The sequence below is a fragment of the Furipterus horrens genome, unplaced genomic scaffold, assembly GCF_987537825.1.
Source record: "Furipterus horrens unplaced genomic scaffold, mFurHor1.1.pri manual_scaffold_2, whole genome shotgun sequence".
Lineage (NCBI taxonomy): Eukaryota > Metazoa > Chordata > Mammalia > Chiroptera > Furipteridae > Furipterus > Furipterus horrens.
The window spans coordinates 11,462,879-11,579,454 of NW_028327172.1; the positions used below are offsets into that span (position 1 = coordinate 11,462,879).

General features: G+C 47.5%; 4 protein-coding genes and 1 pseudogene across 29 annotated transcripts; 3 read left to right on the forward strand and 2 right to left on the reverse strand.

Moving 5' to 3' along the window:
* The first annotated feature begins 203 nt into the window (after positions 1–203).
* On the forward strand, positions 204–77,119 carry CELF1 (CUGBP Elav-like family member 1). Of its 21 annotated transcripts, XM_090261449.1 has the most exons (17): positions 294–355; positions 3,367–3,439; positions 34,683–34,722; positions 39,353–39,504; positions 48,025–48,212; positions 50,024–50,124; positions 50,443–50,491; positions 52,657–52,791; positions 53,887–53,966; positions 54,312–54,473; positions 56,904–56,979; positions 58,425–58,553; positions 58,893–59,006; positions 59,678–59,863; positions 61,541–61,684; positions 62,383–62,546; positions 65,818–66,571. In XM_090261449.1, the coding sequence occupies exons 4-16, from the start codon at positions 39,434–39,436 to the stop codon at positions 62,508–62,510; spliced, it is 1,563 nt and encodes a 520-aa protein (XP_090117575.1). In that variant the 5' UTR covers positions 294–355; positions 3,367–3,439; positions 34,683–34,722; positions 39,353–39,433; the 3' UTR covers positions 62,511–62,546; positions 65,818–66,571. The 21 variants fall into 21 exon arrangements, with proteins under 21 accessions (XP_090117643.1, XP_090117652.1, XP_090117609.1 ...); XM_090261466.1 differs by lacking the exons at positions 3,367–3,439; positions 65,818–66,571 and adding an exon at positions 76,909–77,119; XM_090261458.1 differs by lacking the exon at positions 3,367–3,439 and having other exon boundaries at positions 62,777–66,571.
* A 356-nt stretch (positions 77,120–77,475) lies between these two features.
* On the reverse strand, positions 77,476–77,935 carry LOC150017875 (peptidyl-prolyl cis-trans isomerase-like 3 pseudogene; annotated as a pseudogene).
* Positions 77,936–79,111: 1,176 nt separating this feature from the next.
* Positions 79,112–88,585, forward strand: RAPSN (receptor associated protein of the synapse). Of its 3 annotated transcripts, none has more exons than XM_090261539.1 (8): positions 79,112–79,518; positions 80,052–80,390; positions 84,962–85,120; positions 85,667–85,765; positions 85,841–85,963; positions 86,453–86,506; positions 87,629–87,828; positions 88,260–88,585. In XM_090261539.1, exons 1-8 carry the CDS (start codon positions 79,327–79,329, stop codon positions 88,330–88,332), a joined length of 1,239 nt encoding a protein of 412 aa, XP_090117665.1. In that variant the 5' UTR covers positions 79,112–79,326; the 3' UTR covers positions 88,333–88,585. The 3 variants fall into 3 exon arrangements, with proteins under 3 accessions (XP_090117665.1, XP_090117673.1, XP_090117682.1); XM_090261547.1 differs by lacking the exon at positions 88,260–88,585 and adding an exon at positions 88,177–88,250; XM_090261556.1 differs by lacking the exon at positions 80,052–80,390.
* A 2,736-nt stretch (positions 88,586–91,321) lies between these two features.
* On the forward strand, positions 91,322–97,546 carry PSMC3 (proteasome 26S subunit, ATPase 3). The gene is made up of 12 exons (XM_090261570.1): positions 91,322–91,550; positions 91,752–91,835; positions 92,400–92,525; positions 92,949–93,053; positions 93,168–93,230; positions 93,398–93,535; positions 93,976–94,119; positions 94,211–94,359; positions 95,263–95,359; positions 96,123–96,268; positions 97,105–97,186; positions 97,362–97,546. Exons 1-12 carry the CDS (start codon positions 91,476–91,478, stop codon positions 97,470–97,472), a joined length of 1,320 nt encoding a protein of 439 aa, XP_090117696.1. The 5' UTR covers positions 91,322–91,475; the 3' UTR covers positions 97,473–97,546.
* A 2,489-nt stretch (positions 97,547–100,035) lies between these two features.
* SLC39A13 (solute carrier family 39 member 13) lies at positions 100,036–106,479 on the reverse strand. 4 transcript variants are annotated; one of them, XM_090261584.1, is made up of 10 exons: positions 106,404–106,479; positions 104,646–104,954; positions 102,933–103,046; positions 102,521–102,645; positions 102,029–102,133; positions 101,830–101,919; positions 101,057–101,107; positions 100,622–100,754; positions 100,344–100,443; positions 100,036–100,242 (listed from the first exon to the last, which is right to left on the reverse strand). In XM_090261584.1, exons 2-10 carry the CDS (start codon positions 104,944–104,946, stop codon positions 100,167–100,169), a joined length of 1,095 nt encoding a protein of 364 aa, XP_090117710.1. In that variant the 5' UTR covers positions 104,947–104,954; positions 106,404–106,479; the 3' UTR covers positions 100,036–100,166. The 4 variants fall into 4 exon arrangements, with proteins under 4 accessions (XP_090117710.1, XP_090117719.1, XP_090117727.1 ...); XM_090261601.1 differs by having other exon boundaries at positions 100,179–100,242; positions 100,626–100,754; XM_090261593.1 differs by lacking the exon at positions 102,029–102,133.
* Positions 106,480–116,576: the final 10,097 nt, after the last annotated feature.

The window sequence follows — 116,576 nt, forward strand, 5'->3', positions numbered from 1 at the left end:
CCCCGGGGCTTTCGGCGCCGTTGCCTCTCCAGTCCCCAGCCCGAGGGGGCGCTGCAGCGCCGGGCGCCCCGCCCGCCCCTGCGCCGCGCCGCGTTCCGCTCGGATCTGAGCTGCGGGCGGCACCGTGGTGGTACGTCCCCGCTCGCCGCCCTCCCCCTCCCCCTCCTCCTCCGCCCTCCCCGCCGGTGGTAGGTGCCGGAAGTGCCGCCATTTTGGGGTGTTCTGCTCTGGCGGCGGCGGCGGCGGCGGCGGGACGCGGAGGCTCCCCCGGGACTCGGCCTCAGCAGCGAGGCGGCGGCGGCTGAGGAGGCGCAGGCAGCAGTCGAGGCAGCGGCGGGCTCAGGTGCAGCCGCTGGTGAGTGCGGCGGGCGCGGGATAACGGGCCGCTGGCGGGAGGGAGGGAACGAGGGAGGGAAAAGAGGCAGGAGGGAGGCGCCGCGGGGCGGGTCCGGTCCGGGCGGTCGCGGCCACAAGGCCCTCCGGGCGCGGCCGCTCCTCTTTCCCCGCGCCCTGGGGGCAGGTCTGTGATCTCCGCCCGCGTGTCGCGGTTCTCTGCTCCCCGGGTCCCGGCGCGTGCCCCCGCGCCCAGGGAGACCCGCCCTCCTCGTGGCCTCTCTCCTCGCGCTCTTTGCCTTCACCCTCCGGACCCACAAGCCTTCGTTCCCTGCCTGGGGGTAGCTCCGTCCCCCCCTCCTTTTTTTTTTTTTCCGGTCTCCGTGCCAGACCCAGGCTGGCTGCCCGGGACACCGCTTCCCTGCTCCTGTCTGCCCGCATGTTCTAGGTGCTCACCCCAGGGGGTGCCCCAGGACCCCTGCCTCTGGAGGGCAGCGCTTCTCCCCGGGAACCTCGAGAGCCTCGGTTCCTCGCCCCAGATCCGCTAGGGCCTTGGCTCGCCCTCCCCCCACATCAGGTGTTCACCCAGTCGTGGCCTAGAAGCAAAGCAGGGCTGGAGTCTCGCTCCCGGAGCGCGGAGCGCTTTCTGCTAGGCTCCCGGCGTGGCGTTGCAGGCCACCGGCGTCCTGGTTGTGGTTCTCGGGGCTGGCTGTTTCAATTCTCTAAGACTGCTGCACGCGCTTTAAGGACCTTCCCGGTGGTTTGGGCTCGTCCTCCTAGTTAAGAAGGTGGTGAGGTTTTTTTGATCGGAGCCTGTTTCAGCAAAAATGGAATTATCTCGCCAGGAGAGTTAATGCTGTACTTTTATTACCTTCGAGTTCAGCGGCTGTAGAACAGTTTTAGGTAGCGTGGAGTGCTGTAATGTCTGCCGTAGAAGAGGTTGCAGATGTCCAGTGACTCCTGGACGGGAACTTCAGCTTTTAAAGGCTTTCCCTTGTCTTTGATTCTCCCTGGAAAGAGGAGCGGTGGTGGTGGTGGTGGTGGTGGGGCTTTGATCGCATCCTTTCCCCTTCTCTGCCAGTGTTGGGTGGGCTCTTGACAAGTGTGTACTTTCCTAGAGTGCTGTGCCCGTTTCCGTCTCCCCTGGAATGCTTGGTGAGGAAGGTGTCTCCACTTAGACTCACCCAGGGCTCCTTCCGTTTTAACATGAATGAACCCACGTGGAAAATCACCGAGTGACCATTGCGTGCAAACACTGTTGCTGCACTCACCCCACATCCTCCATGCCAGTTTTTATATTCTGACATTCGCGTGGGGTTTTCGGTCATGAATTAGCCAAGGTTGAATCTGGAACTTCCGAGCTGTTGCTTTAACCAGGAAGTTGATGGTTCCCCCAGTTCTTTGCTCTTGACTGGAGACACCTGTTTCCACAAAGAATGGCTCCTGGCCCAGAGCACAGGCTTCCCACTTCTCTCCAGCCATTCCTTCTTGCCCGTGGTTTTTCTTTCCCTCCTTACTATCTCTTATATAGCGTCTGCACTTAAAATCCATTAGGAAGCGGGACTCTTAGAGATAGAGTATCTTTTCCAAACCCTTTCACATTTCAGATGAAGGAACTGAGGTTCCCAGAGGTTAAGTGACTTTGCCCAAGGTTACATAGCCAGTGCTCTTAAGACAGTCTCATCGTAGATTTTTTTTTAAATGGTATCTTGCAAATTGCCCTTTAAGGTGTGATGGAATGGAAAGGGTCCTGAGCTTGAAGTTAGAAGGCCTGGACTGTAATCCTCACCCTGTCAGTTACAAGCTGTGCAACCTTGGCCACGCCCCTGTTCTGAGCCTCAGTTTATTCTCTTCTGCAAAATGGAGGCAATGGTATCTGCCTCTGGCCGGGTGCTAATTAGTCCAGTTTCAGCGCTGCAGCTAGTGAGAGGGCCTGTGGCAGGAGAGGCTGGCAGTGAAATTTTGAGACAGGTGGTTTGTTTGTTTAATATATAAAATTCCTGTGTATTTTTATTATTACAGAAGTTAGATTCTTTATCTTACTGCTCTTTTTATATGCTATAGAAATGTTTCTTATTTTACCAAAGGAGTCTTATCCAAGTAACAGTTTTGTGATGTGTTTTTAAGATTTAATAATAGGTGATAAGCATAGTTTTACAACCTTATTTTAGATGCAGCTCAGCTCCAGCACATGTGGTCAGTGGATAGCCCAGCACAGGAGCAGAGAAGTTGCTCTTTTAAACATATGCTGAGCTGGAAGAGGAGAGGAAGGCCACTTATTGTATGTCTACTGGATTTTTTTCTTTTTAAATTAAGTTTTGGGCTTTCTGCTAGATGTGGACTGTGAGTCCTGAATTCCATGTCCCTTCCAGGAACTGCCACTGTGGCTTCTTCAACTTAACTTGACTGTGAGGCTGGACCTAATATGGAAGTGGGAGGTGAAGGGGCTGGTATGCCGGGGAAAGGGAAAGAGAAGAGCTGTCACCTGGAGGCCAGGGTGAATTTGGAGGAAATAGAAACAGTAGGCTCCTCTCCATTCAGGGCTTTGGGTGCCCACAACAAATTGCTGTTTCCTCTGCCTTTAAAAAAAAAAAGGAAAAAAAAAGCTTTTTTGAGATTTAATTCACATATAATTCATTGGTTTTTGATATATTAAATTACTTGTAAATTGAAATATATACAACAAAAGTTGCTATTTTAACCAATTTTTATATTTAGCACATTTTTATGTGGTAAAAATTACATAACATAAGCTTGATCATCTTAAGTATTTTTGTGTGTACAGTTCTGTGGCATTAAGTACATTCACGTCGTTGGGAAATGTCTGCAGAATTTTTATCTTGCAAATCTGAAAGTTGACAATCCCAGCAACAGTACAAGGGCTCCAGTATTTCCATATCCTTGCCAACGTTTGTTATTTTCTGGCTTAACATTTTTTTTAAAGAGTAGCTTATCCTAATGACTGTGCAGTGATAAATATCTCATTGTGTGTATATGTGTTTTTTTTTAAAGAACTTATCTATTTATTTTTAGAAAGAGGAGAAGGGAGGGAAAGAGAGGGAGAGAAACATTGATCCTCCGACCGAGAACCAAACCCGCAACCTAGGTATGTGCTCTGACCGTGAATCAAACCGGCAACCTTTTGCTTTGCGGGACGACACCCAACCGACTCAGCTACACTAGTCAGGGCTTATTGTGGTTTTTGATATGCATTTCTCTGTAATGATGTTGAACATCTTTTCATATGCTTGTTGGCTAATGTCTTTGCAGAAATGTCTGTTCAAGTCCTTTGCCTGTTTTTAAACCATATTGTTTGATTGTTGTTGTTGAGTTGCAGTTTTTTATATATTCTCAATTATTAACTCTTTATTAAATATATAATTTGCACATACTTCCTCCCATTCTGTATGTTGCCTTTTCATTTTGTCAATTGTGTCCTTTAAAAACTTAATATTTTTTAAGTTTGATGTTAGTCTCATTTGTCTGTTTCTGTTTTTGTTGCCTGTGCTTTTTTTCTTTCTTTTTTCTTTTTTTTTAGGATTCTAAGATTTTATTTATTTATTTTTAGAGAGGGTAAGGGAGGGAGAAAGAAAGGGAGAGAAACATCAATGTGTGGTTGCCTCTCACGCACCAGCCTGCAGTCCAGGTATGTGCCCTGACTGGGAATTGAACCGGCGACTCTGGTGGTTCGCAGGCTGGCACTCAGTCCATTGAGCCACACGAGCTACGGCATGCTTTGGTTTTATATCTAAAAAAAAAAAAAAGGATAATCATTGCCAAGTCTGAAACCATGAAGCTTTTCCCCTACATTGTCTTCTAGAAGTTTTATGATTTTAGGTTTTAGGTTTAGGTCATTTAAATAATTTTTAAGAGTACAGTGCAGTTATCACCACTCTCTTTTTTCCAAAAACTTTGTAACCAGCCCTGGCTGGTGTGGCTCGGTTGGGCATGATCCTGTAAACTGAAAAGCCTGGGTTGATTCCCAGAGCACATGCCTGAGTTGTGGCTCTTCATATGTTTCTCTTTCACATCCTCCCCCTTTCTCTAGAATCAATAAAAGGGGAAAAAAAAAATTAAACTTTGTAACCATTAAGCAAAAAGCCCAATACTCCCTTCATTCTGGACACTCCTGGTAACTTCTAGTCTGTTTTCTGTCTTGTGAATATACCTCTTCTAGGTATTTTCGTGTAACCAGAATCTTACAATATTTCTGTCCTTTTGTGTCTGGTTTATTTCATTTAGCACAAAAAAATTTTTTTTAAAGATGTTATTTATTTATTATTAGAGAGAGGGGAAAGGAAGGAGAAAGAGAGGGAGAGAAACATCCATGTGACTGCCATGGGGACTTGGCAGGCAACCCAGGCATGTGCCCTGACCAGGAATTGAACTGGTGACCCTGAGGTCCCCAGGCCAGCGTTCAGGCCACTGAGCCACACCAGCCAGAGCCAACAAAGTTTTTAAGGTTCATCTATGTTGTAGCATATATGTACCTGGACTTCATTAATTTTTGTGGCTGAATTCCTCTGCTTCTTGAGGTCAGGGATGTCCCTTGATAGCTCTCCTTCTTTTGGAGCTGCATAAGGCTGCGGAATTGATTAGGATTCATGCTGTGCGTGTAGATTGCCACACAGGTATGTCCAGTAACAAGCTCATAAACCAAATTTCAGTTAATAGCACCATTTCTTTTTTTTTTCACTGTGTGGTTGCCTCTCACTCGCGCCCCCAACTGGGGACCTGGCATGCAACCTAGTAATGTGCCCTGACTGGGAATCAAACCAGCGACACTTGGCTCGCAGGCCGACGCTCAATCCACTGAGCCACAGCAGCCAGGGCCTATAGCACCATTTCTAATTTAATCATAACTTCTGATCTTTGAATGGGTTGTGTACAGAAAAAGTGTCACACGAAGAGAACAAGAATAGGCAAGTTTTAAGTTTCTGCCTTTGCTTTATAATTATAATATATGAGTAGTTTTTTTTTTTTTTCCCAGAGAGTAGACTGATCTCCAGATATTTCATAGTGTGTACAAATAAGTTTAAAAACCTGACATTTAGCCCTTGTGGAGGGTGTGGCTCGGTGGCTTGAATACCGGTCTGCGTACCAAAGGGTTGCCGATTTGATGCCCTGTCAGGGCGCATGCCTGGGTTGCAGGCCAGGTCCCCAGTTGGGGGCGTGTGAAGAGAGGCAGCTGATTGATGTGTTTCTCCCACATCGATGTTTCTCTCCCTTTCTTTCTCCTTTCCCCTCTCTCTAAAACTAAATAAAATCTTTAAAAAAAAGCAAACCCCAAAACCCTGACATTGAATGGGCTCGTTTGATTAATATTTTCAGGGTAAAAGCATGATTTCCCAGTTTGTTTCAGTAGGAACGAAGCTATTCAGAGTATTCTCATACATGAAGGCTTTCTTATTAAGATGGGCTTCTACTTATTTTTTGGAAGTTCATAGCTGTTTTTCACCTGCTTGACTGTTTTCTTCTCTCTGCTTTTCAGACCGTGCCTCCCACTCCATTTTCATCCCAGAGCACATGCCTCGTAATAAAGGGAGTTTAACATAAATCGTTGGGTCACGGGATGAACTGGAAGTTTTATTCACTCAACCCTGTTATCCCATTACAGCCCTCACAGTACTTCACTCATAAGACTTCATTTCAGTGTCAGGGAGGACATGCATACTTTTTTTCCAAAGTATTCTTTGAGTCTTCTTAAATTTTTTCTTATTTATTGCTTTGAGAGAGAAAGAGGGATTGATTTGTTGTTTCATTTACTTGTGGTTGATTCTTGTATGTGCCCTGACCAGGGATCGAACTCGCAACCTTAGCATATGGGGATGACACTCTTAACAAACTGAGCCACCTGCCAGGGCCATTCTTTGAGTCTTGATTATTTTTGATAATGTGTAGTTGGAGATTGAATGTATCATGGAAGTTCGAGTATTTCAGAAATATACCATATTTTTCGCTCTAGAAGACGCACCTCTAGGTTTAGAGGAGGGAAACAAGAAAAAAAATATTCTGAACCAAATGGTGTACTAAAATATTTAATAAAATATAACAGGATAAAATTTCAGCCATGTAAAGTGAACAGCAGTCAACAGCGGTATTAAGAACCATCATCACTGTCACTAAAAATGAGGAGAGACTTTAAGGTTCAAGTACTCTTCTAGTTTTCTGGAAACCCCAAGAACTCATCATTAGTGTCAGAATTTATGAAGCTTGGTTGCTCACAATCACTGATATCACCTTTTTCACTATCTTCATACTGACCAGACACCCTGAGATTCAGCAGTAAAGTGGGACGTTTAAGCATCCCCAGGGGTTTCGTGTGGACCCACCGCTTCCTCTTCTAACAGCTGTCGCCACCGTTGACAGGTCAGGTAATACACATCACAGTCTGTGATGCAATATTCGCTCCATAAGACATTCCCCCCCACCCCCATCCCTGCCGCTTTTGGGGGAAGAAAGTGCGTCTCATGGAGTGAAAAATACGGTAATTTGAACCAAGAATTAACTTTCTTTGTAGCCTTTTCGAGTGGAACTTCTGACAAATCCAAAGTTGATTAATATTAATATAATCCTGTGTTTACCTACACACTCTTTCCTAGAGGTGCTGTGGCACACAAAATAGTCAAAAGGCAAGTAAAATGGAAACAAGATTTTTGAAAAAGTCCTGGCAAAGTAGTCTTTCCCATAATTGAGAGTTGATTCTTTGATTTTTGAGTCCTTAAAATGAAAATTGTGGTTTCAAAAACCGATGTGACTTGAGTGGGGTTTATAGCGTGGGAAGGATAGGTGTGACAAGCCAGTGGGTCTAACAATTGCTGCCGTCACTGTGTGAGCTTACCATTTCTGGGCCTGTTTTCCCATCTTTAAAAGACTATCAGGCTGGAATGGTAACAGGAGAGTTAATTGAGATAACTTAGGCTGGGCACTGAGCAGTGCCTGGTTCAATATTGATAATGCTATTTCCTCTTTTCATCTGTAGAAACAGGCATACTACTTATCGTATGGGTCAGTAATGCAGTTCAGCCAAAGAACACAGCAGTGCCATTTGGAAAAAGCAGCTACTGAGTTAGTGTTCCTTTTGTTTGTACTTGGATTTATTTTGTTCTGCATTTTCCTTTGTCTTTTGTGGCATAAAGGATGAGATGTCCGATGTCCTAATGTCCAATTCTTGCATGTGAAATGTTGTGCTACTCAAGGCATCCTTCCCATAGACCCTTTTAACCCATGTTCCCTGTGGAATCCTTGAGTAATGTGGTTTCCTAGATTCATTTTTGCTGTCTACTTTATGAAAATACAAACGAGTTTATTATTGGATTTGTAATAGGGACACCTAGGTCTCTCCCTAAGTAGGTAGCTAGTTTTAGGCATGGAGGAAGGGAGGGAGGGAGGAAGGGCGGGAGGGAGGAAGGGCTGGCTTTAATATTTAGAGTTGTGATGTTAATCAGTTTTAGTTATTTGTATTTGTAAACTATATTGTATCAAGAATCCTTATCTGAGCTTTGTAATTTGCAAAAGACAGTTTTCTTGATGAGATCTTTATAATTGTACCTTTATCTTTATCTTGAAATTGGCTGTTAGACTGGGTTTTCTTACAGAATTGTTCTGTTGTTATTTTTTTAACCTCTGCTATGCTATGGAGGCCATGAGCATATATTTATTTTAAACCTCTTTGAGTTCCAGATCTGTAAAATTTTCCAAGAATGCTTTATAGTCGTCATAAACTCCGTATTGACTTAACATTATTTTTTTCACTAAGGAAATTTTAATTCTCCTAAAAACTCTTGTCTCAATTATCTCTGGGCATTGGGACATGGATTTTTTTTCCTTCTTCATACTTACCATTGTTTTAAAATTTTTATACAGAGAACATTAATTTCATAAAAATGAAAAGTTACATTAAAATTAGACTTTTCTGCCCTGGCTGGTGTGGCTCAGTGAATTGAGTGCCAGCCTACAAACCAAAGGGTCTCCAGTTCAATTCCCAGTCAGGGCACATGCCCTGATTGTGGGCCAGGTCTCCAATTGGGGGTGCATGAGAGGCAACCACACATTGATGTTTCTCTTTCTCTTTCTCCCTCCCTTCCTCTCTCTCTGAAAATAAATAAGTAAAATCTTTTTTTTTAATTAGACTTTTCTCAAGGGATGAAAAAGGGGAGGAGACTGAATAATAAGACAATTCAGCCTCTTAAGTGATTTAAAGCATTTTAACACCTAAGAGTTTTATGAAGTTCTAATACAACATTCAGTCAGCTAACCTTTACCCCACTTTACAAGAAATAGACTCATTTTCAGAACAGCTTTTATAAATAGGAATGGTGGGTTCTAGTTAGGCTGCAGTGAGATCTGATGGATCTCTCTTAATTGATTTTATTTATTTTTGGCTATTATTTATTTATAGCTTATTGAATAGCTTTTAGCTTTCACCCAAAGAGTCAGTAATATGCATGTCTTTGCTTTCATTAGGAGAGAGGAAAAGGCTGAGGTTCCTTAGGGAGAGACTGGTTTCTGGCCCATATTAGTAACACTTTTTTTTCCCCCCCTGCAGAAAAGGTAGGGATCCTAATGTGTACAGTTTATGTATAAATTAACAACTTCTTTGTACAGTGATTTTGTTGCTGGCAGTGTTGATGGTGCAATTGGACCTTGGTTTTTGAGTTTGGCAAAGAAAGATTTCAAAGTCCAGAACTCAAATTATAAGGTAAAGTTTATTTGGAGTTACAGAGGGTGTGCTCCCAAGAGGGTGAGTGCCCCTTCATTGATTTTAATGTGCCACTTTCAGGTGCAGAGTGTGGCTTTGAAAAGAACTCTTCACTTTTTGACCTCCACCGACTGCCAGCTCTTCTTTTTTACAACTGCGTTCAGCCTTGACACAATGGAGTTGAGTATCACTATCCCCATATTGAAACTCCACTGACACTTTAGTTCTGAGATGGGAAATGAATGTTTTTAGTTTGGGGAGTCTACAAAAATGAAGTTTTTTGGTTCCAAAGCTGTTTAATTTTACAGTGTTACACTTTTATTTTGGGTCAGTAGTCAGTAGTTTCATTTATGTAACATTGCTACTCTCTAGCAGAAGAATCCCTGAATTAGAAACTGTTACCACTTTCTCATTGTTCTTTTACTTCTTTGTTTCCTGTGAGATTGAAGCAAGCTCTTGTATAGACTCGGAATGTGTGTGATATTTGGTGATAATGCGGGGTAATAGTCTGCTGTGGGTATAGACTATCTTTTTTAACCCAATATTATTTGGACATCTGCTAAGTTTTTGCTACTTTCTGTTTTCTACAGATAATTTGCTGTAGGCATTTCCCAGTTTCTTTTCGTGCCCCTACCTTTTGTGTGTGGGAAACATTCCTCTTCTCTGCTCTGGTGCCCTCCCCCCACACCGCTACCCTAGCTCGCCTGTTGTTTCTGTGCCCGACGTGAGGCCGCCAACTAGGTTGGGTGGGAGGCTTACCAGTGATACACCTGTGTCGTCCTCTGGCTGCCTGCCTGATTCCGAATGCTGTCTGAGCAAGAGTCTTAGGGGCTCCAGGGAGTGGAAGGAAGTCGGGGTGGTGACTGGTTATTACTGCACATTGTAGCAGTACTGCTCCTGTGGTCCTGTAGTCATTCTAAGCCTTATAGCAGGCTTTCGGCAACGATATTTCACTGGAGGCTGTTTGTGTGTTAAAAGACTTTTCCTTGGGTTCATATTTCTTAGGTGGCTAGAGATGAGGGGTAGATACTGCATTTTACATTCTTCAGTCCTTCCCTGCCATGGTTCAGTTTGTCATTTAGTGCACAGCTGACCTCCCCGGTACTGTATCATAGGATATTATTTACTCTTTTGTTAATAATATCTGTTTTCTGTCCTGGCTGGTGTGGCTCAGTGGATTGAGCGCTGGCCTTCGAACCAAAGGGTTGCTGGTTCGATTCCAAGTCAGGACACATGCCTGGGTTGTGTGCGGGCCAGGTCTCTGGTTGGGGGCACGTCAGAGGCCATCACACATTGATATATCTCTCCCTCTCTTTCTCCCTCCCTTCCCTTCTCCGTAAAAATAAATTTAAAAAAATCTAAAAAAAAAACCCAAAACACTTGTTTTTCATTTCAGCAAGATTTTAAGCTTTTTGAGGGTAGATTATATCTCTTTTGAGAACTCAGGCACATAGTCTCTGCCCTAATTGTACTCTGTGATCTAGCCCTTCTTTACTTTAAAAAAAAAAAAAAAAAATTTATAGAGAAGGGGAAAGGGAGGGAGAAAGAGAGGGAAAGAAACATCCATGGATGAGGGACACTTCGGTCCATTGCCTCTCAACTGGTCCTGGCCCACAACCCAGGCATGTGCCCTGACAGGGAATCGAACTGGCAACTTCGGTTTGCAGGCCGGCCCTCAATGCACTGAGCCACACTGAACAGGGCCAAAACATGTTTTAATGATTATTTGTTTATAACTACGTGCTCCTCTTAGGCATATAAGACAGATAATAATACTGCTGTTTCAAATAGGAAACTTAAAGTGAGCCATCATTTTAAAATAATTTTTTTGTAAGGCATATGGATCAGGTCCTTTGTTCTTTTCCAGGCAAGTAACACATTTTAGTGTCCTGATTGTTTACTCTTTTGAAAAAGGTTGATGGACTTGAATGGAACACAATGATGTGGGTTGAATGGCAGGCAGTTGAGACTTTAAACAAAGGGTAATGGTGAGTGGCTGAGTGCCCAATTGATGGAGTCTGTCTGGTCTCAGCTCAGTTAGTAACTTCATGAATGATCTGTAATAGGAACAGCACAGTGGAGTTTTTCTCTTTGAGAAATGTTAATGAGGGAGGGAGGGAAGCTCTGAGAAAGACAGTTCAATGCTTCTTATTTGATTTCTTCCTGCGATCATCATGTTTCTGTTAAGTTGAAAGACTTTATTCCAGAAAAATGTAAAATTTTCCGGTAACATTAATGAGCAGGAATTAAAAAGAGACAAGAGCCAGCTTTGAAATGTGGAATTACGTACAACGAGGAGGGAATAGATTTGCAGGGTAGAAAAAGTTGGAAGACATTATTTGACCCGGGAGGCGAAGTTGTGAATATGTACCTGAACGGTGTTATGCCTTCCTGTCGTGTGTACACAGAAGGTTACAGTCCACAATGCTTGCTTGAATTGGGACCGCGCATAAAGTCAGCACTCAGTAAATATTTGTGGAACACTCCGTGTCTGGTCTAATGGTACTTTATGTTTTGAGACAGTTCAATACTGCCTCAAATTACTGTCTTTTGAAGATACTCAAAGTACTTTAAAGCTCCAAGGAGTTTTCTGGGGGGCGAGCTTTCCATTGAGAGACATTAAGTTGGCTAAGATTTGTACTCTAAAAGCCTTTGTGTGGCTCTGTGATCTTGAAACCTCATAGTGTATGTTGCTTGGACAAAATCAGAAGGCTCCTAGACAACCCTGATTCTGGCTCTGTTTTCTGTAGCTCCAGAGAATAAGAAAAGGAGAATCTGATACTGCTGGCAGCCTGTGCTCTCTTGCTTTTCCGGCCAAGACGTGCATTTAAAAATAAAATCAAGGAAATTGTAAACCAGTAGTAAAAACGAATAAAGCACCTAGGAGTTTGCCTCCTCTCATGTCTGGTTGCTAGAGTCTTTCATTTTTGTCTTTAGACACCCTGATAGCCAACTAATGTGGTCAAACTGTCCTCTGGGCTCGTCTTTTGCTCTTCCTCTTTGAAGTTTATGGGAAACGATCACAGAAAGGCACCATGTTTATTATATATTTATTGTTTTCATCGTATGCTATTTCTGTCTAATGGCCTCTGGATATATTTGTTTACAAGTGCACTTTAAAAGTTTGTAGACTTCTTTACTAAACTAATTTGGGTTATAGATTGTGGCAATGGGTTTGGGAAACTATTTTAAAATAACCCTTTTGGACCTGCTACAGGAAAGCTTAGGTGAGTAAATATATCAAAACTATAGATTATTTCTATGGAATATCTTGATGCTTACGCTTACCTTTAGCTGATGGTATACCCTATCTCCTTAGATTATTATTTTTGCTTTAGGCTTGTGAATTTGCAATTTCTGTTTTATAATATAAGTTACGAATTTGGTTTCAATACATTTTATCTTAGTGGCATTTATATTTAGGCTTTTTAATAATTATCTGAGATTAAGGAAAGACTTAATGAGTACAGGAACACTTACTGAGCTTTGTTTCAGGTACCTTTCAGCTTGCAAGTTATTGTGGATCAGGCCTAGGTTAGCTGAAGTTCTCGATTATTACTGTAGAATCAAATGCTCTTTTTATTTATTAATGTTCATCTGCCTGGCGTAACTTTGCTTTGGGCTAAGTAAGGCTTAGACTCTTAAGAGAGTCTGACTCTAAGAGAGAAAGACACTCTGTTCCAAGAAGCATACAACTTAGAAAAATGTTTTCTTTTGAATTCTTACTGTTCCAGTTTTCTCTGAACAAACCAGATGCACAGATTAGACTTGTAAATGATCTGTTTTCTTAAGGTATCTTCTAACAGAGTGTCTTTGAGGAGCTGAGAGGCAACGCACATTTAGTTGGGAGTGACAGTTCACATAGCCGAGTTATATCCCCTTTGACCACACACAGTGACTTTGGAGCAGACTTGGAATTTAAACTTAAACTTCTGTTCTCATTTAATCGGTTTGATTTATTTTATAATCAGTTTGATTTATTATTATATTTTGTGTGCTAGATTTCTAATACATCTAGGGAAGCTGAAATTTCTTGAGTAGAAACTCGCTTTGGAGAACTTTAAAGTCTTATAGAGAAAATAAGCAATATAATTTATGCAATATGGTGGTTTGGAAAGAAATGGCAGCATATATAGGTCACAAACTTAATTCAGTTTGTATTTAATTGTTTTTATGAATAGGGAGGGGGTAAAGACTAACTTTAATGTATTTAACATTTGCAAGAGAGGGTCACTAAAACAGTTTTATTTCTTCAGAACTGTATATTACATGGTAATATTTCCTGAAAGCAGCTTGCTGAAGAAAGATCAGATCAGGCTTTCTGAACTGCCAGATCCAGAACATCAAAAAATGCTTTAGAAGAAAAAAAAAAGCCTGCTGTATCTACCCCCAGGAATCCTAGTGGGTCCCCATGGTAACAACCTCCTTGCTTACAACTTGTCACTGTGTAACTGTCACTGGGGTTCAAAGAAAAGCCTGTATCTCAAGAACTGTGTGGCATTAACTACTTCTTGATAAAATGCTGCTGTACATTTGCAACAAGCCAGAAATAGAAAGTTAAAGGTTTTAATTTCGTGTTCCATTAATTAGGTGCTTTAAAAAGATGCCTAAATATGGCAAGGTGCAGCAGTGGGATGGTGTTGGCCAAGGCAGGCATAGGAGGAAGCCATAGTCTCAGAATGTTAGAACCTTTGGAGATTTTTCTTCTCCGATCCGATCCTTTTATTTTGCAAATGAGGGAAGTGAACTGCCTTACTTAGGTTCACAGAGAAGCAAAGCAGGATTCCAGCTCAGGCCTTCTAATTTTCCAGCGTGCTGTTCTGTTGTCCCCATGCATGGGTTGCATTTTTATTGCATTTACCACGCCTTTACATTTCATAAATGAAGTCCCATTTTCTGAGGTTGGGAAAGGGCCTTAGAGGTCACGCAGGGCAATTTTCTACCCAGGGAAGGATTCCCTTCTACACCATTCTAGACAGGTGGCCTCTGCCTCTTACCCATTTTCAGAGAGAATGTAGTTTTACATGGATTTCCCATTGTGAAGCTTTGTTTTTCTCCCCTTATAAAACAGTTGCTGAAAATCAGACCTGAGTGTTTTTTAAAATTTATTGATGAGGGAGAGAGAGAGAGAGAGTGCTCAAGAGTAACCTGCTGTTCCACGCATGTGCACTCATTGGTTGATCCCTGTATATGCCCTAACCTGGGGATCAAACCCACAACCCTGGCCTACCCGGACAATGCTCCAACCATCTGAGGTTCCCAGCCAGGGCCAGACCAGAGTGTTTTTCAATAGAAGGTTTATCTCTATTTAAGTCATGAATGCCAGTCATGACAAGACAGATAATTCCTTAGAAGAATTATGTCAGACCTAGCCTAGAACTTTGAAGAGATAATGCATTTTTGGAGCAAGCTAGTTCTTTCGCAGGTGGGCGGGAAGAGGTGAAAAATGCTGTGTTCAGCTTAAAGTACCTTATAGTGAGCTGTATATGATGAGATGATTATGAGCTAAAGAATATCAAAAGAATACTCAAAATATTTTAAATGGCAAAATCAAAAACAAGATAAATTGTTTTGTATTTTTTATGGTGTGTATGAATGCTTTTGCCATTCTTTAGGTCCATTTACACAAAAGTGAGTTTGGGATTCAAAACCATTGTTTTGGTAATTATTAATTACATATACAAAAAAAGGGATTTTTAGGTCCATTTTTTGGATGTCACGTTTCTTAGTATGCCAGTCATTTAATGCTTTTGTCAGTAAATGCTTCGGCTTTTATTTTACTTTTCCTCTTTCAGAATTGCTTAAAAGGTAGTACTAAGTAAGCAGTTATGAAAATTAGCTTGAGTTTTTTTATACTCTTTAAGGAAACCACAAAACACATATTTTCTAAAGTAAGATGTACAGAAGTGTTTTCAGTTTCTTAAAACTACAGGAATTTTTTTCTCAGAAAATTTACTATACCTAGAAATAGAGAATTTGGCTCTAATATTAGTTTTTCTTTATATTACCAGAAAATTAAAGTGAAAACACTGTTGGCAGTCTTTTGCTGTTTTCACTTCAATTTAGTAGAAAATGAAAATGTGGCTGAATTTTTAATATTCTGGAATTTCATGACCACCAGCACTTTTTTTGTGTAGCCAAGGTAATTAAAGCAATCAAATATTTTAGTCATTAGCAGGTGTGGCCTGGCTCTGAAAGAAATCTCTAATCCTGGCTTTATCCTTAGTGCCCTTTTCTCTCCTTTACTCTAAAACGTATTTATTATTTAGTTGCTATTCTGGTTCTTAATTTGACCAGTGAATTTTTACTTAAAAGGTACAAAGTTTCTCTTAATAAGAAAGGATGTGACATTATAGTGTAACGAAAAACAACGATCTGTTAAGACTTCACAGTGATGGGGGTGGGGAGGGGAGCGGAGCACAGAGACAGACCAGCGAGGAGGGAGGGAGGGAGGGAAGAGAGAGAGAGAGATAGGATTGCATCCTGCCATTTTGTAGAGGAGGAAACTTGAGGCTGAGAACCTCGCTGAAGACAGTCACTTATTTGGGGCATCCAGCTATTAAGTGGTAGGACAGGACTGGGCTGCCTAGTCCACACTCCAAATGCTGCAGTATTTTCCTGTACTTTCCTTGCTTCTTGAGGCCCAGTCTTAAAACTGTAATGAAATAATTTATTTCTGTAACCACTCCCTTTCACGTGGTAGTTTAATTTTAAACTATTAATGAGGAATGTAAATTCAGTGTCTCATTCTAGATGTTCTTTGAGAGCTTTAGGAAAATAGGCACACCTGTTAACCACCCTGATGAGATACTGTTTGTATACCTCACCTAAACTGTGTACCCTACCTAAACTACATGTGTTTACGTACCTGTGTTCTTACTGAAAGGGAGGAGTAAGTTAACGCTACACACGTGACATGGAAATGTGGTGTTAGGGTAGGTAGCAATCATAGCATCTTCAAGTATTTTTAGAAGAAATGTGTGGGTTATAATGGAGTTCTTAAGGGCAGACAGGTGGAGGAAGGTGTCCTTCCCATGGATCATTTCATAGAGAGAAAACTAGGTGTTACATCTTTATTTGGTTCCCTAGGAAGACATGATATGATAAGACTGCCATCTCCTTTTTAATTTTCTTCCCTTTTTTAAAGTCTGGTCCCCCTTTTCCCCAATTCCCATGACCCATAGTCATCCTTTTGGCTCTGATGTTGCTTTTTAGTTCTTAACAGCTATATTCCATGAGCTCCTGGAAAAAAGACAAAGAAAACACCAATTTCTCCAGACTGCCTTGCAGTCAGTGTCACATTTACCAAATGGGTTGATCTGTGACCCTGTCCTCTTTAGACTGTGCCCACACCGAAGTGCATTCCAAATGCTATCTGGATACATGTCCTCACTGGCAATCTTGATTTTCAAGCTTCTGTTTACAAGTCGACTCAGTGAGGGAGGGCCATGTTCAGAAACTTTCTCCGACAGCCTGAGTTTCCTCGTCTTTCATCCCTTTGCTTCTATTTGTGTCCTTTGTATCTCTTCTTCCTTGAGCTTGCACCTTCTGCATAATCACTCTATTATATCATCGTTGGGGCTGCAGAATAAAAGTTGGAAGATTTCAAAGTTAAAGTTCCCAGAATAATGTTGCCGCCCACATTGCACATATGTCACATTTTGAGTTTACTAGTTAAGCCTCTAAAATATGTACTTTATATACAGTATGTGCAATGTGATGACTTAGGTTGCCATGAGAACCTAAAAATTTTAGGCTTAAATGGTTCAGCAACAGACACGGTTTTTTCTTTTATTGTCTTAGAAGAAAGCTGGTTTTTTCTGTTATCTAATACACTTTTTACAAATTGAAATATTAGGCAGTGACCATTCTCATGTATCGTCTCTCGCTAATAGGATGAGGAGCTTCTTTGTCTCTATTATCAGTCTCCTTCATTCCAATCTCCTGTGCTCTAGTTTTTTCCCTCTGTCCCTGTCTCCTGTTACTCTCTCTTCACCACAGGATAGGATTAGAGGTAGGAAACTGGAAGCTTTACCTTTAAAAAAAGTGCATCTGGAAAGAAGAGACTATCTAGTGGGATATCCCTGAGCACACATAAGGAATAAGGAATTCTTCTCTCATGAGATGAGCTCATCTTCCCTGAGATGAGCTTGTAGTGGTAAAATTTGCTTGAAATGTAAAAAAAAAGAAAAAGACATTGCAATGTTAGTCTGTCATCTAAAAACAATTTGGGTTCACTTTGAATTGGAATACATTATTTTGATTAATTTCTTGGCCAGGTTATTTGTTTTTCTTGACTGGGTTTAGTTATGTAGATTCTCTTCTTTTTGGACCAGCAGTGTAAGAGGAGATGGCATGATATTAAGATATGGAACAAACTCTATATTCTTTAGTCTTGGGTTCTTGAACCTATTTTGGGTCATGGACTCTCTTTGAAAATCTGGTAAAAAGCTATGGACTAAATTTCCCTATAAATATAGTTTATAGATATATGTAAAATTTTGTACATAATAAAAAAGAGTTTATGGAATCCATGAAATCTCCATAGATTCCATAGGCCTGTGGACTCCTGATTTGGTCCAGTGTTATTTCTCACTTGAGGAAATGGATCCAGAGAGGAGAAATAACTTAGCTGAGGCTATACTATGTGATTATAGCTGTGCGCTGAACCCCAAAATAGCATCAGTTCACAATAAACTACTCTTTCAGGAACCAAAGTTGTTATAACGGGGCTGCTCAGAAAAATTAATTATATAAGCCACTATACACAATTACAGGGTTTTTCATAAAATGTTGAACACTTGCAGGCCTGTGTTTTCTGGGACATGAAAGTGCCACAGCTGCAGGAGTCTTGCTGTGTTCTTCCCGTTCCAGTGTATCAAGCAGGGTGTGGGCGGGGCTTGGCCTGGCACTGGGAAATCTAGGTATTTGCTGTATTGTCATCCTTTGCTCATCATTACTGCCCACCGCATTACCTACAAGGGGCAAAGAGAAAATGTCAGAATTTCCAATGGTTATTTTGCTGATAAAATATATTAGAGAGTATGATGGATCAGTTAAACCTTAAAAATTTGAAGGATTTTCTTTAATTTTTAGGGAAAGTGTGTTGTTGGGGAGGTACCTAGTATATTTGTGTATTTATACCCCATAAGCTTGGGATTGTGCACACACGTACACCAGAGAATTCAGTGATGGAAAGGAGCTCTTCTCTCTGGAGCCCCCCTTAATTGCTGGATGACTTAGCAGTGTTTTGTAATCGAGGATCTCAGTACATCAGCATCCACATTTTTAGTTCCGCCACTTTGTTTCCCTGTGGCAGGTGTTTGTTTTTTCCTTGATGATGGTATAAAATTTTCTCAAGGCTAACCAGAGATTTCTGAGATGGAAAAATATTTTCCTGAAAGTGTCATGTGAGATGTTAGAGCGGATACTGAGTTATGGTCTAAGTTTATTTTTGTCTTTCTTTAGAATATCTCTCTCCAGTAGGCAAAAACTATTATAATTTTGCCTCTTTAAGCAGTGTGCTATTAATTTCATACTACTGTAAAATGTTTTAGGTTTAAATTATTTTATATTTTAAAATTATATACTTAAGAAATTTCAGGAATGGAGGGACCGTAGATTAGAGATCATGTGGTCCAAACCCTGTATCCTCACGTGCAAGTTAACTGCAGGTTCCCTAAGTGATAGTGCTGGTAGGTGGAACCCATGGAAGGTATAGGCCTGTCCTCAGTCTCTCTCAGTTTGCATAACATTGATACTTTGTATCCTACATTTTAGCCCCAGTCATATACTTTAAGCCTTTATTATCTCATGTGTTAATCTTATCCGAGAACTTGATGATAAGTATTGGGGGTCAGTGATAGTATGGCTTAAATTTGTTCTATACCCTATACAATACTGAATGAATATATGCACAGTGTGCAGTAAGTACTTGGTTCATTTATTAAGAGCCAAAGCAGCTCTGGCTGGCATGGCTTAGTAGGGAGAGTCATTCCATAACCAAAAGGTCACTGGTTCGATTCCCAGTCAGGGCCCATGCCCAGGTTTGCGGTCTGGATCCCCCATTGGGGCACGTGCGGGAGGCAGCCAATTGATGTTTCTCTCTCACATCAGTGTTTCTACCCCACCCCCCCTCGCAAATGAGAATAAAGTAAACCTTAAAAAAAGTACCAAAGCACAAAATCGTTTGAGCCAATCAGCCATGCACTTTTTAATCTGTAGAGTGTTCACTCTGCTCAGAAATTAGGCTTTTCATATACTTCACATTGAGATGAATCTGAATGAATTGTTCTAATAAGCAAAGTAGTTTTTGGAATGTAAATACATATTTGGCTTCTGATTGTATAAGCCACCATCCTGGGAAATATATTTTTATTATTTCAAAATTTATTTTGACTTCTACCAACCAGAAGAAGTAAGAGACCCCAAAATATAGTCTGATAATTGTAATGAGACCTGTATTCTGAAAATAGCAAAGTGCCAGTGAAGGTTAGGCTCATTCACATAAATGGGAAATACAGGTAACCTTTGTCGTGTGTTAAATTCCAGAATTTAAATGACAGATTTAAGCCTCACGGGTACTGCTGATCCGGTAAGAATTTGACCCAGTAAAGTATTCACAATATCTTCTGTTTCCCTGGGCTGAGGGACTCTTGGTGTAGGTGACTGAAATTATTAGGAAGTTCCTAGATTGAAATAGAATCCCTCAAACCTTTCTTCAAGTACCAGCCTGTATGTTTCTGCGTTTTGTCTGGAGCATGTGAACAAGAGGGCATGCGTGTGTGAGCTAATCAGGCTCTCACTAGTGGTCCCCACTCAGCAGCCATGTATGGGTAAAGCTGTTCAGGCCTCCGCTCCTCCCTCTCTGAGCGCGGAGCAGGATCCGTTCTGCTGAAGCTGCTGTTCCACTTTTCAGCTTTCTATATTTGTACAGCAGCAGCAGGCGCGGCCCACCAGCTGGGCCGGGTGGCTGCCCTGCGCGCCCGTATTGGCTCCGGAGCCCGCTCAGGGCTCAGCCAGGGCTGGAAGTCTGTGTTCTTACATGCGTCCATCTGTCTGTCTGTGTACATTTCTGTGGAGGACTCAGGGTTTTCAAGTTAAAGAGGTGATCTGTTTGTCTTTGTTGTTCTGTTTTGTCAATTACAAATGGTAGAGAATGTTTGAGAATCTTTGAGATGGCGTGAGGAGGCAAGATTTGTATTATTTATTGACAAAATATGTTCTAGGGAGGGGATGCCAAACTGGTAAATATGGTGTAAGAAATGGTCTTTGGGTTTTCTCTTAGAAAGTTATCTCATTCAAGTAGTAAGGTTGTTTTTTTTGTTTGTTTGTTTTCTCCTTTTGTTTTTTTACTGGTCACAAAGATTAGTTCTCAGGAATGGTAATGAATCCTTTCCTGGTACAAATTTAAGCAGAAAAGGCTGAGACACCTCTGCGCCTTTAAGAAATGATTCTGTGTAGTGGGTGCTAAGCCTCTTGGCTGTTTGCTGGGAAAGGAACTGGGGGAGTACCCTGTTGCTTTGGGCTCTGCAGTGGTCTGTGCTGTGTTTACGCTGATACAGAGTGCTTTCTAAAGTTTGGCCTTACAGAAGGCTTGCAGTGTGTTTTGGTGTCATGTCTATTTAAGGAATAGTAGGGGACGTGACATGTAGACAGATTTCAGGCTATTTCCAAAACAATATTGGGCTTGTTACTGTATTTTAAAGGATGCTTTCTTGATTTGTTATGAGATATTCTGATCAGACAAATGATTTCCTCACTCTTGGTCAACTTAAGTCTAAATTCAAGTTTGTTTGTTTTATATTTTACTCCCCTCCCCCACCACCCCATGAGTCATAAGCATGCAGACTTGGGAATAGAACATGTCAGCTGAGTAGGGATGAGACCGTTCTCTGCACATATTTGTAACTGACTGATGAGAGAAAAAGACTTGAAATGCTAGAGAAACATGTTCTCTGTGGCCGTGTGGTGTGGTTGCAGAGTTCCCTGCTACTATTGGCTGATGTACTGACTCTGAATCACTTTGAATCTGTTTTGCCACTTGTCCATTGTTGGCTTTGGGTATGTGCGCTTGTTTAGGGCCTAGGACCTGGTGCCGAGTCTCTCATGGGTCCTGCCTACCTAATGACTTTCTGTTGAGTGTGGCATTAAATAGGCTTTATCAACCCCTTGGCAACTCCTAGTGGCCATCTCATTTTACCATCCTACTACTGTTTTTTCATTTATACCACGCATCACTGTATACCTTTGTAGGGACTGTCATTGGAGAGTAAACTCAGTGGCAGCTCTTCTTTTAAAGTATATTTTATTGATTGTGCTATTGCAGTTGTCCCGGTTTCTTTTCCCTTTGCCCCCCTCCACCTGGTACCCCCTTTCCCTCCAGCAATCCTCTCCTTAGTTCATGTCCATGGGTTGTGCATATAAGGTCTTTGGCTTCCCCATTTCCTTTACTATTCTTAACATCCCCCTGTCTATTTTGTACCAACCAATTATGCTTCCTAATCCCTGTACCTTTGCCCCCATTCTCCCCCTTCCCCCTCCCCGCTGATAACCCTTCATATGATCTCCATATCTATGATTCTGTTCCTGTTCTAGTTGTTTGCTTAGTTTGTTTTTATTTTTAGATTCAGTTGTTGATAGTTCTGAGTTTGTTGTCATTTTACTGTTCATAGTTTTGATCTTCTTTTTCTTAAGTAAGTTCCTTAAATAACATTTCATATAATAAGGCTTGGTGATGATGAACTCCTTTAGCTTTACCTTGTCTGGGAAGCACTTTATCTGCCCTTCCATTCTAAATGATGCCTTTGCTGGATAGAGCAATCTTGGTTGTAGGTCCTTGCTTTTCATCACATTAAATACTTCTTGCCAGTCCTTTCTTGCCTGCAGTTTCTTTTGTGAAATCAGCTGATAGTCTTATAGGCACCCCTTTGTAGGTAACTCTCTGCTTTTCTTGCTGCTTTTAGGATTCTGTCTTTATCTTTAACCTTTGGCATTTTAGTTATGATGTGTCTTGGTGTTTGGGACTCTGCTTCCTGGACTTGTATGTCATATTTCATTCCCCAAATTAGAGAAGTTTTTTTCAATTTCTTGCTCTTCCTCTTCTCCTTCTGGCACCCCAATGATTCAGATGTTGGCACTTTTGGAGATGTCTCAGAGTCATCTTATTCTCTCCTCATTTTTTTCAATTCTTGTTTCCTCATTCTGTATTGGTTGACTTTATTTCTTCCTATGTTCCAATTCATTGATTTGAACACTAGCATCCTTCCCTTCACTATTGGTTCCCTGTGGATTTTTCTTTATTTTACTTAATTTAGGCTTCATTTCTTCCTTTATATGTTTGCCATACTCAGTGAGTTCTCTGAGCATCCTTACCACCAGTGTTTTGAACTCTGCATCTGTTAGGTTGGCTATCTTCGTTTCACTTAGTTCTTTTCCTGGAGTTGTGATCTGTTCTTTCATCTGGGCCATATTTCTTTGTCTCCTCAATTTGGCAGGCCCCCCCCCCCATGTTTGTTTCTGTATATTAGATAGAGCTGCTTGATTCCTTGTCTTGGTGCACATGTTACGTTGTAAGGGGGCGGAGCCTTAGGTATTTATCAGTGTGGGCGACCCATTTCACTGCTTTCTGGGACTGTCTGGATGGCTTTTTATTTTTTAAATCCTTGGTTGTTGGACTTACATACAGTTCAATTTTCTGGCAATTCTGGGTGTTTTTTGTTTTGAGATTAGTTGTGATCCTTCTTATCGTTGTGCAAGGAGGTGAAGCATATCTACCTATGCTTCCATCTTGGTCGGAAGTTCACAACAGCTCTTTTAATATTGCAGCTCAACCTCAGGAAAGGACAGGGTGGCTAGCACATCTCTATGCCACCTTTCCTTTTATTCTTGATCTTTTAAAGAAGTTTATAATTTCCTTGGTCTCATTAATCATCTTATCAAAGAATAAAACTTTTTGGGACTCATCTTGTCTCACCATAGGGTGCCACCCTTAGAACCTGGAATAATAATGATAGAAAACATGTATTGAGCGCTTTCATGTTCCAGGCACTGTTCTAAATGCTTTATACATGTAAACCCTTTAATTCTAACAAACACCCCGTAAGGTAATACTGTTGCCATAACCATTTTCCAGCTGAGGGTACAGGTATAAAGAAGTTAAACAATTTACCCAAAGTTACCTGGTTAGTAAGCAGCAAAACTGGGATTAGGAAGGAATGTAGGGTATATTGTAGGTTGACAGTGAATATTTGTCTATTAGTTTTATTAGCACATTTGAAATATCATTTGGGGTTATTAGATCATGAATCAGTCTAATCCAGTTTTGTGTTAGAATTTCCTTATGAAAATGTGACTTGGGTTTTGCATGTCATGTCAGTGAGTTCATTTATTGGTGTTAAAGGACTGCAAGGCAAGTAGCAAGTCCATGGAGCATCCCCCGAATTACTAGTGTTTCTCTGCTAGTGCCAGGCTGTTTACTTACTGAAGATACTGAAGGCAGATTTTTAGTTTCCTTAACTCTTGTTCCCTCCACTACGCATCTTCAAGAGATGCCCTCAAAGGGGGAGCTTGGGAAGGAACACTGGCAAGTTTTGCATAACCCACTAATGTTGCTCTGTGTGAGTATAGCAGGGTAACAGGGAGATCTGTTCAAAAGAAGTGATGTTGGGAGAATTATGGTAGGCTGAGTAATTTCGGTGGAGGGTACCAAGGTGTCGTTCTGTCTTAGACAGTGTGGTTGAATAGCACAGAAGTTCGATTTAGACAGGGAAATAAGAATCAGTTCTCCTGAGATGTTTTAGTCAGTGTCTGTCTTTCTGTCTCTCTCACATTGATGGCAGGTTGTTCCTTGCCATATATGCTTTCCCTTGGATGTATGCTGTCCTGTGTTTTTTGTTTGTGGTATAAGTCATGTTTTCTGAACAAGACTTACAAACTCATTAAGGATGGGGTTTGGCCCTTTTTTTGGTACCCTCTCTGGTTCTGGGTCTATAGCGGATGTTCTCTACATGTGTTTTTGATTGCTAGAGCTCCCATTTTTCAAAGAGCTTGTTTTTTGTAAAAAATCAAAGCACTGGCAAGTTTAATTTTTTGGAACAGTGCGATTTCTCCTTTTTTTGAGGAGTGATTTGAAGGAGGCGTCAGAGATCATATAAAAGGGTATTTAAATGTGAGAAGTACTTTTAGGAGCATAATTCGAGAGTGATGAAAGCATAATAATTGAAGTAACTTTAAAAAGTGACAGTATTAAAGAAATACTTAGAATTTGCCCTAGGGTTGTACATCCTTGGGGATGAATCAAACTAGCCCGAACAGACTCCCTGATTGGCTGAAGCAAAAGTGTAATTTTTGTACTTTCTGGCATACAGCCTAACCATCTCAGGAAGCATTTGTATAGAAATCTTTTCTGGTTTTGTAGGATTATGATATTAAAACAGAAAGAGATTGAGTAAACTTTCCTGCTTGTCAACAGAACAGGATAAACCTCCCGAGACCGGGCCATATGGAAATATCCTGCTTGAGTGCCCATGTGTTTGGGGTGAGGTTGGGGCAGATGGTGCAGGCAGGATTCTTGGCTGCTTGGCCAAGGGTTTTGGAGATGATAGACGCTAGATGCTAGGTGCTGTGGTAGGGCTGTTGTATGTCGTCTGTATTGGGCACATCTGCCCAACAGGTGGAGCGAGCTCAGTGAAAGGACGAGTTGGGTAGTGTGGGGGGCAAGGTAAGGGAAGAGGTGGGGGGACGCTGACTTGTAAATGATACCTGCAATTTGATCTTACCCTCCCTCTGAGATTAGGGAGAGGGAGACAAGATACGGTGTGAGAAACAAGATTCCAGATCTCCAGCTTCTTCTGTTCTCTAGAGCCTTCAAGTAAGATATTGCAGGACAACAGGATTTTTCTGTTTAAGCTTGAAGCTGTTTGATGCCTTTCTGAGATACTAGGTCAAAAGCTGTATTTATAGAACTTGTTTTGACATAGTGTCTCACCCCGTCCCTGTGTTTGTTACTGGAATTCAGTTAATGGTACACTCTGCCTGGCAGGAAAAGTTGATTGAAGGAAATGTACACAAAGATAGATATACAGGTGGGTGATTGAAAATGGCTCCAAGCTTTGTAAATAGACCAGTCTTAAGATTGGTAGTTTGAGCTTCATGAACATCAGTTGACTTGCTGGGGTAATTTCAAACGGTGCAGTATAATTAATTACCTGGCTGACATGTGGTATACTGCTGGTTCATCTGGCCAATGGCTGTTTCCACACAGACGTTTCAGGCAAAGCAGGAAAAAGAAATACAAAAACAAAGTATGTATGTGTTTTGGAACAGCATGAGTTGGAAATTTTCTTTGTTCCTCATAGTTTGAGGAGTTTTCTTTTTAAAAATTTCTGTAGAACGGGCAGCATCGCTTTATAAACAATCCAGCCAATAGTCCACATTGCAACCTTGTTAGCAGTTTTTTCTTTATCCTTCCAGAGATGTTCTGTTTATATACAAGCCATGTGTAATTCCTTTCTTATTATGTAACTATATCCTTCTGATCAATCCTTAGTAGAGGTTGTAACTGCCTTATTCTCTTTAATAGCTGCAGTGTTCTGCTGCATTGCTATACTATAATTTATTTAGCCAGCTCCCAAATGATGGGCATATGTATTTCTAGTTTTTGCTATTATAAATAGTGTTTTTATAAATGCTCCTTTGCATACTCATGTATATCAGATACAAGTTTATTTGAAGGCTTTATTTCTAGAACTGCAGTTGCTGGAGTCAAAGGGCATGGGCAGTTTTCAGTATTGATAAGATACTTAAGATCTTTTAAAAATATTTTACAAGTTATATTATCCATTGAAGAATATTATTAGTGATCAGAAAGGTCTCAATGCAATGGCAGTCAAACCACCCCCCCAGTTAGTACAATGAACATATGACCTGAAATGGAAGATTTAAGAAACCTTGAGAGCTTTATTATTAAACCTAGCAACCATATTGTCAGAGAAGAAGCCAGTTGCTTAGAGTAGGCAGGAGCAGCCCCTCCTTTTAAAAACATTTTAATTTTATTTTTATTTTAAGGGAATTGGTGATGGTAGCTGAATCTGCAAGTCAGATCCTCCTCCTTCCCTCCCTCCCTCCCTTTCTCTCTCTCACTCTCAGAACGTTACTTTCACCCATTTATGATCTCTTCCAATTAGAAAACCATGCGTGGTCCCTGACTCATTGGGTCTTTTGCTCTTAAAACTATGCAAATGAATATGACACCATTTAGTCATCATAATTAGTCTTTAAATTCCGAGTCCTATATCTACAGTTGAATAATTATCTCAGAAAAGAAAGGCAAAGTAATATTTTGAGTTTCCCCTCCAAAAAAGCATTTTACAAACAGACTGACTTTACCAAATAGAGTGCTGTGACTCCAGAAAGTGTAAGTCTCACGGGCTGGTTATGGGGCCCAGGTCCCTTAATCAGTTCACTTTATTTCCCTTATCTGAAAGTGGGGATGAAAATGCTAAAGGATCTCTTTTGAACGCTCAGAGAAGTAATTATAAAGTCATTCCCAGAAGGTTACATATTACAGAAATGACTCTTAAGAGATGTTGAGATTATAAAGTAATTTTAAAAGTAACTTGACAGTGTTTAAAAAAAAATTAGTCACATTCTGCCTACATGGTACTAACATATGGTGCAGCCCTGATGAGCTGCGCAAGTGGGCTGAGATCAAAATGCAGTTGGAGAGGCACATTAGTGACTCACTGGGTAGACAGATTTGGCCGTATGGCAGGGCAGTGGAACTAAGCGGAACCGGTGGTCTTAGAACACACCAACTTTGAGCAAGTGATGCATGAGTATTATGGGAAAGTAGAATGACCGAGCCCTGGAGGTTGGATGAGGTGCTTCACCTGGTGTCTCAGTCCCTGTAGGTAGCCCCTTCCATGTCTTTAGAGCCCTCACTTCTTCCTCACACTGGGAGCCTTTGCTGCCTCTGACTTCTGTGCATGGTTCCGTGTCTTTGAAGGTAGAAACCACTAGTCACATATTTTACATTGCTATGTCTGAACACTGGGTTCAGACTAGAAAGATATGTAGAGTTAGCAGTTCTCCGCAAAGAAAGCGGCACATTAGCTTAGCTAACATAAGTTCCTGCTGTTACATCCAGCAATATGTTGCAATTCTGACAGTGCCGCCAGGGGAATGGAGGGGCTAAAGCAGAATGAGATTCCTGTACCCCACTCCCAACCCCCAACAGAGCTATAGAAGGAGGAGAGAGGGAATACTTGGAGGGGATTTGAGAATTACTTTTGAGCCTATATAGGCATTTTGAAAGTAGGAATCAAGATTTTTAAAAATGTATTTTACGTTCCCTTTCTGCCTCACCTGAGCATCTCCAAAATAGGATGCCCATCAGGTGAGGTGGCTTGCTGTTGAGGTGCATGTGTAGTCATATGGAAGAACCATACAACTAAATAGGAAATGGGATGGCGGATCAGGTAAAGGAAGGAGAACAAAGAGCCGACTCACCGACCCTCATCCAACTTTACTGCTTTTTTGTAGCAATTTCAGAGGAATTGATCATTATGTTAGCTTTGTAGAACAGGTATTGTTATATTTTTTTTATTGTGACATGTTGGAAGGATGCTATTGGCAACTCAAATAGCTATACAGTTCCCAATTCTGACTGATTCTTAAATACGGGCTGTTCACAAGAAAATGGTTTAAATTGTTAAGTGAAAAAAGTAGGTTATGCAGTAGTATATACAGTATGATATTTAATTGGATAAGTATGTGTATTTGAGTGTACATTAATCTTAATATATACATAGAAAAAAAGCCAGGTAGGAATTAAGCCAACATGTGGTTTTATATAAGAATGAATAAATACATAAAATATTTTTAAATGGAGGAAGTAGAAAATTAAAGGAATAAACACTTAATAAATCTTCTATTATAAATTACTTCTATTTAAAAAAATGAGGGGCTGATCGTAATGTTGCTTTTACCTAAATACCCACAATTGAAAGGTGGGGAGACATTTTTTACAAATAATTATGTGTAGACATTTTAATTTAAATGTCAATGCAAAATTTATAAATTACAGTAGACAAACTAGAGAATTCCAGTTCAACAATTGGTCTGATGTGTGCTATCTTTATTCCAGGTGTCTTGGGGATATAAATAGAAAATAGAAGGGGGGACTTGTTACTTGTTCACAAAATGGTAACATTTGAAACATATTGGGTTGACCAAAAAGTTCCTTTGGCTTTTTTTTCCCCCTCTTTGGTTCTAGTAGCAGGGCTTTAATTTCATTTGAAACAATTTTGTTACATTGTATTGTGAATAGCTGTGTATCGGCATGCATTTAAATAAACAATCAAAACTGGTGGATTTTTGTGTAGCCATTTAATATTGACGATGGAAGAAAACATGCAACATTTTTGCCATGTTATGCTTTATTGTTTCAAAAAGCTAAAAATGCAACTGAAATGCAACAAAGATTTGTGCAGTATATGGGGAAGGTGCTGTGACTGAGCAGATGTGTCAGACGCAGTTTGTGACGTTTCAGGCTGGAAATTCCTCGTCGGACTACACTCTGTGGTTGGGTAGACCAGTTGAAATTGATAGTGATCAGTTGAGACATTAATTGAGAACAATCGACTTTATATCACACGGGAGATAGCCAACATACTCAAAATATCCAAATTGATAAAGTTAACTGTTGAAAATGAAAAATGTGTTTTTTATTTTACGGAAAAAACTAAATAGACTTTTTGGCTAACCCAATATTCGTTAACAAAAATTTAGAAATAAGGTTTACACATAGTTTCTCCTGGGTGTATCCCATATGTGGATAGCTGTTTAAAATCACTTTGGAGAAAATAGGATTATGCTTTTAAATGACTTTTAGTGATAGTTTGGATTAATCTAGTCCTATCCTCTAGTTTTAAAACGAGGAAACTGAGGCCCAGAATAAAGTGACTCACTCAAGATCACACAGATGGCATCAGATGTGACCTTTGCCTAACGTGTGTCTGTTTTGTTACTTGGTAGCAGAGTCAAAGCCCAGGTCCGGGGGATGGGGAGTGTTCTAGTAGTGGTTAGAAAATCTGATGAAGCTTCGGATTCTCCAGGAAATCTTCCATGTCCGTCTTCACACAGTTCAGCAAAAAAACAATAATAATAATAATAATAATAATAATAATAATAATAATTGCATTCATGGACCTACTTACTCCCGTTTTCCCAACGCTTGTCTATGGACTTTGAAGAGATCCCAGGGCCCCAGATTAAGAATCATGATGAAAAAAGAAAGGTTGTAAAATTGTTGCCACATCGCAAAACAATGTTAACATACTGAACTGTGTTAAAAATGGTTAAGGTGGTAGCTGGGCTCAGGGGGCTCAGTTGGCTGGAGCATCATCCTGTGCACCAAAAGGCTGCTGGTTCTACTTCTGGTCAGGACACACCCCTGGGTTTCAGGTGTGATACTGGTGTGTGGGGGGGGTGGTATTGATAGATGTTTCTCTTTCTCCCTCTACTCTCCCTCCCTCTCTCTAAATTAATAAACATATCTTTGGGTAAGGATTAAAAAATACTGGTTTAAGATAGTAAATTTTATGTATGCAATTTTTACCACAGGTTTTTTGTTTGTTTTAAGGTGGAAAAATATTGTTGCCCCTAGAGAAAGGAAGAGCATACTGGCCAGTGGAGAAGGAGCTGAGATTGAGATCTGTTTATAAATGCTTCTGCTCGGGTCAGGGAGAGGACACACATAGATGACTCAGTCAGTAAAAAGTCAGAAGCCCTAAATTTAAGCCTGAATCATGGACATAGTAGCCACAGAGCAAGTGTTACAAGGGGTGGGGTTGGGGGAGGGTTTGTGCACCCCACAGAGCAAGTTCTGTTCTGTCCCTTCCGACCAAGACAGGTCAGAACTAAGCCTGGGGCAGTACCGGACCCAGAGAGTTCAACATCGAGTAATTTATTAGAGTGGGAAGGAGGTGCTCTGGGAATAACGGGGCTAGAAAGGAATTTACTGTGTGCTTCAGTGTCTCTGTTTAATCCACTGGATCAGCCCCATTTTACAGATTAGCACAACGGTTGTTCAGTAGTTTTCCTGTGGTCGTTTAGTTTTGGGTCCACCTGTTTGTTGCTGAGTGCCTTTACACTTCATTCCATTTAATACACCAGCATTTGAGGGAGGTTCTGCCCTTATTAGTCGTGATGTGTATGCGCAGGATCCTGGATTAGACTGATGGCAACTGTTATTTCCCTGCTGCAGGTTCCCCAGGAAAATAGGGAGATAGACTGCCCCAGTTAAACTCAACTAGATTTTAGCACCATTCCTTGGTGAGGTTTTGCATGGAGATGAGACTGGATAGTCTGGAAAGCGTCACAGCTGGTCCTTTTATCTGGTTACTTGGATTTCTTGGGTATGGGAGCTGGAGGACATGTAGTTTTCCAGAGCAGTCAGCCCAGCTTTTCTTCCTATTGAAAAAGCCGTAAAATGGGGGGAAAACAAAGTGGTAAGGGCATTGCAAGCAGTCTGAAAAGTAACAAAAAAAAAAAAATTTTTTTTAAAGAGCACAGTTTCCCCAAGTCATTTCTATCATTTGTCTCTTTTCTTTACCAGCTAGAAGTTTGTACAGTGGCTGGATTGAATTCTGGGTATTCATTTGGTTTCTTTTGAGATATGTACTTAAGTCTTCTTTTTTAGGTTAGTAAACTGACACTTAAGAGATGTTAATTAACTTGCTCAGAGTCACACATCTACTGAGTTAGCAGGAAGCTTTCACTACCCTTAATAGTATCTCTCACGTGACTGTTGAGACTTGGGACATTTAAAAATGTGCCAGAGAAAAATGGTCAGATTCAACTTTATGGCCCTCAGCATTTAAACAGTCTTTTCTGTGGTTTGTTTACTTGGTCTTCCTTGTACCCAGTTTTTAACCTCAGTCTGCCTTTCACCTAAGAGTTGACTGTCTGGCTCTATATTTCACCTTCTTCATTGCCTGGATTGTGGTGATCTTGAAAGTTAACTTAATTCCTTTGTGTCTTTTTAAATCAGTAAATAAGGCTAGAATAGATAGGAGGATAAAATTCAAAGCATCCAAGATACTGCATGGCATACAGTAAATGCTCAGAAAATGTTAGCTCATACGATTATTATGACTTTCTAAATGTCTTGACATTTGTCCCCACTTTCAGGTGTTAAGATTTACAGATTTTAAGTCGGCAGCCGTCCGTCTCGAGAGACGATGGTGTAGCTTCTTAAGAGTCTATCTGCACCGCCGAGAATGGCTGTGCAGTCCGACTCGGGAGTGACACGGTATCTGTCTCCTCCCGTGTTGAATCGACATCTTGCGATGACGCTGGAGTGTCCTCTCCAGTGAAGCTGAAGCTACAGAGCCTGGGCAGGGTGATATGGAGGGTCTGCTGTTGCCCATGCAGCAGACCCCCCCTCTCTTCGCAGCTGAAGGATCCAAGGGAAAGACGGAGTCAATACAGCTTGGCTTCAGGTGCGCCGCAGGAGTTGCCGGTGTTGACTACAACGTCAAACCGCCTTAGGGACTCCGGCTCCGGATTTTCTGTCGGGGTTTACTCCCTTAGCCTTTCCCCTGAAGAGGTATGCCGCAAGGCAGCGGAGGTTTTTTGGAGTCAGAGTTTTCCTTCTCTGATGTGCCCTGATTTTAAGTACCGTACCATTAATTGAGGATGCACACATTTGTTACCATTGATGGCATCTTAAATTCCTTGTAGTAATTATTAGATTACTAAAGATGAAAAAAATGCTGTTCAAAAAACCATCTCAAAGCTGAATATAAAATCGGTGGATTATCTATTGTTTTGAGTTGTCCAGGCCTGTTTTCATATTTCCAGTTAGGGTTAGGGTTAAACTTGAGGGCCAGGAGAGGTACACACCTGGGATCCGCCTTGCCCTCCTCTGTTTCAACCCCAATGGTTTGACTTCTATGTTTAGGGGGGAAAAAACTTCTGCTTTTAAACATATTTGAAAACCTCTATAATCTGAACAGTTGCTCAGTTCTTCATTAGCTCTCTGCTTTATATCAACGAAGTTTCTCAAGGTATTCAGAGCACTTAACTGACACTTATTAGTAAGAGTTAGTGCATCTTAACGGAATAGTGGTTACCAGAGAAGGAGAACTGGGGTGGGGGAGGGCAAAGTGGATGAAGGAGGTCAAATAAACATATGGCAATGTATTGGAAACCAGACTTGGTGGTGAGCACGCAACAGATTACACAGAGAAAGTTGTTAGCCAATGTTACCTCAATTAAAAAAAGAGAGAGTCTTACTAATGAGGCCAAAGCCATGGGTTTGGGCCTAATGTAGGTCACCGAGCTTTTCTGCGCCTGCTGCTGCTGGTGTGCTGCCCTCAGCTAGCTTGCCCTTCCTCCTCCTCGCCTTTGCTGCCTCCCCTGCCTCCCCTCCCCTTTTCGGTGCTCCTTTCCCCCTTCACTCCTTTCCCGCCTCTTTGGAACCACCTTTATTGTACACCTTCCTGCACGGTGACTGAGAATGGGGGGTGGGGGCGATGTTCACAGAGACAGACTCCTGCAGAGCCCCACGGAGCTACGGACCCCCTCACAGGGCTGCGTGCGTTTTGTGGGTGCCTCACAGAAGTGAAAGGTGTTAAAAACTCAAGACTTCAGACTTTTAGTTTCCATTTTGCTTTCTTCATTCCTCAAAGCATTTCTGTTTTCTTACAGGCCAGGCAACAGAACGTAGGAAAAGCAAAACTGGGAAAACACAGCTTTTAAAGGAAATCGCTTCTTGTGTATTAGGCTTCCCACTGTCCCCTCCGAGTGACTGGGACCTGTGTGCGTAAGACACTGCGATCCTTTTCTGTGCGTCTGAGTTTTCCTTTAAGAAGTCTTTGGGTGACTTAGGAGTAGGGTAATCGATACCTTACTTACATGTTTGTTTTAAAGAATTCATTTTTCTCTATTCTTGGCTAGGCAGTTAGGGCGTTCCTTAATGCCACTGAGGGCTGCTGTGTTCTCTGGGACCTGGACAAGTGTCCCTCACCCTTTCATGCACTGGCCCTTCTTAACAACCCCAGGCTTCCTTGTTGGGTCTGCATCCTGGAGATGCCCAGCCTGCATACTCTCTGAGTCTGGTCTTGCAGGGTTTCTCAGCTGTTCTATGCATGTTTCATGAAACATTTGGGAAGGACACACGACTCCCTGGTCTTTTCTTTGCCGTTGACACTTTCTAGAATAAAGCTAACAAGTAGAAATTTGACTTGCTCTCTACCCTCCAAGGTAACCACTACTCCAGTGCTGTCTCAATAAAAGCTCATACCTCCTAGATGATGGTCACATTTCTCAAGACAGACAGACCATGAGCTTTGGGGTTAGAGTTCTTCCTGCAGAGTATTTTAGCATCTAAATCCTTAAGAGTGGTCGGCACTGTAAATGGTGATAATATTACAGGATTGTATAAGGTATTGTGAATTTAATATATATAAATTCCTTTTTCTTAACAATTTTTGATATATGCAGGTCAAAGTAACTGCTTCTAGAAGTTTTTTTGGTTAGAATAGTCTTTTCTTTTATGTGATTGCTTTAAAAAAAAAATTTATTGTCTTTTTCTATTACAGGTGTCCCACTTTTTCCATGCTCCCCCCACCCACTCACCCACAAGTGATTGCTTTTTACAAGCATCAATCACTACTTCAGCAAAACTGAAAACCAATTTGGTCCATATGGAAAGTCAAATTAAGTCCTTAAGCACTGATTTTATGCTTGTCGCGTAGCATGTTTGTCTTCAGGGAGAGTAGGTAGAGTGTAGTAGTGCACAGTTCTGATTCTGGTTTTGACTTTCAGGGTTCTTCTCACCCTTTTCCGTGTAGACCTTGTCCTCCGTGACTTTGAGCAGTAGTTCTGTGTGTGTGTGTAGCTGGAGGAGTTGCAGACGACGTTTGTGAGGATTTGGGCAGCTTTACAGAATCAATCTTTACTTGCGAGATTGTTTGAAATGTTTAAAAATAAAGCAAATTGGTTTTGTGGTTCCTCTGTTTGCTTTTACCTTCAATTAACTTCCTTATCTTCTGGGTTTTTTTTTGGTTTCAGTGGTTCACCACCTCCCTGCATTTCCAGGACCAGCGAGATACATTTACGCAGGCAGGAACTTGGTTGCCTTTGAAAGGTTTTATGCCTGGCACCTATTCAGGAAGGTTGCTTTGGGGAATATAAAGTGGCCTCTCCACATTAATAACACGATCCTTAATTGCAAAAAGAATTATGCAGTTTTTGGCTTTATTGTAGTTTCCTATCCAAGAGCAGATACTAAAAATGATTGTTCTGGTGACTTAGATGTATTGAAATTCAACCTCGTAAATCCTAATCATTGTTTTACAATTTGTTGTGACATTTTGGGGCAAGCCTCTTTTAAGTCGGTTGGTACTTTAATTCCTTGTCTTTAAAAGTTGATGGCATTTTGAAACTAGCTTTAAGATATTAAATGCAATTTATCTTTAAGGTATTGTATACTTTAAAAATGGGAGAGGGAGGGGCTCTTTAAAAAAATTATCATTAGCCGTGGTGACAAAGGGGGCTTTTCTTTTGAAAGAAGATACATATCTGAATTGTGAGAAGTGTAGGAATGGCCCACTTATTTTTTCTTTCCTTGGTTTTTTAGAGTGAAGACATAGTCCAGAGAGGGAGGTGTAAAGCTACAGGTATGGGCTAACTGCTGGATGGGTGTGCTCCGTGGGCATCTTCTTAACCTTCTTGCATGAGGCCTGTTGTGCAGATATGAAAAAAATGCCTTCAGAAAGGTGATAGCTTTTTTCTACATTATAGGATATAATTTCTTGTTCCTAAGAAGCTAGAAATACTTTAGCTCTTTCCGTACTCTCTCCGTAGGTAAAATTTTCCAAGGCAGATTTATCTCCCAATTGAACTGGCTGTTGACTAGTTCTAATAGCTGGGGGGGTGGGGGGGGGGGAGGAGGGAGAGAGAGAGTTGAGGGGAAAGCAGTACTGCACATTATCAACTACCCAGCTAACTTTCTTTGCCATTCCACTTAAAAACTTGAAGACCCCAAATAAACTAGAGCAAAGGTGAGGACAGAACTTAATGGTTTTCACACAGATAACGTTACCCTCCTGGAACCAGAATTTGTTCAACATACTGATTTTTTTTAATCAGCGCTGGAGTTTAAATAAAGAATTATACTTAAGTTCCGGAACTAATTTGGTATCTGAAAACATGACCTGATTTGAAGGGTGGTCTCAATTTGACAGGGCAATTTATTAGTCCCAGACACTTCAAGAGAGGCTCTGAGCGTATTAGACATTTGCTGAGAGCGCTAAGCAGAGAAGAGGTGTTTCTATTGGTCCCTATCTTTGACACTGATGGGGGAGGAGACCGTAGTGATTAAGGGTGGGGAAGGAAGTGGAAAAGCTTTTTGATTTCAAAAAAGGGCAGTACTTTTCCTCCCTTTCACCTTGTCATATCCTCTCAGTACCCCATATATGATAATTTTACAGGCAAACTAACTTGCATATAACAATCACTAAACTTAATGCTTTTTGTCTTACAGTGATCTTAAATTTGAAATAGGAAATTATTTACAATATTTGGTATTCTTTAAAACTTCTTCCCCCAGAAATTTTTTCCTTGTCTAGATTTTTCCTGGAAACTCACAAAGTTTTCTGGTTTGTTTTAAATTATACTTGTCACATTTTTGCAAAGAAGCTCCCATAAAGTGAGATGCCGAGGAGATCATTACCAATTTAGTTCAGTATATTTTGGCATATGCAAGGCACTGGATTGGCAACTCTAGGAGACCCACTAATTATAGTAGAAGTACTCAAATATTGAAGTGAAATTTAAGTCCATAAAGGGTTTAAGGTAAATTAATTTATTCTGATTTGTTATTTTCAAGTTGTATCAATTGCTTCTTTTCTACATTCCTTACGTCATATAACAGCCAGAAGCTCGGGGCGGGGCAGGGGAGTGGCAGTGAACATCCAGTCTACTTAAACGTCTGTGGTTAGGACTTACCTAGACTTTTATACCTTCCTTATATAAACTGATGGTGATTTTTAATTAGACATAGATTTTCTTTTTATTTATTTATTTATTTATTTACTTACTTACTTTTAGAGAGGGGGAGAGGGAAGGAGAAGGAGAGAAACATCAATGTGTGGTTGCCTCTTGTGTGCCCCCCAGCTGGGGACCTGGCCCGCAACCCAGGCATGTGCCCGCCCTGACTGGGAATTGAACTGGCAAACCCTTTGGTTCACAGGCCGGCACTCAATGTACATGAGCCACACCAGCCGGGACAACATAGATTTTCTTTTGTAATTTAGTTGTAGACTCTAATTTCCTCTAAGCTCATCTAACTATATCTCATATTTTGAAACCCTTTAAAACACACTGAGATTATCAAGGTGGGAGGATAAAATCCCTTCACCTGTCATTTAACTCCCTGGTTACATCAAGATAGCCACACGATACTTAGATTTGTTTGTTTGGGTTTTTTTTTCCTGCTCAACTATGTTTTTCTTTGCTCTTTCACTCTTTTTGACCAAAAAAAAGGCTGTAATTTCTAGAATTTCTCTCTTTTCAGTTTTTAAACTGTTTATACCATTCAGATATTCTAAATGCAGCATGTGCTATTCTTTTGAGGGTTCCCCTTATCTAGCCATCGTTCTTGATGATTTGGGCATTTAATGTTACAGCAGACTGATTGCCCTACCTAATTTACACATAATCAGACATTGAATTCTTGCCCTTAGAAGTATAGAATATTCAAAGCCAAGAAAACCGAGACAGACAACCAAAGAAAGAAGAGGGACCTACGAATGGAAATTCCTAGTGAGGACAAGTGGTGAAAAGGACTGAGGGACAGTTGAGGCCTTCTGTCGCAGTGGCCCGTGGTTATAACCCTTCCTGCCAACTCTTTATTTCTGATGCCTCCTTTGTGGCGGAAGCCTGGAATGTGTTTCTGACTTAGAAATTAAAAACAACTTTTTTTTTGGTGAATAACTTTTAATCCCACTTTTTAATTTAACACCTGCATTTTGTATATCCATAATTGTTTTTGTCATCGTTTAACTTTGTAACCCTTTTCTAAAATTGAGTGACTTGTGATTAATTTCCGTGCTCACTGCCCCCTGCATAAGCATGTTGAATTTAATTATACTGAGATAACTCTTGCGACCTGCCTAAAGAAAAGCATCGTCCTTCATGTAATAACATTTCCACCTTGTCGGTTTTTAAAGCAGAGTTGCTTTATATATTGTAAAATGGATTTTAAAACATTTCTGTGATTACGTGCTTCCCACACTTAGCTTGGTAAAAATTCCCGTCAGCAATGGACGGTGTTCCACACAGTGAGTGGTGCCGGCCTGCTCAGTGAGGTCTCCCACACTTGAGCACGCTCTCACTACAGATGTAGTTCTGATGGAAATAGCGATGTAATTAAAAGCCGTGTATTTTTACCGAATAATTAAAACATTACTATAACCAGTGGGATTCTTTAAAAAATTGTTAATTCCTTTAAAAGGGATTGTTGAACTACAAGATCTAATTTAGTTAACTGACCTCACATATTCACGCCTTGATCCAGGTGTCTTTCTGTAGGAGGAGGCACATGATCAGCTCCAGGGTGCACAGGAGAAACTAGGACGAACCTAACCAGTTACTTAACCAGTCCCGGCTTGGTTAGCAGCCTCTGCCTGTCTGGCGGAATCAGGGCGTGGGGAACTGTGTATTGTGTGCCAGCCACATAGTCTCCCTTCACTTGCACCCTGTTTCTGCTTCCTCCTGTAGTAGGAGGGAAGAGAGCTCCTGCCGCTTCTGCCTGGGAAGCAGTAGGTCAGATGAGCTGGGGCCTCTGACTGAATAGAATGGTAGTTAACTGCTATTAGAGTTTTAAATTTGGGGTGGTCAGTTACTGCCGTCCCCAGTCACATGCGGGACAGATGTCAGCCAGTGTTACACAGACTAGAACATTGAGGCCTTTACGACGACATGGTGCCTTTCAGTATTTTTTTAAAAGTAACTCCACACCTTTAGGAGTTCATTCACTTACCTTTTTACAGGCTAAACAGAATTTCTTTTTTCCCAAATTCCCTGTGTTGTTAACTGAGCTTGAGGGAAGTGAAATTTTTGAGGTAAGGCAACCCTAATGATAAATATGCAAATTTGGGAGCCTTCAGAGATGCCGTTTTAGAGTCATCGCCTAAATATTGAAATGCCACCATTTGTTGTTGGGAGGGATGTGGAGCTAAATCGAGAACGGGAGCGCCACATCTGCCTTGACTGCTAAGTATATCCATCTCCGCTGCTCACCCACATAGCATTTTTATGTGTGCATTCATTAGTCCTGGTTTTAGCAAGTTTAAAAGAGGACAGAGAACGAAGAGGCTTAGTCTCCATTTCTCTGTCCTTCCTTAGGTGTTCCGGTGTTTGTCCCTAGCAGGCCCCCGTTCTTTTTCATTATGAGGAAGGTTAGACAACTGAAAAGACATTATTTCCTAGTTCTCTGTCATGAGGCAGAATAGTACAATGCCATTTTCATTTGTACCTTTTAAATTCTCTGGCAAATTAAGGTCCAGAGTTAGTAAAGAAGTTCTGCCTTGTGCCACCTAAAGAAGGTCACTGAGGCAGCAATTTTTAAAGTTCTTCACTCTGATGAGGACGTACACTATGCTGTCAACACCATCAGGAAAGCAAGATCAGTCCAGTACAGGTAGTAGTATGTGAGCAGTAAGTTTCTGGGGGCCAGTTCTTCAACCAGCTGGCCTCTGGCCTGCTTCTGATGGTCTGAACCAGCGGTGCTCCTTTCCTGCTCTTCTGGGTTTGGAGCCAAGCACTGTGCTCATGGCTGTCTTTGGCATATGGAACCTGAGGTCAGACCAAGGCTAACAACCCAGCTCTTCTTCTCAAAGACATTTTCAGACCACATAAGGTGAGAAGCTGAGCTTCACCCCCGCCCCTTCAGGGATTATCAGATTTGGGGCACCCTCAAAAACTGATTTGCAGGGAGAGGAGTCTGGAAGATGTGGAACAAGTTTGTGTTTCTTCTGCTCTGTTAGCCGCTGCTATCGTCATGGATTTGACACTCTATTTGTCTGACAGAGCACACAGTACTGCTTCGCCAGGGAAAATCTCACAAAACGAGCCTGGCGCATCAGCACTTCCATTGTGTGCCGGGCTGAGCCCCCCCTCACACAGTCCCAGCCCCCTTATAATCCGTTATTCCCTCTCCCTTCCCCAGCCCTGCCTGCTTCTGTGGCCCTTCCTGCCGGTTTCCCTGAGCTCCTGTTTCCACTTTGTGTTTTTTGTGGGGCCCAGGAAGCTAAAGCTGTGTGTATTTGTGGATCAGACAATTGCAGCAAGTTACTAGCAGTGGCTTCTGAAGGGGAGAGTGAGGTGATGGCCGCGTTTAAGTTGGATTTCCTTCCAGAAATGATGGTGGATCATTGCTCTTTGAATTCCAGTCCCGTGTAAGTATTTTTGTTGTCTAACTTTTTTTTATCATAAGCAGAGGAACTGGGTTGATTTCTTTGTTATTTAATGAAACTGGTCCCTTTCCTTAAAAGAAGAAAAAACTGGGTGAGGAAGGAAGCCAAAGTCCACACTGTTGTTGTTTTCTGTTAGCTTTATTCTGTCTTATTACTGCTGATTTCTTTCTTCAAGGCTGTGATGAAGTTCTGTACATAAGAGGGTACATTTGATACATGGCCAGCAACGTCCCATCAAGTATGCTAGCTCCTGTCCCTTCAAGCTGTAGTGTTTGCCCATATGTTAGGGTCCAAGGTAATTTTTTGAAACTGTAGTTTTATTACTTTGGGTTGGGTATGTAATGCAAATGATCTTTAGGGAAGGCGCTTATTTTTAATGATCAATTCTTAGACTCATCACAGAGGAGACTAGTAGACTCATATCACAGAGGGTGTATTTAGTAGTATATGCAGAATGATATATTGACATCTAAGCTATAATTCTAGATTTTGACCCCCCCCCCAATCTAATTCAAAATGCAGCACAGTACATGATTTGGGAGGTGTCAGATGCCTTTTCCCCCCACATTGGACCAATCTTGATTGGAAATGTGCCCAAATAAATTTTGAACATGGGGATGAGAATCCTCATCAGTTTGCAGTACTGTTCTAGAAATGACACTGCCATTGTACAGAATGAAAACGCTACCCTGTCCCCTAGTTAGGGCTACAGGGGGCCTGAATTCTGGGCTTTGTGGAGACTGCATTTCTAACTCCTGATTTCCATTACTTTAACCAGGCTTCAGAGTGTCTTGGAACCTCATGTGAATGCATCTTAGATTATTCAAAGCCAAGAATATTAACTGGTAGACTATTCCCTGGGTAACAGATGGTCGTTGCAAGTCTTTGAGTCTAGGCCTCCATGTGCAAATCAGGCCACCCTGGGATTGGGTGTAACAATGGAAAACAGCGGATTGGGAACAGCTCTTCATGGGATAGTTTGGTGGTCCTCAAAGTTACCTGGCTTGCTTATTCGAAGTGGATCCTGTGCCTTCCCTGTAGTCTCCAAAATAATAGTAATGTAGATGTCTTTTATGAGAGTTCTTTACTGCGGACATTCTATTTTAGCTGTAGATAACGGGTGAAATGGCAGTGAATGCCATCGTAAAGACGGCAAAATAAAAATTATTCCCATGTACCAGATACATGATCCCTAGAAACAGGACTTTGTGGCTCAAATCATCTTTCATTGTAACACTCTCTCTGTGCTTTGCCACGGCCTGTTGTTCAGCCCTTAGATACAGCTTTTTCCTCAGTCTGTTTTCTCATCTTTTAAGAGGTTGGACTGATTCAGTATCCCATGAAGTCTGGCCCATGGAACACTGCATGAAAGTTACCTGGAACATAAAATGCGGATTCCTGGACCCATGCCCAAATAGTCTTATGCTGGAATAGGGTCTAAGAGTCTGTTTTTTAACAATGTCCCATGTGGTTTTCATGCCCACTAGAGTTTGATAGCAAATCGACTGAATATGGGTCATTCCGAATAAAGGCCATCAGGGAGTAGACTGTTACATCGTTTTTTCCTCAAACGCGTTGGCCTCTGTTTTAGTCTTCCAACTTTGCAGCAGCTTTTTGAGGTTAATTGGGCATAGGCTATCGCCCCTATTTAACGGAAGAAAAAGTCAGCTGAGGGGCTAAAACTGACGTGTCCAGAGGAGAGTTGGTGTCAGCCTTTGGCCTGTAATGCAAGTTTAATGATATACTCTTTATTTTTGTCCCCTAGACCAGGCCTCGGGTGTCTTTGAACAGTTACCCGTCAATTCTTATTATTGGAAGTCCTCAGGCCTCAGTAGACACCATACACCAGATACACACCACAGAGCCGAGAAGATGAAAGATCTTGAGAATGCTGTGCGCTTGCCTCTTTCTTGGATTCTAAGCCCTTTGACACTCGCACTGCAGCAGGTGGCTTGACATCAGTGGTTTTCTCTCTGAAGTGATACTGCCTGGGAATGTGATCTAGCAATGTATCTTATTTCAAAATTTCTCACAACAGAGAACTTGTGGAGGAGCTGTGGACGAGCCCGGGGACCTGAGCCCTGGTTCCTGTTCCCTCCTGTAACAGTGTCCTTGATTCTACTTTGACCACTCTTCAGCTTCCACTGGCTCCTCTTACTTGGCTTGTACCGGAAGACATGGATGTTCTCCAAGGGTTCTATCTTAGGTCTTTTCTTTCAGCTCTCCCATTGCTTAAGGGAGCATTAATGTGCTTTTCTGATTCTCAGATCGTTCTATGTATCCTGTAAGTGTCCCCTGAACTTTATGACTTTGTTTTACAAACTGTCCATTGACTTATCTCTATCTGAAGGCTTCCCCACGCAGAAATAATGCCTCGTATTGTCTGCACTAGGATCCAAGAGTGAGTCTTCCCTACCTCATCTCCTAGGTGATCTCCAGGTTCCCTGGACCCTGCTGCCGATATTTCTCAGCATTGCTCAAGACTCGTTCCTAATCTTGGCAGCTAATTTTTTCAAGAGCTTCCCGGTCTTCATATTTTCTCACTTTATCATCTAGATTATTACCAGATGTCTTTTAAAAGACAAAATCTTGGGATAAAGTCCAGCCCTTCCAGTATAACATGGAAAGCCCCTCACTGGTTCTCTCCAACCTATCTCTTTATTTGTATCAGTTTCCTAATATACATATTTTCTCTTTTTTCCTAATATTTTGAATATTTTAATACTCAACCTTTAACTTTCTCAAGTCCTTTTTCTTCCTTTCTAATGTTGTCTGAGTCGTCGCTCCGCTCCCTCCCAAGTCCTTCCCGTTTCCTCACCCTCGCGTGCCTCCCTGCTGCGGGGCATGTCTCCCCGCAGCTTAGTCCTTGCGGCTTCCATTCCTGCACACTCCTCCCTCCTCCAGATCAAACGAACTGTATCAGCCACTCTGCCCACAGAACTTCCATTCATTTGTTAAAGCATCTCTTGGGTATTAGTTATGTCCTTCCACTTGTTCAGTGCCACTGCCTCCGGGGCAGGAATTGTTCAGGCCTCTTTAATAGACCCTGACAGTGGGTAGTATCTGGCACATTGCTGGAACTTGGAAAATAAGTTGAATGAACGATAAGTCCTGTGAGTTTTTTTATAGAGATGATTACAGAGATGGGTGCTGCGGACATTATCTCCAATACCTCAGGGAAGAAGGTCGAAAACCTTCACAAGCAGATTGTTAGCTGTTCTGTTATTGAGGCGCGACTTAAAAACCTTTATTGATAGCTTTTCCCAACTCACATAGGAAGCGCTTCCTTTATCCAAATGAAAATTACTTCCTTCCAGCATAGACACATTCTGTCTTGTTCTCACTAGGGAGCAGCTGGTAAGTAACTCAGGCCGGGGTCCTTTTTATTCTGACATTCTTCTGTGCCACCTCTTCCACAGCACAGTATGTGAGCTGGAGGGACCCGGTTGGGGTGGGTGGTGGCGGGAGTTTGGGACGCAGAAAGTATTTATGCCCGCTGGGAAATGGGGAGATTGGTAAGTACCTAAAATCCTTCTGTTTGTAAATTAACAAGTAGAAGTCCACAGGTAATGAGGAGAGAGTGAAAAAGTGAGTGAGGAAAGGTTTTGGAAATGATTTTTAAACATATGTGGAAGTAATATTTAAGGGGTTTTTTGTAAGGACACTTATGGACTGAGCTACAATATAATCTGGAACTCCGAAGCTGGAAAACACAAAAACTCTCTTTCTGATTCAGGAAATGTATTCTGTTCTTTACATGGGCCGCTGCGTTTGCTCTTCATCTGCCTTGTAACTGGGGTTGCAGCGTGGCTTTCTTTGCCTTGCCCTGCCCTTCCAGCCTGTCTCCTGATTCCTTACTCCCCTTCTCTGTCATCTGTCTGTCTCTTTCATTGAACCATAATTCACATAATAAAATTGACCCTTTAAACTGCACACTTCAGTGATTTTTACTATATCCACAACTATCACTGCCGTCTAATTACAGAACATTTTTTTTTCTTAAAAAAAGTAAAAAAAAATTTTTTTAATTTATTGATTTGGGAGAGAGAGAGAGAAAAAAAATTGATTTGTTAGCCCACTAATTCGTGCGTTCCTTGGTTGCTGCTTCTGTGTACCCTGACCAGAGCTCGAACCCACACTCTTGGCATATCGGGCGATGCTCTAACCAACTGAGCTACCTGGCTAGGGCCCAGGACATTTTCATCACCCTAAAAAGAAAGCCTGTGCCCATTAACAATCATTCCCTTCCTTCTCTCCTCCTACCCCCAGTCCCCATTCCTAGGCAACCACTTGCCTACTCTCTGTCTCTGTAGATTGGCCTGTTCTGAATATTTCTTGTAGAGGGACTCACATACTATGTAGCCTTTTGTGATCAGCTTCTTTCCTTTAGCATGTTTTAAACTTCATCTATATTGTAGAATGACCCCTGTTATCTCTTGCCACTTGCCCTTTTATCTTGTCAGCTTAACTCACACTATCTCTAGTGGAACCTTTTCCACTTCTGACTTCACCACTAACTGCCTCTTTCTGTTAACCAAGTCCAGATTCTTTAGAGCAGTGTTGGCGATAGAGCTTTCTGTGTGGATAAAAATGTTCTGTATCTCCGTTGTCCAGTGCAGTAGCCACGAGTCACGTGTGGCTAGTGCGACCGAGGAACTGGATTTTTAAATTTAAACAGCCACGTGTGGCTGGTGGCTGCTGTCTCAGTGCATCTGTAGGGGAACTTGATTGGTCAAGCCTCTCTTTCTGTTTTAAGCATAGGCCATGATCTTAGGTTTCTGGCCAGCCAGTGAATCAGCTTGTTGGGTTAAGAGCCACCCCTTGGTCTAGTCAGCTGGGGCCGGGGGATGGGAAAGAAGTGGGATCAAACATCAGCTCTGTCCCCTGAGCTGGGAAGTTTGATGATGGGAAAGATGGGAGAGAGAGAAGAGGAAGTTTAGGAATTTTGAACAGACATGTGCTTTGAAAATAAAGCTCTTTGTTTTCCCTTCCGCGTTTCTCTTCTAAGTTGCTTCTCTCTTCTATTTTCCTTTAGCATGTTCCATGAAGAATCAGGTAGACAAGGCAGCCTCTGGTCCTGGTTTCTCAGTTTCTGATTTTTTACTTGCCAGTTGCTGCCATCACTGCTACTGCTATCAGAAGCAGAACATAAAAAGAGCTGGGTTGGTGCCATGCCTCGCCCCTAAAGCCCTTGCTGCCTTCTCATCTCCCTCTTCTCTCGCTGCTGCAGGCCCTGCCTTTCCTTTCTCCCACTTACTCCCCACTCAGTACCTCCACACAAGATAAGAACTTTACAGACTTGCCTTTTAGAAATGACAGGTGCACCACAGACAGTTCTCCAGGGGCTGCTGAGTTCATTGGATCGAGTGGATCTAATAACTATACCTAATTCACGATCCCTGGCCCTGAGCAGCTCTTCATCGTTGGGAGGTAAGGCACAGATGTGAGAATGGACCTAGTGCTATGTGTAGAGTAAATGCCACACGTGAATGACGTGGGATCCGTGGCTTGTCACACTAGGTGCCTTGTCCCTGGTCACTTTTATGCAGTGGTTACTTTTAACCAAGGACGACATACGTACTGGAGGTAGGTGTGGCAGGTTGAGGGTAGAAGAGCACTGTTGCTCATGTCTTCAGACACAGCAGGAAGTTTGTGACTGCTTATTACATGTACACAGACATGCATGTGGTTGCTTTTCCCTCTTCTTTTTTAGATCATCTGTAGCTGATGTTACTTTTATTTCTAACTCTGTCTTCATGTGCTCCAACGAAATGCTTTCCTTATTCCCCGGAGTATACAACATCTAACTCAGTGCCTGGCCTGTGCAAGGCAGTGCCCAGTATTTACTGGGGGAGGGAACAAGCCCGCGCATAGCTCCAGGTGCATGATCCCCGCAGCATCTCGAGCCCGGCCTGACCACTCGCTGTGCTGTAGAAGTACTGCTCAAACTGAGAAGGACTGCGTCCTGTCTCCCTCCTCCCAGCTTACAAAGGGCAGTAAAAACAGTTGAGTAGGGGGAAAAAGGTGTAAGCTTGCGTTTTGTGTCTTTTTATTATTATTAGATTGAACATGTCCAAAATTACTTGGTCCAGTTTCTGTAAAAGTTTCTAAAGAGTTAAGTTTGAAGATTGCCCCTGGTCCTTGGGCACTTGGGCAGGACTGCCCTTGGGGACTCTTCTAATGCACTGGGGTGGGGGTGTCGCTCTTGCACTAGGTGGAACGAAGACATGGAGGAGGATTTGGAGAGTAAAGAGAGAAAGAAGAGCATTGCTCTGGAATGTTGAGTTTCCACTGAACTTTTGGATAACCACAGTCCACATGTTGACTGTGTTTACGCCTTTGTACTTTACAGTGATGTAGAAAGCTTAGAAACAGCACACAAATACAGCCAGAGGGGACAAGCTGGAAGCAGTTGCCTGCAATGTCATACTAGTTAATAAAACCCCGACTCTTCCTGAAAATGGCTGTCAGCTGCCTTATCGTCAAAACATATTCTGAGCATCATTGGGGCTTTATGTTAACCCTCCCTAGAATAGAAATATAAGTAAAGACTAGCAACATTTTTAGTATTTTATTTATCTTTAGAAGGGAAGGGAGGGAGAAAGAGAGGAAGAGAAACACTGATCGTTGCCTCTCCCTTGCCCCCAACTGGGGACCTGCCCTGCGGCCAAGGCCTGTGCCCTGACTGGGAGTCGAACTGCAGCCTCCAGGCTCACAGGCCGGCGCTCAGTCCACGGAGCCGCACCAGTCAGGGCAAGGTTAACAACCTTTTAATAAAATATTAAACTTGGTAATTAAAGTTGTTGGGGAGCAGATGGTAGGGGGTGACACTCATTGTTTCACTAGTCATAGTCCATTTTAAGATTTTTTTTTAAATTGAATTTATTGGGGCGACACCGGTCAGTAACATTATACAGGTTTCAAATGTAGGTTTCTGTGGTACGTGATCTGTATATTGCACCGTGTGCCCACCGCCCACAGTCCCGTCATCATCTGTCAGCATGTATTTGGCTCTCTTTACCCTCTACTACAGGCAGATTAATCCTGTGACAGTCAAGTAATCATATACAATAATAGCTCTTTAATTTGTGATCCCTCTTAATGCACAGCATTCATTTCTGTCAGTTAGTTGCTTAATATTGAAATTGTTGAGCATGAGAACAAGAAATGTCTCCCGTCCCACACTGAGTACTTACTTTGAACCAGGTCCTATTCCAGGTGTGGCCACAAGAAGGAATAGGAAATAAAACAGTTTCTGCATCCAAGGATCTCTAGACTAAGAGCTGGAGGATGGGGAACCATTACCGACATAGCGTCGAAGAGTCGGATGGATTGTCTTAACCGCTCTGGATAATAAGTTATTGCTAGATTAACGAGGAGTCATTGTGGGTGTTCAGTTATAAGAGGTGCAGGGATTAAAAGACAGGTTGAGCTGCTTTCCTAGGTTCATCATTCTCAAGGATCTTCAAATACTAGTCAAAAGGTAACAATGGTGCAAAAACTGGTTTTCCCTTTAATGAAAACTATAATTTATTTGGGATTGGATACTAAAACATGGCACATTTGAATATGATGATATAGTTCTGGAGGAAGCAGCAAACACTAATAGAAAAGTTAATTATGCTGGCTCTTTGGAATATCAGTTGAAGCACTATAGAGAAGCTCTTCGATTTATTTGGCGTGGTGGAAGTATTTATAGTGCAAGACTCCCCCCAGGTTCTTGTAGTTGCAGCGGTAGCAGTGAAGGCATTAAAGCGTGTGCATTGCAAGCTTTGCGTGATAGGGTTGGAGGGATTTGTCGGTGTTGTAATGGTTGCAGGTGGTAAAGGAATTAACTGGTAAAGTTGGAAAAATAGCATTAAATTGGATAACTTAGAAACAATAAAATCCTAGACTGACGACATCCTTGTTTATACAATAATCATTTGTTAGAGGCCAAGAGGCGCCATTTTGTTCTGGTCTGGGGCCGGACTCAAAGGGCCACCAGGGTTAGCATGTGAGACAGCCACACTCAAAGACCAACACTCTAGTCAGCCCTTAGCATAGGCCTTGGAGGTCAAGTGCTTCTGCTCCAGTGCTACTGAGAGAAAGCTTTCTACCTATCCTTGTATTCATTGACAGCCCTGAACCTTATTCATAATCAGTCGTCCTTTGTAATTTTTATGGACATTTAAAATGACTAAAATTTGCTGTAGGAACTTCACCTCAAGTTCTTCTGAGAGTTTTCATGGTAGACAAGGAATAAATGACACTCTGTTTCTTAATTAAAATCCAGGATCTTTAATCAGAATGGTGACTTTAGTTGGGGGATTTCATTCTAATGGGAGTGGGAGGCATGGTGAGAGAGGACCAGGGAACTCTGGTAAATTGAATGGAAGTAAAGGAAGTAGAATTCCCCCCCCCCTACTTTCCCAAGAAGTAGTTGAGATCTTTAAAGCAAAGAAAACTCCCTCTGGAATGCAACATTAATACATAATACTAGTTTTATTTTATCCAATGCAGCTCAAAGAAAATGAACGGCACCCTGGACCACCCAGACCAACCGGATCTTGATGCTATTAAGATGTTTGTGGGCCAGGTCCCGAGGACCTGGTCTGAGAAGGACTTGAGGGAACTCTTTGAACAGTATGGTGCTGTCTATGAAATCAACGTCCTAAGGGATAGGAGCCAAAACCCTCCTCAGAGCAAAGGTGAGGGTCTGGGTTTTATGTGTAGTTTTTGTCATGTGCGTGTTCTCTCATTGCCAGAATGTTCCTATGGTCACATGGGGGCGGGGGTGGAATCTGTTATTCTATTCTAGCTCTATATTCCAGCTCAAACACGTTCAGTGGCTTAAAAGTGAAAAGTTAAGGTGACTTCATGAGGATGATTTGTAAATTGGATCTTGGGTAGTCCTTTGTGAGAGCTTTAAATTCAAGAGACAGACTCATGCGAGTATCTCATTTGATCATGAGAGTGAATTGACTGACAGAAATTAAGTTACATAAACCAACCACATATGATTTTCTTTAGTGTTTTGGCTAGGGCAGGCCGAACGAAAAGGACTGTCCGTGTACCCGTGGATTTCTGTTAGAGTACGTAGAGCCTCGCAGGATGGCTTAGCAAGTAGGAGGGCCCTGTTTATAGGTAACCTGTTTGCTGTAGTCTATAAAATGACCAGGAGAAGAAGGGCTGATCTGCTCCCAGAAATACTCAGCAGAGTGGAAGTTTCACAGGACTGATGGTAGATAAGGCATTAACTTGTCCCCTACACACACAAACATACTTTTTATTTTCCTAAGTGACCAATTTGGAGTAGTTTTCTGTGAAAGCTGTTCTATAGTGCAGATGTGAACAAGTATGATTGTCATGTTTGAAACCAGTTTTATAACCGGATCTAGAAGCAGAAATTATTTTCTCTTTTTGGCATAGTTAACCAAGAAGATAAAATGGCAGTATAACGTACAGGAAATTTAAAATCTTAATTGTACAGTGATTTTGAAAGAACTCTGTATCGTATCTCATGCACTATGGACACAAGATTTACAGGGTCCACCTCCTCCCTCCTACCCCCAGCAAAGATACAAAACCCAAAATCTACAGATCTCTCTCAGCACTATGTGCTGTTAGAAGTTTAATTATATTTGATGACAACGAAGAGTCCAAAAAAAGATACTAAGAGGATCTTGCTCTTAAGTCATTTTATAATTGATAATTATGTATGAGGCATATGGTAAAAATTGGCTAAAATGTAAGGAGTGGTTTGTTCTAAAAAGAAAGAGTTTCTGGTAGACAAAGAGCCACGAGAGTTCAAGGCCCCCATCTGTCTTGTTTGTAGCTGAGTCCTCTTGCCCAGCATACTGCCTGGTGCTGCAAATAGGGTGGGTTGAAAGGCTTGGTATTGTGACCTTTGTAAGGGAAGTCATCTTTCCCAAAGAAGTTACAGGAATAGCTAAAGAAATAGAACTGAGACTAGGCCCTGACTGGGTAGCTCAGTGGGTTAGAGCACTGTCCTGATACACCAAGGTTGCAGGTTCTATTCCAGGTCAGGACACAAACAAGAAGCAACCAGTGAATGCATGAATAAGTGGAACAACAACTTGATATTTCTGCGTCTTTCTCTCTCTCTCTCTCTCCCCTCCCCCTTTCTCTCTAAAATCAATAAATAAAAATTTTAAAAAGACCTAAGAGACTATAACAATAAAGAAAATGCATAGAAATCAATTTCTTTTTCTCTGCTAGGTTGCGTGTGTTTGTCTCTATGTCCCCCACCCCCATCTCTCTTGGCTAATTTTAATGAACCCTGCCCTTTAAAGTTCTAATGCAGGATGGGGCAAACGTAGGTTTACAGTTGTTTGTGTGGGAAATAATACAATAATAATATACGAATAAAGTGTTTCTCATACTCGCAACTGTAAACCTGCTTTTGCCCCAGCCCCGTATGTCTGAGGAGGACTGCACGCTCTAGGAATTCTCTGCTTTCAAAGGACAGGTTTGATTTTGTGAATCTTGTTTATTGCAGGGTGCTGTTTTGTTACATTTTACACCCGCAAAGCTGCATTAGAAGCACAGAATGCTCTTCACAACATGAAGGTCCTCCCAGGGGTAAGAAAGCTCCTACTAGTAAGTAGAACCGTGGTGGTTGTGACACGGAACATATTTACATGTGTCACGTACACAGTGAAAACCGTTTTGGAGAAAGGGTGACTGTCACGGGAATGAATGTAAAGGGAACATTTAAAGAAGATAGACTGAAAGTACTCTCTTGCCAAGAAAATTTTGACTATTTTGATATTGTGTGGGGAAAAGGTCATGAGATAGTCAAACGCGAGGTCAGGAGAGCTCTTAGGGGCTCTAGTTTTGGTATTCCTTTTAAAGTCCTCGTATTTCTGATTGCCTTCAGTGTGCACAGTGGTAATACACCTGCATTTCCCTTTTTAGATGCATCATCCTATACAGATGAAACCTGCCGACAGTGAGAAGAACAACGGTAAGCAAGCACAGAGGCTCTCCCTTTATCAGGTTTCTTCCTGGTTGGTTTGCTTCTCATGGCGTCTGGATTGCATTGTGTTCTAAGTGATTTCTTCTTGGGGTAGCATTGACATATAGCATTATATTAATTTCAGATGTACATCATAATGTGTTGACATATATTGTGATAGTTCTTTATTTTATTTAGTGTATCCTTCATTTCTGACCCAGATCTTTTTTATGCTGCTGAGGCCCTCACTAAGTTCCTTGAGCATCCTTATAACCAGTGTTTTGAACTTTGCATCTGGTAAATTGCATATCTCTGTTTTGTTTAGCTCTTTTCCTGGAGTTTTGATCTGTTCTTTCATTTGGACCATGTGCTTTGTGTCCTCATGTTGGCAGCCTCCCTGTGTTGGTTTCTGTGTGTTAGATAGAGCTGCTATGGCTCCGTGTCTTGGTAGTGTGGCCCAATGTAGTAGGTGTCCTGTGGGTTCCAGTGGCACAGCCTCCCCTATCACCCATGTTGGGTACTCAAGGTGCGCCCTTTGTGTGGACTGAGTACACCCTTCTCTTATAGTTGAGCCTTGGTTGCTGTTGGCAGATCAGTAGGAGGGATTTACCCAGACCAGTCAGCTGCAAGGACTGGCTGTAAGCCATGACCACCAACCTCCCCCTTTCATGGAGGATCAGCTATGCAGGGGCAGGGTGGTGGTGCTCCAACATGGTCTCTAGCTGTCCACTGGGTACCCTGGGGTTTCCCGAGTGGTGCAGGCCAAGGTCAGCCCCCACCTGTGTTTTGCCTGGGACCACCCTGCGTGAGCTACAAAGCAATCTGAGATGGCTGCTGCTCGTGCGGGGCCTGGGGTACCTTAGCAAGAGGTACAGGGGCTGAGGGCTCACTGAGGCCAGCTGTTGCTTGTTAGAGAGGGTTTAGGAAGTTGTGAACCACGAGTCAAGACTAGCTCCAGGATGGGGCAAATAGCCTGGTTGATAGAGTCTCAGTTATGGCACCAGCCTACCAGTTCTGTGGCTCTATTGGGGAAGAGTGCAGAAAAAGAACAATGGCCTCTGCCCACCTTTCTGTCTGGGAGAAAGTTGTCCCCCAGCTCTTTCCTTGAGGCCAGATAATTCATTTCCTCCCCAAATTCCACTGGTGCCTTTCAAGCTGCTACCCCAGTGCTGGAGCTCAGAGGGAGTGAATCTAATTAAGTCCATGTGTGGGTTCTTTAAGAAGAACTGGTTGGGACTCCAGAAGTTTCTTCCACCTACTCAATATTCGCTGGTTTTTGCAGCCAGAAGTTGTGGGGGTTTATCTTCCTGGCACTGGAACCCTGGGTGGTTCCCAGTGAGGCTGGGACTGCTCGCTCCTGATAGATCCCTCCCAAATTTTTATTCACCACACGTGGATGGGGGACCAGCCCATTCTGCATCTCCACCCCTCCTGCCAGTCTGAATGCATGTGGTTTCATTAATTCCGTAGTTGTCAGATTTCCATTCAGCTTGATTTCTGATGGTACTGAGTGATGGTGGTTCAATATTTTAGTTGTAATTTTGATGTAGTTGTGCAAGGAGGCGGACCGTGTTTACCTATTGTCACCATCTTGATCAGAAGTTGGAATGTTTTTGATGAATATCATTTCTTATGGACAGAAGTTAAAGGGGGGAATGAATAAAGTAGGAAGAAGAACTTAGTGCGCAATAGGACAGTTGGAAAAGGAAAGTGGATAGTTAGACTCTGAAAGGTGTGTCCTGTTTCTCTAGTCATATCAATAAAGTGTGATAACTCATTCTTTAGTATAGTTGTAGTATTGCTAGTAAGAGCAAATGTTACTAAGTGCTATGCAAGAATCTGAGCACTGCGCATTTAATAATACCTACAGCTACCTTTGAGGCAAACCTATTTTCCCTATTAATCTGATGAGGAAACGGGCACAGAATGGCTGTTTAACTTTCATAAGATCACAAAGTTATTTTATCTAAGTGCTTCCAGAGATAATTTTAAGATACTATTGTTTGTAAGGAGAGGGGCTAACTTACTGGAAACAAAGTATATCTTAGAATCTGAAAATGGTATCAAGGCACCAGAGCCAGGGCTCAAACCCAAGTGGCCCTGACTCCAGAGCCTCTGGGTTACCCTCCTTCTCGTAGAGTAACGCCCAGACCCTCTGTGTTTTACTCTCTCAGCAGTGGAAGACAGGAAACTGTTCATTGGTATGATTTCCAAGAAGTGCACTGAAAATGACATCCGAGTCATGTTCTCGTCATTTGGACAGATTGAAGAGTGCCGGATATTGCGGGGACCTGATGGACTAAGCCGAGGTAGGCACATTTTTAAACTTTAAAGATACTCGTCTTGAATTTGGATTCTCTTTAATTGGACCGGTGGAAATCAGTGATCCCTAGTCAACGTGGCTCTCTCGTGGCGGAGAGGTCAGGCATGGTGTTTGTGTCTAGGGCCTGTCACAATTCCTCCTACGGTTGGATCCCTTTTGTATTCTCCCTGCATCCTTAAGGAGTTTATATTCTGTACTTCAGTGTCATGTATTAAAACTCTCTTTTTATGCTTAGAAATGTTCTTTTGTGTGTGTGTGTGTGAAAAGAAATGTTTATTTAAAGGTTATATAGATTTAGATTATTTGTGGATTTCTACCATTAAGTCTTATTTTCTTTAAAACACCCACAAACACATAGTTCTGCCTCCCCCTACCAAACCAGGCTAGTTTTAGAAAAGTCAGAGAGATAGTTTTCCTACTTCCCAGACACAGTTCAGTTTTACCAGCAGCTCCCAATCATTCAAGCCTGACTGGGGAGGTTTTGCCTTGTGGTGCCCCCCAGCTTTTAATGCAGAACCACATGGAGTTCCCACCCTCCTTGTAAATCGCATGGAGCTCTCCCTTTCCTTTCCAATCCGCATGGAGTTCTCCAGAAACGTTCTTGATGTCAAAATGGAAACACTTCTCAAGAGGAACTAGAGGCTGTGAACTCTCCTTTGTCCCTCAAGCCCTTTGTTTCCTCTCTGTGCTTCCTTGGTTTTAGCAGTTAGCACCCACTGTAAGGTGGCTCTCTCTTCCACTAGATCATGAACCCCTGAAGGCAGGAACCATGTCTGTATTGCTAGCATGGTACTTGGCACATAGTTAACTGCTCAGTTAATGTCTATAAATAAATCAGGAAATGGCCCTGGTGGTGTGGCTCAGTGGATTGAGTGCTGGCCTGTGTGCAGACTGAAAGGTCACCGGTTCAATTCCCAGTCAGGGCACATGCCTGGGTTGTGTGCAGGCCAGGTCCCCAGTTGGAGGTGTACAAGAGGCAACCAATTGATGTTTCTCTCCCTTTCTTTCTCTTTCCCATCCCCTCTTCTCTAAAAATAAATAGGCAAATGAATGAAAGAGTTCTTGATCCTTCTCTTACCAGGTTGTGCATTTGTGACTTTCACAACAAGAGCCATGGCGCAGACGGCTATCAAGGCGATGCACCAAGCACAGACCATGGAGGTAGGGGCAGGTGGCTGCCGGGGGGCATTCCCAAGCCTGAGAGTGCCAGGGCACTGGGCCTGCAAAGCCTAGCAGCATGATTGTTCTAAAAGCTAAGCAGGCCAAAAATCTTAAAGTTAGAAACCAATCATTTCTTTACCATATTGGATGTTATTAAATTAACATTAAAATTAACATATTGGAACTAGTTGCCCTTTTAAATTATCTTTTGCCATTTACGTGTATCAGGAAGAGAATCATTTGGCAGTGAATGAAATTAGAATGGAGCCCATGTGTCATTAGAAAGGAGGCTTTTTCCTACACCCAGAGGAGGAGTCTGACCCTTCGGTTTTGGTGTTTTCATAGGGTTGCTCATCCCCCATGGTGGTAAAATTTGCTGATACACAGAAGGACAAAGAACAGAAGAGAATGGCCCAGCAGCTCCAGCAGCAGATGCAGCAAATCAGCGCAGCATCTGTGTGGGGAAACCTTGCTGGTCTAAATACTCTTGGACCCCAGTATTTAGCAGTGAGTCTCTGTGGTTTGCTTTCTGCAGACTGTGCAAGCTCCCAGCTCTTCTTCTTCCGCTGTCCCCAGCTCACAGACACGTGGCATTTACAACTTGTAGCACATTGAAATTTTATGCAAACATTCAGACAATGCAATATTCTTTAAGTCATGTTATTTTCTCTATCTCTCTGGTCACATATCTTTGGTTGTATCTTGAAGCTTTGGTTATATCTTGAGTTAAAGTGAAGTTGTAATTTCCTGATAAAGAGACTTAGAGACATCTTGTGTCCCTGCCCCCAAGAAAAAAAAATTCCTGAGGGAATCTTAACTACCAAATATTTTTCTCCATATTTCTTTCTACCAGGTGTAGAGGGCATTATTAAAGACCTTATTGGGTCTCCCTGAAGATTATCATACATGCTTCTTTCTGCTGATTGAGAGACCAAGCATGGATGTTACTAAATGAGTATTACAGATGTATATTTGAATTCACTATATTGTAAATAGATTTTCTTTTGATTTGATCTCTCTGTTATTGATTTTAAGTCATATAGTCCAAAAGAGGGGCAGACTCCAACTTGTCATTAAGAGTTACTAGGTCTGCAGTATTACAGGAGATTATCGTTGCTTTAAACCTTCAAAAGGAATTGCAGACAGGACAACAATTAAAATTGTGTCATCTGCGAATCAGAAAGAACAAGTCATCTGTAAAGCTACCAATGAAAGAAAAAATGGTGAAGCCACTAGATTTATATGGATAGTCCAAAAATATATACATAGGAATAATTAAGAGTCATCCACTCCTCATCCTTTCAAAGATTATTCTGTACAAAAACAAAAGCAATGATTTCTGACCCCCAGTCTGAATTTTGGCTAATTTGATGCCCCCCTGGTCTCCATAATTCTAATGTGTTAGAAATCCCAGTTCGTTCTTGCTAGTATTTCTCTGAAAAAGTGTAGCTAGTTGTTCTATTTCAACAGATGAAATTGTTTCTTAGTGCTAGAAATGTTGCTTAAAAGTTTAGAAAATTCGGGGAGATTTTAGTCTTCTGCCAAAATGATAATGCTTTGAAAGTGATCTCCATGATGTGCATTTACTTTTCTTAGAAAGTTTAGAGCTTCTTTTCAGGGAACACCCCCCTTTTTGTTGTCGTTGCCAGCAAGTACATGGTGGTATCTGGTGAGAGCTATGTTTCCTTTAAGTTGGATGTGATCCCCTCCCTAAGAGCTATTCTTGTTTACGGAGGAAATGAAGGGGCCAAGTCCAGTATGCGCAGTCCACTAGTTGGGACTGAATGCATTGCCTGCGGCATTTAAGGAAAAGCAGCGTGGGTGCAAACAGGCTGGGAGTGAGAGTGCAGCACCAGTAATCACGGAGTGTTTTTCTGGGAATATGTGGATCGAACCTGATTTCTGTCAGACCATAGCAGTGGTTCTTAATCTTTGTGGGATCGTGGACCCCTTTGAGAACCTGGTAGAAATTGTATGTGCATTTTTTTTTTCATTCTGTTTCTAGAGGTTTGTGGACCTCCTGAAACCTATGAACTAAAGGGATTCATGACAGAAACCAAGACATATGTTTATGGGAACAGGCAACAGGTTGAATAAAGGATCTAGAAACAAGAATACCAGTTGTCCATACAGAACAGTGATTACATTCGAATGTAGCAAAGGTTTTCAGCAGGTTGGTTAGATGAAGATTGTGGTTTGCTAAGATACAGAATAAGGTCAAGGCCATGGAGATCCATAAGCTCATGGACAGGTCCTTGTGTTTCATTTGTTATGGGATATCCATTGAAAGAGAGTATGTAATGAGCTAATACGGACTGATCCCTCAATCATTGGCTCATCCGCCACAGTGAAGGCCAGTTTGGAGGGGAGGCGGTAAATGGGCCCCATGGGTGTGCAGCGTGGGAAAGAGTGATCCAGTCCTGAGTCTGTTGTGGCTGGTAAAGAACGACTCCCAAGGAATACCCTGAAACAGTCCGATTTGATATTTAAAGTTGTTTGAAATAGAAATTGGGTATCCAGATGGAAACAATATGCAAAATAAGATGTGTGGACTCAGGAGAACTCGGGAGAGAGGAAATAGAAATGGCAGGCGTCCACACCAGACCCTCGGTGCAGTCGGCTGCGTAGCTGCTTGAGTTGAGCTTGGTTCCCTGCTCTCCTTCTGTCCTCCGCTGTGCTGTGTTCCGTTGCCCCGGCACTTGAGCTTGGCTCAGTACTTGATGAGCACCACTGTCCTCTGGGCCAGGGCTTTAGCTGTGTTGTGTTGTCCTGTGCTGTCACAAGTCTTACGTTTCTGTTGTTGGCTTGGGTTCTTGTCTTCAGCGTTCTTCTCTCTGGGGGCCTCTGCACTCTCGCTTTGCTGTGCTGTAGAGTTATCCCAGATGCAGAACCAGCCCTCACTCTCACTCTTGTTCTGTTTTTTGGTGTAATGTCTAGCTTTATTTGCAGCTCCTTCAGCAGACTGCCTCCTCTGGGAACCTCAACACCCTGAGCAGCCTCCACCCGATGGGAGGTAAGTGTTTCCCTGCTGCAGAGGAGCAGCAGCAGCAGCCAGGCCAACAGACCCAGCTAACAACAGTCTGAGAGTTTTGCACTGTTTGTGCAGAACAAAATGTTTTTTTCCACTCACATAAACCTGACATGAGACGAACGTCCCAGGACTCAACTGCCTCGTCTCTAGAAGGTGACTCTTATTAGTCATTGATGCCAGTTGTTCTGGGGTGTCTTCTGCTCCCCACCCCTTTAAACCTCTGTTGAGGAAGAAGGCGGAAAAGAGCTATTAGTACCTGCAGACTATCTGAGGCCATTTTGATGGGGAGAAAATTGCTGCAGCTCTGTTTCCACAATAAAGAGACTTTCCCAGTGACTTTGAAGAAAAGCCTAAGAAGACTTCCATGCAAATGGCTTATCCTGAAGTTGCTAGAATCCAGGCAGTTAGTGTCTTATATATATTATATCATAGGTGAATTATCTTTTGTTGCTGTTAACGTGCATGGAAAACTCAATTGACAAATACTTGAGTTTATGACAAAATGGGGCTCCACAGACAGACAGACAGACCTGAGGCAGGGTCCATCAGAACAATTGGCGTGGGTGGGGAGCAACAGACCTGCCTGTCTCTGCCCCTTTGGCGGCGGGATAAGGATAAGCTAGTGCGTTGGAGAAAGGAGCGGTCTTAGGTGAGCTGCATTTTACCATTCGAGGAATTATGATAGTTGTTTGCTCTGTCCCAGGGACTGAGAAAGTTGCTAGATTGTAAATCTGTGCTGTAATTTCTTACTCATTAACTCCTCCCACCACAAACCCCCATCCCTCTGTCTTTCTATCATCTTTCTAAATGATTTGCAACTTCTTGTCAATGCGGTTTGAATTCCTTGCTCTCCTTTTAATTATTGCTTAGGTTCTATGTGGAAGTCTTTCTTTTGCTCGTTTTTTTTTTTCCTCCTGATGACTAATCTGCTATTCAGGTGGTGGTGTTTCTTTATTCTTTCCCCTCTTGTTGTTCTCACATGTATTCTCCCCTGCCGTTCCTCCCTTTCTGGGTCTCTGCTGCATTTTCTGCTGTTCACCTCAGTTTCAAAGAACACAGCCCCTGTCAGGTCTGGGTGAGGGGCTTGGATGTGGTCACATTCTGTGCCACAGGTTTTAGCATTGTCCTCTGGCCCTGTGGTAGACCACAGACTTACCTCTCTTTCCTGGTTTCCTAGTTGCCCGGCCCTTTATTAATGCCCACTTCAGGTGGCATACACTTGGATTAGATACCTCTTCTGAGGAAAGTAAGTCAAGTTTCTTAATGAGTTGAGTGATATCTGAATCCTTTGGGAGCCCGGCGGGGCTGCTCATAAGGCTTCACATTTCCTCTTTGGAACTAGCCGCCTACCAGTGTGCGCTGTCATTGCCCAAGCGGCTAGCAGGCGCCCTTACCTGCTCCCTGATCTCTTGCTTTGGCTTTTGCAGGGTTAAATGCAATGCAGTTACAGAACTTGGCTGCCCTGGCTGCTGCCGCTAGTGCTGCTCAGAACACACCCAGTGGTACCAGTGCTCTCACGACATCCAGCAGTCCCCTCAGCGTCCTCACCAGTTCAGGTAAGCATGTAGTGGGCCAGGGGCCCCTCGTGTGCTTTGGGCGGAATCCCACGAGAGGGGTATGTCATTCTGGAGAGCAGTTAATACCCGTTTCCAAAGGGGACAGATGATGAACAACAGATCTTCACATGCCATCTTCTGACTTGAGATATCTCATAATTTTCAGTTTCTTGCAACCATCATTGACTTTATGTTCATCAGGGGCAGTTATCAAAATTAGTGACCAAAAACCTTTTTACTAAGAGTATAAATACTTAAGTAGTATCACTCTTGGGTCTTGGCTCCCGTTGACATGAGAGGGCGAGTGTCGGCTTGAGTTTAACTCATGGATTTTGGTAGCAGGGTCTTCACCGAGCTCCAGCAGCAGCAGCTCTGTCAACCCCATTGCCTCCCTCGGAGCCTTGCAGACATTAGCTGGAGCAACGGCGGGCCTCAACGTCAGCTCTTTGGCAGGTGAGCGGCAGCCCCTGGCTGTTATCAGGCCTTTCTTTGTGCGGGTAGCGCACTATGAACACCCTGGTGAAGGGCGCTGTTAGAATGATGGAGCGGCCCACCGAACTGAAAAATAACCATGAGATTTTGAGTCAGACCTGAGTTGAATTCCACCTCTGCCCCTTAACCGGCTCTAAGTTTTGACCACCTTTCCAAGCTCATTTTCTTATCTATGAAGTGGGATTAGAATGTTTTGAGGGTTGTCACGTTAAATAAGAACACAGGTAAGAGTGCTGAGCACATTGCTCAGTACAGTGTCTGGCCCATAGAATATATTCAATAGCGTTGGCTGCTGTGTTTAATGACAGGGTTTACCCCCTTCTTATCATAGACCACATGTCGCCCCTTGAGTCCCCAGTCCTGGGACTCTTATTTTACCAGATTTGACAGAAAAGCCAAAGAGAAAATGGGGCAAGTCATATGTAAGTGGTATAACTTCTTGCACAGACTGAAAGAAGGTGCTGTCTCCATTAGCGACGAGGCCTCGTGAGAGTCCTGAGTCTTACGGCGCAGATGGGTGTGTCTCTTCAGGGCGACCCGGAGAGCAGATAAAAGGGCGGACTTTGGAGTTTTTCTTTGGTATCGGTTGTGTCTTTTCAGTTCTGTTCATCCTGTTCTCTCCCCCAACCAAGGGATGGCCGCTTTAAATGGCGGCCTGGGCAGCAGTGGCCTTTCCAACGGCACCGGGAGCACCATGGAGGCCCTCACGCAGGCCTACTCGGGGATCCAGCAGTACGCCGCCGCGGCGCTCCCCACTCTGTACAACCAGAACCTGTTGACCCAGCAGAGCATTGGTGCTGCTGGAAGCCAGAAGGAAGGTGAGTGCCAGGGGAGCCTGCAGGCGGACGGGGGTTCCCTCTGTCTGCGCCGGAACGGAAGGGGGGTGCCGAGGCCTAGGGAACCACTTAGGGGGTCAGACCGCCACTCTCCTGGACAGTGTAAAAGATGGGCTGAGAAGCTCTTTCCATGTGCTCTGCTTTGGGAATGTTTTCTGGATGTGGCTCAAATCAGAACCTCTGAACATCCTTCTGGGCTGGAGTTGCCATTTTTAGATGATGAAACAATTTTTTTGTTAGGAAGTCTTTTCTGTCATTATAAACCTGTCAGAAGACATCATCTGCGTGGGTGTCCTGTATAGCTCTCTTAGCATTTTCTTTGCTTTCTGATCTATGCTTTTACTAATCGAGGACAGACTGAAGGCAGATGGGACAGAAAGAGTTATGGCCCATGGGTTGATGCAGGGGAAGTATGTTTTGATATAAATAGTATTAAATTTAGAAGCGGGCGGCTTTCTAGGCAGGAAGAGGCCTGAGGTGGTTTGTATGAATAAGGTATTTCCTGCACTTCTGCTTATATTTGACTGGGCTTTTACAACCAGGAGCTGGCAAAGTTTAAGCACTAATATAGGAAAAAGACAAGTATCCTCTCTTGCCATACATCAAGGAGTCCTGGTTTAGTACATGCTTACCTGCCCTGAATCAGGTGCTTATGTGCCTTAAGATGTGGTAGTAGGAGAATGGGGGGAACTGTGGAGACAGAAATGAACAAGTAAAAAAAAAGCATGAGGGGTTCCAAATGATGCTCTGAACTATGACGAACAAGGAAGGGGACTAGGGAATGCCGGAGACACAGCATTTTATACGAAATGGTTAAAGACGGTCTCTCTAAGTGGCCATTTAAGCAGAGGAAGATAAGTGATGGGGGGCAGAGGCATAGCAAGTGCAAAGGCCCTGAGGCAGCAGTATTCCTTAATGTGCTTGACAACATCAGGGAGGCCAGGGTGGCTTTAGAATGGCTGCACTGTGATTATAATGAAACTTCTTGGTTAGAAAATTATTGAGTGGTAGGAGGAGGAAAGCATATTCTATTTCTGAGCTGAATGTTAATCATAGTTTAAAATGAAATTTCTTTTCACTGAGGTACAATTCACATAAGGTAAAATTCACCTTTTTGGGAATGTAGCTCTCTAAGCTTTGATGGACGTATACAGTCATGTAACCACCATCACAAATATAGAACATTTCTATCACCCCCAGAAATTCCCTCACGTCCCTTTGTAGTCATTTCCTTGCCCCCACTCCCTGCCCCTGGAAATTACTGACCTATTTGCCACCCCGTAATTTCTAGGCATAATTTTGAAACAAACTGTTTTGTTTATAAGCTCACTCTACCTCCTTTTCTGTGTTTTTCTGCATGCTTCTAGTCTCTGGTTTTATGCTGCATATTATGCAGGTTTGCCTGCTTTTCTGTCTTAACTATACCCTCCTCCCACAGGGTCCGATTCTGACATCCCTCAGTGAGACCACGGAGCATAGCTAAACATGAGGGAGGGGATCTGTTTCAGTGATTGCCCTTCCGTTCCCTGTTTTGTATTTGGAGAATCTGTTTGTTGGGGTGCTGACACTTTTAATTAACACCAGAGGGAAATGAGAGACGATGCAGGAGGATAAGCACGCTTCACACTGATACCTTTTCAATCAATGGGTGTCTTGAAGGTCCAGAGGGAGCCAACCTGTTCATCTACCACCTGCCCCAGGAGTTTGGAGATCAGGACCTGCTGCAGATGTTTATGCCCTTTGGGAATGTCGTGTCTGCCAAGGTTTTCATCGACAAGCAGACAAACCTGAGCAAGTGTTTTGGTATGTTGGCGCTTCTTCTGGGGTGTGTGTGGGGAGGGGGGCGGTAATTTTTACCACTGAGAAGGGGAAGAGGTTGATACCAAAAACCTGTGATGGAGTTTGGGTTATTGTTTAAATCATCCGTGTGCGGATTTATGTGACCTCTTTCTGAACCTCTGTTTGTTTGTTTGTTTTAAGATCTTATTTATTTACTTTTTTAGAGAGAGGGAAAGGGAGGGAGAAAGAAAGGGAGAAAAACATCAATATGCAAGAGATACATCCATCAATTGCTTCTCACACGCCCCCAACTGGGGACTCAGCCCACAACCCAGGCATGTGCCCTGACTGGGAATCGAACCAGCAGCCTTTTGGGTTGTAGGCCAACACTCAGTCCACTGTGCCACACCAGCCAGGGCGACCCTCCTCAGTTTTTTTCTCTTCTGTAACGAGCACGAAGGTTTCTGCCTGCACGCTCTCTCCAGAGCGTAAAATAATGTGTGGAAAGTGGCTTGGCCAAAATAACAGAAGAACCATGTCAGCGTCAGGTGATACTGTCAGGAACCTGATTTACGTTATGTGGTATAACTTTCAGAATTTTTGTCCCTGCTGAGAAAAATTGGGAATTGAGGCTAAGCTCATAAGGATTCCCTGCATAAGGAGGACCGAGATTCTCCTTGCCTCGTTACGTCCCTCACCTAGGCTTCTGCTTGGACACACAGGTTTTGTAAGTTACGACAATCCTGTTTCGGCCCAAGCTGCCATCCAGTCCATGAACGGCTTTCAGATCGGCATGAAGCGGCTCAAAGTGCAGCTCAAACGCTCGAAGAATGACAGCAAGCCCTACTGAGCGTGCTCCCCTCAGACTGCAGTGAGAGGGTCTCTGGTAAGTTGGGGAGGAGCACCTTAGCGAGGCGAAGCCCTAGGCCGTGTGTGGGCAGCCCCGGACCCTGACCCCCGCCACTCGCAGGCACTGCTTGCCCCGAAGACGCGGCTACTGCCTTCTGTGGGAGTTTCGCTTCGTGCAGAGGACGAGTTTGTGCTTTGGTTTCCAGTGTTTTACTTTGGAGTTTAGGTGCCATATCCTGAGTTGTTTTTTTTTTCCTTTATTTAAAGTTTGCTGTGTTTGTAACCAGTGTATTGAGAAGGACCAACATCACACTGCCCTGGGGGAGGAAGGGGAATGGAGAAACATTAAAGAAGATCAGAACTTGCCCAAAACTACCCCAGAGAGAGGACTGAGTGAAACCAAAAACTGACCCCCCGAATCCCCCCGAGTTCAAGAGTGGATGAAATGAGAACCAATGTCCAAGAGCTGTGGTGGGTGGAGCTGGTGGGGCTGGTGTTGGAGCACAGCGAGCAGGGGCTGACAGCCTGCAGCCCTGGGAGGTGTGGCTGAGGCCTTTCCAGAGCGGCCTTCTGGGGAAGTACTGCGTTCTGGCTACCAGTTTTTCAGATTCCTGTCCAGGATTTCTGCCCCTCATTCCTCAGAAGAGGTTAACCGTTCTCTGGAAATAAAACCCCTGTTAAATTAGCCTGACATACACAAAAAAAAAACAGGACCGGCCTTGCCCGCCAGCCATTGGTGTTGGCTTGGCCCTGTCTGGCTAGTGTCTCTTAGGAAGAAGCAGCTGGTCAGAGTGGTCATTCTTAGTTTATTTCAACACCAGATCATTAGACCATGACCCATTTCTTCCAGGTCCTTTTAAAGAAGGCCTCTAGGGATGACACTAGTTCCTTCCTTGTGACTGACCACAGCCAGGGGTGTCATGTCATCTCAAGCCACCATTTTATCATGAGGGCAGAGCAAAGAAGGGCTTACAGTACCTGGCTGAAGGGGGCTCCTCTCCTGAGCAGCGTGATCAAAGGCCATCTGGTTGGGGGAGAGGAGCCTGCTTCTGGGTGTGCTTGCGTCAGAAGGTCCCTTCAGGCCAGACGGCTACATTTGCCGGAGGCCAGCCCGCACTTAGTACTTCAGGCGACTGAGAAATTCACCAAGGCAGGCCCCTCTTCCGGCCACTCCAGTCCCGTCTTCTGCTCTTGAGGACAGAGGAGATGATGGGACGTTTACAGCCTCCGTATGGATTTAGTGTTCATTTACCTCAGTGTTACCACGTTCATTTGTCCACGTGCTTGTAGTTAGCTCCCCGCCGCCTCCCCGCGGGTCTCACCCCAGCTCCTGCCTGTGCCCGCGCACCGCCCCCTCCCACCCCCCAGCCTCTGGGCTCCGCCTCCGCTCTGAGAAATCTAAGAAATGCTGTGGGCGTTGAGAGCCAGGAAGGCCATGCTGTTGGGAATGTGCACTTGGGCACAGGTGGCCCTGTTAAGATATAACTCTTAGCGCCAAGGCCAGCGACTGGGTGCCTAGGATCTTAAATTTCACACGTCAGTCCTGACCCCTAACAGCGGCGATGAGATTGAAGGGGTTGGTTTGCTAGTGAGTCAGATGGGGACTCTCCTCATCATGCTGTCCATTTGGGTCACAGACAGGGACCGACCGTCTTGCTGTTGCACAGGTAGTCGGTGTTGGGTTATCCCATTGAAGCTGGGACAGCTGTTTTCTTCTCTTAGTAATAACTTGGGTCTGTTGTCCTCTGAGGAACGTGAAACATACTTAAGCTGAACCACGTAAACTTGAATTCTGCACACTGGGTGAAATGTGTCCTGTGTTTCAAGGATAAAACTGTTCCAAAGGCTTCCAGGGTCCTGATGGGATTTTTTAAATAAATGCAAAAAAACAAAAATAAAAAAGAAAAAAGAAAACAAAAAAAAAAGAAAAAAATGCTAGGTTGGGGAGGCGCTGTTCTGAATCCCAACCGGCTGGAATCAAGAATGTCGTTTCTATTTTTATAGAAGTTTTATACAGCTCCGGGGTGGAGAATATTTATTACCTAAATTATATCTCTGGAAAAGGCCAGGATTTTGTAGAATCCAGAATGTGATTGTTATACACACAGGGTGCTGTGTATGATTGAAACTACTGACTTTCTGTGGCCTGTTAGCAGCCCAGCTAATCTGCCCGAGGGGGGAGGCTTTAATGCTGTGAATTGGCGGAGGAGAAGCTGTGCTCCCCAGGGCGCTGCGGTGCTGTGATCGCTAGCCTTCTGTCACGTCTTCCTCCTTGGCCAATGTGGGGTTTTCCAAGTCCCAGAACTCCACTCCATTCCCACTTTCCCCCCTTTCTCTCCCTCTGCCCGCAGCGCACCATTACTGTCCACAAATTTGTCCTGGGCTCTGGGACCTTCAGAAACTCCTTCCCAAAGGACATGAAAGGCAAAGGTGTTATCAACCCGCCTTTGATACCAGACTCTGAGGTTTCATACCTGCTTGCGGGTTCTCTTCTAAAAGGAGCATTTGCCCCAGCAGGCCCTTGGGCTGCCACAGTGGCCAGCTGGCAGGACTGGACACTTCTGTCCCTTCTCCCCGCCCCTGCCCAGTGAGGTAGCATGGCAGCACCGCCCTTGAGCACAGTTTTCTCCCAGGCCAAAGATGGTTTTGTGAAGAAGCTGCTCCCCTACGAGTCTCACGGTGTGAAAGGCTTCATTTCAGAGAGTGGAGACTCGCAGTCAAGTCTTAAGCGATCTTTCACTGTTGTGTGGGGGTTTCACTTACATAAACGTGTTTTCTCCTGTAGTTTTGTTCTTACTTGGGTCTCATCATGAAATTGATTTGCCTGGAATGCAGCTAGACACTGTCTCCTGGGTCCCACATGAGTGGCCAGGGCCTGGGTGGAAGCTGAGAGCTTGGATTTCCGGGCACAGAAGAGCCATCCCATAGGAGGGAGGCGAAATCCTGGCCCTCTCCCGTAAAGCGCTCTCCTTGCTTCCTGGGTCTTCATCAGGGAGTTGGAGAGGCCGGGGCTCTGCTCCGCCAGAGACCTTCTCACATGTGTTTGGACGCTTCAGGGAAAATCCAAGCCTTAGTTTCCCTTCTGTCTCTGGCAGTTGGATGTGTTCTTGGTGTCCTCCATGTCCTTTTTGACTTCTCCCTGTGTCCATCGTTAGCATGTGCACCGGTCCCCTGTCATCCCCCCGCCCCGCCCGCCTCCTCATTTCAGGGCTGTACACAGTGAGTGTCCTGTTCTCTCTCTTTGTTTGGATGTATTGCTCTGTGTAACTCAGTGGGTCTCCCTCTTTCTGGTTTGTTTTTTTTTCTAGATTCCTGCCGTTTGTTCATCGTTGTGCCTAAAGCATGTCGATGTGGCGTCAAGTACATCGTCCAAATCCCTGTCTCTTCAGCTTCTCTGATGCTTGAACTCTCACCTTTGACCTTGTGTTGACCTTTGATGCTGATGTGTATTTTTATTATGTTTGTTTCTTTCTTTGTTTTTTCTTTTTTCTTTCCTTTTTTTCTTTTGTGCTGCCAAATTGGTTTTGCTAGAACGACTGCTGAAGGGGAAATATTTAAACTTGCATTTGAATATAAAAAAATCTATTTTTCTAGAACTTCATAAGATAACCACTTGATTTTGTGATTCCAATTCTTTGTAACTGTCTTCAGAGCAGCCCTACTAGCACATACCGCGTGGTGTTTGTATTTCTGTGAACACACAGCCAGTCCGTTTCTAGGCTTTGTTTCTGTGTGCTTAGTTTTAAAGACAACTTTGAAGTAAACAATGAAATAAAAGATGTCACTGAAACCTTTGAGGCTCCTGAGCACATTTTGCTGAAACAGTTTGTGGGGCTTGAGGAGACCGCATGTGTTCTCATTTTTGTTTTTCTGAGTTCTCAGCTGCAGAAACACCTCAGCCCCTCCTTTTTGACAGCAGGCTGCAGTTCAGGCCCGGCCCGCCCCTTCCCTCCGGAGGCTCTGCCCTGCAGCCGTCCTTCGGGGTCCCCCGCCCCGTCCCTCCATGCTTGTTCCCACAGTCTCCACGGCAAAATGTGATGCTTTGATTTTTTTTTTTTTGTATTGTTTTTGTGCTTTTGTTTGGAAGTTTTTCCTTTCCTACTAAGATTATGCCCCAAAAAACAAGTTTTGCATGTTCCCTGCTGTTTCTTCACACCTTCTTATATATCACGTTCACCTCTCTGTTTTCTATAGTTTGTGCAAAAACTGACCGATTTAAAAGGGTTTCAAAGAAGCTGTTTTAAATTGTTGTGGGGTTATTTTTTCAAGATTGTATTGTTTTATTTTGAAGTGGCAACTTCTCCTCTGTTGCCCTTGGAGCGTTTGCCTGTGCACTTAGACTGTCCCCTCATGTGGCCTCCAGGCCTCGGCAGGGCCTCCAGGAGGCCGGCTGCCCCGCTCAGAGACGGGTTGGGAGGATGCCAGGAGAGGCCCGAGGAGCAGAGGCAGAACCCAGAAGGTGGCTGCCAGAAGGTGGGCAGGAGGCTTAGGGATTAAGGGTCGTGAGCATCCCTCGGTCCAGAAGAAGGAGGGTGCTCTTGACCATTCGGAGGAGGCCATCTGTGCACTGAGCGGCAGTGCTCCCGCCAGCGCTTTTCCTAGGTGACAAGCACAATACTACAGTCTTCACACTGTTTACAGCCCTGGCCACCAGCTACCCTGCACTGGCTCTTCACCGCAGCTCTGCTCTTGCTTAGCTAGTGGAATGGGGTAAGGGCAGGGATTTGTTTTTTAAAACTGGGTGAAGAGCCAAATAGCTACTGTCCCTGGGTGCCAGGCAAGCCAGTTCCTTGGTTCCCTGAAGGGAACTTGCCCTCCTCTCTTGTGGCACCGTCCACCCTCAGGGTCTAGGGGCTTGAGTAGGAATATGAGTGGCGAGGGAGAGCCCAGAGGAGGTGAGAGGTCACAGGATGGGTCTGGAGGTAAGAGGTTGCAGAGGGAGGAGTTGGTGAGAGATCCCAGCCAGGGAGCCAGGCTGCTGGTGGGCGGGAGAGCTGGGAAGCAGGATGGTCCAGGGACGGGTGGAGAGGGAGGGGCAGCGAGGGGCGGGGCGGGGGTGGGGAAGGGGAAGGTAGAAGCACTGTTAGCGTCATCCGTGCTGGGGTTGATGAAGGAAGGGTCCCAGCAGAATTTCTGCTCTGGGACCCAGCAGGTGGCCTAGTGTGGTGCTTGAGGCCCCTTTTCCTGGAAGGCAGGGGCGGCCAGATGAAGGCGCAGTGTATGGTAGGCTGCTTAATTTCCTGGAAGGGGCGGTTGGATGGGAAGAGGCCAGGAACCCCGGCCTGAGCAAGACTGCCGTGCACCCCACAGTCTGACTGCACAGAGCCGCCTCTGTTGGCAGAAGGCGCTGAGGCTCCCCTTCCTGTGTGTTCAGAATCCGTGTTTGCCAATATATTTTGCTTTCAATTCCAAGAGGAGCTCTGGGAAAACCTGTGGATAAAACCAAATGCCAAACGTTGGACGTTGTTTCCTTTTCCTTTTCTCTCTCTGATTGTTTTAATTGTTCTGTGGTGGTTTTAATGGATTTGAGACCCTGGAGCGGCAGCTGCCTTTCTGATTTCCAGCTGCTTTTTGTGAATAATTTAAAAAGAAAAAAAAAAGAAACTTTACATTTTGGAGACAAACCTGTGTGAGTTTTTTATTGGTACAAACGTTGTATTTAACACTAGGGGTTTTGTACAGTTTTTTGCCTTTTCTACTAGAAAACATGTAAAGTGATTTCACAATGTGAAGAGAAAAAATTGCCACTATGACCAAACGCACAGTCTGTTCCGCAGCAACAACGGGATTCAATCAACTCGAAGTCGTGATTCAGCCGTAGAAATGCTTTTCCTTTACCTTGTTTGAGCTTTTCCTTTCTTTCCTGTTTTGATTTGCAAAAGAAAATGTCTTTTTTGTGTGAACTTGTGTTGTACTATGTAGAAAATTATGGATTTTACTTTAATGGTTTAAAAAAAAAAAAAAAAAAAAGGCAAGAAGAGCCCTTGTCGCTTTTCTGGCCTGATCACAGAGTTTGTGTAGTGGGTTAAAAAAGAAAAAAAATGTTACAAGTTTGGAGCAAGGGAGTATGTGTTTAAAAAGAATCACCTTCCTTTTTTTGTGTGTTTTTCCTTTTGTCCCAATGGGGAACCTAAATCTGTTTTAATTGCACAGACACACGGACAAAAAGTCATTTTGTATCTGCCAAGTGTGGTACCTTCCTTTGTTTATTTGCTATTAAACTGTTTGAGAAGAACCGGTGTTGACTTCAGAGTTATGGATTGTTGGGGTGGGTGGTGGGTTTGGGGGCTGGTGGCGTTGGTGGCATTCCTGGGGGAGGGGTGGGTCCCCCTGGTGAGGTTTCATTTTGATGTATCTGTTGGTTCGCAACTGAACCCACCAAGAGTTCCTCAAAGAAGCTAATCTCTCCCAGAAAACGGCATTCCCATCTTTTTTATTTATTTTTATTTTTTTGCAAATCTCTGCTGATACAGAAGCACTTAAAAACTTTTTCGCCATTCTTCATTTTTCTACCGCGTCTAGTCCCAGCAGTGGCTGCCGCACTGGACCATTGGCCCCAACAGCAAGTGCGAGTCTCTTCCTGGGGCTGTGGGGTTCCCGTGCCCTGGAGGCCGCTGGCCAGCCCAGAGCCCCCCCGTGCGCAGGGTTCTTGCTCTGCAGGCCTTTACCGCTGCGGCTCAAGTGGGTCACCTTCTTTCCCCCATTCTGACCTCAGGACAGGCTCATAGGAGGGCATTTCTAAGGCTCCGGGGCTGTACTCTTGATTCATTCTAGATTCCTCTCCTAGTGAGATCCTGCACCAGGGCCACCTCAGTCCGCTGAACGACAGGCTCAGCCACTGCGCCGGGAGTTGGGGGCTCCGCCTGGAGGCCAGTCCTGGTGCAGCTGGTGCCTGTCCAGAGGAATGCCACCAGCACGTGGCCTGTGGGAGGGCCGGGCCCCAACCTGCGCACCACAGGCCTCTGTCAGATGGCGGTGTCTGAGGCAGCAGCCCCTGCAGTCACCACACTGTCGTCCATGCCCCCGAGTCCTTATTCCTTTTTGCTCAGTCCTTCCATCCCCTACCTTCGGCACCCCCGTTAGCTGTCCTCCGCTCTCCATCTATGAGTCTGTTTCTGTTTTGCTTGTTAGCTCTGTTTGTTCATTAGATTCCACATATGAGAGATCATATGGTGTTTGTCTTTCTCTGACTGGCTTATTTCACTCAGCACAGTGTTCTCCAGGTCCATCCATCCTGTCGCAAAGGGTGAAATTTTCTTCTTTTTTATGGCTGAATAGTATTTCATTGTATAAATGTCCCATAGTAGTTTTATCCACTCATCTACTGACGGACACTTGGGCTGCTTCCATATCTTGGTGATCGTAAACAACACTGCAATGAACATGGGGGGCTTCTGTTTTTTCCACTTAGTATTTTGGGTTTCTTCAGATATATTCCCAGAAGTGGAATCACTGGGTCAAAAGGCAGATCCATTTTTAATTTTTTGAGGTGTCTCCATACTGCTTTCCACAGTGGCTGCACCAGTCTGCATTCCCAACACCTAATGTTTTAAAGCAACTTGAAACGCACTTTTTTCAACTTCAGCTCATTCTGACTATTAGTATTTGTGAAACCTCCTAATTATATGACTTTAAAATACACATTAAGCTACATAACCATCTATATACTAAGTGGCCACTGCGTGCCATTGCAGGTCTGCATCTCATACTTTGGGAAACTGGGCCAGAATGGAGAGGCAGGGCTCTCCCCGTGGACTCCCTTCTCAGAGCTGCTTCCTCTGTGATTAGAGGGTGATGGAACCTGAAGTTGTCTCTCATTGAACACAGATTTCCTTTCCTTTTTAAACTGAAATACAGTTGGCCCTGACCAGTGGAGCTCACTTGGTTGGGTGTCATCCCACAGGGCACACTCCTGGGTTGTGAGTTCCGTCCCCAGTCGGTTTATGTAAGAGAGGCAACCAATCGACAGTTCTCTCTCACATTGACAGTTCTCTCATTCTCTTTATCCCTCACCCTCTAAAAAAAATTTGAAGTGTAATTGACCTTTAACGTATTAGTTTCAGGTGTACAGCATAGTGATTCGATATTAAATACATTATGGAGATCACCACAGTAAGTCTGTTACCTTCTGTCACTGTACAGAAGTTCTTGGCTGGCCCTGGCTGGTGTGGCTCAGTGGATTGAGCACCAGCCTACAAACTGAAAGGTCGCCGGTTCGATGCCCAGTGAGGGCACATTCCTGGGTTGCAGGCTGGGTTCTCAGTGGGGGGCGTGTGAGAGGCAACCAACCGATCTATGTTTCCCTTGCACATCAGTGTTTCTGTCCCTCTCTAAAAATAAATAAAATAATTTTTTAAAAACATTATTGGCAGTATTTACTAGGCTGTTTGTTACATCCCCGTGCTAGCAGATTTTTCTGTGACTCAAAATCAAGGTGATCTAGAGCTTCTCTAAGTTTCTGCCTTAGAACCCCTGAGGAAGAACTTGATATAAAAATAGAATGTTAAGTACAACTTGAACGTCTTCCAGTTTAACATCATACTTAGAGGTGGTTGTTTCTCTTTAGAATTTACAAAAAAAGAATATGCCAAAAGTACTTTTTAAGTTTTTAAAATTTAGACATGTGCATCTTTATAGTCATATGGCTGTGTCTTAAACTATATTCCTTTTAAAAACAGACATTGAGGTCCTTGCTGGTCAGCTCAGTTGGTGAGAGCATCTTCCCAATACACCACAGTTACGGGTTCAATCTCCATTCAGGGCACATAGAGGAATCAGCCATTCAGGGTTGGGTGCGGGGATCAACCAATGAATGCATAATAAGTGGAACAACAGATCGATGTTTCTTTCTCAAATCAATTAAAAAAAAAAAAATAACATAAAAACTGAAAGTCACCTTTTACTTTTGAACAGACTCCTCAGTGCCTCTTTTTCCTTGCCCCCCACGCCCAGTTCCTGGCTTACCGCGGAGAAAGCCTCTGCGCCAACATTCTCAGGCAGCACACAGCTTCCCTGACTCTCCCACGTTCTGTACATGCGGCACCCACCTGAGCATCTCAGTTCATGATGAAGAAAAGCCAGTCGGAAGGAAATGAAAGACTAGGTTGTCCCTTCCCCTCTGGGAATGTCAAACTAACACCTTCATAATAGCCATAATAGCCCTTCCAGGAGAGATCATGGATAGCGTCTTTTTTTTTTTTTTTTTTCCTCCACCTGCATTTTTCAAGCATTTTTCTCTCTCTCAGGAGTCCTTTCCAGCCCCCACCAGCTGGTGCTCGGTTTCTTTTGTATGCATCGACTTTCTCTTTATTGGTAAAGGTTCCAGCTATAGGGAAGGCTCTTGGTTTTTAAATCAAAATGAGCCTTGCAGAGGGAAAGTGACCTGAAACCTGAAGTTTTGCTGTTCTGCACCCACTTGATGGAGATTCGCACACGATACTGGTCGCCCACTTAAAGCGCAGAGTCATCGGTTTGTAGCATTGTGCAGCCATCACCGCAACCAGAATTCATCGCCCCCTAAGAAACCCCGTCCTCATTGGCATCCACTCCCCTCTCTCCCTGCCCCCCCCCCCATTCCCAGCGCCTGGCAACCACTCGCCTCCCTGCCCTCTCCATGTGCCTACTCTGGACGTGTCTTGTCACCTCAGTCACACGGTACGTGCCTGTTTATGGCTGGCTCTCACTGCGCCCGCCTCCTGAGGCCTGTGCTTTCCCTCCTCTACCTGAGAACGACACGCAGCAGTGGCCGTGGTTGCACCTGCCCCTGCCGCTCGCAGCCCTTCCGAGCCTGTCCCCACCCTGCAACCGCGCTCCTGCAGCCCCCCGTCCCTCCCGCCTGTCCCAGCTGTTCCGCGCCTGCGTTGTCCGCCACCACGACAGCAGCTGTTAAATACTCTCATTCCTCACTGTCGCTGTCAAGCTGCGTGTGAGGAGTGGCTTCCATGTTGGAAATAGAACATTCCCATCGCAGTCAGTTACGGAGTCAAGGACTGTTCTAGGCAGTTACTTTGCTTTTAAGAATACACACTACTCACCGCTTACGAGTCGTCGTCACTGTACTAATCCAGCAACTGACGGCATAGGGAGGTAGAAACTGAGGCACAGAGAAGCCGCAGCTCTTAAGTAGGAAAGTTGGGTTTCAACCCGGGTCCCGCGGACCGCAGTGCCTACAGAGTGTATTCCTTTGGGCCAGTCAGGAGCGCCCAGTACCCTGGTGGAAGTACCCCCTCTGCCACGTAGCCCCATAAAGGCAGAGACCAGCTGCCTCTTCACCCTCACTGGGGCCCCAGGGCTGACAGGTCAGTTATTCAGGAAGTATTGAGTGAGTAAATGGACAAATAAGTACGAAAAAAGGACAGTCACTGCTGTCCCAGAGCTTCCCCAAAAGGGTGCTTTCTGCCCCACAGCACGCGCACACTACATTGGAGTTTTACTGAGACATTCCCACCCACTCCAGAAAGGGAAGAGCTTATTTGTGTACCTGGTTTATAGGTTGTTAGCTACCAGCTGGCACCCCATTCTTCATAGGCCCTCGGTAGCCATGAGATAAATGACATCCAAGTCCCTTGGAGCCACTGGGCAGGAGTCCTACTGCTGCAGCTTCTGAGGCAGGTCGTCAGGGTCTGTCCTCGAGGAAGTGGGTGCCAGCTGCAGGCTCTCTGCTGCTGGAGGGGCCCCCGAGGGAGCTACCTGTGGCCCTCCAGCCCTGACTGTGCCACCGGCCTGAGGCCGATGTGACACAGCGACCTTTTTAAAGTCATTTGAGGGTTTGAAGGGTTTTTCATGGAAAACATTTATGCCGTTAGGTGGAAAAAGCTTGTGTTGAGGAGCCTCTTAATGTCCTTATCACAGGGACTGTGTGACCTTGGGCAAATGACTTGATTCTCTCAGCCTCAGATTCCCAGTCTGTCCGATGGCCATGGAAACACGCACCCGTAGAGCTGGGAACATGAGAGGATGTCCCAAGCGCCTGGCACAGTGCCACCTGGCAAGCGCTTGACCAAGTTGCTAACAACCCTAAATACATGTAAGTTAAAAGTGAGCGTGTGCCCATCTCCCACAGCCATGACAGCTAAACAGATGGAGTAGGTAATGCTTCCAGAATTTTCCCTATATACAGAAATATGTACATATGTAAGTTTTGTTAATAAAAACGAGACCCTGCCATCATGTACAAAATGTTCTGCAGCTTGCATGTTTTCAGCATGTCAGGGTGCCCTTCCATCTGGGCACGAACACCATCATCCATAACTTGCGTCTTTACAGGCTACATAGCATTTCCTGTCTTCTCAACCACTCTCCTGTTAGACACAGGTTACTTCTCTCTTTTTTCACTGGTATAAATAGTAAGAGCCTATTCAAGGAAGGTTCAGGAGGTTCATCAGAGGGACATTAGTGCAGTGTCTTGTTTTCAAGGCAGGTTCTTAATTTATCTCATTTGGTTTTCACAGAAACCTTACCGAGAGGTGGTACCCTATTTACGACTAGAACAAATTTGTCGAGAAGGACGGACTTCCCAAGGATCCCGCTAATCGTGGCAGAAAGGGCCTGGGACAGTCCCCTCTGGTTATATCTGTTGTGCTTTGGGAGCAGAGGCTGCAAATGTAGTGTCTGCAGGGGCCAGGCAGGTGACGCAAGCATGTGAAGGGCCAGTCTAAGATGACAGATGACACGTCAAGGCAAGAATAGGGAGTGGCAGGGGCTATGGGCGACAGAGAGACGTTCTGAGTCACCAACCACTTGACTGGTTGTCAGAGTCACGAGCCCGGCTTGCTTGAGCTTCAGTCTCCAAGAGAAGCAGGAAATGCAGGGTTTTCTGTGAAATCTCCCGGATAGCAAGTGTAGCCAACCAACTCAGAAAGCTTCCGCCCTCGCATGCCAGATTGGGACCCTGCCTCAGGCCCAAACTTCATTTTCTACTTGTGATTCTAAAACAGGGATCTGAAATGTGGGCCATGGTAGCTGGTACCTGACGCAGAAGTCACCCCCAGGCCCTGCTGTCCCACCCCCCTGTGACGTTAAGTGGCCCAGAAAAGACCATCTTACTTTGTGGCTCATCCTCCCGACTCCCAGGGGCCTTTGTCCACCTTCATGGGTGAGCGAGGCCTGCTCTGTCCCCCGTCTCCTTGGCCACCTGTGTATACATGTCTTCTGCCCGCCCAGGCCAGAGCCTTGGGTAACATTCGCAGTGAGCTTGTGTGTCTGGTAAAGACAAGTGTGATATAATTCCCCTTCCTTTCCTCCCTCTCCCTCGCCTCCTTCCTGGGTCAGTATCATGATTAAGAGTGGAACCCCAAGAAGCATACTCCTTGGGGTCCGGTCCCTGCTCTGTTTCTAGGTAGCAGTGTGGTCTGGGCAGTTCACCTCACTGCTTGTGCCTCAGTTTCCTTATCTGTAAACTGGAGGTAATGCTTAGCTCAGGAAATTCTAGTGGTTATTCTTCTGCTCTTTCACTTTTCCAGGGGCTGTGCAGGGGCTAGTGGTACCAAGGAAAACCACAGCGCTCGCCCCAAAGGAATATGACCTTGACCCAACTGGGTGCAGTAGCCAAAAGCTGGCTCTGGAGCAGAGGAAGCCTTTCTCCTGTCAGGTGTTCAAGTTTTGAAATCCTTTGAGGTCCCAGGTGCCCGGAAGGCTATGGTCCCTGACTCCCTTGGGGTGCAGCTGGGGGCTGCCCACCCCCTTTACTTCCTGTCAGAGACTCATGGTGAACTTGGGTCTGGATTACTGTGTGGGAGAGAACCTCCTGGTTCTTTGGCCGTTTCCCTGCGGGCCCAGCTTCCTTCTCCTTTGGAGGTTTACTTCAACCCAGGACCCACCTTCCAGATGAGAGGAAGGTCCCAGCCAACTCTCCTGGGCCAGAGATTCCCTCTCCCCCCATTCCCTACTCCCTGTGGTCCAGGTTCAAGTGCATTTACCCCTGGAGAGCCCTGGTGGCCTTGTCTAGTCCACAGACCTACACCCGTATCCTCTCTACCTGTGCTGAGCCATGACCATGGGGCATGGACCCCTGAGCTTGCCGTGTGCCCCCCGCCCCTAGACTGCCCCTCCCTGAACCATTTTGCTTGCAGTAGACAGGACATCATCGCGGCCTGTGATGGCGCAGCACATGGCCGCTCAGCTGCTAAGCCTGCAGCAGTTCCTTTAAATTTCAAAATTAAGCTTTCCTTCCTCCCCTTTTTTACCATTCATTCATTCAATGTATTTCTTAGGTGGTCACCGTTTGTCAGGCCTTGCTTAGGACACAGTCAGTGATGAATTGGACAATGTCCTGGCCCACACATTAAGAGTGGGGGAAGCAGACACGAAGTAAATAACCTCATTAATAAACATAAAGCTATAGAGAGAAATCTTGTATTGGAAAGGAATAGAATTCTCTGAGTATAATTGGCAGATTCACACATATGTTTGTTGTTTTTTGTTTTTTTTTTCAAGAAAAATGAAGGCATGTCCACATGAAAACTTGTACATGAATGTTTATAGCATCATTATTCATAATAGCCAAAAAGTAAAACCTAAATGTCTATTGACTGATTAATGGATAAATAAAATGGCATATCCATACAATGAATATGATTCAGCCAAAAGAGTGAAGTACTGATTCATGCTACAGGATGAATGAACCTTGAAAGCATTATGCTAAGTGCTAGAAGCCAGACATAAAAAGCCATATATTGTATGACCCCATGTCTGGGAAATGTCCAGAATAGACAAACCCATGGGCAGTGGAGTGCGGTTGTGGGCTGTGTTAGTCTACTCAGGCCCTATAACCAAGCACCGCAGATCGGGGGGCTTAGACGGTAAAGGCTTCTTTTCTCCCAGGTCTGGAGGCCAGAAGTCAGAGAGCCAAAGTTGGAAGGGCTGGTTTCATTCTGCAGCTACTCTCCTTGGCTTGCAGGCAGCCGTCTCTTTCCTTTGTCCTCACACGGTCTTCCTCTGTGTGTCTGTATCCTAATTCATTCTCACGATACTAGTCACCCCGGATTAGGGCCCATTCTAATGACCTCGCTTTGCCTCTAAAGATGGGGTTTCCAAATCAGTCACATTCTGAAGTACTGAGGACCAAGACTTCAACATAAGAATGGGGGCCAAGGGGGCACAATTCAGCCCATAACACAGGAGGAATGGGGAGTGACTGCTAGTGAGTATGGGGCTTCTTTTTGGGGTGCCAAAAATGTCCTGGAATTAGTGATGATCAATGCTAAAAACTGCTGTCCTACTCTGAAAGGATGAACTTTGCCCTGGGGCAAGAAGGAGCCTGGTTTGCAGAGGGGGAGGGGGGAAATGGGGTGTGACAAGCTTGTGGGTTGGCAGGGGTCCCATTACTGAGGGTCTCTCAACCCCAGGAACCCCAACTTTTCAAGTGTCTGCTCCCTGCATAAGACTTTACCTTTTTCCAGTGGTCTGGCATGAAAACTCACTACTAGAGATGCTTTCGAAGGAGGATTGGAGCCCTGGTTGGTGTGGCCCAATGGCTTGAACACTGGCCTGTGAACCAAAGGGTCACTGGTTCAATTCCCAGTCAGGACACATTCCTGGGTTGTGGGCCAGGTCTCCAGCTGGGGGTGCATCAGAGGCAACCACACATTGATGTTTCTCTTCCTCTCTTTCTCCCTCCCTTCCCCTCTCTTTGGGAATAAATAAAATAAAAAATCAGATTGGAATTGGGACTATTTATTCATCAGTCCTCACTTGACATGCTTATTTTTTTTAATGAATGTTTTTATGTAACAAAAATTAAAGTTTTCTAAAAATTAAACTTAAATACATTGGATAATAGTTATAGTAAAGAATATGCTCTAAGAATGGGAATAAAAGCTATTTGCTTTCCCTTAGCACCACTAACTTGGATCTTAGTTGTAGACAAATAGGATGAGCAACCTCTGACATCATTACAACTGGGGGAACCGCAGTAGGGGTGCTCCTCAAAGGGTTTGCCAAGTCTTTGCCCATGTCTGTTATAGCTGCTAAGCAAATGGGTCAGCAGGAGCAGTTATAGCCTTAACATGCCCATCATTAAGCGGTCGGTACGTCTTCTCATTTCCTGGTAACGTAAATTCATCTGGCATCTGCAGACCATCTATTCCCTTCCCAAACACTGTGTGTTTCATGCCCACATGTGGCTGCTTGCCATAGGTGATGAAAAACCAAGACCCTTTGGTGTCTGGGAACACCTCTACCATTGTGCTGAAGGTGGTCGCCGTATCCATCCTCAAATTTCTTGCCCCAGGTACTGTTATCTCCTCTTCCAGTACCTGCGCCATCTCCTGTTTGAACCACAAAGCCCTTTAGAGTTCTATGAAAGGAACAGCCGTGATAGTCATTACTGGCGCAGAGAGCCAAGAAATTTTCACACGTTTTGCGGGCCCCCTCCCAGAAGATTTCTATTTTACTATCACCTACATCTGTATGCAGTATCACCGACATTTTTCTTCTTGATGGTCACTGTTGCTGAATTTCTCACAGTCTTAGAAGCTCAAAAAACGAAGCTCCATTCTGCACCACTTGGGTAAGCCCAGCTGTTGTTAAAACAGAAGAGGTGCAGCTGCAGGTGCCCTCTCGCACAGGTCTGTGGATTCTAATTTAGTTTCTTCTGAGGACATGCTTATCGACTGTAGAGAGAGGGGAAGGGACGGGGAGAGAGAGGGGGAGAACCGTCGACGCGAGAGAGAAACATTGATTGGTTGCCTCTCACATGCACCCCGACTGGGACCAAACCTGCGTACCCAGGTGTGTGCCCTGACCGGGAATTGAACCTGTAAACTTTCGGTTTACAGGACAATGTTCCAACCAACTGAGCCATACCGGTCGGGGCGGGGCACTTTTTAACCCTCCAAGGGCCAACGCCCGTCCCTGGTGGCCAGTGAGCCGCGGAGCGACGCAGCTCAGGATGACCTCTTGCTTATCAGCCCGGGGGGTGTTTCCTGTGTGCCAGGCACTGTTCTAAGCCCTTGTCAACTAGTATGTCCCTTAGTTCTTCTAACAGTCCGGTGAGGCAGGTACCGTTTCTCTCCGGCCCCCAGTCGCACTGCAGCGAATAGATGGCAGAGTCACAATTCGAACCCTGGCAGTCTGGCTCCGGGGCCCGCGCTGGGACCCATGACTGCTGCTTCGTAACAGCCCTGCAAGTTAGGGCTTAGCCCACTGTCGTCCTAATTTTACTGGTGAGGAAACTGAGGCCCCCCGCGAGGTCAGTGACTTGGCGTGGGTCACACCCTGAGTCAGGGTGTTGGGAATGATGTGGGCAAGTGCGTGTGGGTAAGTGACCTTGGCGTGCGTGGGTCTGGCAGGGAGGCTGTGATGGGGGAGAGGCAGGGCTCAGGGCCGGGCGCTGCCCCTGCCTCCCGCCGCCTGTGTGCCCAGGCTCACCCCTGCTTCCTCCCAGCTCTCAGCCCACCCCTGGAGGTGGCTCCTTGGTGAGGCTGCGGGACAGTCTGCCCTGCCAGGAGGGTCACGGTCAGGGTCAGGGGTGCAAAAGAGTCACCCAAGGGGCTGCCCAGGGGGCAGGGTGCCAGCATCCCTGGGAAGCCACCTCCCAGCTTGGGGGTGGGTACTGCAGAGGCCCTTGTGACCTTGCGGCTGACATTCCTCAGTGGCCACGTGGCCCCAACTGGCAGGGACAGCTGCAGACAGGGGCCGGACCAGCTTTGTTCCCAGGGTGGCTCCCGTGCTCCATCAGGCCCTACTCGACTCCTGCCTGGTGCTGCTTTCCTTCCCGGGGCTCGGTGGGCAGCTGGCACTGTGTGTCCCCCACCATGAGAGCCTAGAGGCGGGGAGCCACCAGGGTCTGTCTGCACGGGACCTGGGGCTCTGGGAGGATGGGGCAGGACCAGACCAAACAGCAGATCGAGAAGGGGCTTCAGCTGTACCAGTCTAACCAGACAGAGAAGGCGCTGCAGGTGTGGATGAAGGTGCTGGAGAAGAGCTCGGACCTCGTGGGGCGCTTCCGCGTGCTCGGCTGCCTGGTCACGGCCCACTCGGAGATGGGCCGCTACAAGGAGATGCTGAAGGTGGGAGCGCCCTGCAGCTGGTGTGGGAGGGTGGGGCAGAGCAGATTTCTCCCACACTTCCTGGGCTCCCTCCGCATCCTCAGGCTCCCCTAGTCCCACAAGCTAGCGGCCCAAGACTGAGGTTCTGAACCCAGATCTGGCAGAGCCTTAGATGCAGAGTCTTGGCTTGGGATTTGGGCCTGTGGCCTTGAACTTCAGGGTTCAGGGGGTCTTGAGGCCAGGAGTTTAGGTTCCAGCCTTCCTATTAGGGGTTTGGAGTCTGAATCTGGGGCAGGGGGTCTGGCTCCAGGTTTGAGGCTGTTGGTGGGTGGGTGGTGGGAACTGAAGATCTAGGCTGGGGTAGGAAAGGTGAAAGCTCTGGGTCTCAGCTGGGAGGGTGGAGGCTTCTCGTCTATGGTGGGGAGCAGAGAATGCATTTGAGGCTAAGCGTGCAAAGTCGGGGGCCGAAGCTTCGGGCTGAGAGGCTTAGCAGGGTGGAGGCTCCAGCATGAGGCTCAGGCCGACAGCCCCATGCCCACCGCCCCCGTGGGCAGTTTGCTGTGGTGCAGATCGACACCGCGCGGGAGCTGGAGGATGCCAATTTCCTCCTGGAGGGCTACCTGAACCTGGCGCGCAGCAACGAGAAGCTGTGCGAGTTTCACAAGACCATCTCCTACTGCAAGACCTGCCTCGGCCTGCCTGGCACCAGGGCGGGCGCCCAGCTCGGAGGCCAGGTCAGCCTGAGCATGGGCAATGCCTTCCTGGGCCTCAGCCTCTTCCAGAAGGCCCTGGAGAGCTTCGAGAAGGCCCTGCGCTATGCCCACAACAACGACGATGCCATGCTTGAGTGCCGCGTCTGCTGCAGCCTGGGCAGCTTCTACGCCCAGGTCAAGGTGCGCCTGGGGCCCCCGAGGGAGGGCGATGGTGGGCTCAGGCTCCCCTTGCATTATTACCTCGTTTGTCCAGTCCTCCCATTAGGTAGGAACAAGGGGGAAGAGAGTCCCAGAGGGAAAACTCTTACCTAGCCAGGAAGGTAAAGGCTGGGTCAGGAACGACAGAGCCAGAATTCACACCTGGATCTGTCTGCCTCTCGGGAGGAATGGGAGATTCCTGTGTGAGGACAGGCCATGAACCTGCTCTGCCACGTGCCTGCTCGGTGCTCCCGGACACGGCACCTCTCCTCTCTGAACCTTGGCGGGTGTATCTACATAACGAGGGAGAGCAGCACCGACCGTACAGCATGTTGTAAGGATTCATCCTTCAAACAAATAACTGTTGAGCACTTGGTATCGTGCCGCAGTGAGCGCAGCAGCCAAGCCCTGGCCTCGGGACGCTTGCCCTCTAGTTGGGGGAGAAAGAGGACGAACCTGACGAGTAAGTCAATGACATAGCCTGCTAGAAAGTGCTTCTCAGGGGGAAGGAAAGCAGGGGAGGGGGGAGGGGGGCCGAGGAGGGTGCTGCAGTTTCAGACAGCAGGAGGTTGGAAGGCACCACGCAGAAGTCTGGGGAAGGGGTGAAAGAGAAGGAACAGCTCAGGCAGAACTCTGCCCTAGCGTGTTCCCGGAAGGACGGAGGCCAGCATGGAGGAAATTACCCGTGCAGGAAAGTCCAGAGGATAATGGAATGAGTCTCCACATATCCACTTGGAGTGAACAACTATTACTATTTTGCCATATTCGCTGTACATGTTTTTCTATGTTCATTTAAAACGTTTTTTTCGATTAGAGTTGACATTCAACATCATATTCGTTTCAGGGATACAGCATGCTGGTTAGACATTTATATACCTCATGGAGCGATCCCCCCCATAAGCCTGGTACCCACCTGCACTACACATAGTTATTACAGTTATTGATTATGTTCCCTATGCTGTCCTCTACATCCCCGTGACTGTTTTGTAACTGCCAGTCTGTACTTCTTAATCCCTGATTTATATATTTTTAACTGAAGTGTTTGATATAAAATTATAGATATCATGATATTTTACCCCAAAGTAGTTTAGTATTTTGCATCTCTGAAGAAAATAGAGAGGACATGTCTTATATAAGGACACTGTCTTACATAATCGCAATACTATTATTACATACAACATAATGGATCACTTTATTTATCTTAAGTTTCTGTACTTATCCTAGAAACACACCTTTACCCTTGGCTCCTTTGAATTGGAACACAAGCAGGAATTGTACATTATGTCTCTTAAGTATCTTTTGGTGGAAAATTCCTATCCTCTCCTTTTGTTTCCCATCATTTATTGAAGAAGTCAGAATAACAGCCTTGTAGAATGTTCCATATTATTGTCTCATTGCTTCCTCCAGGAGTCCTGTAGTGATTGTTCCTTTATCTCTTTTCCTCCCTTTGACCTCAAATTTAAATAATGACTTGGTTAGGCCCTGGCTCAGTGGTTGGGAGCATCATCCCAATATGCCAGGGTTGTGAGTTCTGTCCCCAGTCAGGACACAGGCAGGAACCAATCAATGGGTGCTTGGATAGGGGGAGCAACAAACTGATGTTTCTCTCCCTCTCAAGTCAATAAAAATAAACAAACACATCAATAAAGACTTGGTTAGACTGAGGTGATACATTCTTTTTTTTTTAATACATAATATTTGCCTTTTATTTTTTAAAGATTTTATTTATTGATTTTTAGAGAGAGGGAAGGGAGGGAGAAAGAGCAGGAGAGAAACATCAATGTGTGGTTGCCTTTTGTGCGCCCCCCACGTGGGGACCTGGCCCGCCACCCAGGCACGTGCCCTGACTGGGAATCAAACAGGTGACCCTTTGGTTCGCAGTCCGGTGCTCAATCCACTGAGCCACTCCAGCGAGGGCAGGTGACACGTTCTTGGGAAGAATGCTGTGTTCTTCGTGTTGCATCACGTTGGGGGCTGAGGGAGTGACTACCTCGTTCCTCCATTTTAGGATTTGCGTCTTTCCTTTCATGACCAGCAGGTTAACTTGTAGGGTGATGCTGGCACCGCAGGCCCAGGAACGCTCTGTTCTGCAGTGACATTTACCGTAATGGTTTTAGCATCCACTGGTGTTTGTCCTCTGGATCAATTCATTCACTTGAACGCTAACAAAATGGCCATTTCCAAGTTCTTTCATTCCTGCTACAGTTATTAGCTGGGATTTTTCTCTACAGAAGAACTGCTCCTCATCCATCCTCCTCATCCATCCGGGCAGGTTGGTTACTTTGAAATACAGGTGCTAAAGGAAAGGCAGAGATAAATACTTTTACCTTTTCCTTTAATTACCACTTTCAGAATAATAAGTTGATGTGACAGCTGCCTTTAATGGTCACACTTACTGGTTTGCTTCCTCTTTTAGGAGTATTATTATGAAAACATAGATTTTCTTTATAGTCAGTATTCTTTAGTCAATTGCAGTCATTGTTCCTCTTGCTGTTCATATGATCTTGACTTTAATCAGTGGAATTCCCTGCAGTACGGCTCCAGTGTCCTTTGACAAGGTTCATTTAGTCTTGGAAAATGTTCTGTTTCCTGGCACAATAAAGTGTGCCGGGCTCATTTTCTGTATTCCTTGCCTCAGACCTGGAAGCAGCCTTTTCTCTGGGTTCCTTTTAATAGGAAATGGTATTTAAAGAGAAACCGAGGGCTCTCAGCACGCGCATTGCTACTGGCTCATCGTTGCTTCTAAAGCTTTTCAGTTGCCAGGATGTTGAATAGTGATGCTTCCAATTCAAATAAAATGTTTCAGGATTTTACCTACTTTAAACTTGATTCTCTTTTCTCCTAGGCTGAAAATCTTGGTTTCTAACAACACAATTAAATATTTTATCCTACAACATATGTAACATAGTTTCAAAAGATAATACCAATATTATTACTAAAAAAGTGACTGAAGGGAGTTTAAGATTCCTTGGCTGTTTTTTGTCTTTATAACCCATCCCACGCTGGGTGAAGTGTCCGAGTATATGTTCTGAGTTCATTCAAAATAACTTTTCTTTTCTTTTCTTTTTTTTTTTTTTTTTTTTTTTTTGACTATGAAGAGGCATTTATGCGGACAGTGAAACAAGGAAGTGACATAGAAGAAGCAACAGGAGAGGCGAGGCTGGGCTGCCTTACTCACTGGGAAGTCAGAGAAAACGGGGCCTTGGGGACAGGTTCAGGGGATTAGCCTGGGATAAGCTGCCAGCTGCCCATTGCCTTAGAGCTGAGGAGACGCATGCCTGTGAAAAAAGAAGTGGGTTGAGGGACGGGGGCAGAAAGGAACAGGAAGGAAATCTGAAATAACTTTTTCCTGTGTGGTGTAACTAATATAGTATTAATATAATGCAATATAATATATTGCATCGTAATATTTTATATTGCATTATATTATATGTAACATTAATATATTATATAACAATTCTATTATAATCATAATATATAATAATAATATGCAGTTAAGGTGACATTTCTATTATTTTCTATTTTTAGGGTTTTTAAAAATTAGATTTATTTTTTTTAAACTATAGAATATTTACATGGCTTCAAATTAAAAAGTACATAACAAAATTTGTTAGAAACAGACTTCTGTTGGGGTTATTGAGAGTTCTCTTTTGGTCATATTAACTCAGAGGTGCTTGTTAGATATTCCGGGAAAGAGCAGATAGGTTTTTAGGAGAATGAACAGAAACAGGGCTGTAGCCAAAGCCCGCATGAGGTCAAAGGAGATTGCTGGGTTTTGATTTTTGTTCTTCTATTTTAAATGAGGTGAGAAATGCTGATGGGATTTGCTCCTCATGTTGGGTGGGAGAAGGGAGCCCTCCTCCACAGCAGCAGGAGGGAGGCAGAGGGGCCCAATGGGCGGATCTGGTGGATAAACTGCTTAATGGAACTTCTCTCTGATTTTCTCCCATTTTCCCCATGGAGTGTGAGGCGAGGTCGTCAGCTCAGAAGGGGTAGGTAGAAAGGGCGTTTGGAGGATTGAGGAGAAAGGATGAGAGAATGATTTCAGTACCTCAGCGAGTCTGTTCCCATGTTCTCTGAGCCGTGGCCATCAGTCACGGAGCCTTCAGGAGCAGCTGCTGCTGGGTACAGGAGGCAACCCCGAGTGGGGTGGGGGTGGGGCTCTGGTCTCCCCCCGCCCCCACCCTTCCGTGTGTCTTGGAAGCCAAGGGGCCCACCGGGGAAGCCAGCTGCATTTTCTTGCCTTCTCATTCATTCATCCAACCAATATTTATTGTGCATCTACTAAGTGCCACGAACTGAGCAGTGGGTTATTATCCACCATCAGCAAACCAGGTGGAAATCCCTGTGTTCATGGAGCCCACTCCTTTGCACTGGCTGTTCCCTCTGCCTGGATCACTCTTTCCCTGGATTCCAGAAAGAATGGATCGACACCTGGTGGGGCCATGGGCCTCGGGCTGCCAGAGGAGCCAGAGCATACCGCCCTCCACTCAGGGGCACTCCTGACATCAGTGTGCCCCCTCCTACCCCATCCCCTCCCTGTGTTCCTGCAGGACTACGAGAAAGCCCTGTTCTTCCCCTGCAAGGCCGCAGAGCTCGTCAATGACTATGGCAAAGGCTGGAGCCTCAAGTACCGGGCCATGAGCCAGTACCACATGGCTGTGGCCTATCGCCTGCTGGGCCACCTGGGCAGTGCCATGGACTGTTGTGAGGTGGGGCAGCAGGGAAGGGGGACAGGTGGGGGCTTGTGCCAGGGTCTGGGGCCCAGAGCAGGTGGGCGCCACCCCCTTCCAGATCAGCCCACTGAGGCCCCAGGTCTTATGCCTTGTCCAGCCTCTCTAGAGCCAAGCCCCTGAACAAGGCATGTTTACCCCGCCCCAAGTCTCACCCACTTCTGGTCCATTCTCAGAGGAGGGAGCTTCTCTCTGCTCCCCGTCACACATCCTCTGTGGGAAACTTTAAGTAGGAAGAGAGACAGTCTCTCAAGCTCCATCGACCTGGGTTCAAATCCTAGCTTTGCCCCTTCCTATCCAGGTGACCCTGATGGAGTCATTTCTGCCTTCTGAGCCTCAATTTCTACTTTGCTGGGTGCTGTGAGACCCCACTGGCTTGGTGTGTGGGGCCTGAGAACCATGATTGGTGTATTGGGCTCTGAGGATGTTGGTGATCCCTGGGCTGCCCGCCGGAGGAGCCCACAGGGTGGGGGGCCCCCGTGGTGGGGCAGATGGGCAGGCCTGAGTGATGGGCTTCCCTCACAGGAGTCCATGAAGATTGCACTGCAGCATGGTGACCGGCCACTCCAGGCACTCTGCCTGCTCTGCTTTGCTGACATCCACCGGAGCCGTGGGGACCTGGAGGTGAGGTCACCGGGATGCAGGGGTGGGGGTTGCAGGCCTGGCCCCGCCTGACCCCACCTCCCACCGGCTGTGCAGACAGCCTTCCCCAGGTATGACTCTGCCATGAGCATCATGACCGAAATCGGAAACCGCCTGGGGCAGGTGCAGGTGCTGCTGGGCGTGGCCAAATGCTGGGTGGCCAAGAAGGTGCTGGACAAGGTGAGGCTGGGTCCCGTCCTAACTGCCCCCCGCTCTCCCAGTGCTCCCAGCCAACAACCTGTGTGTATGGTGCTGGGCAGGACCCTTTCAGACACTTTGTGTAGTATCAGCCCCACCCCGATCCCGGCATCCCAAGTCATTTTCCCGGCTCAGAGAGGTCCACGTGTTGTCCAGTCACTCAGCTAGTAAAGGGCCAGAGCTGGGGTTTGAACTCAGGGTGCTTTAGCTTCTTCCCGTGATTTCACAACACCCTGCAAGACAGAAGTATTTTCCCCCTTCTGTATCTGAGTAAACTGAGGCAGGAGGTAATGTGCCCACACAGCTCTTGCCACTGTACCCCAGTCTCTTCCTGCTGCCTTCGCACAGGGGGCGGCTGCCTGACCATGTCACCCTCCCTGCGCCCACCCATCCCTACCCCTTCCTTTCCCATGAGCCAAGGCCTCTGTCGGACAGCTCTGTCCACAGCCCTGGCCTGTGCTCACCTTCCAGGCTCTGGATGCCATTGAGAGAGCCCAGGACCTGGCCGAGGAGGTGGGAAACAAGGTCAGACCTGATTTCGTCTCCTGGGTCTGGACTCAAGAGTCCAAGGTGGGACCTCGGGTGGGTGGAAAGGGCCCTCTGAGTCCTTCCCGATCTCTAGGAGTTGCCCCAGCCATCCCTAGACCCCGGCTGTTTCTCTCCCACCAAAGTGTTTTGAAGGGCTGGACAAGAATTCCATAGCTCAGAGAATATCAGAAATCCTCAGAACCTTCTTCGTCTTTTCAAGATTTTATTTATTTACTTTTGGCGGGGGGGAGAAAGAGAGGGAGAGAAACATCGATTGGTTGCCTCTCGTACACACCCCGACCTGGAACTGAACCCACAACCCAGGTATGTGCCCTGACCTTTCGCTTTGCGGGGCAGTGCCCCACCCGCTGAGCCACACCAGTCAGGGCCTCGGAGCCATTAAAACTCCTAACAGTAGCCTCCGCTCACTGAGAGATGGCACTGCAGGGCTCTTGTAGGTATCACTTGCAGTCTTCACTGTCTCCCTGCAAAGTGGGTATAGTGAGCCCCATTTTACAGATGAGAAAAGCAAGGATCGGAGCTACTCAAGGGCCCACTACCTGGTAACAGGCCTGTCAACTCCAAAGATACATGGCCTCTCCAAATTTAATAATTGTACCCAAACCTTTAAATAGTGAAAACAGGCTTAGTGTTTCTCAAAGTCTTCTAGAAGATGTTCATTTCTCTGGGATCAGGTAACAGTCCAACTAAAATGCCAAGTAAGTGTGCCTTTGGCTTGGTTCATAGCCACACGGGTTTAGCCAAGTATCTAGGGCTGATCAGAAAGGCTAACAAGCTCTGCTATAGTTAACTAATGAAAACAAGAAAACAATTATTATGGAGTCAATGCAGCAGGTTTGGACAATAAAACCTTCAAAAACATGGGGATCCCAGCGGGCTCTAGAGATGGAAAACACTGACCTCACCACCCCCTCATTTTGCGTGAGGGGAAAGCAAGGCCCAGAGAGCGCAGGACGTTTTTCTTAGGTCCACCAGCCAGGCAGGAATGTGCCCAGGGCTGGACCCTGTGTGACCTGACTGCCCGGCAACCCCTCTGGGAGGGAAGCAGGACAGCCGCTCACCGGCACTGACCTGGTCTTGTCCCCTCCGCTGGCCCAGCTGAGCCAGCTGAAGCTGCACTGCCTGAGCGAGAGCATCTACCGCAGCAAGGGGCAGCAGCGGGAGCTGCGCGCCCACGTGGTGCGCTTCCACGAGTGCGTGGAGGAGACGGAGCTCTACTGCGGCCTGTGCGGGGAGTCCATAGGCGAGAGGAACAGCCGGCTGCAGGCCCTGCCCTGCTCCCACATCTTCCACCTCCGGTGAGGGCTCCTGCTGGCCAGGGTAGGGGCCACGCTAGCCTCTTCCTGTGCTCTCGGGCCTAATCACAATGCTACTACTAACCACAGGCGCTTAGATAGTGCTTTCTGCATCCCAAGTGCTCCTCAAAGCCTATTAACGCATTGAACCCTCCCAGCAGTCCTATGAGGTGGCCATGCTTACGCTCATTCTCCCCGAAAAGAATTCAGAGAGGCCCCTGAAAGGTCATGGCATTCAGACACCTGGAAGTGCACCCCTTCTAGGCCAGTGCACTGGGCAAGTGGGGCTGCAGGCAGGAGCCCGGGGACCATCTCCTTCCCTTGACACCCCCCCCCCCCATGCCCCTGCAGAGAGGAGGGGAGGAGAGAGAGGCCCTGGCTCAGGATGGAAAGACAGGCTCAGTGAGTGGACAGAGAGCCCTTTGCCTCCCAAGGTGCCTGCAGAACAATGGGACACGGAGCTGCCCCAACTGCCGCCGCTCATCCATGAAGCCTGGCTTCGTGTGACTTGGTCAGCAACCATGGGCTTCCGCCCCACCTGCCCTGCTCCTACTCCACCATCACGCTGGAGACCCCTGACTGGCCACGACTAGGACGCCCATTTACTCCTGGGAAAGTGACCAGAGCCTCTTCGGGCCTCTGCCAGGGCCTGGGGCCTGCCCCCTGCTGCTCCTCAAGGCCCCACTGCCCTCCCCACTTCTTTGTACTTTGCTCTTTATAGAAAAATAAACCGTTTGTACCTGGTCCCAGCGATTCTGACTTTCCCTGCCCAAGGGGGTGGGGGAGAGTGGGGGTGAAGCTCCCCATGTGAGCCTCCCCAGACATAAGCATCCCTCTGTACATATGTGTGCGTGTCTCCAGCTGCCCTTCCAGGTTCTGGGATGCCAGTGAGCCAAAGACAAAGATCCGTGTGCGGAGGAGCTGCTGACATGCAGGGTGGGTAGGAGGATGTGATAAACAGAAGCATAATAATCAAGCAACATAGAAAGTCTGTTAAAAAGATGTTATGGATTGAATCGTGTCCTCCAAAGTTCATGTTGGAGCCCTAACCCCCAACCAGGACTGTATGAAAAGATAAGGCCTTTAAGGAGGTAATTAAGGTTATATGAGGTCATAAGGATGGGGCCCTAATCCATTAGATGGGTGTACTTCTAAGAGGAGGAAGAGGCACCAGAGAGCTTTCTCTCTCCATGATGCACAGAGAAAAGATCACATGTGGACACAGTAAGAGGACATCTATCTGCAAGCCAGGGACAGAGCCTTCACCAGGAACCGAATTTTCCAGCACTCTGATCTTGGACTTTCCAGCCACCAGAACTGTGAGGAAATAAATTTCTCTTTTTTAAGCTGCTCATTCTCTGTTATTTTGTTATTGCAAAAGTAATGGCAAAAACTAGTGGACTATTACAAGAGGGATGAGTGCTTTGGGACAAAAAAGAATATAGCAGTGTGCCTCTTCCTCATCTTCGTTCCCTTCCCTTCTCTTCAGTCCTAAAACCATTAGGTGGGACAGAGCAAGACAGGCATCCATGGGGAGGGGTGGCCTGGCTGGGGCGTTGGAACCCAAGCAGTAGGAGGAGGTGCTGCAGCAGGGAAGTGTTAGAATGTACTGCGACTTGGAGGACTTGACCCACTGCCTGTCCTGAAACAAAGAGGGTTACCCCCCCATTGCCCCTCCCCCTCTCCCTTGAGCATTTCCTGGAAACTAGGACCATGAATCTCCTGGCATCCGTCCCTAATCGGAGGACATTGTTGTTTTGCAAACACCTACACCCTGGATGTCTGGAACCGACCAGCAGGGTGACTCACGCCCCCTCGGGGTCTATTCCTTACCCTTAAAAATCCCTCTACCCCTTCCCTTGGTGCTGCAGTCTGTTCAGACCCAGCCTGCCTGATTGCAGTGTCTCCCTCCTCATAAAAGCCCTTAATTGGACTTTTCTGGCTCCGGGTCCTTTCTTAGCCACCTCGGCTACCTAACAGGAAGCCCCAGTGTGGGAAGGACCTGTACAGAGAGAGAAGGGTGCCCATACATATGGGTGTGTCATCCTGGGGTGTCAGAGCCCAAGGAGCATGAGAAAGGAGCTCAGGGAGGGCAAGGCCTGGTGCTGGGAATTGGAGCCCAGCGAGGTGAGGAGGACCTCCATGCAGATGGGTGGTCGGGAGTGGAGCCTGAGGAGAGCACCTTCACACAGGGCAGTGGTGTGGTACATCAGAGCCAGAGCAAGGTGGTGAGGACCCCCTGGAGGAAAAAGGCCTGGCATGGGGAACCTCAGCCTGAGCAAAGTGAGGAGGGCACCCACATGGTGCAGCCCAGCGCAGGGCACCAAGCTGGGCAAGGAGGGGCAGCCTGGCATGGGCCTATGGGGCCTAGGCAAGGTAAGGAGGCCGCCAAGCAAAGGGAGGTCAGGTGGAAGGTGTCAGAGCTTGAGGAGAATGAATGGGGTCTGGGTGTGGGGCATTAGAACCAAGAGAGCAGGAAGAGGAATCCAGGCATGGAAAGAAGCGACAATGAGAAATTGGCTCCATAGCGGGGATTGATCAAATAAGTAAATGTACTCAGGGTAATGCAAGCTAGATCACTATTGAAAAACAGTTATAGTCCTGACCGGCAACGGGCTGTTAGGAGGTCGGAGCGAGTACAGGCTGTTTACCCGCAAGGGTGCTTTGTCCGCCTAAGGAGGCAGCTGCAAATGAAATGCCTGCGACTGCATACCAAGGAACGCTCGGGACAGACTTTCACCAAGTGTAGGGGCTATCTGTGATGGTTTGACTTACAATATAAGCTACATGGCTTACACGAAGTTCACTTTAGGGGGGTCCTGGGCCTCACCTCAAAGTCATAAGGAGATCCTCCAGAGCAGAGGACACGGATTGAACGAATGAGCCTCATATGATCCAAAGAGACCTACCTGCCCGAGTCGGTGAGATGAAAAGAAACGATTACAGACGTGACGTTTAGTTTTTAATTTTTAGTTGTAATCTGATTGCCGGTTGAGCTCTTCCCACGTGGGCGGATCTGTGACACCCGCTCCGAAGTTAGTAGCAGCAGTGATGTCTCTTTAAAACTGGTTAAGAATTTTCTCAGGGAACCCTGGGTGGCCAGCTTATACTTTAATAAATAATTTTTTAAATGCTGCCTGAGGTGTCATGACCTTCTTTTTTCTTTTTTTCGTTTGACACGGCTGGCGTATGTTATTTGTGGTTTGGATAGGCAGAACCATTGTGTGAATCCCGTAATTCCTAAATGGGTCAGACTCAGGTTGAATCAACACCTTCGAAAGTGCCCATTCAGTTACGGGCCAAACTAAGACTACATTTCCCAAGGGGCTCCGCGGCTCTCGCCTTTCGCCCGCCCCTTAGGATTATATACCCATGCCCCGCCCTCTGTGCTCACCGACCAATAGCACAACATAAACAGGACGAGGGCGGGAACGTTTCCGGAGACATGAGGATGGATCCTGTAGCCCGCGCGTCATCTTTTGAACTGGAGGAGCAGATTCGCTGCGACAACGCGGCCGGAGCTAAATCGGCTAGAGTCAGGACTTGAAGAAAGAGGTCTATTACTAGTCAAGAGCTGGTGTTAAGGAAGATAGCACTAATTTTATGTCACGGTTTCTGCCCAGTCCGATCTTCGACCTTTTCCTCGGGAAATGAATCTGCTGCCGAAACTCGAAACTCCGGTGACTCGGCAGGAGAAGATGGCGACCGTGTGGGACGAAGCTGAGGTACGGGCTGGGAGAGCTGGGGCTCCCAGAGCCCATGCCAGAGGGGAGACCACCTTGGCGGGAGGGGGGTCTGACCCGGTCCTAGAGTTGAGGCCGACTTCTTCATTCTAGTCTTATGGGCAGGGAAACTGAGGCTGTGAGTGGGGTTTGGAGAAAGCTGATACTTGCCCTCGTTTAAAAATAATTTTTTTTTTTTAACAGCAAGATGGAATTGGGGAGGAGGTACTCAAGATGTCCACAGAAGAGATTATCCAGCGCACACGTCTGCTGGACAGTGAAATCAAGGTGGGCGTACACGGCAGGCCAGGGTGGTCCCAGCTTCCTCCCTGGGGGAGCCATGGGGACCGCGGCTTCGTCCTTGGACCAGAAGAACAGAAAAGAAAACTAAGCCTTAAGGGGAACCAGAAGAGGGGCAGGGTGCTGCGAGACCAGCCCTGAGAGGAAAAACCATCAGACTGCCTTTCCCAACGAGGGCTTTAAGTAGTCCTTCAGAAAATCCTTCCTTTAGGAAACCTTCCTTTTACAGATGAGAAAACAGAGGCTCAGAAAGTTTTTATTTTGAACTACCCATCCTTAATTAAAGGCAGGAACTAAAACCTCTGTTTGTTTGGCCCGAAGTCCTGCTCTTGTCCCTCTTCTACAACTTTGTCACCAGGAGGCCTCCAGATGGGCCTCCTGCTTTGACTTCTATGGGATGTGGACCTAGTCCGACCCAGCGTTCAGGGAGCCTGAGAGCCGGGTGCCGGGGTGCCGGAGGGTCCCTTGGGCAGCCTGGGCTTCTCCCATTAGAAGGCGCTGAGGTAAACTGAGCCGAGGCAGAACACGTGCTTCCCCTTGTCTCCTTCCCAGATTATGAAGAGCGAAGTGTTACGAGTTACCCACGAACTCCAGGCCATGAAGGACAAGATCAAAGAGAACAGTGAGAAAATCAAAGTGAACAAGACCCTGCCGTACCTCGTCTCCAACGTCATCGAGGTGTGTGTGTATGTGGAGGGGAAGAGAGGCGTTAGCGGGGCTCGGAGACAGCTTGTGGTGGGCCGCTGGGGAAAGAGTGGGTGAAGTTACGAGGCCCAAATGGAATATCAGGGTACTCCTCTGAGGCTCCCCTTCCTAGTGTGCATTTCTAGGGGGATATACAGGGCCAGAAAAGGTCAGACGCTTCACGTCTTCTTTTCTACTGGTTATTTTTCCACGGGGGTAGGTGAATTCTGTGCAGAGAAGCGTCACCTAAACTGAGATCTTATCGGTACCATGGTTTATCAGCTACACTTGCTGAGCTCAGGGCCAGTCCGAGCAGTGAGGGGCAGGGATGGTCGGCCAGTCCTGTGCTGGGAGTGTCTCAGCCCAGGAAGCACCTGCCTCTGGGGGCCTCTTCAGCTAAGCTTTTTCCCTTTCCAGCTGTTGGATGTTGATCCCAATGACCAAGAGGAGGATGGCGCCAACATTGACCTGGACTCCCAGAGGAAGGGCAAGTGTGCAGTGATCAAAACCTCTACCCGGCAGGTGAGGCCGGCTCAGCAGGAGGAAAACTGAGGAGGGTGAGGGGTGCGTGCTGGAAAGGATTAGGGAGTCGTATGAGAGCGATAACTGAGGCTGCTTCTGGAATCTTCCCTGCAGACATACTTCCTGCCTGTGATTGGGTTGGTGGATGCTGAGAAACTGAAGCCGGGAGACTTGGTGGTGAGTGGGGTTCTGAGCCCGGGGAGAGCCCCACAAGTCACATCCTGTCTGCTTGCTCTTGGGTGTGTTGCCCATATCATCCATTCTCTCTGCTCTGCAGACACCTGCCACTCAGCCAGTTAGGCCTTGAGCTGGGATGAATCTGAAGGCTTTGTCTGTGTCCCCAGGGTGTGAACAAAGACTCCTATCTGATCCTGGAGACTCTACCCACAGAGTACGACTCACGGGTGAAGGCCATGGAGGTGGACGAGAGGCCCACAGAACAATACAGTGACATCGGGGGCTTGGACAAGCAAATTCAGGAGGTGAGGGTGGTGTGACAGCCACTGACAGCCTCGCCAGCCTTTTGTGTTTCTCTGCTTCACTGACCAGGGCCCTTCCCCCTGATGTAGCTCTTATCCTTACAGCATCCTAGAGAGGCAAGAAGGATGCCATGTGACAGTCTAGGAGACAGATCCAGAGAGATGAGTGACTTGCTTAGGGTCATAGAAGGTTAAGGCCAGTCAGAGCCCGGACTAGAACTCAGGCTCACTATATTTCCACCACATCCTGCTGTTCCTGGAGGGACCATCGTCAGCCTTGGTGGGAGTGAGCGTTCTGTGTTCTCTTGATATGTGTGAGAAGGAGAAAGCAGTATCCCTGAACTGGAATAGGAGGGTTACAGATTGGGGTTGAAACCATTAAAGGTTGGGCTATAGGGGCCCTCCAGGCATCACTCTCCTCACCCAGGACTTCTTCCTGGCAGCTGGTGGAGGCCATTGTCCTGCCAATGAACCACAAGGAGAAGTTTGAGAACCTGGGGATCCAGCCTCCAAAGGGTGTGCTGATGTACGGGCCCCCGGGTACAGGGAAGACCCTGCTGGCCCGGGCCTGTGCCGCACAGACCAAGGTGAGTGTTTTGGGAAGGGTGGTGAGGAAACGGGCAGAGCTGAGCACATGGGCCCGGAGGTGCTCATCACCCCCATTCCCACCACACCCAGGCCACCTTCCTGAAGCTAGCTGGCCCCCAGCTGGTGCAGATGTTCATCGGGGATGGTGCCAAGCTGGTCCGGGACGCCTTTGCCCTGGCCAAGGAGAAAGCGCCGTCCATCATCTTCATCGATGAGCTGGATGCCATTGGCACCAAGCGGTAATGGGGTGCTGAGTGCCACCAAGGGGGTTGTTCTAAATCCTACTATCCCACCCCGTCCCCTTTCCTGGGATGATGCAGCTCTACTTCTGTTGTTCTGCTTCCTAAATTCTCTTCTCACTAGCTTCTCTGCGTCTTATCTTCCCCCCGACCTTCCATTCTCCTCACAGCTGGCGGCACGTCATTTACAAAACCTGGTCACGTCACTCATACAGCCCCTCACACAAATGGATCCTACTCATACTCTTCCTGGGCCTCCCCTTTGCTCCTGGGGGGTAAATGCTCGGGCTTCCCGTGGCCTGCAAGGCCCCTATGTGGCTCTCCCTGCTCCCCTCCGGCCCCATGCTGTTTCTGCCCCTGCCTCTGTCTCCCCCGGACTCTCTCCAGTGCCCCCTCAGCCTGCAGGCCCACTCTGGCTCTGCGGTAGAAGAGATTTTGCACCTGTTTCCTCCCCAGAATGTGCTTTTCCTTTTCCCCTCTCCCGTGATTGGTTGCCTAGCTGATGTGCTTTCGGCCTTCAGATCTCAGCTGAGGGACACTTCCTCGGGGGTACCTGCCTGAGCCCCCATTATGCTCCAAGCCTGAGCTGGATCGCTGTATTTCTAAGCTTAGCTCAGTTCGCAATGGCACACTCATCAGGGCGCTAGTCCAGGCAGTGGGTGGTTTTGCTCACATTTTATCCTCAGCTCGGCACCTGATCCCAGCAGCCTCTCTGGTCTCTGCAGGTTCCAGTCAGCAGTCACACCTGTTCTGTGCTAGTCCCTGGGCTGGGGGCCCCAAGTTGAGCGAGACATTTCCCTACCCTGGACAGGCTGGGCTAGGCTTCTGGTGGGTGGAGAAGGAGCGGAGGTCTCTTTCCAAACTGTGGCCTCACCGGTCTCTTGGGCCTCCTGTGTCCCTCAGCTTTGACAGTGAGAAGGCTGGGGACCGGGAGGTCCAGAGGACAATGCTGGAGCTTCTGAACCAGCTGGATGGGTTCCAGCCCAACACCCAAGTAAAGGTGAGTGTTGTCGAAGATGCGGTGTTGTTAAGGGTGAAGGACATGGGCCTTTTCAGTCACCTTGCTGTTAATAGCTATTGAGTTGGCCAGTACGTCCATATGGTTTTTTCCATAAAACAAAGGACACATTTTTCATTTTTACCAATAGCTTTATTAATTTGGATATTTTGAGTATGACAGCTATCTCCCACGTGGTATAACGTTGATTGTTGTCAGTGTCTTGATTTGATCGCTGTCAACTTCAGCTGGTCTACGTGACCATGGAACATCATCCAGCGAGAACTCTCCAGCATGAAATTTCTCAAACCACCTTTAACACGTTTGATCAGTCATAGCACCTTCTCCATGCACTGCACAAATCATGTTTTGCATTTCAGTTGTTTTTACCTTTCTTAAATAATAAAGCATAATATGCCAAAAATGTTGCTTATTTTCAGTATTAAAATGGCTACAAAAAAATACACCAATTTTGATAAGTATTTTTTAAATGCACATTGATATGATAGCTGTCACAATACAGTGTAACAGAATTGTTTTGAATAAAGTTAAAGACAACTAAGGGCTACTAGAGCCTTCCTAATGAAAAAAAGCCAAATGAACTTTTTGGCCAACCCAAGAGAATAGGAATTGAGGTCTGCCTTGACCATCCCCTGCCCTTTCCCCTGGGCCCTGGGCTGTCTTTCTGCCTGTTGTGGCCACGACTGTTGCCTGTCTGTGAATCCCTTTCTCCTCAATTCAAGTTGCCGCTGCTTCCCTTGCTCAGGTAATCGCAGCCACCAACAGGGTGGACATCCTGGACCCTGCCTTGCTCCGCTCAGGCCGCCTGGACCGCAAGATTGAGTTCCCCATGCCCAATGAGGAGGCCCGGGCCAGAATCATGCAGATCCATTCCCGAAAAATGAACGTCAGGTGAGCAAGGACTCGTGCACAGGCGCAGGGCCCTGACGGGGCAGCCGCAGAGCGTCCTGTCTCCCCTTCCTGCTGAGCTGCCCCAGGCCTCCGCCCAGCCGCTCCCGAAGCCCATTCACACACAGTGGCCTCTGTTTCTCCCCAGGCGCCTGGGGCTGAGTCTTGTTGAAACCCAGACTCTAGTTCTGGCTGCTCTGCTGCTTAGAATCCACCCGCTCCCCTCCTTCCCCACGACTGGAAGGCCCGCAAGCCAGAGGCCCTCAGTTTCCCGGCCTCCCTGACCCCAGCAGATGGGTGCAGCCCAACGTGGTCCAGGGGGGATCCAGCTAGGGGCCAGATGGACCTGGGTTCAGATCTCTCTGACCTTCAGCAGGTGGCATAACCTCTGTAGCCTCAGCTTTCTTATCTGGGACTTAGGGATAGTGGCACCGCCCTCAGGGGGTTATGGCAGCACCAAGCCCCGTGCTTGGCACGTGAGCGCAGTGAGTGGCAGCAGCATGCCGGTGCAGGGCCTGCCCTACTCAGGAGAAGGGCAGGTGGCCTTCCTTGCCTCCACACCCTCCTGCTCCCGTCTCAGCCTGCGTCAGTCCCTGGGGTCTCAGGTACAGCGTTCCAGGAGGCTAGAGCTTGAGACACAGAAATAACCTGGTCTGACCTGCTGTGGCTGTCCCTCGCCCTCCCTTCAGCTTGCACCAAGAAGAGAGCAGGGCACAGTAGGGAAGGGACTTGGCTGCAGTCACAGGGCGAGCTGACTTGACGAGGCTGCGTGGGAGCACGTCTGCTCCCACTGTGTCCCCCCCCCACGTAACAGCCCTGTGGCATTTGTCCTCCCACAGTCCCGATGTGAACTACGAGGAGCTGGCCCGCTGCACGGATGATTTCAACGGGGCCCAATGCAAGGCCGTGTGTGTGGAGGCGGTGAGTGGTGGGGTGATGGGGGTGAGTGGGTAGGTCATGCTCCCTTCCCTGGACAGGGCAGCGTTGCTTGGCCAGTGGGGACTGCTGAGGAGAAGAGGCGAAGAAGGCTGGGGCCCCTGGGAGCCAGGCCAGGGGGGTGGGGAGGCACCCTAGAGCTTGTCTGTCCCGCGTGCAGGGCATGATCGCACTACGCAGGGGTGCCACGGAGCTCACCCACGAGGACTACATGGAGGGCATCCTGGAGGTGCAGGCCAAGAAGAAAGCCAACTTGCAGTACTACGCCTAGGGGTTGCCCACCACCCCTCCCTGGTCTCTTGCTGGTTAAAGTGCTTAATAAAAGATGGTTTTAGGTCCCTGCCACCTGTCTGTCTCACCTTCTCTGGCCTCTTGAGTGGAAGAGTAGGGGTGTTCCCACAAGAACCCTGCCCCACGGGCTGCTGCCTGGAAGCTCAAGACAGCTGTGGGCCCCAATCCAGTTGTCAAGCCCAGGCCCTGGGAGGGCGGCGGGGGGGCGGTGTGTGACCCTGTGGTGCAGCTGCGGTCTGTAGTCTCCTGGCCTCTCCCGCCGTTGTCCTCCAGACCCCCTCGCCGCACTCCCTGCCCCAGCTCGCTGAGCTTCAGAGGCTGTGGCGCTGCAGTTCTAGACTGAAGGTCCTAAGCAGAGCCAGCCTCTCCGCTTCTGAATTCTGGTGCTCTGGCCCTTGGCCTTGCTTCCTGGTAAAGCCTCCTTCGTTTCCCGGCCCCCGAGCTCCTGTTCCTCCACAGGCGCCCTTAGCTGTTCTGGCCTTTCCCTCCTGCTGAGAAGTGAACCTTAAACAAGATCCCCTGTGAGCGCCTTTGTAGGCCGAACCTTTCGCAGTGCTGTGTTCATCAGCAAGGTTCTGCCCTCAGCCCTGCTTGCCATCAGGCCGCGTGTCCTGTGCGAGTCCCCCAGAACGGCCTCCTGAAGTAATGGCAATCCCACTGACCCCCGCCCCGTGCCAGAGAAGCCCTGGCCCAACTCTGACGTGCTGGTTCTGCCCCCGCCCTGGGCTCAGCCGCCCCACTCCTGTAGTCCCCCCAACAAGCAGCTGGGGCACCCACTGGGCCACATCTTCCTAGTAAACCTGCAGGCACCGCCCGAGACTTGACGCAGGAGCCCCAGCGCTGCCGAGGGGACGGTGGGGGCTGGCCAGAGCCCTGGGTTCCTACCTTGACAGGTCAGTCAGGTGCAGCAGATGCTTTCTGCTGAAAAGAGTGGCTCAGCCAGGCTGAGGGAGCAGCCATTGGGGCTCCCCAGCCCCTGGACCAGACTGACGCTGCGCAGACATGCTGCCGTCCGCCACAGGCCCCTGGAGGCTGTCCTGGCTGCCTTGGAAAGAGTGGGTGGGACTACACTTCCCCTTCTGTGGGGAAGCAGCGCCCCCCCAGTGCCTGCTCCTGTCCTTACACTTGGCCCATTCAAAGGTGAAGGGTGTGGGGTTTAGAATAAGAATCTATCGTTTTTTCCCTTTCTTTTTAATGAAAAATTATTTCATTGAGGCTAAACCTGGAGATGCCTTTGTGGATGGAGCCCCCTTCGCTGACTTACTCAGGGGAAGGGGGAGAAAAGGCCACTGGCTCAGGTCTATACAATGACACCACCCTTGGGGGTGCTGTGGGCCAAGCGCACGGTGCCAGGCTTATTGTGGGGGGTGGGGGGAACAAAAAGCTGACGAGCCAAGCCAGGGAAACGGAATGCTCTCCCGTTCCATGAAGCACTGCAAAGGTAACAGAAGGGTGGAAGGGGGTGGGGGGGTCACTGGAGACGGGCAGGCGGCCAGCAGCTGGGGCCATGGAGCTACCAACCTGGTTGGCGCCCAGGCGCCCAGAAAAGCCCTGTTCAACCGTGGATGATGGTGTGCAGAACAGAGGTAGCGACTTTGTGTATAATATTTATTTGCATCTTATATATAGAACAGGTATTTACAGATACGAACGGAACCACAGCAAAACTGCTGTAAAACCATTCAGACCTTCTTGATGGCCACTTCCGAGAACGTCCACAGTTGAGCAGCAGAGCTGGGCCTGGCTGTGAGGTGGGCCAGCTGAGTACCTGGGCGCCAGCCAAGGGAAATAGCTGGGGATTATGGCTTCAGCATTCTCCCGCGGCACATTCCTGAATGCTGACTGCATGGAGCCCTCACCACCCCCCTTAGGAACTCGCAGTAGGGCGGGAAAAGGGGCCCAGCAGGGAGGGGCAGCCATGAACCACTCTTCCTGCCCCTAGAATATCCGCCTGGGCCCTGAGCTGGCCCAGAGCTGCTGGCGGCCCTGCAGGCTGCCGTTTGGCAGCTGGAGATGGCAAGGGCTACTGGTGCTGCCAGGGAGCCTTCACTGGGGGACAGGAGCTGGCCCAGGGCGGCAATCGGGGAGAAAGGTCTCTGAAAGCGTCTCCCGGCTCCGTGCGGGGAGGGGTAGGACTGTCAATGCTGAGTGGGGCTGGGGTCTGCCAGAGCACCTGTCCCTCCTTTCTTTGGCCTTAGAGCTGGCAAAGGAAGGGCCACGACGATGGATGCAGCAGAGAGGTCACCCCGACGCCTGCCCAGGGCTGGATGCATGAGCAGAGAGAGGGGTTTACTCTCAATCAGGGACCTAGGATGTCCCAGCAGGGGACAGCTTTGGGGTTCCCTGCAGCCTGGGGCGTGGGCTGCCCTTACTCCCCTTGGGGTCCTGGTGGGGAGAGGCCTCTGCTTGGGCCCAGTGCTGCTACTTCCTCACTGCTCACTCGGGGAGGTGCAAGGTGACAGGGTGGCGAGGAGGGAGGAGCACAGTGTGGCTGGGGGCAGGCGCAGGAGGGATCACAGTGTCAGTCTCGCACACACGTTCACACGTGCACACCACACACACCATCCTCCGGGCTGTCAGGCTCGCCGGCTCTCACAGACTCGCCCTCTGCCTCACACACGGCCAGAGTAAATCCGAGTCTTATTGCTCTGTGGGGGTGGGACGTCGGGGACAGCTACTCCACGAAGAGCGAGAACAGCACCATCACCACGATCCCCGTGCAGAGGAGAAGCACCTGCTGCAGGGAGTGCCTGTGGGGGGAGGGGCCAGCGCTCAGGGGGTGGCACCGGGTGAGGGGGAGGGGAAGAGCCTTCAAGGGCCCCACGAGTGGCAGTCCCAGTGGGTCACTCACCATGGGTCATCTTCCTCCAAGAGGTCGGGCAGCACGTTCACCAGGGCAATGTAGAGGAAGCCGCCAGAGGTGAAGGGCAGTATCCAGGCCACAGTCTCCTCTGCAGCGGGAGAGAGCCGGACTGGCTGGGGGCCCAGGGAGCCCTATGCATCCCGCCCCCTCCCACAGGGTGGAACCAGGGGCACAGCCCAGCCTGGATATCGGGTGGAGCAGGTGTGCCCTTGATGGGGCCCCTCTGCTGACCGCCACCTGCCTGCCACCACCCACCATGCCCGTACCTACTCCCTTGGGGGACTGTGTACAGATGGCGAAGCAAGCCCCCAGCAGGCCCCCCAGTGCCGTTGAGAGCTGAAGCTTGGCTGCGCTCCATCGGTCAAAGCCGGCCCGGAGCAGGATGGCAAAGTCGCCCACCTGAGGGAAGGTCCAGATGATCACTCGGCCCCAGCAGAACCAGAGCCCCTGAGCGACTCAGGTACAGACACACTGAGACCCCTGCAAGGGCCTTCTGCTGCCTCCTACCCCCACCAGCTCACACCCCCTTAGCTGGGACCCCATGCCTGAGGAGGCTGGAGACAGCCAAGGGTGGCTGCCACCTGAAGGGCTGAGCAGCTCCAGGCCTCCTCAGTCCAGCCCCCGGGCCTGCCACTGCAAGGCAGTCCCCCCTCCCCAGCTCCAGGCCCCCAAAGCTGACCATGGGACCCTCTGGAACTCACCTCATGCGGGATCTCGTGCAGGAGGATGGCCATGGTGGTCAGGAGCCCAATCTGCAGGAAGGGGAGTCTGTGGGGGTCTGTGCCGAGGGCCAGGGCACCCACTCGTGCACTCAGTCTGCCAACACTTGCTCTGCTCTGGCTGGCCCCCGTTTGGGGACTAGAAACCCAGCAACAATCAGCCTGTCCTCATGAAGCTTACACTCAGGAGGAAGGAGGCCAGGACTGAGTAAACACAGAGAACCGTGTGATCACACACTGTGACAGCTGCTGCGGGGGACAGTAAGGCCCGGGTGCCATGGGCATGAATAATGTGGCCTAATTAGGTCAGCAAAGGCCTCCTCGAGAAAGTGCATTTAAGCCAAGGCCTAAAGGCCGAGGAGCCAACCGTTCAGAGTAGGAGGAAGGACATTCAGGCAGATAGCACAGCGTGAGGTGGGGGCCATGAAGGAGGAAAGAGCTTGGGTGTTCAAAAGTAGGCAGCGAGGGCAGAGGAAGGTGGGGGAGAAGCATCTAGAAGCAGCCTGGCAGAGGCACGTGATCCCGACAAGCGGTGTTCGCAGCAAGGAGAACAGACCAGTGGCTGGGGACAAAAGAAGGCCGTGTCCAGGAGAGCAGCAGGGAGGACGGGGGGCTCAGGTGAGAGTGCTGCTGATGTGGGGGGCAAGAGGTGATGGGCTGCAGGCCTATTTTGGAGGTAGAGCCAACTGGTCAGCACAAGCGTCGTCACTGCCACCGGAACTGCCTGGGTCCCTCCCGCCCCCGCCGCCACTCACCTTCTTGCTCACAAGGAAGCTGGCGGCCACGGCCAGCCCATGCGTGAAGTTGTCTATGGTGTTGGCCAACAGGTTCAGATAGCCGCTGACCTGCGAGAGGGGACAGAAAGCGGCTGAGCAGGGCGGGCAGGGGTGAGCTCGGCCAGCCACTCGGGGTGGGGCGGCTGCAGGACGAGGGGGCCCTGAGCGGGCCACTCACTTTGATGCTCCGGACCACGGCACCCAGGCCGGGCTCTGCAGCCGGCTGGGCCAGAGTGTGGCCTCCATTGAGCACGGCAGCAGCAACGGGGTCTTTGCGGGGGGCCTAGGGCCAGGAGAAGGAGGGAGAAGTGACATTAGATGCCCCCCACTTGGCCAGGGTGGACACAGAAGGGGAGAGGTGGAGAAACAGACAGGGAACTCCCTTTGGCTTGGCTAGACTTCTCTGTTGCTCGATCAGATGGGGGCCTCCAAACTCAAAAGACCACCGCCCGCACTGCTGTCGCTCAGTCTATGAGAACAAGCCCCAGCGGGCGCTGAGGCCGTCACACCCCAGATCCTCCCAAACAAGCTGTCCCAGCCTCCCAGAGGTCCCAAGGAAAGGCCGAGAGACCCTCTTTTTCTGGGTTCCGCTCAGAACCCAAGCCTCCACGACCTGGCACCACCACAAAACAGAGGCTGAGGTATCTAGGTGCTAGAGTTTAGGGCTCACCTGGTTGGTCCCCTCCTGCTCCTTGCTGTCCAGGAACATCTTCTCCAAAGCCAGGAAGGTCAGGAAGCCAGCAATGACCCACAGCCCCAGCTGCTGCTGCTGCTGCAGGCTCTGTCCCTCACCACCTGCAGGGGCAGCACTGACAGGCCAGGCCAAGCCAGGGCCACAGAAAGGGGGCTGTTTGGAATGGGACCTAGTCCAGGGCAGGGGCAGGGGCAGGGGGCCAGGACTGGCTGGTGGGGCAGTGGGGCCCCAGGGACTGCCCCAGGGACAGGATCAGTCCCCTGCCAGAGGCCCAGAACCCCTCTCCCGGTCATCCGGCGGAGCAGGCAGGGCTTAGGTCATCACTGGGTATGGGGCCCAGCTCCCCCCAGCCGCCCCCCTCCCGCCCCTAGCCTGTGACCTCACTCACCAAGGCTGGAGCTGCACGTGTAGGCCCAGGCCTCAGGCAGCAGGTGGAGAAACACGTTGCCCAGCAGCCCCCCCAGGGCAAAGCTGAGCAGCTGCTTCAGGCGCCGGGCCCCAGCTGCAAGGCAGAGGCGGGGCCGGGGGCTGAGGGCAGGGCCCCTGGCCCGACCGCCTCCCCGTGCAGTGTACTAGGCTCTTTGTGTTGCCCCAGCCAGAATGTAAGCCTCTAAAAGGCTGGACAGGGCCTGCTGCCCTCCTTCGGCCCCCGCCCCCAGACCCAGCAAAGGCTGGGTGCTCCACAGGAATACACCATGACCTGCACGGTGGAGCCACTACTGCCTCAGGGCTAAGGTCCCAGCTCCTCACCCCACCAGCGGGTGACCTGGGGCAGAGTACAGCTGGGACTCAGTTTCCCCTTCTGTAAACTAGGGATAATTGTACCTATCTGATACGGATCTTGTGGGAATTCAGTGACAATACACATAGCAAGAACTTCTTAAGTGGGAATGTTCTTTTCTCAACCACTGCTACTCTCAGAAAAGTAACAGAGATTTGGGGACTTTTGCCAACCTGCAGCACCCAGAGTTGGAAGTGCCAAACTCCTGGTTTGAAAGAAACTGAGCCCCAGAGGGCAGAAGCAGCATGGGGGTGGGGTAGCAAATATCCCAGGGGAAGCTGCTGCCTCTAGGCTGTGTGACCTCAGGATGGTCAAAGAACCTCTCTGTGCCTGTGCTTCCCCGTGTGCAAAATGGAGCTAATAATCCAAGTCCTCCCTACACAGACCTCACAGGTCACAGGGGATGGACCGAGTTGATGCACAGGCATGACAGCAGGGCCCCAGGAGCTCTCCATTCACAGCCTTGGCAGCAGCCCACAGCCCAGCAAACAGGGGAGTGCAAGCGCCTGGGGCCCTCGTTTCAAAGATTCCAGGGCCCGTGGTCCATGCTTACTGTGTCATACTCTTGGGTGGTGGCGAAAGGCACCTGTATTTCTAGCAGCTTTTTATTACAGCATGTCAATTGTGGACAGACAGTACGTGCAGATCATACGAAAGGGCAGCCAAGGAAAAGCCCCCACCCGTGCCTGTACCCCTCCCCAGGGGCAGCCTGCGACCAGCCTCTCATGTGTCTGCGGGTAAGGCTGGCCCAGGGGCTTTTGGTGCAAGAGCTCTTTGCACTGTGAACAGAGACCGAAGGGAGAGGCAGTGCGTCACTGGCCACTGCAACCTCACACCTGGCACAGGGCCCGCAAACACTCCGCTTTCCGCGCACCAGGCAGTGCTTTACCGACAGGGGTTCATTTAACTGTCACAATAGCACCTACGGGGCAGATACTCCTGCCATCCCCATGTTTAACATTGGGAGCCTGAGGCAGAGTGAAGTTAATTAACTTGCTCAATGGCACCCAGCTGGTATGTGGCCCAGCTGAGATCTGAACCCAGGCACGCTGGCATCCATGTCTCTAACCACTATCTATAATGCTTCTCGATGAATGCTTGTTGACAGTTATTCTTTTAGGATAAAAAACGCACACATGAATGCACAAATCAGCATGGTGCACCCTGGTCTCACGGGACCAAAGTGAGAAATTGTCTTCTGCCCTCGCCCTCCACCTCCGTCACCCCATGAGCCAGGATGTGAGACCCAGCTCTGCGTGGGAGAGCAGCGTGCTGCCCACGCTGCCGGCTGCCCCAAAGCGCCAGAGGAGGGTCACCCACCTTCTGAGCGCAGCGTGGTCCCCATCTCCAGGGGAATGACCAGTAACGGGAAGACCCCGCTGAGTCCCACCATAAGTGAGCCCAGGAGGGAGCAGATCCAGGTATCCAGCCTCTCCCCGCTCAGCAGAGCCCCCCAGGACTCGCTTTCCTTGTTGTCTAAGCGACAGGCCGCTGCGGCCCCCCGGTTCCGGAGGGCCTGCTGGGAACCCCCAGCCCTTCCCAGGAGCTCCAGGGCAACAGCAGCAAGGAACAGGAGCCTTTGGCCCGCCATGCCGAAGCCAGAGTAGGGACATCCAGGCATGCCAGGTGCTGAAAAACACAAAGGCCACTTATGTGAGCTGCCACCCTTGGCCGAGCACCTGCTTATGAAATACGGCATCTTAACCTTCCCGGCCCCCCACGTGCCATGGCGTCTACCCTCCTGCTTGCCTGGCCCAGGGCCCCTGGGCGTCCACATGGTGGGCGCACAGAGCAGAGGGTTTCTGCTTCTCCACTCTCAGAGGATCACACGTTTTTTCCTTCGGAGCAGTTTCAGACTGTGTGTCAGCCTGTCTGCCTGCGGCTAAACTTTCCCTAATGACAGGGTGAGGCGCTGGCTGGGTTCCCCTCAGCCACCGGCAGGCAGGCCCGGCCCAGCCGGGTGTCTCTGGCTGCCAGGGGAGCTTTTGCCGCCAGGATGCGCCCTGGTGAGCACATCCCAGGGACTGAGGCTGGTGCTATCCAGCTTGATGGGGGCAACTTTAGGAGGCGCAGGTGGGGAAGCCAAGCAGCTGAGCAAGGACAGGACCATTAGAGCGTCTTCCTAGGAAACAAGCCCAGAGTCCTCGGAGCACAGAGACAGACAAGAGGTGGGACTGAAGAGAAAGGAGCCTTCAGTTAGTAGCTGCCTCACAAATGCTCAAAGCACGGCCACTAACTCTGTGCTCCGCACTCACAGTGGTTAGACTGCGGGCAGGTCCCTGCAGCCCGCTCCCTGAACCTCAGTTTCCTTCTCTGAGGATGGAGACTGACTCGTTCCCACAGTTGTGCACATCAGATGAGCCTGATAATGCCGGTGTATGTGCCCGGCATGGGGGAAGCAGAAAGCCCTCCTGACGCTGTGGGAGGCCCACAGCTCTGGGCAGCAGGAATGTACCCAGCTGGTCACCCATCACAGGACCAGGATGTGAATCAATCAAGGGAGAAGTTCAGTCTGGAAACTCGGGCATGAGGTTTCAATGTGGTCTGCCCCGCCTTGTGCTGGCTGTGTCCTTGAGCTGGGGCTGTCCCTGCCTCAGTTTCCTCATCTGCTGCTAGAGGTAGGACGGAGGGAAAGCAGCTGCCTCTGGCGGCGGAAAAGACGCCCGCGTTCAGGATCTCCAGGCTCGAACGGGAGACCCTGATGGAATTCGCTGGGCTCCACTGGGGACCAAAGGCGGGCCAGGGCCAGGGCGCGCGTGGAGGCCAAGGCGGGTCACGTAAAGGTGAGGGGACCGCAGGTTTGGGAGGGGGGAAGAGGGTGCGGAGTCAGAGAAGAGCGGGAAGGAAGAAACCAAGAGAGAGAGAGCTAGAGACAGTGGGAGAGACGGACGAGGAGGGGGAGAGCAAGGGAGAGATGGGGAGCGACGTGTGGGCTACTGGAGAGAAGAGCGCAAGGAAGTTTAACTCCGAGGTCTGGAGAGGCCCGGGGCGGCCCGGGGCGAGGCGGGCCGGGGTCGGGGGTATCGCCGGGTCCATCCCGCCCAAGGCGCGGGCCCGGAGGGTCCGGCGGTCACTCACCGTGCAGCGGCGGCAGCGGCGGCGGCGCTCCGGACGTCCCCGGCCATCCAGCTGCGGCGCCGCGCCCCGCCCCAGGTCTGCCCCGCCCGGCCCTGCAGCCCGGCCCCCAGCCCGGAGCCGCCCCCCGTGCGCGGCCACGTCACACGGGACCTGTCCGGAACCCGACGCGCCGCGCGCCGCCGTGTTGTGGGGAGTGGCCGTCCGGGAGCGCTTCCGTTTCGCGGCCATGGGGGATCCGGGCGCCCAGCGCACTTCCGCTGGGGCCCGGCCAGGGGATCGGCGAGGAGGGCCAGGCGGAAGTGGGGAAACCGTGGGTACCACGCTCAGCCCGGGAGGGCCGGGCAGAGGCGGCGGCTCCGCAGGGACCGCGAGCCGCTGGGCGGCTGGGCGTGCGGGTCTGGGCGCCGCTTCTTCTCCCGGGCTGCAGTGTCCCTCGTGGCCGCACGAGGGCGCGCTCGGCTGCCGGACTCGCAGCCCCCCACCTGGCCGGCGGGCCCGGGTCCCGGGTGGAAGGGTGGCTGCGGCCGTCCGGTTCTGAGTCAGCCAGGCCTGGCTCCTCCATGAACAAGGGAAAGGGGAAGTGCCTGCCGCAGGGAGGGGCCTAGCCCCGGGAACCTCAGAAGAGGGAATTTTATTCTTACTCATCGAATTATTTTTATGCTTTGGTTTTTCACTGGGAACCTCAGGCCTTTGTCTCCAGAGCTTGTAACCCTTTGGGGTCCAATGAATGGTGGCTTGACACTGCTGCTCTGAACGCCAAACCCGAGGGAGCAAGGGCTCTGTGCTCCCCTCACCCAGAGGAAGCTGGCCTGACCTCTTAGACCTGGGCAGCAAACAATAACGTTCTTAGTATAACTGCAATTTACTGAACACCTTCTGTGTGGCATTCACTCTACTCGCATCCTCATTCCGTCCCATTGGGGTGGGCACTGTTAGCCCAGGCTGAAACGATGGCAGAGCCAGGATTCAAACGTGGGTGTCCCTGAACCCTGAGTGTGTGATACCGCCTCTCGCTTCTAGGGTGTAGGGGTCTGGTTTGGTGTTTCTACTTTGCATCCTTCTCTGGGACTCAGCCAGGGCTGTAGACTGTTCAGGAAGGACCGTGTGGGTACTTACTTGGGCAGAGATTGTGAGAGGTGGGGTTCTCCAAGCCTCTGACCCTCATGGGCAACCTGCAATAGCTCCCTTCATCTGTCCGGAGTCGCTGTCCCCTTCTGGGGGTTCTGAGGGCACCCTCAGCTCTCAGTGCCTTGTTCCACCTCACACTCTAATGTCTAGACTCCCAGCTCCTACCAGGCGGGATCAGCTTTCCTCTGAGAGCCCCTTGTCTGCCTCACCTGACCAGGCCTGTAGGTCGGCCAGGGTGCCCTCCTGTGCCCCTCCCTGAGTTCTAAGGTGAAAGTCCTGGGTTGGTTTCTTTGCCAGGGGAGCAAGACACTCAGGGATGCTGCCCTGAGCTCTAAGATGCTCTCTGCCTTGTATGCAAATCACACCATCATATGCAAAGCACTTCACAATATACAAATGATTTCACAATAATACAGTCAGCATTCCTGCCTCTGGGGGCCGAGGGCTGCTGGATACCAGCCAGAGGATGGGCAAGACCCAGCCAGAAATGCCATTTGCTGCTTTCTCACTGGCCTGGAATTTCCACCATCAGACACACTAATGGATTAAAGAAAGAAGCCCATTGTGGGTGGAATGAGACTCTAGAGAAGGTGACAATGAGCAGGAGGGTCGGGTGGAAAGACGGTGGGTGGACTAATATGTGACTGTTAAAAACTGAGTTAGCCCTGGCCGTTGTGGCTCAGTGGATTGAGTGATGGCCTGCAAACCAAAAAGTCACTGGTTTGATTCCTGGTCAGGGCACATGCCTGGGTTGCAGGCCAGGTGTCTGGTTGGGAACATGTGAGAGGCAACTGATTGATGTGTCTCTCGCACATTAATGTTTCTCTCCCTCTCTTTCTCCCTCCCCCTCTCTCTCAAAATAAATAAGATCTTTAAAAAAAACTGAATTAGATCTCCCAAGGATTTCCAGGTATAACCTAATGAGAAAGAGACATAAATAAGTATATTTATTTAATATAATCCACTATATATGTTATACACATACATACACGTGATTATAGGTATTGGTATAATTGTGAGTAAAAAAATATATGGGTCACACTTTAAGGTGTTAACATGAATTCCATGGTGGGGGGGAATATAAAAATTAAAAGGAATTTAAAAAATACGTTAAATATGTATACAATTACATTTATGCAATTATGTAAAAAATTATATAAAATCTGACACACGTATGTGTGAACATCATAGAATGTACTACGCAAACCTAGATGGTATAAACCTAAGCTATATGGTATATCACCATCATATATGTGGACAGACCCTTATTGACCGAAACGTAGCTATGCAGCAGATGACTGCATATATGTATGTATGTATGTGTGTCTGTATGTATATGTATGCCTCCTAGCTTGTGGTTATGGTTAAGACAACAAGATTCTGGTACTAGATTTCCTGGGGCAAATTCCTTAACTCCATATGTCTTAGTTTCCTCAGCTGTAAAATGAATTACTGTATTGGATCATTGTGAGGATTAAATGAATAAATATATGTAAAGCACATAGAGCTTTACCTGGCATATGGGAGTTCTATTTAAGGATTAGATATTATTGTTTATATGTATAAATACATGGGCATACAGAAAATGTTACAACAATGAAAAGAAGAGAGAAATTAAAGACACAGGGTCGGGGGGGTGGGTCATCTTCTCTCCTCCTGTTGTGACCACAGAGGAGTTTTTTTCACATTTATCAGTTGGCTTGGAGGGCTCAGGGATTGAAAGTTAAGCAGTGTGGGGTGGGTCTGGACACTGACTGCTTGGGTCTGAGTGTCCAGGAGGGACTGGGCTGCGGACCCATTTCTTTGACTTTGCTGGATTGCCCAGGGTCTGACTAACACGTTGCTCTTGGTGTTACGGTCCAATGAGAAGCAGGGGGAGCCGTGTCTCACCCGCTAATCCAGCAGTCCTGGGCCTGGTCTGATAATATTTTCAGGTGTTACAACATCACAAGAAAACACTATGCTAACATGGGAGGAGGGCAGCCCTTGAAATTCTATGTATCCTTTCCACGAACTGGGAAGGAAAGCCTTTGAAACTGTGTTTGCATCCCAGGGCCCGAAAGGTGGGAAAGGGCCCATAGGGCCTAAAGAAGGAAGCCCATTAATTAACATTGGGTAGTCATGCCCCAGTCCTGGAAAGCTGGCGCAACCTTTACCTGTCAATCAATATGTAACTTCTTCACCTTCCTCCACCCCACCAACCGTGTGAGTCCTCAGAAGAAAGTCCTCTTGGCTTTTGGCTCTCATGGCGCTCTTGGACCTCTTGGTCTTCTGGCCACAGGGCCTCTGGGTGAGCTTGCCACCCTGGCATTTGGCCACCCTTGCTTTTGCTCTCCTGTTCACTAATACACTTTGCATGCATGCTGGTCTGTAATTTTTTACTGCATCGGCGAGAAGAACCAGGGTTTCTCCAACAACACTGGCTCTGGTACCTCTGTCGGTGGGGGGGGGGGGGGGGGGCTTTCTCAGTAAATTGGCCCCAGCCTTCTATTTCCAGGTGGGACTGCAGGGCCTGCTGACCCAGCAGTGGCCGCGAGACCAGCACGGCCTTGGCATTGCCAATGCTCCGACAACCTTCCCCCTCCTCCAGCACTGCGGGGCTAGGGGCTCCAGGCTGCAGTGGATGCACATTTCTTCTGCTTCCAGAGTGCGGCCTTCACCTTCTCAGGGCTTTCCGTGGGGGTCTGCAGGCTGGTAGCAGTCTCCTGTAGAAAGGCACTTGAGGCCCAGGGCAGTGAACACCTTGCCCAAGGTTTCAGAGGGGAAGAGGCAGGCTCAGGGGCTCGCCCAGAGCCCAGTGCTCCTAAAGGAGCCTCAGGCTCCACCTCTCCAAGCCAGACCTGCCCCTCTGGAACCCCTGACCCTAACTCTCTCTCAAGTTGTCCTTTCCAGAGCAGCCTTAGCTCTTTCATGAGTCCCTGGGCTGCTTTCACCTATGAATCCCGAACACTGGCCAGACGATGCCCATAACTCAACAGCCCCCCCCCCAAACCACTACAACCACTCAGCAAATCTTCCATGGGCAGCCCACGTGCAGCCAAGCCTCACTACTTCCTGTCCAGCCTCTCTGCCTTTCCCACCTCTGGCAGGCCTGGCATCTTCTTCCTCTTCCACTGTCTCGGTGGATTAAAATCCAGCCTGTTTACAAGGCTACCTCTTCCCTGAAGGCTTATGGATCTGTCCAGCCTGAAAGACCTCAGTGTTGTGTTATGTGTCTTTGGGGCTTTTAGTTTTGTCCTCTGTGCCTCTACTACCACGACCACCACCTAACTGTGGGCTTCTTCAAAGAAAGACAAGCTTGTCCTGACTGGTGTGGCTCAGATGGGCACTGTCCTGCAAGGTTGCCAGTTCAATTCCCGATCAGGGCACATGCCTAGGTTGTGAGAGAGAAACATTGATCTGTTGCCAAACCTGTAACCCAGGCATGCGCCCTGACAAGGAATCAAACCCATGAGCTTTTGGTTTGCAACAGCAGTTTTCAGCCAGTGGGTTGCAACCCCTTTGGGGGTCGAACGACCCTTTCACAGGGGTTGCCTAAGACCATCAGAAAACACATATATAATTACATATTGTTTTTGTGATTAATCACTATGCTTTAATTATGTTCAATTTGTAACAATGAAAATACATCCTGCATATCAGATATTTACATTATGATTCATAACAGTAGCAAAATTACAGTTATGAAGCAGCAACGAAAATAATTTTATGGTTGGGGGTCACCACAACATGAGGAACTGTATTAAAGGGTCGTGGCATTAGGAAGGTTGAGAACCACTGGTTTATAAGGATGATGCTCCAATGAACTGAGCCACCAGTCGGAGCTCCATTACATTTTGAAGCACCTGCTGATAGTGCACGGGACCCACTACATTTCCTTACTGTCGTATAGTCTCTCAGTATTACCCTTGAGTCTTGAGTTTACTCTTGAGTCTTTTGGTGGGTAATCCCATCCTCCCCCGCAAAACAAAAGTATTGGAAGAAAGGAGCCAACTTTGGGTTTGGCTTGGTTTTGAACTTCACGGGAAGGGCATTTGTCTTCTGGGACTGGCCTTTTCATTCAACAATATTGGGCTAAGATTCATTCACGATACTGTGTGGAGCTGGTTTCTTTGCTTGCACTACTGAATGATGTACCACTGTGTAAATGAGTGCACTGCAATTTATTTAGCCATGTTCTTGCTCACGGGCACTTGGGTCATTTCTAGATTTTTGCTGTTAAGAACAAGACAGCCTGGCTGGCGTGGCTCTGTTGGTTGAGTGTTGCCTGTGAACCAAAAGTTCGCAGGTTGGATTCCTGGTCAGGGCACATGCCTGGGCTGTGGGTTCAGTCCCCTATATGGGGCACGTGAGAGAGGCAGCACATTGATGTTTCTCTCCCTCTCTTTTCTTTTTCCCTCCCTTCCCCTCTCTCTAAAAGAAAGAAAGGGGAGAGAGAGAGAGAGAGAGAGAGAGAGAGAGAGGGAGGGAGGGAGGAAGGAAGGAAGGAAGGAAGGAAGGAAGGAAGGAAGGAAGGAAGGAAGGAAGGAAGGAAAGAAAGAATAAAGAAAAAGAGGGAGAGGGAAAGCTTTGAAAGTTCTTGTCCCTGTCTCTTGGAGCACATGCCAGGTTTCTCTTGCCTATGCTGAGCCTCCACGTTATGAGATAAGGCTAGATTGTGAGCGCCGTCCCTGCCACTAGCCGGTGGTTGTATCCGTTGCGCTCTGACTAGCAACGCACTGGAGCTTCCGCGGCTCCACCTCTCCTCCAACACTTGGTGCCGCCAGGGCTGCTCATTTTTGCTCTTAGAAGGGTGTGAAATAGCCCCTCATTGTGGTCATTTGCATCTCCCTCGTCACCAGTGAGCTTGAGCATCCCTTAGACGTGCATTGGACACATATTTCCTCCTCTGTTAAAATGCAGGACCACTTGTTTTTTCCTAAGCATTTGCAGGAGTTTTTATGTATCTGTGATGCTTATCCTTTGGGTTCTCCGAGGCAGACGTCTCCTCCAGTTTGTGGGTTGCTTTTCACTTTCTCTAAGGTGTCTCCACTTCTCTATTGACTCCCACACCTGTGCCAGGGACGCCCACGGGCGTTGCACCCCGCGTGTGCTTGTGTGTAAGGAGGGTCGGGCGTCTCAGGGCCCATCCCCCGTGGAGACCGACCCCACTGCTCCTCCTGCTCTCTGGGGCTTTAAGACCCCAAACCCCCAGCTTTGGCTGAAGCGGCCTGGTTGGGGGAGCCCCTCTCTGACTGGGGTGGGCATGGGTGGGGGGGCGGAGAAGGCCTTGCTGAGATGGTGCCCCCTTCTCCCCCACGGAGTTATTTATCACTTCCCGCCCCTCACTGGGGGCCGGGCCCCTCTTTGCTCCGCTGGGCACAGCCCGCTGCACTCATGCTCCCCGGGGGCTGGCGGACGCGGGGGAGGGGCACTCCGGGCCGGCCCTCCGGAGGCGGAGGCGGGGGCCAGGCCTGCGGCGGGGGCTGGGGTAGGGGGCGGAAGCTGCCGGAGTAGATAAGGGCCGAGGTCGGTTCTGCGGTGAGACAGTGCGGGACGGTGCCTCCTCCCCTGGCCTCCGCCGGGCCTGTCCCCACTCCCGGAGCCAAGGTCTGACCGGCGGCTCCCTCCTCCCGCCCGCGGCTCAGGCTCGGCCTCTGCAGCCTGGGACTGCTGAGACCCCGGGGAGCAGTGGGAGACGGGCTTCAGCTTGCTCAGTCAGTTACCAACCTCAGTTACCTTCACTGGAAAACGGGGGCGAGGGCCTCCACCTACCCTTCAGAGCTGTTGGAGATGGAACCAGCTGGGGCTGGTGAAAGGCCTCTGTGGAGCTGGGCTTTTTGTAAAGGATGGGCTCCTCTCATTGTCCCGGCTGTACCCCCTCACTCTCCTGGCCTCATCCCCATCGTATAAATGGGAAAGTAGGGGGTCTCTCCTCAAGTCACAGAGCCAGCCATCACAAAGCAAGTGGGGAGGGGAATGGAACTCTTTCCAGTGCCACCAAGTTGGCGACTGAGCTAGGTTTTGTGGTGCCTGAGGCTTACACAGTTGAGGAGACCTTTTTAAGAAAATGATGACAAAGTCACAAATATCGATTAAAATTTTTTTTAATTTATTGATTTAAGAGAGAGAGAAGAAAAACCCAACTTGTTTCACTTATTTATGCATTCACTGTTGCTTCTTGTATGTGCCCTGACCAGGGATTGAACCTGCAGCCTTGGTGTATCGGGGGATGATGCTCTAACCCACTGAGCTACCCAGCCAGGGCCACAAATATAAATTTGCTAAGGCCTGTCTCCCAGGACCTTGGAAGGAACCCAGGCAAGTGAGAAGCTCAAGTCCAGCTTTTTGGTTTTCTGGCCTCACCCACAGGCCCCCTGGAAAAGCTTACACCCCTCTTCTTACAGGAGAGGGCAGCTACCAGCATGCTTATGGAGTAGGGTGGCCCAACACAGCAGGGCAACTGCCTGAGAGGCCCTGCTGCAGCGGGGCCCCACCCGTTTCGTGCCCAGGCAGCTGTCAGCAAGCCCAACCCAAGAGCGAGGGCAGCCAGGCACTTGGGGACTGCATCACGGCTATGCAAGGCCAAGCCCTCCCAGTCCCATGCAGTCCTGGTTGTCCCTTAGGGCCTCTGACACTGCGGGCCAGAGTGGTAGGGAACAATTCCTAGCAGAAAAGGAAGGGGGACTTCTCTGGGTCCATGGAAGTGCATCTGTCTTAGAGGTACATGGAATTGGGGTTCAAGCTCCTGCATGGCTATGTGACCTTGGGAAGACTCCTTTACCTTGGTTTCTTTATCTATAAAATGGGAGAGCTGTTAATGGGGCTTAAATGAGACCATGCATGAAGAAGGACTGAGCCCTTAGAAACAAATTTCCTTTCTGTGACATCTCCAGGCTCAGAGAGGCCTTTTCCTCCCTATTTTAGGGTGACGTCGCTTACCCAGGGGTGGTGTCTCTGATCCAGAGGTGAGATTTCAGCCTGCGAATGGCTGGCACCAGTGCCCTGGTTCTAACCACCGGGGTCCGTCTCCCCAGGGAATGACATGCCACAGCTAGGTGTGCATGCCCAGGCCGGGGACCAAAGGGGAGCACTTGATTCAGGGGTCTGCTCACCTTTCTGGATTTTATCATCTCTCTGCACGCATGGGCACCTGAGGCTGGAAGTTTTCCAACTCAGATATCCTATAATCTGGACCAGGAGAGGCAGGAGAGTCTGGTGATGGGGAGGGAGCTGAGGGATAAGCCATGACCGAGCGTCTGGGCAGCAGTGACACTCCAAAAGGCTCGAAGTCTTTTTCCAAACCAAGAGGTGCTGCTCTGCCTCCAGGTTTGCATAGGATTCCCACTGGGTTGGTGGTCAGAGCTGCACCTTCCGGCCAGCTGACCTTGCCCCAGTCACTCCTCCCCTCTGAGCCTCAGTTTCCTCACCTGTGAAATGGGACCAGGAAACCTGCAGCTGCTGTGAGGGTTGTAAGGCACTGTGTATGTAAAATGCATGATGAGCTGCGGCCCTGGACGGGTAGCTCAAGTGGTTAGAGCTCTGTCTTTGGGCCTCTGAGGTCTCTGTCCCTGAGAGCGAGCACCTTGGCCTAGGCCTGGGAACCGCAGCTCCAGCACTCTCCCAGGTCAGGACAGCTCAGAGTGAGGCCAGGGGCCCTGAGGTGCCGAGAAGAGTGGGGAGCAAAGGTTCTCACCCCAACTCAGGCAGGTGAAGCGGGAAGGAGGGAGGAAGTGGGGCTTCTGAGTGTCAATGGGAGTGGCCTCTGTCGTGTCATGCTGGCCACACAACACCCTGCAAATTCTCAAGGCAGGCGTTTTCCAAACGGGGAAAGTGAGGCTCAGAGAGGTGCGGTCACGTGCCCAGGTTCTCACGCTACACGCGGTCGGATCTGTCCGGCTCTGCAGTCCGGACTCCAGCAGTCACTGCTGCTTTCTTACCTTATCTGTCTGACGAGGTTGTGAGTGGAGCAGGTGACTTCAGAGGCTCAGAGGGACCCCAGGCCCTGCCACTCTCTTAGGAGATCCCCGAGCCCCATGCTGGCGGCTGGAGACCGAAGGCTGTAGCTGAGGAGAACTTGCTCATAGTGAGAGCAGAGACCCCTGGAGTAAGGGAGTGAGCGCACTGTCTCTGGAGGGCTTCAAGCAGAGGCATCCTGAGTCTCCACCAGTGTATTCCAATGGCTGAGGAGCTGGAGGAAGGTCTACTAGGCATCTGGAGGCATGGCTCCTAAGGGGCCCCCAAACTACCCGAAATGTTTCTGAAGTTCTTTATTTTAATCTTAAAAATTCATACAGTTGTTTATCCTTCTTTTTAATATGTCAACCTCCCTCCTTTATTAAAAGCAACAGTGTCCCCTCCAAGTCTCTGCCCGAGTGGACATCCAGGAAGACATGCCATGGTGTAGGCAGCACCCGAGCAGTGGCCCCAGCCCCGGGCCCCGTGGTCGAGTTTGAGAGTGTGCAGGGTCAGAGCTGAGGTCAAGACCCTACCTGTTCTCTCAAAGTCCAGAGCTCTGCCTGCCTCTGCTCCTTGCTCCTGCCTCTTCCCTGGGGCCCTCTGGTCTCCTCTCGCAGATGGTTGTCCAGCCCAACCTGACTCCCCCACTAGGAATTCTCGGGACACCTTACCCCTCCCTTCAGCCCCCGAGAGTCCTTGTCCAGAGGGGCATTACCCACCTTCAGGCCTCTCCGCATGCAACCAGCGCCCAACTCACGGATTTCTGTGCCCGTTAAGAGGAAACTGAGGTCCAGAGACAAGAGGTGCCTAACCCCAGGGCTGTGGGATGCCCAGGGTGGGGGGGGGTGGGGGTCTCTGGGCAGGTGGAGTGCGTAGGTCCGAGGAGAGGGCGCCAGATCTGGGCCCTGGCCAAGGATACAGGAGGGAGGAGGGAAGGCCACGGGCACCAGGACTGCCGTCCGGCCGGTCCCTGTGCCCAGGGTAGGGAAGTTTCTTATTTCTCCTGCTTGACTTCCCCCTTTGATTTATTATAGCCATGAAATGCTCCGCTCTCTTCTCTTTTCCTTGCTGTCCCCGGGGCTGGAGGAGCACAGTCCTCCCCCGGCA

Coding starts and splice junctions, on each gene's coding strand:
- CELF1 (XM_090261517.1), top strand. CDS start 39,434: ATGGCCGCGTTTAAGTTGGATTTCCTTCCAGAAATGATGGTGGATCAT. Junction 50,125..50,442: donor GGGTAAGAAAGCTCCTACTA/GTAAGTAGAACC, acceptor TTCCCTTTTTAG/ATGCATCATCCTATACAGAT. Junction 54,474..56,903: donor TTGGACCCCAGTATTTAGCA/GTGAGTCTCTGT, acceptor TGTAATGTCTAG/CTTTATTTGCAGCTCCTTCA.
- RAPSN (XM_090261539.1), top strand. CDS start 79,327: ATGGGGCAGGACCAGACCAAACAGCAGATCGAGAAGGGGCTTCAGCTG. Junction 85,121..85,666: donor GTGCCATGGACTGTTGTGAG/GTGGGGCAGCAG, acceptor CTTCCCTCACAG/GAGTCCATGAAGATTGCACT. Junction 87,829..88,259: donor TCCCACATCTTCCACCTCCG/GTGAGGGCTCCT, acceptor TTGCCTCCCAAG/GTGCCTGCAGAACAATGGGA.
- PSMC3 (XM_090261570.1), top strand. CDS start 91,476: ATGAATCTGCTGCCGAAACTCGAAACTCCGGTGACTCGGCAGGAGAAG. Junction 93,054..93,167: donor TCAAAACCTCTACCCGGCAG/GTGAGGCCGGCT, acceptor TCTTCCCTGCAG/ACATACTTCCTGCCTGTGAT. Junction 93,536..93,975: donor TGGACAAGCAAATTCAGGAG/GTGAGGGTGGTG, acceptor TCTTCCTGGCAG/CTGGTGGAGGCCATTGTCCT.
- SLC39A13 (XM_090261584.1), bottom strand. CDS start 104,946: ATGCCTGGATGTCCCTACTCTGGCTTCGGCATGGCGGGCCAAAGGCTC. Junction 103,047..104,645: donor GACCACGCTGCGCTCAGAAG/GTGGGTGACCCT, acceptor TCTGCCTTGCAG/CTGGGGCCCGGCGCCTGAAG. Junction 100,755..101,056: donor TGCACGAGATCCCGCATGAG/GTGAGTTCCAGA, acceptor ACCTTCCCTCAG/GTGGGCGACTTTGCCATCCT.